The sequence below is a fragment of the Mytilus trossulus genome, chromosome 3 (assembly GCF_036588685.1).
Source record: "Mytilus trossulus isolate FHL-02 chromosome 3, PNRI_Mtr1.1.1.hap1, whole genome shotgun sequence".
NCBI classification, from domain to species: Eukaryota; Metazoa; Mollusca; class Bivalvia; order Mytilida; family Mytilidae; genus Mytilus; species Mytilus trossulus.
Genome location: NC_086375.1, coordinates 56,116,439 through 56,237,301, shown reverse-complemented (window position 1 = coordinate 56,237,301; position 120,863 = coordinate 56,116,439). Strand labels below are relative to the sequence as shown.

The 120,863-nt window shown below is 32.1% G+C and overlaps 5 protein-coding genes across 9 annotated transcripts; 3 read left to right on the top strand and 2 right to left on the bottom strand.

The window, feature by feature from the left end:
- Nucleotides 1-25,700: 25,700 nt before the first annotated feature.
- LOC134711910 (splicing regulator SDE2-like) lies at nt 25,701-37,192 on the bottom strand. Its single transcript, XM_063572885.1, has 7 exons — nt 37,017-37,192; nt 33,691-33,808; nt 32,616-32,727; nt 32,000-32,169; nt 28,152-28,284; nt 26,753-27,152; nt 25,701-26,068 (listed from the first exon to the last, which is right to left on the bottom strand). The coding sequence occupies exons 1-7, from the start codon at nt 37,077-37,079 to the stop codon at nt 25,850-25,852; spliced, it is 1,215 nt and encodes a 404-aa protein (XP_063428955.1). The 5' UTR covers nt 37,080-37,192; the 3' UTR covers nt 25,701-25,849.
- Nucleotides 37,193-37,231: 39 nt separating this feature from the next.
- LOC134711909 (disintegrin and metalloproteinase domain-containing protein 10-like) lies at nt 37,232-40,230 on the top strand. Its single transcript, XM_063572884.1, has one exon. The coding sequence runs from the start codon at nt 37,468-37,470 to the stop codon at nt 39,916-39,918; it is 2,451 nt and encodes an 816-aa protein (XP_063428954.1). The 5' UTR covers nt 37,232-37,467; the 3' UTR covers nt 39,919-40,230.
- Nucleotides 40,231-51,291: 11,061 nt separating this feature from the next.
- On the bottom strand, nt 51,292-69,713 carry LOC134711908 (circularly permutated Ras protein 1-like). Of its 2 annotated transcripts, none has more exons than XM_063572883.1 (15): nt 69,653-69,713; nt 66,750-66,894; nt 66,077-66,262; nt 63,544-63,726; nt 59,995-60,512; nt 59,298-59,527; nt 58,767-58,851; nt 58,107-58,304; nt 57,151-57,343; nt 56,486-56,731; nt 55,937-56,053; nt 55,363-55,458; nt 53,775-53,866; nt 53,334-53,460; nt 51,292-52,171 (listed from the first exon to the last, which is right to left on the bottom strand). In XM_063572883.1, the coding sequence occupies exons 2-15, from the start codon at nt 66,870-66,872 to the stop codon at nt 52,010-52,012; spliced, it is 2,556 nt and encodes an 851-aa protein (XP_063428953.1). In that variant the 5' UTR covers nt 66,873-66,894; nt 69,653-69,713; the 3' UTR covers nt 51,292-52,009. The 2 variants fall into 2 exon arrangements, with proteins under 2 accessions (XP_063428953.1, XP_063428952.1); XM_063572882.1 differs by having other exon boundaries at nt 69,567-69,662.
- Nucleotides 69,714-70,475: 762 nt separating this feature from the next.
- On the top strand, nt 70,476-102,250 carry LOC134711907 (centrosomal protein kizuna-like). Of its 4 annotated transcripts, none has more exons than XM_063572877.1 (18): nt 70,476-70,577; nt 71,812-71,874; nt 73,153-73,212; nt 75,522-75,684; nt 76,430-76,519; nt 77,415-77,648; nt 78,333-78,681; nt 79,228-79,468; nt 79,993-80,142; nt 82,945-83,106; nt 84,238-84,388; nt 84,994-85,099; nt 88,509-88,550; nt 90,130-90,243; nt 94,623-94,782; nt 96,585-96,710; nt 100,526-100,593; nt 101,241-102,250. In XM_063572877.1, the coding sequence occupies exons 1-18, from the start codon at nt 70,513-70,515 to the stop codon at nt 101,345-101,347; spliced, it is 2,451 nt and encodes an 816-aa protein (XP_063428947.1). In that variant the 5' UTR covers nt 70,476-70,512; the 3' UTR covers nt 101,348-102,250. The 4 variants fall into 4 exon arrangements, with proteins under 4 accessions (XP_063428947.1, XP_063428950.1, XP_063428949.1 ...); XM_063572881.1 differs by having other exon boundaries at nt 70,501-70,577; nt 73,136-73,212; XM_063572880.1 differs by lacking the exon at nt 73,153-73,212.
- Nucleotides 102,251-109,291: 7,041 nt separating this feature from the next.
- On the top strand, nt 109,292-115,376 carry LOC134711906 (cytochrome P450 2B5-like). Its single transcript, XM_063572876.1, has 8 exons — nt 109,292-109,976; nt 110,512-110,731; nt 111,099-111,225; nt 111,528-111,681; nt 112,180-112,316; nt 112,938-113,031; nt 113,568-113,777; nt 114,021-115,376. The coding sequence occupies exons 1-8, from the start codon at nt 109,601-109,603 to the stop codon at nt 114,239-114,241; spliced, it is 1,539 nt and encodes a 512-aa protein (XP_063428946.1). The 5' UTR covers nt 109,292-109,600; the 3' UTR covers nt 114,242-115,376.
- The last annotated feature ends 5,487 nt before the right edge of the window (nt 115,377-120,863 follow it).

Genomic DNA, 120,863 nt, shown 5'->3' with positions numbered 1-120,863 from the left:
AAACATGTTTATGAGATCTCAACCCTCCCCCTATACCTCTAGCTAATGTAGAAAAGTAAAAGAATAACAATATGCACATACATATGACACAGTGCAAATTTTTAATATGTCAAGATCTATCTATTTGTTATTACCAAAATTATCAAACCAGGCTTTTATTAACTAAAATATATAGAGAAAAATTTAAATTGTACAAATAATGTCTAGTGAGACAAGATCTACAACTATGTTAAACGGTTGAAAACGACCTTTGATTGATTTAGTTATTGCCCTCAAAAGACAATTTTTACCATATTTTTGCTTTTGCCTTTTATCTTGAATCATTAACTTTACAGAGCAAGGTAAGATCTAAGAAAAGCATATCAAAGTTGAAATTGTCAACTGACCCTTAATATCACCCCTAGTTTTTGGTGGGGTTCTTGTTGTTTATTCTTTAGTTTTCTATGTTGTGCCATGTGTACTATTGTTTTTCTATTTGTCTTTTTCATTTTTAGCCATGGCGTTGTCAGTTTGTTTTAGATTTATGAGTTTGACTGTCCCTTGGGTATCTTTTGTCCCTCTTTTATAGGAGTATTTACCCTTTAAGACAACATCATATATATTCCTTTTTCTTTTTTCTTTTTTTTTGGGGGGGGGGGTTTGATGATAATGTATATACAGAGAAACTGTAAACAGTAAAAATTATCAACAAAAACAATTTAAAAAATGTCTGAATTGTCACAATAATTGATCTTCAACTTAATCAGATGACTAAAATCTAATAACTGCCTAAGTCTATCTACGTGTTTCCATATACAGGAGGTCAGCTTACTTCTCTATAGTTGGCTCTGTTATATCTCCACTAATTACACTTGTGCTACTTCATGTGTGTTTGTATATACAGTCATATCTCATTGGATGATCTTTCCATTACTTGTCTAAACGATGTTCATAAAAAAAAATATGTATACAATTATAATCCTGGTACTTTTGATAACTATATTCATAAGTCTTTACATTCTTTGCATGTCTTCAATGAAAACCCATGCTACATCAATCTTTAAAGAACCCAATTTTGCAAAACACCTGCCATACCTCCATGACAGTTGTTGTCCCAACAGACAAATCACCAAACAAGATCGTTTTTGTATGTAACTCTCATTACATGAACTGCTTATTAAATCAATTTGGTATACGTATTGACAATTTCCCAGGAAAAATCAACATATCACTAACCTAAGAGGAAATCCTGGATAATAACAGATAAGTTCTTTGTTCATTTGGAAATTCAACCAAAGACGAATAACTGGCCTTGCATCACTGTATTGGATACCCAAACTATATCTAGTCATTTTACAAACAACGTTATATTGCTGGACCTTCAAAGTGCTCCATGAATCCCCTTTTTATGTGCATAGAGATAACAACCCGACCAAAAGAAAAAAAACCAAACAAACACAAGGCCACCAATGGGTCTTCAATACAGCGATACAATCTATCGTCTAGAGGCGGATATCCTGTCTTAGGGAGGTACACATTGTATTTTTTAATAATGTTTTCTCACTTAATTTTCAAAAATCTGGTGACTGTTGAACTCATTAATCCCATCGAACTTGAGATAAAGGATACAACACATATATATATATATAGTTAAGTATGCCCCATTTCTTGACTAACATCTAGAAATTGAATCCAAACTTAATGACAAAAGGAATGAGTTCAACTCCTAATTGTAAACTTTCCAATTCTTGCAACATTACAGCAGCGCCTCCAAACGGAGTATGTATCTCTCAGCATAATTTCCTTGGTAGAAATTTGCTGCTCACAAGGAAGCTATTAAACCAAGTGTGTCAAGAGCTGAAGTTAAAATCATCACTTCGAAAATTTTACGGACACCATTACGAGATGGTTGACCTTAATGGAATATTCATTTCACATACAATAGAGGATATGTTCCAATTGTCGTAACTACAATCCCGTCCTCCCCTTTAACTAATGCTACCTACCGAATTAGGTTTATTACGGAATTTGAACTAACAAGAGAAACACAACGAGGTAACATGTGAAGCAGGATCTGCTTACCATTGAGGAGTTCCTGAGACGATCCCAGTTTTTTTGGAGGGGTTCGTGTTGCTCAGTCTTTAGTTTTCTATGTTGCGTTTTGTGTACTGTTTGACTATTTTCTATTAAAGCCATTGCGTTTTCAATTTATTCTGCGACTTCTGAGTTTGAATGTCCTTTTGGTATCGTTTTCTTCTCTTTTGCAGTCACTACTGGGTTCGTAAAGTACCTGTGTATTCTGATTCTGTCTTTTACAAATTTCATCCAATTTCCTATTGTTGTTGAGCTTTTGTTAAGAACAATAAGCCGCTGCAATGGTTTGCACCTGTCCTAAGTCAGAAAAATCTGATGTTCAGTAGTCGCTTGTTGATGTGGTTCGAACAGGGATGTATTACTGTTGCCTTTATTTATTCACAAAAGAGGGACGAAAGATACCAGAGGGACAGTCAAACTCATAAATAGAAAATAAACTGACAACGCCATGGCTAAAAATTAAAAAGTCAAACAGAAAAACAATAGAACACATGACACAACATAGAAAACTAAAGAATAAACAATACGAAGCCAACCAAAAACTAGGGGTGATCTCAGGTGTTCCGGAAGGGTAAGCAGATCCTGATCCACAAGTGGCACCCGTCGTGTTGCTTATGTGATTACAAATCCGATAAATAAACTCGGTAGGTCACATTTATGAAAGGGAAGGGGATTGTAGTTACGACGTGAGGAACATACCCGATAGTATTGTGAAACGGTTATTCCATTACGGTCAACCAACTCGTGATGGCGTCAGTAAAATTTACGAAGTGATGGTTTCAACTTTATCATTTGCAACTCTTGGAATAATAGCGGCCTTGTGAGCAGCAACCCTCTATTTAGAAAATCATGATAGGAAATGGAAGAACGGGAATATCGTGGAAGATAATACATCGTATGCAGGTGCTGCTGCATTGTAGCTACTTAGAAATGGAAAGTACACAATTAGAAAGCTGAAATCGTCTCTTTTGTCGTAAAGTTTTGTTTTCAACCGGCCCTCATTGTCAATTTCTAGATGTAAGTCAAGATATGAGGTTGACTTAACTATATCTGTTGAATCCTTTATCTCTAGTTCGATGGGATAGAAGCGATCAACATAAGTCACCAAATTTTGAATTATTTAGTAAAAGGACATCATCTATATAGCGGAAAGTAGAATTAAAGGATCATAAGTGTTTCTCGTTTCTCGTTTTTTATATTGATTATACCGTTGGTTTTCCCGTTGTAATGGTTTCACACCAGTTATTATTTGGGGCCCTTTATAACTTGATGTTCTGTGTGAGCCTAGGCTCCGTGTTGACGACCGTACCTTAAAAATTGAACGTTAATGGTTTACTTTTATAAATTGTGACTTGGATGGAGAGTTGTCTCATTGCCATTTATACCACATCATATAGATATTTTTCATGTCGCCCCTTCACCTCGGTATTTCATTGTAGGGGTTTTCAATCGTTATTCGTATGACAGATCTTTGAGGTTGGGTAGACAAGATTTACAGGAGTAAGTGTACATTAATGAAGAATCTTTCCAACTAGAATCTTGAAGACTATAAAAGATCATTTTAATATTTTGTTCCAAAAGCAAAATAACTTATAGATATATCCAATGTTCGACAAAATAACTATGTATATAATGTATAACAATCTGTTAAATCATTTGAATACATTAAATCACTCTTATACAAAGTGCAATATTAAGTATAACGCAGAGTTTTCAATCAAATAAGCAGCGTACCTAGCTTTTCAGCTAATTTAAAAAAAAATTACCAAGATTGTTAAGTTCTTTAATATTTAGTACAGATGACAATTGTATCAATTTATAAGTGGAGGCGTGTCTCCAATGATATTGTTTGCTATATCTAGATATATAGAAAGCGAATCAGCAATAAGAACCACCAAGACAAGATCTACAATTAACTCAGAAAGACTCAGTGAAATCGTCAAGCGATAAGCGATTTCACTGAGACTTTCTGAGTTTGTAGGATGGTCCTTAAAAAAAAGGGACGAAAGATACCATAGGGACTGTCAAACTCATAAATCCTTAAGAGATGATATAGCAATCATAACACATGCATACGGTTTTACGGAGTTAGTTGAACGTGATGTGATATCAATTTCACGTATGACGACGAATGTTTTCCAATTGACATAATCAAAATCCCATCTTCTTCCCTCTGTGGATCACCAAAAAAGTATAATAAAAAAAAACGATCTCCATTGCAAATTCAAAAACGGTAACTCCCCCAAAAAAATAAAAAAATCAACCAACGGAAACATTTGATACTTTTCGATGAATCTGTCCATACATGAGCTACACTACGGGTGCTACATGTAAAAAGTAAAACCACAAAAATACGGAACTCAGAGGAAAATCAAATAGGAAAGTCCCTAATCATGGCAAAATCAAATGACAAAACACATAAAAAACGAATGGACAAAAACTGTCTTATTTCTGACTTGGTAGAGGCATTTTCAAATGTAGAAACTGGTGAATTAAACCTGGTTTTATAGCGCTAAACCTCTCACTTTGTACGACATTGTCATCGAATTCCGTTATATTTATAATGATGCGTGAACTAAACCAACATGATAAATAAAATAGTCAAAATATGGGTACAGCAGTCATCATCGTGTTAAAATTTCAAAAGAAACAATTTAACAGAGCACAAAAGCATCTATCAAATTAAAACCACATTCGTTGCTGTGTTTGACATATTGTTACAGCAGTCATCAGACTTTGGTTACCCTAGGTATTCACGCAGTGGAGGCATGCACGAAACCATTGAGGCAGTTAGATAAATTTTAATTTTACCAAGAGCTAATGAAGCGATTATTAAACATTAACACCACTACTGCACGAAAGAAACAGCTTGTTCCTTATATGTGTAATCTTAAAATTTCCATATGAATAATCCTGAATCGGTAACGTTAATTAGGTTGACAACTTGCAAAAAGATAATAATGTAACTGTTTTATTCAAGAATGAAATTAAATCGGCAATCAAATTTGAAGATAACAGGAAATGCATTTTGAAAAACCAATGGAGAATTGTATAATTCAGTTAAGATACATAGGCCATTTTTTCTAATTAAAATTATGTCAGCGTATATTTTAATGTTATGCAATTATCTTACTTGTATCAATTCATAATGAAGATGGTAAAAATGAGGTATGTGCACGAAAGAACGGGAAATAATGTAATAGCTTGCACGTTACTTTTGCCACAAAATTACCAGTGTATTATTTTCATGATATGTGGTTGCTTAGTTTTATATGTGGTCGATCTAAACAAAAACAACAATAGTTTGCAAAAAGTAATAAACGCACGACTAGACTCATTCCATCACGTTTGTTATGTTGTAGCTAACATTTACCTTCCCAGCTGAATAAGATCGGTAAATGAAATATTTCCGTGTACGCTGTTAAAGAATTGAAGTGCGTAATTCATTTAATATTATATGAGAATCGAATACCGACAGCATAACATCTAGGTATTACTTAACTAGTACTTAAAATGTGGACTGATTTAAAACAAAAGATGTTTGTCTTCTTTTTCAAAATTAAGTGACGAACTGGGATTTAATTCGTGATTTACGCTTTTAATTATTCAGCTTAAGTCCATTATGTAAGCTTTAAGTAAACTACATATCAACTGATATTTGTCAAGTAAATTCTGATAGAAGAAGAAGGTTGCTGAAAGTTGTCTTTTGACAGAGTAATAATATAACATTTATTGGATAAGATGGGGTCTTCTGTTGGTACGGAAAAAATAAAACCAGAAGATGATAAGAGCGATTCATCAAGCAAGACTGACAACGGAAATACCATGGAAAATGAGAGTGAAACAAATAAATTTAGTGCTTCCCCTGGAAAATCCGTCGATGAAAATGATGAAAAAATTGAAAATAATAGTGAAATAGACAAGCATGATAATGATGTTACTTCAAAAGAAAATACTGGAGGCCTAACCAATCAGCGTGATGATATTTCACTAGAGCAGACTAAAGTTGAAGATGACAAGAACAAGGGAGAGGAAGATGTCAAAAACAACAGAGAGACAGATGACAAAAATAATGGAAAGGAATATGACAATAAAATCATAGAGAAAGATAATAAAAACAACGGAGATGAAGATGACCGCAAGAACATATCAAGCTCAAATCTAAGTAAAGGTGAATTGCTCACTGGTCCACCACCAGAGCAGACAGACAATTGTGACAATAAAGAGATTACAGACACTACATCCAAGGAGGGGGAATTAACAGACTCGAATATACCAGAAAAATTGTCAAAAGAGGAACAAACAATAAAGAGTGCGTCGTTAGAAGACGACATTGTACCTACTGACAAAAAGAATTGTACAGAAGAAAAAAGTCCAACCAGTGATGATGTTACCACACAAGAAGGAGAAGAGAGTGACAAAAATGTAAACGATGGAACAGAACAAACGACGGACACTTGTAAATCAAATACTGAAATTCATCCGGTTGATGACCCTATAGTAATGGATTTCGTTCCCAAAAGGATGATTCGGAATGAAAACAAATCTGACGTGATGGTTTGCTTTTTATGTAAAAAGGATTACGTAGAACCTAGATTGTTGCCATGCTATCATTCATTTTGTTCGTGGTGTTTGGGTCAGTATATAATGTCAAATTATAACAATGGACAAATGAAATGTCCTTTGTGTGACAAAGTTGTAGATATTCCATTGGTAGGAGCTAAAGGTTTCAAAAAGAATAATTTCATTGAGAATCTTGAACAGAATGCTAAACCTCCTTGTGATGCATGCAAAACAAACGATTGTGGTGTCGTTACCTGCAAGCAATGCGACCGGATTTTCTGTAAAGCATGTGAGGCCCTTCATTCAATGTCTAAACTACTAAAAGACCATACAACCTATCCACTAGAAGGCGTGAATCTTATGCAACAACGTACATGTAAAATACACCCAGAAAAGTCCTTATTTCTGTTTTGTTTAAAATGTCAAATTGCAGTATGTGAAATATGCAACATGACAGCACATAAATTGCATGACACTAGAGACTTTACTTCTCTAGCAAAAGAAATTAGATTAAACCTCAAACAAACATTGGAACACCCAGATCGCTCTTTAAATATCAAGGAGGCAATGAGAAACATGGAAAATGAAACAAACAAACTGCATGTACTTGAAAACAAATCTATTCTCATGATAAATGAACGTGCGGAATTGTTACATGATTTTGTTAAGAAAATTGAAGACGAACTATGTGCAGAAGTTATGATTTTTGTAAATAAATATAATGAACAACTAGAACAAGATGCCACACAACTAGCAAAGTTTAAAACATCTGTAGAGAGTAGATTTCATTTTGCACAAAAATTTCTTAAAGACGCTGATGAAATAGATATTAGTTGTCATGGCACAGAACTGAATGCATACCTGTCAGAATCGCTACAAACGAAAATGTCGTACAAAAACATAACAGACATTGACTTTGTTTCTAACAAAGTTTGTATAACGGATATGGCACGACTTTTTGGAAAAGTGAATCCTACAATTCCCAAGTTATCTGTCGGTGGTAAACGATATGATGTAGCAAATTCTTTTGTCTGTTCAACAAAAGGAAGCCTTGTCACAGGGTTATTTCCCATGCCGGATGATACTGTTTGGGTGATATTGGGAAATGATAAGATTTTAGAACACTTTAAACAGAATGGAGAAATCATATTATCGACGGAACTAGATTACCCAATGGATGATATTGTTGGAAAACAAGATGGAACACTATTTATTTCATGCAACTCACAAAGGAAGATAATTACAATCAACAGCCTAGGTAAGGGAAAGACATTTCTAAAAACTAAAAACTGTCCCAGAGGTCTGTCTCTGGACGAGGAAGGAAACTGTTTGGTAGGTTTTGTACAAAAAGAAACCTTTTTCGACACCACTGACAACACGGACGGATATGTGTCGAATGTTTCATCTGGTAGAGAACTAAGGACTACGCTCAGAAGCAGAAATGTACAATATCCAGCAAGGATAGCAATCAACAAAGATCAGTCTGTTGTTATATCGGACTGGATACAGCTTGCTGTGTTCGTTTTCAAAGACAACGAGGAAGTGGGGTGCTACGAAGGTAATCCGCAACTATCAGATGATTTCATACCGCGTGGTGTATGCTGCACTTCGGATGGAGATATAGTAGTTGTTGATATTGAAACAAACAGTTTGCACCTTTTAACATATAATGCCGTCTTCAAGCGCGTTTTATCCGAAATAGAAATGATCCAAGAACCCAGGAGTGTCGCTAAAGACGAAAAAGATAATTTGTGGATTGGAACCCAGAATGGAAATATACATTTTGCAAATTTAATTGGACGCTGATAACATAGTCTTTGTTCAGGCAATGACAAGGCTAAAAAAAGTATGTGTGTTTATTGTACCCCTACCTACCCTATTTTTTTATCACCTACCTTAAAGTTTTCTTTGCCATTTTTGACTAAGCACTGTTAAAGTCACAAGGTTGCTCTCATAGACTCAATGTGAAAAAACTAGAATTAAAACCCCTACCTACACACCCTTTGTTTTAAGCATGTGACAGTTAACACAAATACTTTTTTGTTTGGCCCAAGCTTCAGTTAAACTAAGAAAAATAAATCATATGATTAGAAATTATGTGTGAAATAAAATATTACAATAGCGTATATATATACTTCTTATATAGATATAGGACGATGTGGTGTGAGTGCCAATGAGACAACTCTCCATCCAAATAACAATTTAAAAAGTAAACCATTGTTAGACTGGAAATCTTTTTACATATTAATTTCACGCCGGGATAATCTGAAGAATATTATATGTGCTTTAATTATTTTACATCTATCAGACAGAAACACGTAAAAATAAAATTCATCAACAGTAGACTATAATAATATAAAAGTTTATTTCTTTTTCAATCCCGATAGGTAAAATAACCATAAGAATATAGAAAAAGTACAATAAAAACGGAAATAGGAAAAATTGCTTAAATCTATGACACTGTGTACTAGACGATAACCCCCCCCCCCCACCCCCCCACACACACACACATTTACAGAATTTCAAAACAAATAGTTAATATAGACCTATGGTTATCCAGGAGTTCCTCTTAAGTAAATATGGTGGGGTATATATTGAGTTTTAACGTTAATTGCGAATAAATAATTCCTTTATCAAGCAGTTTATGCAATGTGCTTTCACGTCCTGGAATCGTTTGAAAAGAGTATCCACGACTTCTTTCTCGCGTTTAACCATTCCCTGGGATAACTCTCTACTGAATTCATCAGTATTTTGAATTAGGGGATTTACTCTCTCGATATTTCGGACCTTTGGATAACACATTTCGCATGGAAGTGTAATTGACGTCACTGATAATAAAGTGGCCAATCTGATTATATATGAATGGGGAACTAGCACAGTTGCAATCAGGAGGTTTGAAGACTTCAAATCCTGCAAAATATGTTAGTAATTGACAGTTACAATTGGTTTGGTATAGGTATAATAAATTATTGGTACAGACAGGTCTTTTCAAATAGGAAGGTATATTCGAAATAATGTATGATGATTGAAGGATATTACCCAAGTTGACGGCATCGAGACCTTTGTTGGAAAGGTAAGTTTATGAAAGAATCTTTTCTCCTTTTCATCCTTTTCATTTTTATCAATTTGATAAGGGACTTTCCGTTTTGATTTTCACTCGTTTTTTTTGGTGCTGACATGAATTGTCATTGATATGGTTATATTTAAATATTTACTGTTTACAAAATTTGGAATTTTTCGAAATACTAAGGGTTTTCTACCCCAGGCCTAGATTACCTTAGCTGTATCTGGCAAAACTTTTAGGAATGTTGGTCCTCAATGCTCTTCAACTTCGTACTTTATTTGGCCTTTTTAACTTTTTGGGGACTCGAGCGTCACTGATGAGTCTTTTGTGGATGACACGCGCGTCTGACGTATATACTTAATTTAGTCCTGGTATCTATAATGGGTTTATTTCAGTATTTTTGTGATTATACTTGTTTTTCATTGGTAGTGCAATATGATGAATATCCGAAATGATAGCTGTAAGTTTGTATTGGTTTTAATGAGGGTTTGTAGAAGTTGTTTCCTTTACATAACGTGTACAGAGAATGACGTTTGAAAGGGGTAGTGAATAAAGCCTCGTGCGAATATGACGAATACCTAATTTTTTTTTTATAAATGGCATCAGGTCATTAACATAGACATCATAGAGAGTTAATTATATATAATGACAATGACCATGACTGCGTCTACGTCGATGAGAATAGTTGAAAATATTCAACACATTCACTGAGTTAAAGGAATGACAAGATGGAATACCTATGCCACCTTTTTTTTTAAATTGCTTTTTTTTTAAAACTATATGGTGTCACACTTTCAAATTAAAGAATCTAGTAGTCTTCTTCTTGTCTACGGTGAGGCGTTTCAAAATGAGAATTGTTATAGTCATGTGGTATATTTTTTCAATGATGTAAACTTGCATAAAATGACGAAACCGGGAGACGTTCGAGCCAGTCTTCTGCTTGATCTTCGTAAATTAATACAATATTGCTACTTGGCAATTGTTGTCCTCCTGAATTAAGTGTCCACCAGCAAAGACGTAGACCAGGTGGTTTTAAAAGATGGACAAAAGGGACAATCGGGACATTCAAACTCATAAATCGAAAATAAACTGACAACGCCATGACTTGAAATAAAAAAGACAACCAGACAAATACTAGTACACAAAACACAACATAGAAGAAGACTAAGCAAGACAAATCCACCAAAAACTTGGTGATCTCAAGTTCACCGGATGGGTATGCTGATCCTACACCACATGTGGCACACGTCATGTAAGAACAAAGTGTTTCTTGTTTCTCGATTTTTATATAGATTAGACCGTTGGTTTTCCCGTTTAAATGGTTTAACACTAGTCATGTTTGGTGCCCTTTATAGCTTGCTGTTCGGTGTAAGCCAATGCTCTGTGTTGAAGAACATACTAAGACCTACAATGATTTACTTTTACAAATTGTGACTTGGATGGAGAGATGTATCATATCACATCGTCTTATATCATATCCCAATCATATGTGCAACAGATATTCCATAAAAGTTGACCATCTCGTTTGGGTCCGTAAAATTAAAAAAATAATGATTTCAAATTCACCATTTGGAACTTTTGGTTAAAAAGCTTCCTTGTGAGAGGCAACCCTCTACATCAAGGAAATCATAATAGGAATATTGTATCAATTGGAGATATATATACTATGTATGCAAGCGCTGCTGGATTGTTGCTACATACAGATTGAAAGTTCACAATTGTGCAGCTGAAATTATCTATTTACTCGTACAGAGTTGTTTTCGACCAACCATCTTTGTCAAATTATAGATGTTAGTCAAGATATGAGGCAGACTTAACTGTGCCTGTTATATCCTTTATCTCAAATTCGATGGGATAAATGCATTCAACCGTCACCAAATTTGGAACTATTCAGTGAAAGGACATTATCTGTATAGCAGAAAGTAAAGTTTAAAGATACTATTTCTTACTAAGAAGCTTCTCGATAATATCAGTTTCAGGAATTTTTGGTTCAAATCAGATTCAGGTGATTTTTTTAAAAAGTACGATTTATCCCTCCCTTAGAAAAGATACCTGTATCTATGTTGGCCATTCTTTTCTTTTGAAACAAAGCAATACTAACTCTTTCAATTTGTCTTTTAAAATGGAATGGGAAAAAGTTTAATGATCTGTGGTAAAAATTCCAACCAAAAGGAAAAACAAATAAACTATTATCAGAGAGATATGTCTCGCCTTTTAGTAATTTTGATTATGCAAATGTTGAAATCAAAATAGCAATACTTTAACATCTTACACATGTTATGCAAATATTCAAAGTCAATGAACCATGACTGAGTTACATGGCTCAACAATCTCCATGTCAATAAGATGTGCCAATGCTAATACAACTGCATACCAAATACCATTAACTTATCATAAGTCTTTTCCCAAACCTAAATACAAACATTAACTTGTAAACTATAAAAAGTTTCAAAGTCAATGAACCATGAAGAGGGAGTGGGGCTATATAATCTCCATGGAAACGATACTTGCAGATGCCAATAAATATGCATACCAAATATCATTTACTTAACATTAGCAGTGCATCTTACCAATCTAATCACAAACTAATAAGTTTCAAAGTCATTAGACTGTGACTGAGGGGCGAGGCCCAATATTCTCCATGAAAATGGGATATGCAAATGCTTAATTAACTGAATACCAATTAACATTGGCCTTACACTAATGATTCTCCTTGAACTGACCTAATCACAAACTTTGACATAACTTTGATTTTTTTTTTAAGTCAAGAAACCATGAATAAGGGATTTGAGCCAAGTCATCTCCATGGAAATGAGATGGGCAAATGCTTATATAACTGCATACCAAATATCATTGACCTACCACTTGTGGTTCAACATAAACTGACCTAATCACTAACTAATACATGTAAAATAAGCAAACTTTTCGAAGTCAATAGACCATGACTGAAGGGGCAGGACCAAATAATCTCTATGGAAATGAGATGTACCAATGCTTTTACAACTGCATATCAAATATCATAGACCTACCACTTGTGGTTCCACATAAACTGACCTAATCACAAACAAATACATGTAAAATAAGCAAAGGTTTCAAAGTCAATAGATCATGAATGAAGGGGCAGGGTCAAATAATCTCTATGGAAATGAGATGTGCCAATGCTTATACAACTGCATCCCAAATATGATTGACCTACCACTTGTGGTTCACCTTAAACTAGACTTAATTACAAACTAATACTTTGTTGACGCCATCACTGCAGCCGACGCTGGAAACAGCATACCTATGTCTGGCTTTTTGACTCTGTCAATGTGAGACAATAAACAAATTCGAAAGACAGTAGACCATGAATGAGGGAAAAGGGATGAAATAATTTCCAAGGAAATAAGGTGTGCCAATTTTAATACAACTGCACTAATTATCACGGACCTTCCACTAGTGGTATCCCTTAAACTGACCTAATCAAACTATTCCAACCAAAAGGAAAATCAATTGTAAATCACACAAGCTAGTTTAGTTAGATTGGGTGTATTTTTCTAAGCATCCCTTCTGGTCATGTTGCAAACAACTTCATTCAATAGTCTATGTATTTTGTAATAATGTTTTCTCACTAAATTCTCAAAATCTGGTGACTGTTGAACTCATTAATCCCATCGAACTTGAGATAAAGGATACAACATATATATATATAGTTAAGTATGCCCCATTTCTTGGCTTACATCTAGAAATTGAATCCAAACTTAATGACAAAAGTTCAACTCCTAATTGTAAACTTTCCAATTCTTGCAACATTACAGCAGCGCCTCCAAACGGAGTATGTATCTCTCAGGTGAGAAGACATTCCAGGGCTTGTATTTCCTATCATAATTTCCTTGGTAGAAATTTGCTGCTCACAAGGAAGCTATTAAACCAAGTGTGTCAAGAGCTGAAGTTAAAATCATCACTTCGAAAATTTTACGGACACCATTACGAGTTGGTTGACCTTAATGCAATATTCATTTCACATACAATAGAGGATATGTTCCAATTGTCGTAACTACAATCCCGTCCTCCCCTTTAACTAATGCTACCTACCGAATTAGGTTTATTACGGAATTTGAACTAACAAGAGAAACACAACGAGGTAACATGTGAAGCAGGATCTGCTTACCATTGAGGAGTTCCTGAGACGATCCCAGTTTTTTTGGAGGGGTTCGTGTTGCTCAGTCTTTAGTTTTCTATGTTGCGTTTTGTGTACTGTTTGACTATTTTCTATTAAAGCCATTGCGTTTTCAATTTATTCTGCGACTTCTGAGTTTGAATGTCCTTTTGGTATCGTTTTCTTCTCTTTTGCAGTCACTACTGGGTTCGTAAAGTACCTGTGTATTCTGATTCTGTCTTTTACAAATTTCATCCAATTTCCTATTGTTGTTGAGCTTTTGTTAAGAACAATAAGCCGCTGCAATGGTTTGCACCTGTCCTAAGTCAGAAAAATCTGATGTTCAGTAGTCGCTTGTTGATGTGGTTCGAACAGGGATGTATTACTGTTGCCTTTATTCATTCACAAAAGAGGGACGAAAGATACCAGAGGGACAGTCAAACTCATAAATAGAAAATAAACTGACAACGCCATGGCTAAAGATGAAAAAGTCAAACAGACAAACAATAGAACACATGACACAACATAGAAAACTAAAGAATAAACAATACGAAGCCAACCAAAAACTAGGGGTGATCTCAGGTGTTCCGGAAGGGTAAGCAGATCCTGATCCACAGGTGGCACCCGTCGTGTTGCTTATGTGATTACAAATCCGATAAATAAACTCGGTAGGTCACATTTATGAAAGGGAAGGGGATTGTAGTTACGACGTGAGGAACATACCCGATAGTATTGTGAAACGGTTATTCCATTACGGTCAGTCAGTAAAATTTACGAAGGGATGGTTTCAACTTTATCATTTGCAACTCTTGGAATAATAGCGTCCTTGTGAGCAGCAACCCTCTATTTAGAAAATCATGATAGGAAATGGAAGTACGGGAATATCGTGGAAGATAATACATCGTATGCAGGTGCTGCTGCATTGTAGCTACTTAGAAATGGAAAGTACACAATTGGAAAGCTGAAATCGACTCTTTTGTCGTAAAGTTTTGTTTTCAACCGGCCCTCATTGTCAATTTCTAGATGTAAGTCAAGATATGAGGTCGACTTAACTATATCTGTTGTATCCTTTATTTCTAGTTCGATGGGATAGAAGCGATCAACATAAGTCACCAAATTTTGAATTATTTAGTAAAAGGACATCATCTATATAGCGGAAAGTAGAATTAAAGGATCATAAGTGTTTCTCGTTTCTCGTTTTTTATATTGATTATACCGTTGGTTTTCCCGTTGTAATGGTTTCACACCAGTTATTATTTGGGGCCCTTTATAACTTGATGTTCTGTGTGAGCCTAGGCTCCGTGTTGACGACCGTACCTTAAAAATTGAACGTTAATGGTTTACTTTTATAAATTGTTACTTGGATGGAAAGTTGTCTCATTGCCACTCATACCACATCGTTCTATGTCTATCTTCAGTTAATCGTAGATATTTTTCATGTCGCCCCTTCACCTCGGTATTTCATTGTAGGGGTTTTCAATCGTTATTCGTATGACAGATCTTTGAAGTTGGGTAGACAAGATTTACAGGAGTAAGTGTACATTAATGAAGAATCTTTCCAACTAGAATCTTGAAGACTATAAAAGATAATTTTAATATTTTGTTCCAAAAGCAAAATAACTTATAGATATATTCAATGTTCGACAAAATAACTATGTATATAATGTATAACAATCTGTTAAATCATTTGAATACATTAAATCACTCTTATACAAAGTGCAATATTAAGTATAACGCAGAGTATGGCATTCATAAACATTTTCAATCAAATAAGCAGCGTACCTAGCTTTTCAGCTAATTTTAAAAAAAATTACCAAGATTGTTAAGTTCTTTAATATTTAGTACAGATGACAATTGTATCAATTTATAAGTGGAGGCGTGTCTCCAATGATATTGTTTGCTATATCTAGATATATAGAAAGCGAATCAGCAATAAGAACCACCAAGACAAGATCTACAATTAACTCAGAAAGACTCAGTGAAATCGTCAAGCGATAAGCGATTTCACTGAGTCTTTCTGAGTTTGTAGGATGGTCCTTAAAAAAAGGGACGAAAGATACCATAGGGACAGTCAAACTCATAAATCCTTAAGAGATGATATAGCAATCATAACACATGCATACGGTTTTACGGAGTTAGTTGAACGTGATGTGATATCAATTTCACGTATGACGACGAATGTTTTCCAATTGACATAATCAAAATCCCATCTTCTTCCCTCTGTGGATCACCAAAAAAGTATAATAAAAAAAATGATCTCCATTGCAAATTCAAAAAGGGTAACTCCCCCCAAAAAATCAAAAAATCAATCAACGGAAACATTTGATACTTTTCGATGAATCTGCCCATACATGAGCTACACTACGGGTGCTACATGAGCTACACTACGGGTGCTACATGTAAAAAGTAAAACCACAAAAATACGGAACTCAGAGGAAAATCAAATAGGAAAGTCCCTAATCATGGCAAAATCAAATGACAAAACACATAAAAAACGAATGGACAAAAACTGTCTTATATCTGACTTGGTAGAGGCATTTTCAAATGTAGAAACTGGTGAATTAAACCTGGTTTTATAGCGCTAAACCTCTCACTTTGTACGACATTGTCATCGAATTCCGTTATATTTATAATGATGCGTGAACTAAAACCAACATGATAAATAAAATAGTCAAAATATGGGTACAGCAGTCATCATCGTGTTAAAATTTTAAAAGAAACAATTTAACAGAGCACAAAAGCATCTATCAAATTAAAAACACATTCGTTGCTGTGTTTGACATATTGTTACAGCAGTCATCAGACTTTGGTTACTCTAGGTATTCACGCAGTGGAGGCATGCACGAAACCATTGAGGCAGTTAGATAAATTTTAATTTTACCAAGAGCTAATGAAGCGATTATTAAACATTAACACCACTACTGCACGAAAGAAACAGCTTGTTCCTTATATGTGTAATCTTAAAATTTCCATATGAATAATCCTGAATTGGTAACGTTAATTAGGTTGACAACTTGCAAGAAGATAATAATGTAACTGTTTTAGTCAAGAATGAAATTAAATCGGCAATCAAATTTGAAGATAATTGGAAATGCATTTTGAAAAAACAATGGAGAATTGTATAATTCAGTTAAGATACATAGGCCATTTTTTCTAATTAAAATTATGTCAGCGTATATTTTAATGTTATGCAATTATCTTACTTGTATCAATTCATAATGAGGATGGTAAAAATGAGGTATGTGCACGAAAGAACGGGAAATAATACAATAGCTTGCACGTTACTTTTGCCACAAAATAACCAGTGTATTATTTTCATGATATGTGGTTGCTTAGTTTTATATGTGGTCGATCTAAACAAAAACAACAATAGTTTGCAAAAAGTAATAAACGCACGACTAGACTCATTCCATCACGTTTGTTATGTTGTAGCTAACATTTACCTTCCCAGCTGAATAAGATCGGTAAATGAAATATTTCCGTGTACGCTGTTAAAGAATTGAAGTGCGTAATTCATTTAATATTATATGAGAATCGAATACCGACAGCATAACATCTAGGTATTACTTAACTAGTACTTAAAATATGGACTGATTTAAAACAAAAGATGTTTGTCTTCTTTTTCAAAATTAAGTGACGAACTGGGATTTAATTCGTGATTTACGCTTTTAATTATTCAGCTTAAGTCCATTATGTAAGCTTTAAGTAAACTACATATCAACTGATATTTGTCAAGTAAATTCTGATAGAAGAAGAAGGTTGCTGAAAGTTGTCTTTTGACAGAGTAATAATATAACATTTATTGGATAAGATGGGGTCTTCTGTTGGTACGGAAAAAATAAAACCAGAAGATGATAAGAGCGATTCATCAAGCAAGACTGACAACGGAAATACCATGGAAAATGAGAGTGAAACAAATAAATTTAGTGCTTCCCCTGGAAAATCCGTCGATGAAAATGATGAAAAAATTGAAAATAATAGTGAAATAGACAAGCATGATAATGATGTTACTTCAAAAGAAAATACTGGAGGCCTAACCAATCAGCGTGATGATATTTCATTAGAGCAGACTAAAGTTGAAGATGACAAGAACAAGGGAGAGGAAGATGTCAAAAACAACAGAGAGACAGATGACAAAAATAATGGAAAGGAATATGACAAAAACTTCATAGAGAAAGATAATAAAAACAACGGAGATGAAGATGACCGCAAGAACATATCAAGCTCAGATCTAAGTAAAGGAGGTCCACCACCAGAGCAGACAGACAATTGTGAGAATAAAGAGATTACAGACACTACATCCAAGGAAGGGGAATTAACAGACTCGAATATACCAGAAAAATTGTCAAAAGAGGAACAAACAATGAAGAGTGCGTCGTTAGAAGACGACATTGTACCTACTGACAAAAAAAATTGTACAGAAGAAAAAAGTCCAACCTGTGATGATGTTACCACACACGAAGGAGAAGAGAGTGACAAAAATGTAAACGATGGAACAGAACAAACGACGGACACTATTAAATCAAATACCCAAATTCATCCGGTTGATGACCCTAAAGTCATGAATTTCGTTTCCAAAAGGATGACACGGAATGAAAACAAATCTGACGTGATGGTTTGCTTTTTGTGTAAAAAGGATTACGTAGAACCTAGATTGTTGCCATGCTATCATTCATTTTGTTCGTGGTGTTTGGGTCAGTATAAAATGTCAAATTATAACAATGGACAAATGAAATGTCCTTTGTGTGACAAAGTTGTAGATATTCCATTGGTAGGAGCTAAAGGTTTCAAAAAGAATAATTTCATTGAGAATCTTGAACAGAATGCTAAACCTCCTTGTGATGCATGCAAAACAAACGATTCTGGTGTCGTTACCTGCAAGCAATGCGACCGGATTTTCTGTAAAGCATGTGAGGCCCTTCATTCAATGTCTAAACTACTAAAAGACCATACAACCTATCCACTAGAAGGCGTGAATCTTATGCAACAACGTACATGTAAAATACACCCAGAAAAGTCCTTATTTCTGTTTTGTTTAAAATGTCAAATTGCAGTATGTGAAATATGCAACATGACAGCACATAAATTGCATGACACTAGAGACTTTACTTCTCTAGCAAAAGAAATTAGATTAAACCTCAAACAAACATTGGAACACCCAGATCGCTCTTTAACTATCAAGGAGGCAATGAGAAACATGGAAAATGAAACAAACAAACTGCATGTATTTGAAAACAAATCTATTCTCATGATAAATGAACGTGCGGAATTGTTAAATGATTTTGTTAAGAAAATTGAAGACGAACTATGTGCAGAAGTTATGACTTTTGTAAATAAATATAATGAACAACTAGAACAAGATGCCACACAACTAGCAAAGTTTAAAACATCTGTAGAGAGTAGATTTCATTTTGCACAAAAATTTCTTAAAGACGCTGATGAAATAGATATTAGTTGTCATGGCACAGAACTGAATGCATACCTGTCAGAATCGCTACAAACGAAAATGTCGTACAAAAACATAACAGACATTGACTTTGTTTCTAACAAAGTTTGTATAACGGATATGGCACGACTTTTTGGAAAAGTGAATCCTACAATTCCCAAGTTATCTGTCGGTGGTAAACGATATGATGTAGCAAATTCTTTTGTCTGTTCAACAAAAGGAAGCCTTGTCACAGGGTTATTTCCCATGCCGGATGATACTGTTTGGGTGATTTTGGGAAATGATAAGATTTTAGAACACTTTAAACAGAATGGAGAAATCATATTATCGACGAAACTAGATTACCCAATGGATGATATTGTTGGAAAACAAGATGGAACACTATTTATTTCATGCAACTCACAAAGGAAGATAATTACAATCAACAGTCTAGGTAAGGGAAAGACATTTTTAAAAACTAAAAACTGTCCCAGAGGTCTGTCTCTGGACGAGGAAGGAAACTGTTTGGTAGGTTTTGTACAAAAAGAAACCTTTTTCGACACCACTGACAACACGGACGGATATGTGTCGAATGTTTCATCTGGTAGAGAACTAAGGACTACGCTCAGAAGCAGAAATGTACAATATCCAGCAAGGATAGCAATCAACAAAGATCAGTCTGTTGTTAAATCGGACTGGATACAGCTTGCTGTGTTCGTTTTCAAAGACAACGAGGAAGTGGGGTGCTATGAAGGTAATCCGCAACTATCAGATGATTTCATACCGCGTGGTGTATGCTGCACTTCGGATGGAGATATAGTAGTTGTTGATATTGAAACAAACAGTTTGCACCTTTTAACATATAATGCCGTCTTCAAGCGCGTTTTATCCGAAATAGAAATGATCCAAGAACCCAGGAGTGTCGCTATAGACGAAAAAGATAATTTGTGGATTGGAACCCAGAATGGAAATATACATTTTACAAATTTAATTGGACGCTGATAACGTAGTCTTTGTTCAGGCAATGACAAGGCTAAAAAAAGTATGTGTGTTTATTGTACCCCTACCTACCCTAATTTTTATCACCTACCTTAAAGTTTTCTTTGCCATTTTTGACTAAGCACTGTTCAAGTCACAAGGTTGCTCTCATAGACTCAATGTAAAAAAAAAACTAAAATTAAAACCCCTACCTACACACCCTTTGTTTTAAGCATGTGACAGTTAACACACATACTTTTTTGTTTGGCCCAAGCTTCAGTTATACTAAGAAAAATAAATCATTTGATTAGACATTATGTGTGAAATAAAATTTTACAATAGCGTATATATATACTTCTTATATAGATATAGGACGATGTGGTGTGAGTGCCAATGAGACAACTCTCCATCCAAATAACAATTTAAAAAGTAAACCATTGTTAGACTGGAAATCTTTTTACATGTTAATTTCACGCCGGGATAATCTGAAGAATATTATATGTGCTTTAATTATCATCTATCAGACAGAAACACGTAAGAATAAAATTCATCAACAGTAGACTATAATAATATAAAAGTTTATTTCTTTTTCAATCTCGATAGGTAAAATAACCTTAAGAATATAGAAAAAGTACAATAAAAACGGAAATTGGAAAAATTGCTTAACTCTATGACACTGTGTACTAGACGATAACCCCCCCCCCCCCCCCCCCCCCACACACATTTACAAAATTTCAAAACAAATAGTTAATATAGACCTATGGTTATCCAGGATTTCCTCTTAAGTAAATATGGTGGGGTATATATTGAGTTTTAACGTTAATTGCGAATAAATAATTCCTTTATCAAGCAGTTAATGCAATGTGCTTTCACGTCCTGGAATCGTTTAAAAAGGGTATCCACGACTTCTTTCTCGCGTTTAACCCATTCCCTGGGATAACTCTCTACTGAATTCATCAGTATTTTGAATTTAGTGGATTTAATCTCACGATATTTCGGACCTTTGGATAACACATTTCGCATGGAAGTGTAATTGACGTCACTGAAAATAAAGTGGCCAATCTGATTATATATGAATGGGGAACTAGCACAGTTGCAATCAGGAGGTTTGAAGACTTCAAATCCTGCAAAATATGTTAGTAATTGACAGTTGCAATTGGTTTGGTATAGGTATAATAAATTATTGGTACAGACAGGTCTTTTCAAAAAGAAAGGTATATTCGAAATAATGTATGATAATTGAAGGATATTACACAAGTTGACGGCATCGAGACCTTTGTTGGCAATGTAAGTTTATGAAAGGATCTTTTCTCCTTTTCATCCTTTTCTTCAGTTTTTTTCAATTTGATAAGAGACTTTCCGTTTTGATTTCACTCGGTTTTTTTTGTGCTGACATGAATTTTCATTGATATGGTTATATTTAAATATTTACTGTTTACAAAATTTGGAATTTTTCGAAATACTAAGGCTTTTCTACCCCAGGCCTAGATTACCTTAGCTGTATCTGGCAAAACTTTTAGGAATGTTGGTCCTCAATGCTCTTCAACTTCGTACTTTAATTGGCCTTTTTAACTTTTTGGGGACTCGAGCGTCACTGATGAGTCTTTTGTGGACGACATGCGCGTCTGACGTATATACTTAATTTAGTCCTGGTATCTATAATGAGTTTATTTCAGTATTTTTGTGATTATAGATATAGGAAGATGTGGTGTGAGTGCCAATGAGACAACTCTCCATCCAAACAACAATTCAAAAATTAAACCATTATAGGTTAAAGTACGGCCTTCAACACGGAGCCTTGGCTCACACCGAACAACAAGCTATAAAGGGCCCCAAAATAATTATACTTGTTTTTCATTGGTAGTGCAATATGATGAATATCCGAAATGATAGCTGTAAGTTTGTATTGGTTTTAACAAGGATTTGTATAGTTAGACTAACTATACAAATCTTTGGTTTTAATGAGGGTTTGTAGAAGTTGTTTCCTTTACATAACGTGTACAGAGAATGACGTTTGAAAGGGGTAGTGAATAAAGCTTCGTGCGAATATGAAGAATACCTAATTTTTTTTTTATAAATGGCATCAGGTCATTAACATAGACATCATGGAGAGTTAATTATATATAATGACAATGACCATGACTGCGTCTACGTCGATGAGAATAGTTGAAAATATTCAACACTTTCACTGAGCTAAAGGAATGACAAGATGGAATACCTATGCCATCTTTTTTTTTAAATTGCAACTATATGGTGTCACACTTTCAAATTAAAGAATCTAGTAGTCTTCTTGTTGTCTACGGTGAGGCGTTTCAAAATGAGAATTGTTAGACATGTGGTATATTTTTTCAATGATGAAACTTGCATAAAATGACGAAACTGGGAGGCGTTCGAGCCAGTCTTCTGCTTGATCTTCGTAAACTAATACAAAATTGCTACTTGCAATTGTTGTCCTCCTGGATTAAGTGTCCACCAGCAAAGACGTAGACCAGGTGGTTTTAAAAGATGGGAAACAGGGACCAGCGGCACATTCAAACTCATAAATCGAAAATAAACTGACAACGTCATAACTTGAAATAAAAAAGACAACCAAACAAATCTAGTACACAAAACACAACACAGAAAAAGATTAAGCAAGACAAATACACCAAAACCTGGGGAGATCTCAAGTTCATCGGATGGGTATGCAGATTCTACGCCACATGTGACACACGTCTTGTTACTCATGTAAGAACAAACTGTTTATTGTTTCTCGATTTTTATATAGATTAGACCGTTGGTTTTCCCGTTTGAATGGTTTAACACTAGTCATGTTTGGGGGCCCTTAAAGCTTGCTGTTCCGTGTAAGCCAATGCTCGGTGTTGAAGATCATACTAAGACCTACAATGATTTACTTTTACAAATTGTGACTTGGATGGAGAGATGTTTCATACCATACGTCTTATATCATATCCCCAATTACATGTGAAACCGATATTCCATAAAAGTTAACCATCTTGTTTTGGTAAAAAAAAAAATGATTTTAACTTTTGGTTTAAAAGCTTCCCTGTGAGAGGTACCCCTACATCAAGGAAATCATAATAGGAATGTTGTATTTATTGGAGATATAATTACTATGTGTGCAAGCGCTGCTTGATTTTAGCTGCATACAGATGGAAAGAACACAGTCGGGCAGCTGAAATTGTCTCTTTCATCGTAAAGAGTTGTTTTCGACCGACCATCTTTGTCAATTTATAGATGTTAGTCAAGATATGAGGCAGACTTAACTGTGTCTGTTATCCTTTATCTCAAATTCGATGGGATAGATGCATTCAACAGTCACCAAATTTAAAGCTATTCAGTGAGAGGACATTATCTGTATAGCAGAAAGTAAAGTTGAAAGATACTCTTTCTTACTAAGAAGCTTCTTGATAATATCATTCTCAGGAATTTTTAGTTTAAATCAGATTCAGGTGATTTTTTACAAAGTACAATGTATCCCTCCCATAGAAATGATACTTGTGTCTATGTTGGCCATTATTTTCTTTTGAAACAAAGCAATAACTCTTTCAATTTGTCTTTTAATTTGGAATGGGGAAAAGTTCAATGATTTGTGGTAAATATTCAAACCAAAAGGAAAAACAAAAACTGTTATCACAGATATATGTCTCGCCTTTCAGCAATTTTGATTATGCAAATGTTGAAATCAAAATAGAAATACTTTAACATCTAACACAAGTTATGCAAATACTCAAAGTCAATGAACCATGACTGAGTTACATGGCTCAACAATCTCCATGTGAATAAGATGTGCCAATACCTATACAACTGCATACCAAATACCATTGACTTATTATAAGTCTTTTCCCAAACCTAAATACAACATTAACTTGTAAACTATAAAAAGTTTCATAGTCAATGAATTATGAAGAGGGGGTGGGGCTATATAATCTCCATGGAAACGATACATGCAGATGCCAATAAATATGCATACCAAATATCATTGACTTAACTTTAGCAGTTCATTTTACCGATTTAATCACAAACTAACACATGTAAAGATAAGTTTTAAAGACATTAGACTGTGACTGAGGGGCGAGGACCATTCTCCATGAAAATGAGAAATGCTAAATAACTGAATACCAATTAACATTGGCCTTCCACTAATGGTTCCCCTTGAACTGACCTAATCGCAAACTAAGACATGATAACTTTGATTTTTTTTTTAAGTCAATAGACCATGACTAAGGGGTTGGAGCCAAATCATCTCCATGGAAATGAGATATGCCAATGCTTATATAAATGCATACCAAATATCATTGAACTATTACTTGTGGTTCCACATAATCTGACCTAATCACAAACTAATACATGTAAAATAAGCAAAATTTTCGAAGTCAATGGACCATGACTGAAGGGGCAGGGTCAAATAATCTCTATGGAAATGAGATGTGCCAATGCTTATACAACTGCATACCAAATATCATTGACCTACCACTTGTGGTTCCACATAATCTGACCTAATCACAAACTAATACATGTAAATTAAGCAAAAGTTTCGAAGTCATAAGACCATGAATGAAGGGGCAGGGCCAAATAATCTCTATGGAAATAAGAATTGCCAATGCTTATACAACTGCATCCCAAATATGATTGACCTACCACTTGTGGTTTCACATAAACTGAACTTATCACAAACTTATACGTTGTTGACACCATCAACGCCTCCGACGCTGGAAACAGCATACCTATGTCTGGCTTTTTGACTCCGTCAAGGTGAGACAATAAACAAATTCCAAAGACAATAGACCATGAATGAGGGAAAAGGGATGAAATAATTCCCAAGGAAATAAGGTGTGCCAATTCTAATACAACTGCACTAATTATCACGGACCTTCCACTAGTGGTATCCCTTAAACTGACCTAATCAAACTTATACACTTATGGTGCTGGAAACAGCTCGCCAACATCTTGGTTTTTATTACTCCCTCCAATGAACACTAAACTGATATTAGTTTAAATGATTTAAGGTTAATATTCCAACCAAAAGGAAAATCAATTGTAAATCACACAAGCTAGTTAGGTTAGATTGTGTGTCTTTTTCTAATCATCCCTTCTGGTCATGTTGCAAACAACTTCATTCAATAGTCTTATGATTCAACTATAAAAAAATTAAGTGTTGTTACATGTATTTTGATTAATTTTTTTCCAGAAAATATTCTTTAAAAACAAGAGCAGAATTTGTTAATGAAATTTAACAAAAATAAAAGGTTTGTGACCCTCAGTTTTTAAATACTGAAATGTGAAATTTCACTGACCCAAAAGTCATCAGCAAAAGTTTAAGAAAAATCAATTTTCGAACATTTAGACACTCCAGCTACCTCAATGGAAGTGTATGCAAAGATTTTAGCAGATAAAGTATGTTTTTATCTCCAGTGAACAATGAAAAATAATCCATTGGTTTATTCATGAACACAGAAATTTGATAATCTTTAATTTTCAAATCTGATATGAATATTACAATTATAAGCAAATTCAGTAAAAAAAAAATTTTCAATTAAAATATATTTTACATGTTTTATAAAAAAAAATGCTATTTTTTTCCTTCAACTGACAATTCTGTCAATTTTCATTTCTTTTTATTTGGTTTTGACAGGAGAGATGGTGGAATTTGATCCTCTGTAAGGCCTTTTACAGAAAAAAGCCTCTCAGCTCTTTGTTCCAGATTTCCACCACATTTCATTTTTCTGTCAATTAATGCAAGCTTCAGACGATCTAAACCAAGAGCTTGAAGGTCTTCTATTGAAGTGAAATCGTCCAGATTTACTGGTCCCTGTACTTGTTCATCCTGCAAAGAAATATCAACATAATTAAGTTATAATCATTTTATTGTAAGTCTCTGATAACCTTCATCTGGTTATTTTCAACTCTTCATTCAATATGTTGTTAAATGATATGTCTCTTTTGCAAAGGTATGATCTGTATACTAAGGGGAGACAATAGATTTAAAATATAGAGTAGTCAATGAAAACCATATAAGTATCTTTGATACCATGAGACAAATAATAAAAGTGGCTTCTATATAAGGGAACTATATCAGTGGAGTCAAGATAGGTTTAAGTTTTAAAGAATTGATCTATATTAACCACAAAAGTTGAGAAGTAAAAATAGAAAAAAAAGTCTTGACTTTATGATGTTTATATCATCATGGATAAACAACATAACTTCAAGGTCAACAGATGTAAGGCAATCCACATAGAGTAAAATATACTGTCAATCTGGTGCTAGGGGTTGCATAAGTTTGCTGTTAGGTTAAATGTAAGCTTCTGCTTTATATACCACAACTATGAGTGGCATACCAACATATCAACTGAGTTACTCCTTGTACAACTTACAAATGTATAAAAAAATAGATCATTTACTTATATACATGTAGCATTCTATAACATTTTTTAGAACTTTTATCTCTGTCATGTATATAATTAGATTAAATAAATCTATTTATTAATATTGGTAACCATTCTTCACTTACCTTTATACGTGTTTCTTTAACCTCTTCCTTTTTAATCTGAGGTGGTACCTTCTTCATGGATTCTAGTAATCCCACTGATGATTCACTCTGTGTAATGGAACCCTTTTTAACATCTTCTTTTTCTGGTTTTTCATCTATTTCTGTCTTTTGCATATCTTTAATAAGGATCTTTGCTTCCTTATTTTCCTGATTACTTTCTCTTTCACACATGTGTTTGTGTTCACTCATGTTTAAATTGTCTTGCGTATCCTGTTGTTTACTAATGTCATCGGTTTGGGGGTAGGGATCACAACTATCTTCATTACTGGATAATGGAGAACTCTCTCCCTGTCCTGGTAAAGAGGTTTCTGAATCCTCATCAGAGTCAAGGTCACTGAGGTTATCAATGTCAATTCCTAACCTGTAGAAAAAAATATTTGTACTTAAACTTCTTGTTGAAATAAATCACATTTCCCATACCACTTTTACTATAAGCTGACATTGTTTATCTACATTATGGTTTGATGTCAAATCAGATAAAATATCCATCTTGATTTGCGATCAATGATTACATGTGTTATCATGATTTGTGATCAATGATTACAGGTGTTATCATGATTTGTAATCAATGATTACATGTGTTATTATGATTTGTGATCAATGATTACATGTGTTATCATGATTTGTGATCAATGATTACAGGTGTTATCATGATTTGTAATCAATTATTACATGTGTTATTATGATTTGTGATCAATGATTACATGTGTTATCATGATTTGTGATCAATGATTACATGTGTTATCATGATTGAACTACAAAATAGATTCTTAGTAACGATCTAATTTAATAAATCTGATGCTATAATTTCCTAAGTCTTGAAAACTCTAGATGAATAATAGTCTATTCTATTTATGTAATTTATCATTTGCAACTAACCAGGTGCAGTTTGTTATGTGTTAACCACATCATATTTAATTGTGCAATGTATTAAAAGACAATTATACCTTTCATGACTGTATTGAATTTTGAAAGCTTAACTATTACTCATAGCCAGACACAAATTGACCTTTTGGTGAAAACTTATTGTTGATCAAATAATCATGAAAAAGGTCAAGTTCAGGTGACTAACATGTCCACCTAGCTAACAACCATACTCAAAATAAAATATAGCTGAACAAAGTTTATTTGAACTTTAAAGCAAAAGGCTTTATACAAATAGTTTAGGCTGTCACCACCACCGGATTGTAACCCACATGTCTTGCATTTTATGACTTTCATACAAGGAGAGACAGAAATCAAATTGTTAGACCAAATAGTCTATTTATGTCCTGACTAAGAAGTGTACCAATAAGTGTTTTTGATAACATACTTTAGTAGATTGTTACAATATTTGTTATATAACATAATTAAGTACTACCATTCTGTTTGCTTTGCTGATTTTACAGTAGGTCCTGAATCATTTCCTGTTGTTTTTCTCTTAACACCACTAGTTGTAGCTGTTTCTGAAGTTACTGTACAAGATGGTATTGTCTTGTTCACTTTTTGAAGACCTGAATAAAAAAGATGAAGTTCCATAGAGCATATAAATATGTACTGTAAATTCAGAAATTATTGCGTGCATTTATTATTGCGATTTTGTCATTTTAGACTTAAATGCGATTTTAATAATAACGATTTTGAGAAAAATCCTGTTTAATTCATATCAATGATTTCAAAATGCGAGTTTAAATTATTGTCTGTCGCATTTTTCGCAATAATAAAAACCTCGCAATAACACACTTGAAGAGTCAGTATTTAACGAGGGTTAAGCAGTTCCCTACCTAGTCAAATATAGATGTGCAGCTCCCCTATGTCCTTTCTCTGCACCTCTATTTACTGCTGTCATAGTATACATACATGTAGTGTCCTTCAAATTTTTGTTTTTTGAATGCACATTTATATTTTTTTTTAAATGCATATATTCCTTTTAACTACTATACAAAGTTTTACAAACCCAAAATACTCTAAATCTTGCAAAAAACGACATACATATTTATTCAATTATTTAATTTGTTTACCTATAAATATCTATAAACATAATCAAGTTATCCTTGTTCAGACATGAACCTAACATCTTACACCATGCCCATCTGCTTTAAAATTCCAGCTATTACACTGGTTCAAGGGATAGGATGAACAAAATCTGAAACCTCAATAAACTATTTCATAAAACCTGACTTTTTTGGTTCAAACAAAAATTAGAAAGTTAAATATTTGTCTCTTTAATTTTATCAAGTAACATATAATGGAGACTCTTTAACAGAAGATATTTGACAGAATGCAATAGGAAAAATATTGTTAAATTCAAATTTCTCTAAATATTAATTGATATTTTTTTATAAAAATTTTTAATTATATTGCAAGATAAATTTTAATTGGAATAATTATTCCTACACAAATTGTCAAACAAAATGATGGTACAGAATGATCTAGAAAATACAATGTCAAATGATCAATTTGAATGCTTTTGGTTGAACAGTCTCTCTAAGAATCACTGTGTTTAGAACTGCAGGAAAGACAAAGACTAAAAGTAAGGCTAAGCAGCTTTTTATCTTTACATTTTGTGATAATATTGAAATTCAAATTTCACTTTACAGTTCCTGATAAAAAGACATATTGATCATATTCAAATGTGTATATTTTTATCAATGTGAGATATCAAGGTAGCTTCATAAATCTTTTTTTCTGTACTAAATATGTATAGATTATAACATGTCCTTTTCCATATTAGCCCTGATATCATCCAAAGACTCTCATATCAGCCTCAAGGCTTTAGCATAGGGCCGAAATGGGTTGAGGGTGCTATAAACAGTTTCATACTAATCAAAGAGCTGAATAGCTCTGAGGGGAAAGACGGACCTTGTTTCTATTTAATTATGTTTTTGGAAAGGGGGGGGGTATCTTTTGATAGTTTTTATGTGAAGAATGAAAAAGAGAACAGCTAGAACATGTAGAAAGGTTGACAATATTGAAATCAATTGTTGTTTATGTAATTTCCTTTCCTTAGTTTAGGATTCAATTTGGACCAATGGAAGAGATCTGCATCTTCTAAATCTAAACATTTGATTAAAGTTGATAGCTAATTATCTAAAACTCAACTGAATTCTGTCATTTCACAACAACTACAATTTTTTTTGAAATCTTGATTGTGTACCACTGAACTGCAGGCTAGGGCCATTTTCCATTTTTTGTGACAGTACTCTTGGATTTTAAAGTTTTTTCTTTAGAAAGTGTGGACTGAAAAATCTATTCAGTTTTAAATTTCCATTGTTAAAGTTCTGAGTTACAACTCTCATCACAGGGAAACAGGTACTAATAAAAAAACAATATGAGTGATGTAAACTGTGTGAAGCTTGTTTCCAAATCTTAATTTTGAAATATTTGAAAATTATATGTTTAAACTACAAAATGCAAATTTTTATTATTTTTTTTTACCATTACAATGATTATGTAGGTACACAAAAATTTAGATTTAATAGAAGACTACTAATCCAATGAAATGTCACATTTGAAGTGTTTAAACACATTAACTTTTATTTTAGTGGATAATTACTCATCAATTGAGATGCTCCTGAATTGGAGGAAGATTCTCAGAATTTTTACAGAAAAAAGTGGTCTCACTAATTAGCGACAAGAAGAATTTTAGCGACAAGAAGAATATTTTTTTCTTGTCGCTAAATAGTCTTCTTGATGCTTCGTGTCGCTTTTTGACGCTTCTTGTCTCTAATTAGTGAGACCCGATAAAAGTAATAAAATCGTTTCTTTCCCCTGTCTCATGTAAACCCACGATCTTTGTTTATTTTGAAAGTTGTTGACCTACAAATTAAAGTATTGCATGTTGATGTTTAAATCATCTACAGTAAACAATATTATGTTTAGATTTAACAAATACAAATTTGTAATTAGTGCACGATCTCTAAGAATGATTTAAATAACCAGTGAACTGGTGAAGGATATCCCTGCTTCTTCCAAGAATGACGTCACTATAAAATTATACAATGTAGGTTGGATATATTTAGAATATCTCGTCATACTAATTTTTCCGGATTGTAAAATAAACGTAAATAGTGTAAAGGAGAGTTCAAGATACGATAATTTCGTGAGAAACAGAAGGGAAATGTGTAAAAAAGTGTTTAAAGTCAAACTATTCATTTCTGGGTCTCCTTCTCTTCAATCTAAGTAAGATTTGTTGGGGGGTTTTCCACACTATAACATGTATAAAAACAAAATGAATGATGTGAGGGAGTGTCACTCTGGTCAACCCCATAGGGGATTGACGGCTTGAAGCCGTCTTTCCCCAAAAACTAGGGGTTATTCCCCCACCTAAAATTAACCATGGAGGGAAACCCCTGTTTATTTACTTACTTGGTGAAAAAGTATCATGTTTTTTGTATTTTATTGTAAAAATTAGTTAATTAGCTTTCAATTAAAACAGGTTGAATGATAGAAATAATTTTTAAAAATTATATTAAATATACATGTTTCGAGGGGAGACAACACTGTAAACAGTCTGTTTTTTAGCAGTGAAAATTGAAAACTTATTTGCAGCCACTGTAGCTCTTTTCGGAGCAGGAAACCCTACCCTGAAACAAAGTTTTTTTGAAAGGCCAGGTAAAAACCTACAAAATTCATACAGTTTTGATTATGAAAAATGTGCATGGATCATGTCTTCATGAGTGTGCACATGATGTTAAAATTATACCTTTTTTCCCCCATGTTCATTGGATGAAATTTTTATAATATATTAAAAGTACACATTATTTTTATTTCACTATAAACTAGAGAACATTCTGATTCCAGTGATATCTAGTTTTATACAAGTATCTTTATAATCAGTCCACCAGTAAGGGTCACATATGCATGGTCCCTCAAAACATGACGTCGTAAAAAAAAACCTGTTGATTGCACCGTGAGGGATGATACCCAGACAAATATGGAAAAGACATGTTATGATCTTTTTATCACATATTTAAGTTCTGCAGAAAAGAGAAAAAAGGTCAATTATAACAATTTAATGAAACATAAAAGGTAAAATCTTAACCATTTTATCACAAACATGTTGTTAAGTACGCAATGACGTCACGTCATTTGGAATCGGGGCACAATATACCCTTTTTAGCCCAGGCAACTTTGAGGTTATTGCATATGCAGAACCCAAGTTATTCATAACAAATATGTGATAAAAATTGCTATTTATTGTATATACATGTACATGTATTCAATTACCCTGCAAAATTGCATCCTCTTGATTTTCTGCTACTTTTTTCCTCTGTTCATGATAAGTTTCATCTTCAAATTTGTGATTTGGTAATGCCCTTCTTCTCTCTCTTCTCTCCTGTTTTTCTATCTCACGTTGTTTGTCCTTTTCTGCCTTTTGTCCGATCCATTCTTTTAATCTGTGCAAAAATTTAAATGGGTTTATATGAACTATGGAGAAATGATACATATGATCAGACTGTTTAAATGTCTAGAAGAATATAGATTTATTAACTAACATACACTTTATTCTTGAAATATAGCTCTAATAAAGATTTGTTTTTTTATGTTCAGGATATCTTATTTAAAAGCTTTATTAAAAAAAAGTTGTTTGTCCAATATAGTATACATGTACCCATTCATCATTCAAATATTTTTTTGGCTGACTCTGGTGTTAATTAAAGACTTAAATTCTGGTCCATCTTCAATCTTTCCAAACCTTCTTTTTCTTTGAAATAGACTTCAGGATGACAAACATGTGTATCGAAATTATGGTAAAATTTTTAATTCCCTTCCAGTTTCTAAAACTGTACTTGATTAATGAGTGAAACATATTCATTTTTTTAACTTTCCAATATTATCTTACTTTTTCTCATTATTAACATCTCTCATTCGTCTGCCACTAATATCTCTGCAAGCTTCATGGTTTGTTGTTTTCTCAATTTGTGCTCCAATAGCACGCAACATAGAACCAAATCCTGAAATTGTATGAAATGTGTACCATATCATATATTGTAAAATAGAAGAAATCAAACAATGAAATTTTTAAAAGTTGAATATGTTTTATACACATGAATGGCTTAGTTTAACTATAAAACAAGTGTATGTGAACTTTCTTGTAAAAGAAAATCCTTTGTACATGTACATTGTACTTCCAAAATCTTCATAAATGTACTGCTAATGAATTATTGTCTTTCTGTACACTTCTTTGCAGATGAATTCCAGTATGCAGTAACCATTGCTATGAGTCCTCTTGTTAGAATCTCCTTCACAACACAGCACTTGTGTACGGGGAAAACTATATATGACAAAAGAATGTACTATGTACACAAATTTGTACTGGCATGGAAGGGAAACAATTTTTTAACTGATTCTTTATTTACTGATTCTTTAAGAACAAATTAAATGCACCAACTCAATCAACAATTGTTAAGGAAAAGTTGAATTAACAAATGGGAATTCATGGAAGAAAATATATATAAAAAAATGTCATGGCTCATTCACTTATTTTTTACATGTTCCACATGCTCTATGTTGATTTTTTATCATGTTGCAATCAAGTAAACCTCAACAAACAAAATAGTTAATATGCTTTCGATCCAAAATCATTGAAAAAATATTTTTTGTCCAATTCCATAATACTTTATACATTGTAGACTAGTATTATATCAGGACTCGGTTTACTATGTGGCAGTGCATGCATTTTTTGAATTATCATGATTAAGTAGATACAAGAATGTAACAGTATGATATCATTAAACTTGTTTCATATGACTTTTATATTTAAAGGTTACTTTCAGGCATTTTTTCTAAAAATTACATTGTGAAAGTAGTCCAGAAAGGTTTTTGCTAAATTTGATTCAGATAACCTTTATTAACTTTGGTTTTTAATGTTGTATCTGCTTTCTCGTTGCTAGTTAATAGATAATTAAATACATTACCTCCCTTGCCCCCAACAAGTCTTGGTACAACATGGTAAACTTGTCCATTTTCAAGTTCAGCTTTTTCTGTTAAAATGTGTCCATTGCAAGTAAGATAACAGTCTGTAGCTGGTAAAACCTTTAAAAGAATATTGACATACAAAAATTTATCACAAGACATGAATAGTACACTACATGTAGATAACTTGGCAACTTTTCATTGCTGCTTTGATGAAAAATTTTGAAGTCATATAAAAAGCATTCATGTTAATCTGTCCAAAGTTGATTCAGTCCACATTAAAAGTCGATCAGACCCCAATTTAAAAAAAAATGTTTATGAGGGATAAACATTATAATTTATATGTTTTGGACATGTAGTTCAAAATATTTGGTTTGGTTGTGCAGAATGTACAAGTTTGCAGCCACGTCCGGTCAGAAAGGGGACATTAAATATGATGTCTTGTGTAAAGATATTGCCACGTTCTTTGCACATTAAGAACCCTTGCAACAACTCTTTGATGGGTTCGTAGGTGGCCTGTTGCAAAGAAAAAATTATGTCCTTATCCAATATACCCTCATTTTCTATGGCAGTCCAAATTTCTAAGACCATCATCCTGGATGGCCTCTTTTACAAGACCTACTTATTGTATTTATTGTTATTTTGTTGTCGTCCTGAACATGCATGAAATATTTGCCACTGGGCATGAAGCAACCAACAATCATGTTAATGATATTAATGAAGTTAATAAACAATAGCAAAGGTGGGGTGGAGTGATGAACGATAAATAAGTTGCTATTGATACATAATCAAATATGTAAGTTTCTTGATAGGATTTTAAATTATGTTTGTACATACATTGTACAATGTACATACATTGTACAATGTACATGTATCTTAATTTGTGTATTCATATCAAAATAGAAAATTACTTTTTACAGATATTATATTTATATAAACCTCTCTTTATCAATGAGTGAGGATACATAATATGCTGTATATACATGATATACATCATACATTTTTTGTACATGCAACATTTATGACATGTTGATTACTACAATGTATAGTTATGCAAGACAAGACAAGACAAATAATTTATTAAAGTCTCACCACTTGTTACATATAAAATATACAGCTTTTTAAAACACAAATTAACAACAAGAGCCACTCTATAAAGAGTTATGAGAGACTATAAAACAATTTTTTTTAAATTATAATACAAATACAACTTAAGTCAACTATCACGAATATAAAATACATTTTCGCTTTATTAAAATTACATAGCAGATTTTGGCAGTATAAAATACCATATTTTCATTTGTAAAAAGAAATATAAATTTCTCATTATCAGACATATGTAAAAAATTCTCATCAACAATACTAGCATGGTTAAAAATAACATTATGAATCTCTGAATATACAGGACAGTTTAACAAAACATGTTTTTCATCTTCAACGTCATCAGTACAGTTAAAACATAATCTATTTTCAATATCAATATTCTCATAACGACCAGTTTCAATTCTGATGGGTGCTACACCGCATCTAAATTTTGCTAAAGCACTCCTGTATCTAACTGGTATATTAAAAATTAAATAATTTTCTACGCCATATACATTTTTTAACATTCTATATGCATGTCTATCAAGAATATTGGCATGGGTATGTATTGGGATCCAGGTAACATATTTAACCCCTGGCACCACATAAATAAAATAATCTCTTTGTCAATTAAAATACCCCAAAAATCTATTACAAGTGTTAATTTCTTTGATTAAATCTAATCAATAAGGTTAACCTCATAAGGTCAAATGAAGGTAAATCAAACATATGATGTTATAAACAATCAACATGATCAACGTACATGTACTGGTTAAATTTCAACTGGAATTTTATACCAGACAGAAATGATTTAACAAGATGTTTAAAACATAAAAAAATTACAATCTTTTAGCCGACAATTATAGCAATAAATGTTGTACCATCAAAATTATACCACATCGCTGTAAACCATATAACCAGTCTAAAAAAAATACCATTGTGGTCCTTTAATGGTAAGGGGAGAACACTGATGTACCTTGAATCAAAGTCTTCACAAAACTCTCCAACTTTAATAAGGTTTATAGTAATTATTCCTTGTTCTTTATGCGGCTATATATATATCACCTTTGCCTTTGGGTCAGAACAACTTGGGCTGAATGATGAGTGTATCAACTTGGGACCATGACAACCTTATATAAATTGGGCATCAATCTGTTCATTTTGCATTTATCTCTTCATTTATGTAAGCTTCACTTACCTGCCGTCGTTTATTTTTCAATATTTAAATAGTTTTCACAGTGACCCATCGATTCATGCTAAAAATGAAATTTCAAGTTATCCACACACTGAAAATGGCTACATGATACAAGTAATCATTATCAATGCGTGTTTTAAATTCCAAGCTATCAAAAACACACAGGGGAAAGGTTTCTTTTGTCGCCTATGGCACATAGGATGGGGAAAATAATATGTGTTTGCTATCTTGAGACGTTGAGTACGATGTCGATGATGTGCAAAATATCTGGGGGCCAACATCCACCACAAACTAAACTGGACTACTCACATAGACCAAGTAGTAAGAAAAGCCAACAACACCAGGGCTTTTCTACAGAGAAATATATCACAATGCCCACGAAAGACCAAGGAACTCTGCTACAAGACCCTTGTAAGACCACAGATGGAGTATGCAAGCATCATTTGGGATCCACACACAGCAAACAACATCCACAACCTGGAAATGGTACAACGTAGGGCAGCAAGATTTGTTACTGGTGACTACCACCGAACCACTAGTGTAACAAACCTATTACACCAGCTGCAATGGCCAACCCTACAAGAGCGTAGAGCAACAAATAAAGTTATAATGATGTACCGCATAGTTAACCACTTTGTTGCAATACCAACATCCTGCTTAATCCCAACAGCAGCAACATTAAGAGGACACAACCAACGATTCCTTGTTCCATTCGCAAGAACGCAGCTTTACCAGTACTCGTTCTTCCCAGACGCCATCAGATTATGGAACAGTCTACCACCAACTACTGTAGCCTGCAACTCAATTGACACATTCAAGTGTGAGTTGCAGAAGACCAAGATGTATTAAGGACTGTGCGAAATTTTTAACTGTACATACTATTTTTTTAACTGCACTGTAAATATTGGTTTGTCTGCACCACGCATCAGTTCGATAATACACCAGATGGTGGTATGAACTGTATATGGAAGAAGAAGAAGTGTGCACAAAATATAATTTTGTTTGCTACCCTGCCCTGCTTCAAAATATATATCTAACTGTATATCTTACCAAATGATTGATGTCTGTGAAATACGTTTTTCTTGTTATATGACAAACTACTATACTACTCATCGTGTTTGAACTGTAAATATAGGCTAACAAAGTGACAACAACACTTTTCAAAAACGTTTGTTTTGAACGGAAGTACGTATAAATTTGTAAACACAGAAAAAACGTCGGTATGGTAAAAAATTCCGAAAAAATGCATTTCTAGAACGTTTCCATTAACATCTTGAGTTACAGAAAACCATCAAAGTCCTTAGTGCATACTATGAGAAAAACAAATCGTTTCAAAAATGCTTTAAATGTTTTTGTTGACTTTTCTGAGAGAAATGCTTTATATTTTATTTCACGGAAATCATGATTTCTCCATGTAGTACCTGAAGATTATATAACCGGAAGTTTGATTGGAGGGAAATACAAAAAGTAAACTTCTAAGACATAAAATACAAATATAGTCATGTTGAAAACCAGTGTAATGTGTGCAGTTGCTTTGATAATTTTATGGTCATTAGCACAATGTGTTGCAGTACAAAAACAATCAAAAAATGGTACGTTTGAAAAACTCACTGGTCGAAATGTTAAAGTTTATGAGTTTGTAAGAATAACAAACACAAACCAAAACAGGTCGTGTGAAAAAACTTTGATATTTTCCTTTATTCAGAGTGACTTTGTATTTTGCCTCAGACACGACTCAACTGTATTTGCAGAAGACGTTATTATCAGTATTAAGGATGAAATTTCGGAACACAAAGAACGTTTGAAATCGCAAAACCGAAAGCAAATTTATAAAGGAATTGTTAACAACGATAAAGAATCCTTTGTGTATGGAAAGATAGACGACAGCAATAAGTTTGATGGATATTTTATTCTTAATAAGACATTCTATTTTGTAGAGCCAGTAAGTAATTACAACACGACAGATATGTCTGAACTATGTATAGTTTACTTGATAAATGAGCGATCAAGTGTTCTTCATTTTGATACAAGTGATGAGAATTTAACCTCAAAGAAAAATTATTCAAAATGGGAAATACATAACAGGAAGTCGAATTTAAGATCCTCTTCGCCTATTCATCTTGATTACAACAAATTTAAAACTAAAACAAGACCAAAACGCTCAGTTAGCGCAAAATCTTGTACTGTTCATTTGGTTGCGGATCACACCTTTTATGAACATGTTGGGAAAAAATCTATAGGAGCAACAGTATCTGAACTTGTATATCGTTTAGGTGATGCGGACGTGACCTTTAGGGGAACCGACTTCAACGGCGATGGATATGGTGACAATATAGGTTTTCTGATTTCAAAAATAACCATTTTTACGAGCAAACATTCTACAGATTATAAACTTGGCGATGAATCACTTGACGTTTACGACTATCTTGATACATTTTCGCAGTATAATTTTGACGACTTTTGTTTGGCAGTAGCTTTTACTCATAGAGATTTCGAACGTGGCATTCTTGGCCTCGCTTGGGTTGCTAGTTCAAGTTTTTATGGTGCAGCGGGTGGTATATGTCAAAAACGAATAAGATTCTCTGAGGACCATAAACTTTATAGTCTTAACACGGCAGTAGTAACTACGATAAATTATGGTGAGCGGATTTTAAGTTATGAATGTTCGCTTGTACTAACTCATGAATTGGGACATAATTTTGGAAGTTCACATGACCCTATTGGGCATCCCATCTGCTCACCTGATGATGAAAACGGGAACTATCTTATGTACGCATATGCGAGTGAGGGCTCGAAGCCTAATCATAATAAATTTTCAACCTGTAGCATAAATTCGATGCATCCAGTGATCATAAATAAGGGTTGGTGCTTTTCATCATATAATGGTCCCCGTTGCGGAAATTTTGTCGTTGAAGATGGAGAGGAATGCGATTGTGGATACACAGATACTTGTGCATTCATTGACCCTTGTTGCTCTCCGCAGGGTAGCGTACCTGGATCTGATCCGCCATGCACACTGCGACGAGCACTTGGATATGAATGTTCATCTAAGAATTCTCCATGTTGTACCGATGAGTGCAAGTTTATTTCAAGCAAGCTTCTACATGTTTGTAGTACAAGGTCAGAGTGCACAATAGATGCTATTTGTAATGGAACTGCTGCCAATTGTCCAACGAATGAAAATAAAGTTGATGATACATTATGCGATAATGGTCGTAGACTGTGTCAATCTGGAGTTTGTTTTAAAAGTATATGCAACAAGTATAATTTAGAACAATGTGACTGTTCAGAAATAACAGAAAATGAATGCCTAATTTGTTGTAGACATTCAAATTCAACACAATGCTTTCCCGCATCAAACTTTGCAATATATGACGAAAACATGAACATTTTACAAATCAAACCTGGAGATAGATGTAATAATGTGGCCGGGTACTGTGATAACAATGGCAAGTGCGTGTCTAAAAGTGATACGAGTGCAATGGAACGAATATTCAGTGAAGAAACAGGTGATGAAATTAAAAAATGGTTCGGCAAATACTGGTACTATGTTTTGACTGGAATTTCCTTATTAGCTTTTCTTGCTGTTGTTTTTGTGGCAACTAAAAAGAAAACAGAAAACGTTCAACTGGATGCTTTTAGGTTAGGTAGATTAGAAAATTTTGTTGATTCTGCCGAGTTAGAAATAAGTCAGCAGGTAGACAATTTAAAGGAGAAAGAAGACAATTTTGAAAAAATGATCGAATCAATTCAGCGAGGCGACGAATCTATAGATTATGTGCAAGCAATTGGCAGACTCACAACTTTTTTCCCTACAGCTCCTATAAACATTGTGACAGAAATAGCAAGAAAATCAACAAGTGAGAGCGTTGCTGTTCGCTTAATCATACTGAAAGGATACCCTGTGCAAAAAGTAGTCGTAAACGAATTGTCAACAACTATAACTGCCTAATAACATCATTGAATTAAGAAATTGAATGCAAAATGTATCTATATAAAATGTATAACTATAAGTCAAAAACAACTTTTAAATTTATTTTTATGACAGCACACTGACTCACTGAAGTTATATGAAAACGGGAACTAAATCGTTTTATCACGATAAATAATAAGCATGCAGTGACTATATGCCGGCTTCGGCAAATCATCCTCTAAAGTGCTATTGTACCGGTTCCGACATAACAGCATCAGTACTGTTCTATATTACCGGCTCCGACATATAAATATTCACAATTTTGATATTTTGCCGATCTTTATTCAGATATGATAGTGGACTAAGTAAGAAATGTAGAGACAAACACTTTAAGATGTTACTATAAGATTTCTCTGAAAAATATGTCTTGTTTTAAAAAAAACGTATATATAAGCAAAGTATGCAATTTCAAAATAGATATTCTAATATCATCCCATAAGTTTTGAAATTAAAATTTTCTTTACATATAGAAACGACATCATTTTTTTTAAATAAAATCTTTTAGCAAATATAAAAATAAGAAGATGTGGTACGATTGCCGTTGAGACAACTCTCCACAAGAGACCAAATGACACAGAAATATAAAAGCTATATAGGTCAGTATACCGCCTTCAAAAATGAGTGAAACCCATACCACATATATTCAGCAATAACAGGCCTTGAAATGACAAATGTAAAACAATTCAAAGGAGAAAACATACGACCTAATGAATGTACAAAATATAAAGAATGTAAAACGAATATGTTACACAGCAACAAACAACAACCACTGAAATACAGGCTCTTGACTCGGGAACATACATTATGTGGTAAGTTTTAAGGCGACAATCCTCCCCTTAATCTGGGACAGTGTTGTAACAGTAAAAAATAAGTACAAACTGTAAAAACAACAAAGCATTAAAAGTAAAATTGATATTCTACTAATTAAAGATTCTAATAAAAATATCCCATGTGTTTTGAAATTAAAAGTAAAACCAAATAACTTCAAAATGCATTACATATGCTGCCTTGCTATTGGTGCATTTTGTGGATCTGCAAAAGACAAATGCTACAACCGCAGACATAAAGTAGACATGGCACTTGTTGGGTGTCTTCAACCTATGCCAACATTTTTAAAATATATATTCAACCTATGCCTACAGACAAAATACAATATGTGTTGTTATAACAATGAATGATTAATTACCTGTTAAATACAGTCAGTATTTAAAAGCATTAAAACTTACTCTTTTGAATAAAACAATACCAGTGAAATACTGATTATAAATTATATTGATGTATGGAAAATAAAGGCAACAGTAGTATACCGCTGTTAAAAACTCATAAATCCATGGACAAAAAACAAAATCGGGGTTACAAACTAAAACTGAGGGAAAGGCATTGTATATAAGAGGAGAACAACGACACAACACTAAAATGTAACACACACAGTCAGAAACGGACCAAGCATCAGACAAAAGCCCACGAGAATAAAAAATATAACATCAAAACCAAATACATGAATTTGGGATAGACAAGTACCGTGACACGTCTTATCGCAATGTGAATTTACACTCAAAAATAAGAGAAAACAAACGACGCAACGTTAAAATGTAACACACACAGAAACGAACAATAATATAGCAATGGCCATATTCCTGACTTGGTACAGGGCATTTTTCAAAAATGATTGGTTGAACCTGGTTTTGTGGCATGCCAAACCTCGCACTTTAATGGCAATGTTAAATATAACATTGAAATGACAACATAATATTACAGGACTACAATACACATAAATAGGAGAACGTATTAGACAAAGAAACACATGATTAATAAATAACAAAAAGCATCAGGTTTAAAATTCAATACGTAAAAAACGCGCCTCGTTTACACAAGACTCACCAGTGACGCCCAGATATAAAAGATCGAAAGTGAAAAAAAAGTACAAAGTTGTACAGCACTGAAGATCAAAAGTTGAAAAAGGTTGTGTAAAATACGGGTATGTTTTAATGCTTGGGATAAGAAAATCCTTATCATTTAGAACAATTAATGAAAATAGGATCAAGATATTACAATAAAACATTCTTTTTTGGTAAAATATTTCCAAAATTTGGTTGTTCTAGACGTGCACCACACAAATATAAACATAAACTGCTTTATAAATGAATAAGTGTTGATAATTCACTTGAAAACCCATCACGTGTACACCAACGACACTTACCAAGAAGTAAATATTGGATAATCATAGGTCTGTTCTATGTTCGTTTGGTATTTCAACCAAAGATGAAGAACTGGATCTTTCATCACTGTATTTGATAAACTACATAAAAAGTAAAATCACAAAACGAGGAAAATTCAAACCGAAAATCCCTACTCAAATGGCAAAATCAAATGAGCAAACACATCAAACGAATGGAAAACACCTGTCTTATTCCTGACTTGGTACAGATATTTTTAAATGTAGAAAATGGTGGATTGAACCTGCTTTTAAAGCGCCAAACCTCTCACTTGTATGACAGTCGCATCAAATTCCGTTATTTTAACAACGTTGCGTGAACAAAACAATCATACTGTTAACAGGAGATCTTGACATCGTTCAAGACCGAGAGTTAAAACCATTCCTCAGTAAAGGACCTAAATATCGCCCCTTCAGTTTTTGATTGGAATGAGTGTCGTAATATCATCCACGACTCACTCCGTACTTATTGTTTTAAATGGATAAAACGTGAAAAAGCTAACAAAAAATCTTTGGACTCTTTTTTCAATTCAGTAATGCACATAGTTGATATACGTATTCAACATTTTAAAGAACATTTCATTATTAACAATAACCACAATAAACCTATTTCTCGTATCAAACATAAACTAAAAGAACTAGCCAAGGAATTTGTTTTTGTCCCGGCCGATAACTCTGCTGATAATATTGTTATTGTTTGACGTAAATTTTCATTGAGGTTCTGAAAAAAGAAATAACCAATTCACCAACATTCCAACTGACTCCATTTTCAGAAAACGACATCTGTAACAAACATAAACTTTTAGCTTCCGCTTTACAAGCAGCACCAAATACAATGAAAGTCCCAACTAAGTATTGGCTTCCGAAGCTCTACAAAACACCTTACAAATATAGATTTATTTCGTCTTCAAGCCATTGTTCCACAACTAAATTGTATATTCTTCTTACCAGTATACTTGGTACAATATAAAAACCTGATAATAAATTGTTCAAATAAGGCTTTCGAAAATAGTGGAATTAATTACTTTTGGAGTGTCAAGAACTCGTTGGAAGTACTAGATAGATTGCATGCTTATATTGGTGGGTTTGAATCTGTTCAAAGTTTTGATTTTTCTACCCTGTATACCACATTGCCTCACATTCTCATTAAGAAAAAATTCACACACCTAATTAAATGGGCATTTAAAAAGTCAGAATGTGAATATATATGTTCAAACTCTTTTAGGTCATTTTTTAGTAGCAATAAACAAAAAAACTATTAGTATGTCAATTGGATATGCTTTGATACTATATATGCCCTTGAATTTTTACTAGATAACATTTTTGTTCGCTTTGGAGATTCCGTTTATCGTCAGGTTATCGGAATTCCAATGGGGACTAACTGTGCACCACTTATTGCGGATCTGTTTTTGTATTGCTATGATTTACAATTTATGACAAAATCAGCAAATACCTATTGCAACACCATCTGATAAACAAATCTAATAATACTTTTAGATATTTGGATGACATTTTGGCTCTCAATAATGACGACTTCAGTATATATACTAAATAAATTTATCCTGTTGAACTTACTTTAAATAAAGCTAATAATAACAATGACCACTGCCTTTTCCTCGATCTTGATATCTATATCACTAACGGAAAGCTTAATACTAAAATTTATGATAAAAGAGATGATTTTTCATTTCCTATAGTTAATTATCAATGTTTAGATGGTGACGTTCCCTTGTCACCATATTACGGTGTTTATATCTATCAACTTGTACGATTCGCTCGTGTATGTAACAATGTTTTAGATTTTAACGAGATAAATTTATGTATTACCGAAAAATTATTACACCAGGGTTTTCGATATCACAAACTAGTCAAAACATTTACTAAATTTTATCATCGGTATAAGGACATCATTCGTAAATATAGCTCAACATGCAGAATTTTTATACGTTTAGGTATTTCACATCTAATTTTTTATGGAAGTATTCTTTATAAATCACAAACATGTCAGTATTCACCACAGAAACTAACAAAACCTTTAAATAAACTTATCAAGAAGAGATATAGTTACGATACTGTTGTCAGGTCATTAAAGATTGCATATATTGGCGTTAATATTGATTCACTTATAGGGTCGTTGCATCGGAACTAAACACATTTATTCAAAAACCAGTTGTTGGCATGACATGGGTTATGTTCTTCTCATATATGTTATGGTGGTATGATACTAACCCCCTTACGGGAAGGATTGTGCCTGATATTCATATGACAAAATTATAATCTTTGACTTCAATCAGTTTAATTGAAGTCTGAAGCTGGCATGTCAGTTAACTGCTAGTAGTCTGCTGTTATTTATGTATACTTGTCATTTTGTTTATTTTCTTTGGTTACATCTTCTGACATCAGACTCGGACTTCTCTTGAATTAAATTTTAAATGTACGTATTATTATGCGTTTACTTTTCTACATTGGCTAGATGTATAGGGGGACATGTTTAACCCCGCCGCATTTTTGCGCCTGTCCCAAGTCACCGGGAGCCTCTGGTCTTGTATTATTTTTTATCATTTTAATTTTAGTTTCTTGTGTACAATTTGGAAATTAGTATGGCGTTCATTATCACTGAACTAGTTTATATTTGTTTAGGGGCCAGCTGAGGCCTCCGGGTGCGGGAATTTCTCGTTACATCGAAGACCTGTTGGTGACCTTCTGCTGTTGTTTTTTCTATGGTCAGGTTATTGTCTCTTTGATATATCCCCATTTCCATTCTCAATTTTATAATCAGTGAAATTGTCAAAATATGGTTACATCAGTCATCACTGTGTTACAATCTCAAACAAACAAACATTAACAAAAAAGCACAAAAAGCATCTATCAAATTACAAAACACATTCATTGTTTCGCGGGTTTGGCGTCAGAAAATGCAAACATCAAATAGTAAGAAATTTTGTCGTTCAATGTCTATTTCTAAAAATAACATTTTATTGCTGGGTATTCCAAGTGCTCTACGAAACCTCTTTCTAAATGATAAACATCAATTTTATCAGCAATCAAAGCTAGGTTTGAAAGTAATTGTGAAACTTCCTATTCTAGAGGGGTCATGACTAAGATAGGGTTTAGACTACATGCACTCTAAGACTCTTTAATCTTGAAAAAAGTATTTAAACATTTGACTTTTTTACACATTACACAAGTATTCCTCAATCCAAACTGAAAGATAAATTGAAAGAATTGGTCCTGCTTTGATTTATAAAAAAGAATGGCCAATGTAAATACAAGTCTAAGGGAGGAATAAATCGTAATTTGTAAAAAAGAAAATCTCTGAAACCGACATTATCAAGATGCTTGATTTCTTGACTGACAACGTATTTGTTACGTTTGTAGGATGTGTTTTTCAACAAACGATCGACATTTCAATGTACTCCTCTTTTTGATGACTTATTAATTTAATTAATATAAGGGTGACTTCATAAAGGAACTTCTTAGGAAGAAAGACAAGAAAATAGCCGTATCCTTATACTTTACTTTCCGCTATATAGATAATGTTTATATATATAAACTGGCTGGAGCTACGTTATTACTAGTGACCTTCACATTGTCAATAACACTCTACGAAATGCGTTATTCAAACGACCGAAATATCGTGAACCAAGTAATCCATCAATTTGAAACACAACTTAAAATACTGATGGACTCATTCGAGGATGAATGGGTCTATGCATATTCATGCAACATCAACCTTTAAAGACCAAAATATGGGGAAAAACCTACCATACACCCATGATAACATGTTGTTCCCGCAGATAAAGACCCAAACAACATCGTTTTTGTTTGTGAATCACATAACATAAACTGCTTTATGAATGAATTAGGTATTGATAATTCACTTGAAAACTCATCACATCTACACCAACGACACTTACCAAGAAGTAAATATTGGATAACCATAGGTTTGTTCTATGTTCTTTTGGAATTTCAACCAAAGACGAAGAACTGGATCTTTCATCACTGTATTTGATTCATTAACTACATAAAAAGTAAATCACAAAAAATACTTAACTCCGAGGAAAATTCAAAACGGAAACACCCTAATCAAATGGCAAAATCAAATGATACAACACATCAAACGAATGGAAAACAACTGCCATATTTCTGACTTGGTACAGGTATTTTCAAATGTAGAAAATGGTGGATTGAACATGCTTTTATCGCGCTAAACCTCTCACTTGTATGACAGTCGCATCAAATTCGGTTATTTTAACAACGATGCGTGAAGAAAACAGTCATAATCGGTAAAATTGTCAAAATATAGTTACATCAGTCATCACTGTGTTACAATCTCAAAACAAACAACATTTACAAAAAAGTACAAAAAGCATCTATCAAATCAGAAAACACATTCATTGTTTCGCTGTGTTTGGCCTCAGAAAATGCAAACATCAAATAGTAAGAAATTTTGTCGTTCAAGGTCTATTTTTAAAAATAACATTTTATTGCTGGGTATTCCAAGTGCTCTACGAAACCTCTTTCTAAATGATTAACATCAATGTTATCAGCAATCAAAGCTAGGTTTGAAGTAGTTGTGAAACTTCCTATTATAGAGGTGTCATGAATCAGATAAGGTTTAGACTACATACACTCTAAGACTCTTTAATCTTGGAAAAAGTATTTAAACATTTGACTTTTTTACACATTACACAAGTATTCCTCAATCCAAACTGAAAGGTAAATTGAAAGAGTTGATCCTGCTTTGATTTATAAAAAAAAAATAGCCAATGTAAATACAAGTCTTAGGGAGAAATATATCGTAATTTGTAAAAAAAAAAAAAAAGACTTCTCTGAAACAGACATTATCCAAATGCTTGATTTCTTTATTGACAACATATTTGTTACGTTTGTAGGATGTGTTTTTCAACCAACGATCGGCATTTCAATGGGAACCTGTACTCCTCTTCTTGATGACTTCTTAATTTAATTAATATAAGGCTGACTTCATACAGAAACTTCTTAGGAAGAAAGAAAAGAAGATAGCCGTATCCTTATACTAAACTTTCCGCTATATAGATGATGTTATAACTTCACTCACTTAATAATTCCGAATTTGGTAACTATGTTCAACGTATCCATCCCATCAAACTTGAGATTAAGGATACAACAGATAGTTAAGTCTGTCTCATGTATTGTCTAACATCAAGAAATTTACAATGAAGATCGGCTGAAAACAACACTTTTAGTTTACATCAAAATAGATGATTTAAACTTCCTAAATATGAACTTTACATTTCTGTGTAGCATTATTCCACCATCGCCTGCATTCAAAGTATATATCTCCCAGTTAATACAATATCCCAGGTCTTTTATTTCTATCAAGATTTCCTTGAAAGAGGGTTGCTGCTCACAAAGAAGCCATTGAATCAGGAGTTTCAGGTGGTAAATTTGAAATCATTCTTACGTACATTTTGCGGACGCCAACACAAGTTGGTTCACCCTTATAAAATAAGAGTGGATGATAACATCTTAACCAAGGAAAAGATGCCAATAAAAATTTTTGGCTACATCTCTGTAGATTCCAAATTCAAAGAGGGGCCATCATTAATAATTGTAAGATTTCTCTGTAATCCATCCACAACAGATAGTAGAGATGTAGAAACCTCAGTCATATTCTTCGATTCTCGGGAGTTAAAAGGGGCTATTTCTTTTTTCGTTTACAAAAGCAATCAATGGAGCGGCGAGCTACATAAATCTTATTCTCATCCTCTTTCTTCTGATATCCCTAATCTAAATTCTTGCTTCTAATCTTCCAATATGGGCCTCATTACTAAATAATTATGTTATTTATATTACATCGTGCCTGCTTACATTTATTTTGTATTGATATATTTATTGTATAACAGAGAAGACTTCATGTTTTACTTTTGTCTGATCATTTTTACTTTTAGCAAATACAATATGTTTTTTTTTTTAAATCAAACTAAACAGGATAACAGAAATTGCACATTGTATTGCACTTGGAGCAGTTGGAACTACTGCAGGGATGTTTAAAGACAGAAGTTATAGTAGAAATTGTAGTAGATGCTTTCACGTAATGACAGAAAAATCATATGTTCCAATACAAGAAAACCTGAAAACTGTGGCTTTATTTTAGATTGATACCCCGTATATGAATAACATTGTGTCAATGATATCTAGACATATAGGTCTGAGGTGGGAAGCCTTAAGTGAGTAGCATACTGATACCACATCAGTCAGACATTAGAGGTAGATCAAGCTGGAAGATTTAGATAAATAAATAATGAAGGAAACAGTTCTGATGCCATAAGAATCAATGAAGGCAGACTCAGTTTACATCACTGTGCTTACATTAGGAATACCATCTGAGCGAGGAGCAATATAAGACTCATCAATAAATATATAAAACGGAAATCTTAATGCACAGGAGTATACAGTGCATTCCACAAAAAAGAAAAGTTAGTCTCTTATCAATCACAAAATTGAATACAAGAATACAAGAGGCAAATCCATTTACTCAAGAACACAAAATCCACTAATATCAGGTGCTATTGATCAGACATACCCTGCTACAAATGTGGCATCTTCTTGTAAACTCAAAACACATCACCAAACATGACCCCAAAAAAACTCATCAGTGTTTTAAAATAAACTTATAAAACTCATAGGAAATTTACATTCCACATTTTTATTAAAAAATATTAACATTCAAAATTCATATCTTTATTACAGAAGTTAAAAAAATAAAATAAAACTACATAATAACATATTAAACATATACCGTAGTTCTTCACAAAGAAAATCTTAAAAATAAACATTATATATCAAAGCAGGGTTGAGAAGAAGAAAAAAAGCAAAATTAAATAATGCAGTAAATTTTAATCCATTTTCCGTGGCAAAAAATAGGAAAATGATTAACAGAGTAAACTCTTGTTCTTTATAACTTTCATCATTTTGATTTCAGAAAAATGCACAGAAATTAATCATATCATAAAAAGACCATTTTTATTAAATGAAAGAGGTTCATCAACAATTAATTTTCATATACCAGATTGCACTACATTCACATATATCAATACTAATAACAAGAGATAATAATGACAAAATATTTTATAAAAATAAGTAACTATGGCACATAAAATATCAAATATTATTTTAGTCTAATTATTTCTTTTTCCTCATATCATTTAATCTTCAATTATTTATATATTCCATAATTTTGATTAGCTGACACCAAAAGACCACTTTCGAAATCATCCATCACCGGAAAAAAATTGTCAATTATACATGCCTTTATTACATCATTTACCAGATAGAAAGGATCACCTGTATCCCTGCACTACTAACGTTCATCAGGCGTCTTAGTGATCCTCTTTGTGCAGGATAAACTAGAAATAATGTTTGTTCTGTAGGTACTTAATGACAATTCCCTAATGACAGCAGTGTTGATTGTCAATTATGAGAATTTAATTTGCTGAATAATTCATACAATACAGAATTATAGTTTTCTAACCACTGGCTCAACATTGGAATGGAAGTGACGATGCCCCTAAACACACAAATGACGTTCACTAAAACCAGAGTTTTTGACGGAAATGCATCAAACTCGAAAGTTGTCTATTGTATTGATTTTAAGATGGTTTTATTTCCAATATAAAGCAACAGTAATAAGTAATCTCAATAAACAACAACAACAATATGTAGGAATGTAAAAGAGAAGAAAAATATTTAATAGAAAATAAATGTTTAAAAGAAAACAAACAATAACTTTGGTTTAACTTTGTAATTCCTAGTTATAACATTTCATATTCTTTAATATAGGTTTTTAAATCATTGACCATCCACATATTATTTTATATGATGCATTCATTTGATTCTAAGCAAATGTGCAGTCTCTCCTTTACATCTCAATCAATATAAAAGAAGGAGATGTGGTATGATTGTAATGAGACAACTATTCAACAGAGTCCATATCAAGTGGATTTATGAAACAAAAGGTCAATGTACAGCCATCAATAATGAGCAGAGCCCATATTATAGAATCAGCAATAAAATGCTCTGACATGACAAATTGCTAAATAATTCATAAGAAAATTAAAAAAAAATGGATTTCTGACAAAACATTAAAAGAAACATATATGTGACAGACATCAACAAATAACAACAACTGAATTTAAGTCTCCTGACTTGGGACAATCATTCATAGAAAGTGGTTGGGTTAAACAACAGCACTCAACTATGCCCTAACCAGGGACAGTTGTGTTAAAGCACAAAATAAGAACAAATAGTAAAATCGGTCATCAATCACTACAATGCACAAAACCTTCTACAAAAGCACAAAAGACACAACCTGCAGATCTAAGAGAACTATGAAAAGGTTGGAGTTTGTCTTGACTGCTCATCCCCATCATAAAAGAATCTCAATGTGATCCCAATTTAAGTCAAAACTGGGCTAATATAACTGGATCAGGTAAATAAAATCATAACTAACAATTACACATACCAAACAAAAACTGATGAAAGCTATTCTAGTCTAAACAAGTTTATTTGCAAATGATCAATATTTTGTTCAACTTTTGGCTAAAGTTTATAGTCGCCGTCAGCTGAAATTCGTAGCGGTTATTGGTAAAAATAATCTTAACTATCAACCGCGTTCTCTCGAGATATAGTTTTTCTCATTCCATTCATAAATCGCGAAAAGAAAAACCACTACTGACCTACCTTTTAAGTGATCGCACTGTAATAATCCTGACCTTCACATTTTCCAGAATGTTTTCCATTGTAATTCCGCCATCTTCGTTTCTATGAGGATCATTTGTTTACATGTGAAATTCGTCATTTACGCAGTTTCCTGAAATGTTCTTTTCATTGATGTGATACGGTTTCCCGCGCTTTATGCAAATGTTATGAAATTGAACTCCAGGGGAACACTTCCGGAAAAAACAATGGCGGATTCCACCATTCAAAATAGTCTTGGAAAATGTGAAGGTCAGGATTATCACAGTGCAATCACTTAAAAAGTAGGTCAGTAGTGGTTTTTCTTTTTGCGATTTATGAATGGAATGTGAAAAACTATATCTCGAGTGAACGTGGTTAAATAGTTTAGATAATTTTAATTGATAACCGCTACGAATTTCAGCTGACGGCGACTATAGTCAAAACTCAGTTGGTTAAAGTTTGGTCTTGTGTTGATAATTTTACATAGACATGACATATATCATATGTCTCTGTTGAAAGATACAAATGTTGTGGCACTGACAAGCTATTAAAGCAATTGGGTAAAAAAATATTATTTGACCTTTTAAACAAAGGTTAGATCATATCACAGTATTGATGGTATCATTTTATGATGATATACCCAGATGCCTATATATCAATCCATTATGACAAACACAATGGTAATTTGATTTTGAGGTGAAAGGTCCTTACTATGTTCAATTGTTACATGATTAATAATACAACAACACACATCAGAATTGTATTTTCAACAATAAAAATTAACAACTAACAAATACCTAAAGGTAAAATCTTAACGACTTTTAAGTTTTTTCTTCTTTATATTTACAAAAACATCAACAAGGTTTATATACTGGTACTCATTTTGTGGTTTGTGACAAAAATATAAATTAAGATACAAGCAAACTACTTCAATATGCCTCTAATATTATAATGATGTTATTTACATACATTTTTGTAACAGGAATGACGTAAAAATGTATATTGTGCTGGAATTCTTAATAAAAACACTTGAAACAGTACTATACAAAAAAACTTAATGTTTCCTGCAGCATTCCTCAGGCCTGTAGAAGAATTGTGTATAGACCTGATCTTCATACTACTAACATTAATTGTTTATGCCATATAGTCATAGTACTGGGTTTTAACCCTTTCATCGCTGACCTGTTTCTTGGAAGCATATTGACCCTTTGATCTGCTGTTTGAGTATCTTTCCATATTGTGAGATCTTCCCTGTGAAAAGGCATTACTCACTTCATCTCTGTATCTTCCTTTTTGCTAAAGAGTAAAATGATCAAGAGATTAACTAACATAGATAAATAGGAATTTTAAAGATGTAGTGACAAAATCAATCAAAATATTCTTGCCAAATGCTTACCAATTAAAGCATTAATTAAAGCATTTGCCAGTACTGACACATTAAAACAACTTGTTTCATATGTCATTCCACAGGCTATAAGGTCCGAGAACACAATTAATTCGTAGTGCATTTCTTTTAGAACATAAATGAAAATTAAAAAATTCCCACCTGCGCTTTCTCAATGAAATTTTTACAGTGTGTTGTACTACTTTTGGGACAAATTATATCAAAATTATAGAAAAGTTCATCGCCTCTAACTCAAAATATGGACAATTTTGTGTTTAGGGTGTCTTGAAATCTTTTGACAGCTTCCGAAGTGCTAATTTTTAACCTTTTTCAGCTGGACCAAATCACTACTTTTCTGTAAAATTCTGGACCCAAATTTTTTTACAGTGTAATTTCATCCCCTTACTTACAATTTGAGGCATTAAACATGGAGAAATAAATTTGGAAGGGGTATAAAAATTATTGGCAAGTAACCCACTGTTAACACTAGGGACTATATTCGTGAACAACGAAAATCAAGGAACGACAATTGTGGTCTCGGACCTAATAATTTCATAGACATGCAGCTTTATTTTCACAAATATATTTTTAGTACTAAAAAACTCTGAATTACTACAAATGTACATAAATGATGTATAGTACTATTAAAGTATTTCAAAATTATTGTACTATTCATTTGTACTAAAAAATATACATACTAGTTTTGTATATTTGTCTTGTAGTACATTTTTTTTTGTAGTACAATTTATGCACAAAATATATTTTGTACTGGTTAAGTAATTTGATGTTAAAATGTAATGCACTTACAGTGAAATTTCAAAGCAAAAGAAATAAAACCAATGAAATATTGTTTATTTATTGTTCGTTATAGAACTACAAGATTGAAAAAAAAAATTGAACAACCAGGCCTATGTCTGTATAGTGCATTGACAGAATTGGTTTCAACTGCAAATTGATATAGATAATGATAAATTTAAGGTTCAGCCTTAATACCAACAAATATACTACTTAAAGAGCTCTAAACTGTTTTGTTCTTTTTGGCCTTAAATATCTATGCAATATTTGTGTAATAACCTTTTTTAGATCTTCATGATTTTTAAGTTGTTCCTGAATTAATTTACTCTCTGACAAATAAGCACATCTCTCTTCCATTTGGTCAGCACCATGTGTTCCTTTTGCAATCAGAGCATTGTTGGAACATCTACAGAAAAAACATAGCAAACAAAATTAAAGAAAATAGATTCATTTATCATTTATTATTTGTGACGGAAAAAGTCATAACATATTATAATTGTGGTAACGCCTTAAAAAGGAGACAAATTATGAAATATCAAAAGATAAGAAATAAAAAGACGGACATTTTTAGATTAATACACTTCATTATATAGTTGTGCGCAAAATAGTATATATCATACTGAGTAATACAATTGGATTTCTGCAGTCTTAGTCAGTAACTTCAATAATAAAACATATTACAGTTACACAATTCTGGATAAGATTCAAGATGCTACTTACAAAATATTCTTAGCCTGATCAATATCTCCTTGACTAGCCATATCAGATGTAGTCTGCACAGTGGCAACACCCATTACAGCAACGTTCATACCCTGCAATGGTAAACATTATATATAGTACATGGCATTGTCTTTCATTTTCAATACGGAAATCAATTTTTAAATTTCTTTTAACAAGAGTGCACACACTGAAATGTCTCGCCTTCTTTACTAATCATTGATATTATGTTGATAGTCCTAATAATAAAGCTTTATTACAACTGTCACATAAACTTAACATAAACCAAGAAAACTAAACATTGACCTTTGAATCAAGAAAAATGGGGTCAAGGTCGGATGAACCATGCCAGGTAGGCATGTACAGCTAACAATTATACAACAAATAAAATTGACTTATTGCTTATAGTTTAAGAAAAACAGACCAAAACACAAAAGCTTAACACTGAGCAATGAACCGTAAAAAAAGAGGTCAAGGTCAAATAAAACCTGAACGACTTACATGTAGATCATGAAATATTTCCATACATCAAATAAAGTTGACCTATTGCATTTAGTATTAGAAAAAAAGGCCAAAACTCAAAAACTTAACTTTGACAACTGAACCATGAAAATGAGGTCAAGGTCAGATGACACCTGCCAGTTGGACATGTACACCTTACAGTGCTTCCATACACCGAATATAGTAGCCCTATTGCTTATAGTATCTCAGATCTGGACTTGACCACCAAAACTTAACCTTGTTCACTGATCCATGAAATGAGGTCGAGGTCAAGTGAAAACTGTCTGAAGGACAAGAGGACCTTGCAAGGTAGGCACATACGAAATATTGTTATCCTATTACTTATAATAAGAGAGAATTCAACATTACAAAAAATCTGAACTTTTTTTTTCAAGTAGTCACTGAACCATGAAAATGAGGTCAAGGACATTGGACATGTGACTGACGGAAACTTTGTAACATGAGGCATCCATATACAAAGTTTGAAGCATCCAGGTCTCCCACCTTCTAAAATATAAAGCTTTTAAGAAGTGAGCTAACACCGTTGCCGCCGTAGCCGCCGCCGGATCACCATCCCTATGTGAAGCTTTCTGTGACAAAAGTCGCGGGCTCAACAAAAATTGACTGAAGTGAAAAAAGTTTTGTAGTTTTTGGGTTTAATCCAAAATATTTGCTAATCGTGTGAATCTTTCAAAATTTCAAATATGCTAAATAACAATCTTATTTACAATACAAAATCCTGTTCATTTTGATTCCATAAAATTTGTAAAATCTGTTGGTACTAAAATGTCCAGGTATTTTCAGATCTTTTCAGGATACAACTCTAAATAATCCTTCATGATGGTCTTTTTTAAACATTATTTTCACAAGGAAGGGTCGAACTGTTTTCAACTAAGTTCAAGTGTGTAAATAAATTAATAGGGTATCATGTGGTAGTTGAAATTATTCATTGCAATCAATTTGTGTCCTGTGAATTTTTCTGTGACCTCTCTGTTCGTTTTCATATTGACCACCTTAGTGTTCTCCTCAATACATCAAAGGACTTCATTATTTAAGAAAAATAAACGTTAAAAGTTTTAAATGTTTTTACCTCTTCCATATCTAATCTTTTGTCAGTAGTTTGAATGGATTTGCTGATCACCCGTAACATCTTTTTCCCGTCTTTAAAAGTAAACTTTATCTGAGCCTAAAATAAATAGCAGGAATTAAATCACAAATTTTGAAACAACACATTTTCAAAAATCCAAACTTTATAACATATGCCTTATACATCTGTTCGAAAGCAAATTAATTGATTCTGGGTAAAAGTCAGCTTTATTTGTTACTTACACTGGAAATACTTGTCTATTGACATTGATAAGTCTACAAACTAACACATTTATCCACAGACAATACAATATTACAAGAAAAGTATTCAGATATTTATATCATTGTTTATTCAATAGTATGACAGGATGTATGAAAACTAGAATTACTGCAGTAAACTTTAATAATTTCTACCCTTCAAGTCCAATTTACATCAAATATCATGGCAATATTTGAGCATAAAATAATATAAAAGAACAGCATGTATCCCATATTGGAACAACAATTCAATTACAAGTGGACAATTTTTTATATTGAGAAAGATCTATTTATAATTTTATTATTAAGTATGTGCTTACTTGGAATGGCAGGCTCTCTACATCCAACTTTTTACCAGGATTTTTAAGCTTGAATTTAAATATAATGTCAGTGTCTTTTGTGGCATTTCCAACCTCTTTAACAACTCTACTGCTGCCCTGTAATAACAATATATAAAATTCATTAAAATTAGATACTGCTAAGAAATGTAATTGTACATGCTCTATTTGCTAAAGATCACTATGAAAAAACTCCTGAAAAGTAACATAAATAAAATTTGACTTTTTTTATAAACCTTCTTTATGCCAGAATTCAATTTGCAATGTGCGTCAAATTTGCCTTACTGCCCGAACGATGTTAACTTTCAATTCCTATCAACAAAAATGGATTTCAAATGCCAATTTAAATCAATTCAAATTAAAAAGGATTCACATTCAATTCAAATTCAATTCTAAATTAAATGTCGGTGTGAACTAGGCATCAGAAGAAAATTGCAAATATACTTTAATTGATTAATATTTTTAAAATTATTTTTAATCAATTATATTCATTTATCACTTTTGATAGATATCACCTAACAATAATTTTACCTTAGGATATTTAGAATCATCAATTTCTAACTCTTGATGAAGCTGTAGTGTAATAGAAACAGCTGTGGCTACAACATAATTTTGAGAGATCAAGCGTAACTGTCTGATCATTTCCAGTGGATTCAGGACATTAATGGTTCCACCTGAGATCTCAGCACATTTGGATACTTTCTGTAACTCTACTGGTTCTCCTTGTACTGCTAATAATGATATCACAATACCATTTTCTCTAGCTTTATTTCCAACCTATAAAACCAATAAAATATTCAATTAAAAAAGAAACTTCATTTTAACAGTTACAATCAAACATACATCATTAACTTCAACAACAATATCACCATTTTTTTTTTAAATAAAGTTTAAGACAATCATTTATCCTTTGTATCCATAACTCATTAAGTGATAGATTTGTTAAGTTTTTTTTATATAATTTACCATTGTGGAATTCAAAAATGAATAAGTCACATAATCTCCTCATAAACAAAACGATTATTTTCAAATTCATAACCATGACTATGAAACCTCTCCTTGGTTACTTTACTGGCTATACAGTATGTGTTTTTCTCATCTTTAAAGGCCATACCACTCATTGCCAATCTATTTAATTGCTTTGTTCTAACTTTTTTCGAAGAATTATTCATTAATTAAACAGACTTTCTACTAACCTTTTTATAAAAATGTTCCTTTGATTCTGAACCATCAGTCCCTCCCCCAACACCTTGATTAGGAGCCCCATCAGTACATAGAACGATTTCTGATCCAGTTGTTCCCATGGCAATACCCATAGCAATAGACAAAGCAGGCCCAAGGGCAGTACAACCTTCAGTACACATGGAGTCAACTTTAGTCGTCAAAGTACTGAAAATATCATATAAGTGATTATTTCTATTAACATAAATAGGGATTCATGATTATTTTTGAGAATACAAAATATTTTTTTTCAGAATTCTTGTCATATATATGTTAATTTAGTACATGTACCAGATTTGACCTCATATTAATTTCACATGAAATATTTTGTCTGGCAATTCCTTACCATTGTATCATTTTAAAACATTTCATTTGGCATCTTATAATGATTTAATAACAACATAAATGCTAGTTTCATTTCACTTTCAAACATTTGTTTAATATATTTTATGAAAAAACCTTTAAAAAAAAAATAAGCATACTTTTAAGTTTGTTTTATACCTATATTTTAAATATATTTGGAGTCATCGCATCATACAGATCACCTGAAGTAACAAAATATCACCACCATATGTATGTTCAAATTTGACTAAAAAAATTGACATTTTTAGACACTTATGCAATTCATATAGTGTTACTAGGCAAAACCTGTAACTCTAGACTTCTCTGTACTATTTTTTGTAATTTGTTTTGCTTCAAATTAGGAAGCTCTATTTCTCAATTGAACTATTTTATATTTTTTTTATGTCAGGGACTTTTGTAGCCAACTATATGGTTGGGTTTTTCTCATTGTTGTAGGCAATAGCCTTGCCTATAATTGATTACATCTTCTTCTCTGGTGGATAGTTGTCTCATTGGCCATCATACCACATTTTAAATTTCTATAGATAAGATACTGTGGAAGTTCATGCTATCTCTTAGCTGTACATACCTGCAGGTTTCTGAAATCGGAGGTACTGTCATATCCATAGCAAACTTCTTTCCTTCATCTAACAGTGAGTTATAATTACTGAAGTTACATTTACATTTATGCTGGGTTCCATCATGTCGAAAGATATCAACATCTGATGAAAACTTGATTAGCTGAACTTTCCTATCGGGTTGATCTATTTCAAGTCTCTCAAGTTGTCTGGAAAAAGACAAATTAATCAGATTCATTTAAGGTTGAAAGTAATATTTTTTAACAGTTCGTTGTATGATCTTTGAACTAAACTGTGTTGATTGTTTTTTTTTAGATGATTTTGCTTTAAACTTTTTAATTGTATAATTGACACAGTCCTCATATTTTGAAAAATTATATTAAAGCATGTTTTATATCATGAATACTTCTTTGTGAAGTTTAAAAATGTTTTGTATCATCATCAAACTTATCAAGGATACATATGAAAAACGCCACATTTGAAGATAGATTGCCCGAAATATTATTTAAACTGAACCAATAAGTTTTTTTATGTGTTTGCAGTTTCCTTTTAAATACATTTTGAGGAAGCAAGCAGTTACCAATTATATGATGAAATTGGATAACATGCTTAAATGGGTTGTATTTCAAAATGAATATATTTCAATAAGATTTAAAGTTTAAAATATATACCTGTTCAATGCTTGTTTAATGGCTGCCAATCTGGTGATATACTCAGCTCCATATGATGTTCCATCACGCTGACTTCGCCATTCAGCTGTTAAAAAAAATTATAACGATTAAACTGAATTAAAACTGATTTTCAAACTTGTCAAAGACTGATATAAATCTTTTTATATGAATTTTAAAACTATCTAGTAAGAATTGTACACATATGAGCATTAACAATGCAATTTTCTATAAAATTTACATTTATTAGGGCATTACTCTTGGATAAAAAAGATCAATAATGATTTTTGAATTTCCACCAGACATTGCTGATAAAAATATTTGATATAAATTTCATGAAGATCCTTCCAGAATTTGTATAATGTTATCATGTTTATTGGGTTGCAGTCTCATTGATATACACATATACCCTACATCTCCTTTTATTTGTGAAAATACTAAATGTGTTATTAGTACCATTTATTTTCACGAAGTTCTTACTTGATTGTATTTTTTTTTTTTTTTAGATTTATGCATTATAGAGCTTTAACTCACATGTAACTCTGGACATCTCTGTACTCTGGTCCATTGAACCACTCACATCCATACAGTATATCTGGTATCCTTTACTAGGTCCTTTTGGTTTAGCTTTTGCTTCTTCACCAGTCGCCTCCTCCTCCTCTTCTATTTTATCCGGAACAAAAAGTACATAATCATATGTCTCTTTGGTTGGTATTTCCTCTTTAGCTAGGCCCAATATGGTATTTTCTTTTCCACAAAACTCACTAGAGATAAGAATGATATAAACTTCATCCCTTATTTTTCAAACCCCATATCAAATCAAATTTTACTTTCAAATATAACAAGGACTTATTTTATCTATTATTCGTGAAAGGAGTGATATTTTAAATGCAAAAATTTCAAGTTTTTTTCTTCAGCAGAGGGGAATTATATGCGTACAGTGTGCATGCATTTACAATGTCTAAAATATTTTTTCAAGTTAAGATCAGCTGCCTGCATGTAGTTTAACAATGTTTTAGATAACAGCATCACAAAATTTTTGCTTTTTGCACATACAACTTGTATCTACATTTGTACCTCGTAATAAAGAAATACATAGCGCTATTACCATAGAAATTCTTGTGATTATCTTTGTGTCTGTAACACTAAAGACCTTACTAAAAACTGATTATTAAAGTAATGAACATGAGTAATGGTGTACTGAAGACAATCTATAACTTACAATACTTACCAAATCCATTTAGTCTTGTCTTCTTCTTGTGTGATTTTAGATACACATGATAACACGGCCTGACATTTTTCACATGTCACAGGATCACCTGTAGCTATGTCTGACTCATCTTCCAGATCTTTCATAGAAAGCAGCAATACATTTGTATCAGCTTTCTTTACTTTCATTTTGGACTTTGTTTTCTGACCCCTAAATACAGGGAAATCTCCCATGCTTGCTGGTCTTTGTCTTCTAACCGGGGCTGATGCTGGTCGGTCTCCTCGTCTAAATGATCCACTCAATGTATGCCACAAAGAGGACAGTCTTCCTCTATTATGGTCTTTTCTAGGAGTTACGCCTGAAGCTTGTGGTGGTTCTAGTTTGGATTTACTTTTCTGTACTTTCTTTTTTCCTTTTACAGTTATCATTTTTCGGTATGAATCCTCAATGGTTGGATCGTAGTTTTCCATAAAGATTCCAGATGTAAACTGTATTGTGAGACAGGATTTCCCAACACCTCCACTACCATTTATTACTATCTGTCAACAATAAATAATGGTTTAACTTTATAACCTTCAACAATGACCAAGAAAATACCAACATAGCTTTCTTTAAAAGGCCCAAAACGACAAATTTAAAACAATTCATACAGGAAAACTAACAGCCTAATTCATGTAAAAATTCACTAAATGAAAAAAAAAAAAGATATACAGCAAAATAGACAACCACTGAATTACAGGTTCCTGACTTAAGAGTTGAACTTAAAGAATGAGTCAGGGTCAAACATGTTTGCAAGCCCAAAACGCCAATTGTTTACATTCATTTTTAACTGTGAACTTTAATTATAAAGGAGTCACTTATAAATGGTATTGCAAGGAATATTCCATGTCATATTGAAAAGTCTCCAAACAAAAACATTTAGAACATAGATTTTCAATTTCAAAATCAAATTCAAATACAATATTTCTCCTGTTTAGTTAGTTTACATTTTAAAATTTAAAAGCAAAGTGTTTTAAATATTTATAATTTAAACTGCTGAGAAGGAGAAACATTGGTATTTCATGAGAGATGTCCTGTTGGAATCTGTTCCCATGAGGATATTAACAAGAAAAAATAATGAAGGTAAGTTTCATCTTGTGTCAAATGATTTGCAAAAAAAAGATTCAATTCTTTCTTTGCACTGTGATATCATTAAGTGCCAGGCTTTTAAGACATCACAAAAGCAAAATAATAGAAAAGCAAGAAAACATAATGTTGTTATTAAAGTTTGATAAATGATTATGTAAACCTCACATTGATTTAAAAAAAATAATCAACTGTTTGGGGAAATAAGCTTGTTAAGAAATGGAGAAATTCAGTTTATATACTGTAAACCAACTTATTTAGCGAGCAATTTATTTTCGTAACTTTCGCGAGTAGAAAGATAACTTGTTGCGAATATGTAAAACTTGGATCTTAATTATTAAACTACTTCAAGTAAATCAGAAAATCGCGAAATGAAATAGCTGCGAAATGATCTAGAAAGGGTAAAACGCGTAAAATAAAGTATCCGCGAAAATAAGTTGGGTTACAGTACATTTCTGCTGACGACTGAATGTTAGTTTATAGATGTATATTCTGTTGCTGTTTTGAATTTCAATGGCACAAACTTCCCATCTTCTTTTATAACTTTCTTAATATAGCTGTTAACCAGATGCTCTGCAGGGTGCAGCTTTATACGACCGCAGAGGTTGAACCCTGACATTGGGGCAAGTATGGATACAACATTCAAGCTGGATTCAGCTCTAAATTTGGATTGTGATTGAATAGTTGACACAGCATAGGTTTCTGACACAGAATGAATGTGGTCTAATGAACTTAAAAAAAAAAAATTTTGCCTTTGAGCAATTCACTATGCTGTTGAATATTAATCCTCTCAAAAAAATGTTTGAAGAAATTTTCTTTTTATTTATGAAATCTGAAATGAAAAAAATTGACCCCCCAATTTTTTTTTCACATCCCCCTTTCCCTTATTTCAAAACTGATCTCAATTCAAATTTCTAATGAAGTTTGCAACAATAACTACTCATTTAAATACATAAAATATTAAAATGTAAAAAAAGTGCTAGTTATTACTGAATGGTAAAGATTGTTTTAATCTATCAGTTGGTAGTAAAAGTGAATATACATTGTATATTGTATAAAACAATGATTTAAGTTGATTCAACTTCTATTCTGGACAAAGAAAGATAACTCCAATTGAAATCCAATTGGAATTTCTTGCTATTGCACAATATTGTGCAATTAGATATTTAGATATTTCTTGCTATTGTGCAATACTGTGCAATTGAAAATATTTGCTATTGCACAATACTGTGCAATTGAAGATTTCTTGCTATTGCACAATACTGTGCAATTGAAGATTTCTTGCTATTGCTGAATACTGTGCAATTGAAAATTTCTTGCTATTGCACAATACTTAATATAATAATTTTGGATCCTGATTTGGACCAACTTGAAAACTGGGCCCATAATCAAAAATCTAAGTACATGTTTAGATTCAGCATATCAAAGAGGCCCAAGAATTTGGCATATCAAAGAACCCCAATTATTCAATTTTTGATGAAATCAAACAAAGTTTAATTTTGGACCCCGATTTGGACCTATTGAAAACTGGGCCAATAATAAAAAATCTAAGTACATTTTTAGATTCAGCATATCAAAGAACCCCAAGGATTCAATTTTTGTTAAAATCAAACTAAGTTTAATTTTGGACCCTTTGGACCTTAATGTAGACCAATTTAAAAATGGGACCAAAAATTAAGAATCTACATACACAGTTAGATTCGGCATATCAAAGAACCCCAATTATTCAATTTTTAATGAAATCAAACAAAGTTTAATTTTGGACCCTTTGGGCCCTTTATTCCTAAACTGTTGGGACCAAAACTCCCAAAATCAATACCAACCTTCCTTTTGTGGTCATAAACATTGTGTTTAAATTTCATTGATTTCTATTTACTTAAACTAAAGTTATTGTGCGAAAACCAAGAATAATGCTTATTTGGGCCCTTTTTTGGCCCCTAATTCCTAAACTGTTGGAACCAAAACTCCCAAAATCAATCCCAACCTTTCTTTTGTGGTCATAAACCTTGTGTCAAAATTTCATAGATTTCTATTAACTTAAACTAAAGTTATAGTGCGAAAACCAAGAAAATGCTTATTTGGGCCCTTTTTGGCCCCTAATTCCTAAAATATTGGGACCAAAACTCCCAAAATCAATCCCAACCTTCCTTTTGTGGTCATAAACCTTGTGTTAAAATTTCATAGATTTCTATTCACTTTTACTAAAGTTAGAGTGCGAAAACTAAAAGTATTTGGACGACGACGACGACGACGACGACGACGACGCCAACGTGATAGCAATATACGACGAAATTTTTTTCAAATTTTGCGGTCGTATAATTATGAGAGTATGTTTATGCAGATATGTTCTTGTCATACCATGCCTTTACAATAAGTGTTTTACTCTCATGGATTTGCAGTCCATTAAACTTGAAACAATTTACACTATTATGTAATAAAGCATACTTTGTATGAAGATGCTGTGCCAGGGATTTCTTTCACTAATGTTTCAAAGGCTTTGGCTACATTGATGGCAGTTTTGGCTGATGTTTCTAGGAAGGGAATTCCCAGTCTGGCAGCCAAATCTGACCCTTGTTCTGTTGTGATTTTACGTTCACTTTCAAGATCAACCTTGTTTCCACACAGAATCTACAATTTAAAAAGCATTTGGTTAATAGGTATTCTGACTTTGAACATATAGACACTTTATTCTATACACTGAAATAAATCTCCTTTTTTTTGCCAACCCTGCTAGGGCTGTATAGCCAGTCAAGGTCGTTAAAAACTTCCATTTGTTGATAAATCAAATCTAAACATTTGGAAGAGTGACAATCATATCCCTCATTTTAGTCTACACCATGGAAATATGAATTTCATTTTTAAAATTAATGCTTTCTGCTTCATTCATTAGAACAAAAATTATTCTATCCTGTTTTAAACAGATTATTTTATTGAACATAATGTACCTGTATTTTTTTTATGTTTTAGGCTTTTATATTTTAATTTATTATGGGTTCTAAGATGTACTCCTTAGATGTTTTCATATTTCTAATGAAATATATCCAATATTGTAGTAATATGAATATTTATGGCAACTATTTTTCCTTCTTTTGACCATGGATCATGAGGCATATGGGCAAAGAATGTGTTATCCGATCCCTTCCCTTACATTTTTGGTAGGTATGATGCAATTGCAATGTTTATGTTAAGAAATTTAAATTCAAAGAAAATAATATTTATTAAGAAACAATAAAAATTATTGGTAAGACATATGGATCTGACTTGTTTTCATAGGAACATTATTAACAGCAAACTAACCATATCCATGCAGACTCATTCCTTTTTACACATCCTTAGATATTGTTCTACAAATGTATTTACATCTATCACTCTACTGTTCTACAACTGTATTTACATCAATCACTCTACAGCTGTTTAGAAGGTGTTACACTTTTGAAGATATTCAAAACCTCATATTGCAGAATTGAAGTAAGTTAGTTAGTTCAATTATCTCCCCTTCAAAATGCTTATTTTACATCCACTGGTAGGGTTCTACAACTCTATGTAACCTCATCAATATCTGTCTAACCATTAAAAGAAGTTGCTCTTATAAGCTATTATCATAAATTGAAATACTAAAGATAATAAGTTTGATGATCTCCCCTTTAACAAGTATGACAGTGATGCGATTCCTGTATGCACACCAGCAATCAATGATATACATTTGTGTAACTTTTCATTAATATCTCTCTATCTGTTAAGAGGGGTTGGGCTTAATACAGATTTTTACCATATATAGCACAATAGAAGTAAGCACGTCAGTGCAATTATCTCCCCTTTCAAATGCAGGACCGGATATTATTGCCTTCAGTTCATCCTTATGCAGCGTTCTAAACTGAATAGAATTTTCCTCAATATCTGTCTACCATTTAAGAGAAGCTGTGCTTACAAGTTAGTAACACAACTGAAATATTAGAGGGAATACTTTTGAAAATCTCCCCATAACATTTGAGGACAAAGTGAGTAAGTCAGTTCAATTATCTCCCCTTTCACATTCAGGACCAGAATATATTCCCTTTAGTACATCCTTATGTAGGGTTTTAAAACTGTGTATTATTTCATCAATATCTGTCTTCCCATAAAGAAGGAGTTGTGCTTACAAGTTATTAACACAATTAAAATATTTAAGGGAATTCATCATTTATCTCCCCTTAAACTTTGAGAAATTTTTAAGGAGGCTCGCGGGTATAAAAAATCGGAAAAAAAATAAATATTTGTTTTTTCATTACAATTTTTTTCATTACACAATTAACTATAACTTCATAATATGGCACAAAAATCACCAAGAAAAATCGATTTGGTTTGTCCACAGATGACTTTTAAAATGTTCATATCATTGCAAAAGCTCCAAATTATCTCCCTTTGATGCAAAAATTTCATTTTTGGACGTTAAAATTGAAATATCTTTTTTAACTCATCGGTGACCTATATTTTTTATTACTGTTTTCAAACAAACTGTACATAAACTAAATAGTTGTAAAATTTTAACGATTTCTGTAATTTAGTTCTTTTTTTATTTCGATATTACCAATATTTCTCCTATTAGTTCAACAGAAAAAAAGGACATCAACAAAAATGTATGCTTTTTTCGGAGGCAAATTGTGAGCTTAAATGAACGGTGACCCCATATTTTTATTATATATTTCCATTAGGTATAAGATAAGGTTTAATCATGGAAAAACATAGGAAAATCCTATATTAGAAAAAAAAGTTGATTTAGACCCGCAAGCCCCCTTAACTGAAACAATTGGACATTTTAACATTTAATCTAAAATGACAAATTGGCATAATAAAGCACGCAAGAATTTTCAAATTCACAGTAGTACATAAAAGTATTTTAAGCAATTTAGTAATTTCTATCCCCCAACAAGAACCACTAAATCTATGTACATGGTAACTTTTTCAGTTTTTAGTATTAACTGTTGTTACTTAGACTTACAGCTGGAACTGTTTCTGTATCTTTTATTTTTAAAAGAAAATTATATATTGCTTCAGCTTCCTGGAATGACTGAACATCATTGATACTGTATACAATCATAAACCCATCTCCAGTCCTTATATATTGATCCCTTAAAGCTGAATATTCTTCTTGACCAGCTGTGTCCAGTATATCTAAAATACATTGCTGAAATCATAAAATAAAATTATTTGTTAAGACTTTTAATACACTTGCCTGAAATGTGATCCGGCTCACTATTTAGTCGAGCCAGATAGAATACCAAGGCAGGTTAACATTTTCTGAATATTATGCCTTTTGGAATACAGGGTCATTTGCTGAAGTCTGGCAGAAAATAATTTAACACCACAGATATGAACACAAGTCACTATATACTTGAAGAGCATGTGAGGAAGTCAGTATGTTTTTCATTTGGTTTTTTTTTCATACACAAATTACAGTTCTGATCCAGAGTTGTGTTTTACAATTTTCTTCTGAATGGACAGATTGGAATGATTCAATATAATATTTTTCTTGTTTTTAACCTAAATATCTTTTGTTAAATATGATTCTACATGTATGATGTGTTTTGGAATCAGCTTTTTATCACCCATGTTTCTATGTTTTTATTTCTGTATGTATATTTACAAAGTAGATAGGTTAGTAACATAGGTACCTGTTCATCAGAATCTCCTCCACTGTTTTGTTCATCAACCTCCTCAATAATGTCCTCTATATCCTCTGCTACCTCCTCATCCTCCTGTTTACCAGTAAACACAAATTGGCCTCCAAATTGCATTTCAAAGTTTTGTTGTATCTACCTGAAATATTCAAATACATAGATTATTTTACTTCATCACTGGTAGTGGTTGAATAAGTTTCATTCATCAGCTTTTCTCCATGAATTTGTTTGTTCATTTCCTGCTTACTAAAATACATGTTTATGATTACTGCAAAAGTGATTTTTGACAGGTTTTATCATCACCACTTCAAACATAAACTTTGCATCTAGAGTATTTTCCCATATTTTATCAGATCGCAAAAAAAACCAAAAAAAAACAGAGAATATTCTTTGGGTAACAGTACTTTTGTACAGATAACATGTTGATAAGAAAATGTCTATTAAATCTAAATGCATTAAACATTGAGAATAAAAAAAAAACAGTCTGTTTCATTGTCTCCACATTGCACATATATCTTTATCTGTTCTTAGTCCAAGGAGAATAATTAAAAACATTTTTTTATGTTCTTTTAAAATATTTTTAAAAGAAAAGAAACCAGATGCTCCGCAGGGCGTAGCTTTATACGACCGCAGAGGTTGAACCCTGAACAGTTGGGGCAAGTATGGACACAACATTCAAGCTGGATTCCGCTCTAAATTTGGATTGTGATTAAATAGTTGACACAGCATAGGTTTCTGACACAGAATGAATGTAGTCAAATGAACTAAAAATTTTTGTTTTCTCTTAGAGCAATTCACTATGCTGTTGAATATTAATCCTCTCAAAAAAATGTTTGAAGAAATTTTCTTTTTATTTATGAAATTTCAAATGAGAAAAATTGAACCCAATTTTTTATTCACATCCCCCTTTCCCTTATTCCAAAACTAATTTCAATTAAAATATTCTAATGGAGTTTGCAACAATTACTACTCATTTAAATACATCATAAAATATTAAGATGCAAAAAAACTGCTTGTTATCACTGAATGGTAAAGATTATTTTAATTTATCAGTTGGTAGTAAAAAGTGAATATACATCGTATATTGTATATAACAAAGATTTAAGTTGATTCTGGACAAAGAAAGATAACTCCAATTAAAAAAAATTCTTGCAGATATTTCTTGCTTACTATACTGGACAAAGAAAGATAACTCTTAATTAAAAAAAAAATTGCTATTTCACAATATTGTGAAATTAGATATTTCTTGCCATTGCACAATATTGTGCAATTGAAAAGACTTGCTATTGCACAATACTTAATATAATAATTTTAGATCCTGATTTGGACCAACTTGAAAACTGGGCCCATAATCAAAAATCTAAGTACATGTTTAGATTCAGCATATCAAAAAGGCCCAAGAATTTAATTTTTGTTAAAATCAAACTTAGTTTAATTTTGGACCCTTTGCACTTTAATTTAGACCAATTTTAAAACTGGACCAAAAATTAAGAATCTACATACACAAGTTAGATTTGGCATATCAAAGAACCCCAATTATTCAATTTTTGATGAAATCAAACAATGTTTAATTTTGGACCTCGATTTGGGCCAACTTGAAAACTGGGCCAATAATCAAAAATCTAAGTACATTTTTAGATTCAGCATATCAAAGAACCCGAAGGTTTCAATTTTTGTTAAAATCAAACTAAGTTTAATTTTGGACCCTTTAGACCTTAATGTAGACCAATTTGATGAAATCAAACAAAGTTTAATTTTAGACCCTTTGGGCCCCTTTTTCCTTAACTGTTGGGACCAAAACTCCCAAAATCAATACCAACCTTCCTTTTATAGTCATAAACCTTGTGTTTAAATTTCATAGAATTCTATTTACTTATACTAACGCTTTGGTGCGAAAACCAAGAAAAATGCTTATTTGGGTCCCTTTTTGGCCCCTAATTCCTAAACTGTTGGGACCGAAACTCCCAAAATCATTACCAACCTTCCTTTTGTGGTCATAAACATTGTGTTTAAATTTCATTGATTTCTATTTACTTTAACTAAAGTTATTGTGCGAAAACCAAGAATAATGCTTATTTGGGCCCTTTTTTGGCCCCTAATTCCTAAACTGTTGAAACCAAAACTCCCAAAATCAATCCCAACCTTTCTTTTGTGGTCATAAACCTTGTGTCAAAATTTCATAGATTTCTATTAACTTAAACTAAAGTTATAGTGCGAAAACCAAGAAAATGCTTATTTGGGCCCTTTTTGGCCCCTAATTCCTAAAATGTTGGGACCAAAACTCCCAAAATCAATACCAGCCTTCCTTTTATGGTCATAAACCTTGTGTTAAAATTTCATAGATTTCTATTCACTTTTACTAAAGTAAGAGTGCGAAAACTAAAAGTATTCGGACGACGACGACGACGACGACAACGACGCCAACGTGATAGCAATATACGACGAAAATTTTTTCAAAATTTGCGGTCGTATAAAAACAAGAATAAATAAATTATTGACTATAGAAGAAAATATAAGAAATATAAATAATATATTGTCAATGATAGTCAGTCACTAATGGCATTATAAATTTTATAAACAGAAAGTATAAATTGTATTGTTTGATTTAAAGATATTTATAATAAAAATATTTGTTTTGTTCCAAAATCCCTAAGGTTGGGCTGATGAGCAAAGTACTGAATAACAATGATTTTTAATACAAATTTAACTGTTGAAAGGCACAAATAATTTGGAAAACCATGTTAAATTATTAAATCACCTTTATTAAGTTATGAATGTCATGTTCTTCCAGTTTAAAAGAAAATTACTTACAATTTGCTCCTTCTAACAATTATAAACTTGTGAGTTTCTCCTTAAAATTTCTATTTGTCAGCGTGTCATCGTTTATGAAAACAAACCTATTTCAGGAAATGATTCTGAATTTTTAAATACATGCTGTCAGAACTATTTTTATCTTCGACAACGATTGGTGATTTATTTTTAGAAATTTTTTATGACCATCTCAAAGTTAATAAATATCTAAACAGTCTTAATTTTAATTGATACATTCATTGATATAAGTAATCAATATGAATGTAAAAATGAAATAAATCTAAATAAAGTATATTTTCTTATTTTTCTATGAGTTTTCCCTTCATTCCAATTATATATTTTTTTTTAAATCTGGAGAACTAAAATAGATTTTGATACATGTATGTATGTACTGGTAAATGCCTCCGATATCCGAAGAACCCCTCGAAAGCTGCGAGGGTACAGTGGCATCCATGTACACTCCCTAACGGGATTAATGGAGATGTGTCACTAACGTATATTTATACGACAATTATTTTTACAAGGACAAACAATCCCCACCCAATTCAACACAAAGGGAGTGCTAGGACACCGGGAAGTCTGTTATTGTGGTGGAGGAAGCCGAAGTACTCGGAGAGAACCACCGGGCCACTCGGTGGAAACAGACAAACCAGAGAGATATCAGAAGATTGATCTCCAGATCAAAGTAGGGACACTTTGACCAACCGAGGCCCCCAACGTACCCATTCTAGTTTAAACTCCGGTCTGGGTACCAGAGATGTGTGTGAGAGGGTGAAAATTACCCTTCTAATGTACTGATATTTTTAGCACCCCGAGTGAGAATCGAACTCGGGACCTTCAGCACTGTAGCCATCGGTCTTAACCACTAGACCACGAACTCACACAAGCATAATTGGAGTGAGACTCTTTTATAAGGAAGACTCGTTTCGCCCAAGTTTGTTTGCAAATGGCGTCCTCGAATGTTGAATATTACCAAAAACAGAAGGAATTGCAAGATTTTATGTGTGAACAGTATGTAATAATCACAGGACAGTTACTTTACTTAAACCTTGTTACATTTTCAATGCCGGAAAGCTATTTACTGTTCTTTTTTTCGTATTTTTACATGAAAATAAACATATAAAATATATACAATATATAACAATGATAATTTGCATTATTTACTTGGCTGGTATTTTGATCTAAAATCACAGATTTTATTATGATTTTAATGCTTGACCTCTATGATATCTTGCAAATAGATGGTGTTGTAATCACTGTAATGTTCAAGAGGAATGCATGTACATGCAAACATACATGTATCTGAATTTACTTGTCTTGACTTGTCACGGGTCACCTCCAGATGATGATGAGGTCCATTCTAGAAATACACCATATCAGCATTAACACTCTTTCCGGCTAACCCCAGAATATGTCTTTTCCATTGTGTATAATAATATATTATTACCAGAAACGTCCCTAGTTCCTAAAATAAATTCCTGGTGGTTCTTGAACATAATTTATTGCTTCACACTGTTATTTCTATTGCAAAATACCCAAATTGTTTCGGTCCTTTGCAAAATTTTGTGGTCAAAATATTAAGACCACCCCTTTCGAGAATTCTATTTGCAAATCCTTGCTGTAACAAAGCATAACCTTTTATTATAGTTGTCATTAATATCATACATGTAGTAATAATGAGACCTTTAATGCTCAATCTTTAACTGACTTTCAATTAAAAAACTAATGACAAAAAATAGGACATAAAACAGAGTTCAGCACTCATTTACATTATAAAAACACACCAAAAAACATTAATAGATTAGCAGCATTCTTCAATCAAAGCAAGTAAACTTGAAGGGTATTTTATTTAATTGCTGATAAAAGAGAAAAAAGAATTAAAAAACTGAAGGCGAAAGACTTCTCTAGTGGGCAGCAAAGAGTACAGGATTACCAAATGAAAAAACATTGTATATGTAGATATGGGATTAGGGAAAGATGTGAAGATACATTGTTTAGACAAAATCCAGTTGACTGTTGTGGAGAAATTTGATTTATGCAACAGATTTGCTAAATTTTCTTTAATTTAATCGTACAAAAAAATATAACTAAATAGAATATAGATGTGTAAGTATTGTAAAGGGAGTTATTTTGCAAATAAGATAATATAATGCTTTGCACATTATTTCTTTATACATGTACATGTATCAGTGAAAGAATCCTTAAATACAAGACAGAAATTTTACAAAACTTTTTATACTTGCAGGGAACAGAGAAGACAACATTTAGAACATCAGTTACAGGTTTACTCTAGGTCGGATGAAAGACTGTAAGCATTGCACTTATCTAAGAAGTTATCCTTTTTTAAATATTAAAAACATTGGAATGAAATGTATAAAAAGCTAAACAAATGATCATGTAAATTTTAAATGAAACAACATTTGTATGCATGGTTGGTCACCTTCCTTAAATGTCAATGTTAATTTTTTTTTCAAGCTATAGTTAATTTTATTGAATACATGTAGGAAGTAGCTGAGTCAAGACATAAAAATTGTATTTACTATTAAAATATTTTAAAAAATACCCAATTTTACAAGAATTATGTTTCTGCCCTGTTGCCTTTTCTGCCACTTAGCTGTCACTATATATTGGTTTATTGATGATATTTGGAGATTCAAGAGCTATAGGGATGATAAATTGAAAATATTTGTTCGAATTTGAACCAAAGTTGGAAAAATAGTCACATATCATGGCAGAAATACCCCTTTTGTTTTGAGGCTGACAAATCCATTGTTAAGGTCACCATTTAGTAAGAAATATATTCAAATCAATGCTTATCTTTTTATTTCTGTATATAATGGATTTCTTTTTCATAAATGTAGGTCTTGAAACTTGATAGGAAGTTCTGCCGAAAATATAATAATTGACCTTGAACCTTCAGTCATTGTTTTTCTACTTTGGGTGGTTTGTTTTATTAGAATACAGTTTAACAAATTACATTACCAACATTTGCATTATAAAGTGTCTTTTTCAGAACAGATTCATATGCTAATGTTAAAGAATGCTATTGCTTATCAATCTTCACAATTATATCCTTCAAGTCAGAATTGAAAGGAAATATCCCTCTTAAAACATGTGTCTATGATGCTGCAATTGATTAACTCTAGAATACGTTTAATTCAAATCATTTCCATTGCCAGAAAAAACTATTTTAATTATTTACTGATTTCTAAAGTCATTTAAATGTTTATCTGCCAAGTGGATTCCTGATATTTGAACTGTTAAAGTCATTGTGGCAATGTGCCTGCTTGTCATCATTATCTGCATAATCCAGCATTGCCTAAAGAAATATATTAGTTTTATCATTTAACACATAAATATGTATCGAAGCAATCATAAGGAAATTATACCCATTAGTACATTCCTTCCTTTGCTCTACATATTGACATAAATTTTATACCCAATAAATGCACAAAGGATGTCAAATATTGCCACCAAAAACCAAGCACTTTGATGGAAAAGATCTTGATTGGAATCAAACCTATTGACTGCAGTTATATTGTGTCCTACTATATTTATGTATCAAACAGGTAACTTTTGTCTTCAGTCATAGAGTTAGTAGAATGGCAGGTACCAGTTATTCAAAATCTAAAGACACATCAAACAAGTAAATAAAAAAAAAGCACAGTGTGTTTTTGATGTGTGGACAGTGGTTGCACAGGAATATATTGATATGAACCTAATTTACCTCATTAATATGTTTTTCCAATAACATTGTAGCACATGCTTTGCTATTGTTTTCTGATGTATACCTGAGGAAGCACCATTTTAAAACTAACAAATTTGAAATGTTGCAGATATGTAAGCTTATGATGCACAAACATATAATAATCACTTGTTAGAGTTATTTCAAGCTCATGGTAATTTTTGTCGAGCCTGCAACTTTAGTTGCAAAAAGCTTGACATAGGGATAGTGAGCCGGCACCGTTAGCTAACTTCTTAAAAGCTTTATATATTTTAGACAGTGGAAGACATGGATGCTTCATCCTTTGTATATAGATGTCTCATGTTACGAAGTTTCAGTCAGTCGCATGTCCAATGTCCTTGACCTCATTTTCATGGTTCAGTGACTACTTGAAAAAAAGTTAAGATTTTTTGTAATGTTCAGTTCTCTATTATAATGATAAGTAAAAGGATAACTAAATTTGGTATTTGTGTACCTTGCAAGGTCCTCATGCCTGTCAGACAGTTTTCACTTGGCCTTGACCTCATTTCATGGATCAGTGAACAAGGTTAAGCTTTGGTGGTCAAGTCCATATCTCAGATACTATAAGCAATAGGTCTAGCATATTCTGTGTATGAAAGGCCTGTAAGGTGTACATGCCCAAATGGCAGGTGTCATCTGACCTTGACCTCATTTTCATGGTTCAGTGGTCAAAGTTTAGTTTTTGAGTTTACATCTTTTTTTTTCTAATACTACAATGTATATGCAATAGGTCAACTATATTTGATGTATGGAAATATTTTATAATTTACATGTCAGCCCTGCAGGTTTTATTTGACCTTGACCTCCTTTTCATGGTTCATTGCTCAATGTTAACTTTTTTGTTTTTTGGTCTGTTTTTTTTTAATTACATGAACAAGCAATAGGTCAACTATATTTGTTGTATGGAAGAATTGTTAGCTGTACATGTCTTGTATTGCATCATTCATCTTACCTTGACCTCATTTTCATATGGTTCATTCCTCAATGTTTAGTTTTCTTGATTAATATTTAGTTTATGTGACTGTTGTAATCATGGAAATATATAGAGAATAATACATGGCAAAATCCATATCATATGTCGTATCATCCCGAGGACCTTTAGGCCTGAGGGATGATATTGGTCGAGGGTGATACGGCATGTGATACGGATTTTGCCATGTACAATGTATTATACGCTTTATCATATATTTCAACAGAAGAGTTTTATATTATATGAACTGTTTTCTGATCCATAGCAATGGGTTACCTTTAGTTCTGCTTTTGTCTTGTTTCAAAGCTTTAAAATAACTGCTCAATTATTTATACGAAGCACCTAGGTTACCTTACAATCTGTTGTTTTGAAAAATATTTTGTTTATTTTTGTATAGATTTGAGTGTTTTGTATTTTTTATAGTTGCATTTAGTGTGCCAATTTTTTTTTGGTAAAAACTTGATGTTCGTGACGTCACATACAATATGAAAACTTGATGTTCGTGACGTTACATACCAAATATGACGTCATTAAAAAAATTGACCTATTGTTAGAAAAAAATTCTTAAGCAAAAAAAAAACAAAATAAACTGACTTTAGTTTAAAAAAAAAAAAAAAAAAAAGGTATGCGATACGGGGTATGCGATACAGGTTTAGCCATGCGATACAGGGTATGCGATACAGGGTAGGTGATACAGACTGGAAAAAAGAACCTTTATTAGATATACAAAATAGCTGTATTTTGTACTAAATATATGATAAAACCTTATATTTAGGACTATCAACATAATATCAATGATTATAAAGAAGGCAAGACAATTCAGCCTGTGCACTCATGTTTTACTTAGCAACTGAAACCTTTTTCTCTAACATATATATACAGAATATGATTGTTGAAATAGGGTTACCTTCTCACACTTTTTGCTGAATTTGTTATTATACCTATAAGTTTTCCCTAGCTTATATACATGTATAATTTAAAATAAGAAATTTTAGGTCTTTGTGATTCTTATCGTTGTAAACTATCGATATAAGTTAAAATAATAATTTTCTTACAAAGATGAAAGAAAAAGTTATATCTAAATACTTATTACGTTTCAAATGAGTATGTATCTTTAAGCTACCAGCAATTGTTTGTTTCTTTGTTAGAAATGTATCTTTGTGTTACAAAAAAACAAAAAAACATGAAAAATGGTAAATGAATATTAATATGCATGTATATTTACTTTGTTTTCTCATAGATCTAAGCTAAGAGCGACTAGATTGCAGAGCTATTGGAGGAAAATATGTGAAGATCAAAGAAGAAGTCAGCAAAGAAATGACCAGATTTTAAAAGAGTTTGATAGAATTGATGCACATTTGGGAAACTTGTCAGCTAGGACAGAGAGACTGAGACTTCTTAAGGCATGATGACTAAATATTTTTTTAATGGCCAAGATTACAACTAAAACCATACACCTGTTAACCAATTTTCTGACAATTATTCAGTTCAGCTTTAAATTTATCTAAAGCTTTATACATATATTTACCTTTTATCCCATATGACACTAATATTTTACATCTGGAACAACCTTCTCTGGCTAACTTACTTCATTACTGTCCTTTGATATACCTAACTTCCACCTTAGGTTTATCCAACTTCCATTTTTGATATTATTTTTTCACACCTGATACTTTTTAAACAGGACTTGATTATTTTGACTAAAACTGACAATGTTAGAAAATTAGGTAACACATATGCAGGTGATATGATTTCAGATTCTTTTAGTATCTTTTTGGCTATCTTTTTATTTATCAAAGTTCTTCACGAAATAGTAATAATTTTCACTGTGATTTCTGGTACTGTAAATTCAGAAATTATTGCGAGGTTTGATTATTGCGAAAGAGTTGTAAACAATAATTTAAACTCTCATTTTGAAATGTTTTATATGAATTAAAACAGATTTTTCTCAAAAACATAAAAATTGAAATTGCATTTAAGTCTAAAATGACAAAATTGCAATAATAAATGCACGCAATAATTTCTGAATTTACAGTATTCCATAATGGTCACTTTCACAATAAAAGCATTTGTGTAATGAAAAGCAAATTTGTGCAACTTGTTATTTCTATTGACTATTTATATTAACAAATTCAGTCTCTCTTACAGCAACAGTATGCAGACTACATAGAAAAAACATATCCACAATGGCACCAACAGGTTCTACAGATGAAACAAAGAAAAGATGAATCTCAGAAGGTTTGTTTTCCAGATATATCCCAAACTTGACAATTGAGAACGGCTTAAATAATAGGGCTACTTCAAAAACAGATTATATATCATTTTACTTAGATTAGAACTTATCGCAATTTTACATGCATTCACTAGAATTATAATCAATATACAATGTACTTTTAAACAATTAAGCCAAGCACAGAAAATTAAGACTCAAAGAATTAACTTAAGATATCAATTAAGTTTCTCATGGTCAAAAAGACCAATGTTAGCCATTGCTACCATTTAATTTTCATTATGATCAGTTCTGGAGATAATCCTTTTGAAATCCCTTGACCATTGGAATCAAGATATCATGATTTACATTTAAGATGAACTATCAAACATCAAAATGATACCTAGGTCATGATATACATACATTTCATACAACAATTACATTTAAACAATCCGAAATGAAGATAGATAATAAAATGAAAACAATTTCAATCTTCTGCAAACCCAAAGTCTGATGAGACCACATGATTTTAAATAGATCCTAGTGTGGCATGACATTGAGAATTGAGAATGTGTCACTTGAGCCATGCCTGCTTATCAAGGTGAATGAAAAAGAAGTGATAGAAATAATTTTTAAATATACCCTTTCCAATTTCAAGTGACTTAAGAGCCAATGTAAATCAAACTTTATTCTTAGGGTTCTGTTTCATATCTTTACTTTATGACTTGATAGATGCCGTAACTGACACTTGTTTTAAAACTTAAAGTTTAAAATTATTTATTTTTTTTTGGATTTTTGTATTTTAACACTCAGACAATATTTGGCCTGCATTGCATATATCCAAATGTTGCAAAATGATTCCTTGATAGTTTTATCATGTGATATATTTCATTGAAAGAGTCATTATGCTTTCATATATTTCAGCATCATGAAAGAGCTGCTAACTTGTCCCATTTTTCTCAGTACACACCACAGAAACAACAGCCAGTAACAGATCAGTATGTGGCCTCTACATCTTCTAGTCAGTTTGCTTCACAGCCCGGACAACAGAATCAGTTTGCTGCTTCTACACCGGCATATCAACAACAGCAACAACATGTTCCTGATGTATCAGTTACACCTATACATAGAGATTCAAGAGACAGGATAAGTACTCAGGTAAATATCTTCAAGCTGGTGACTTCTATTTATTCTGATGGAAAGTTTCTACCAGTATATTTGAAAAGAAGAAGTCTCTAATAGCTATCAAATATTTTCTTGAAAACTTCTAATTCTAATAGCTAGGTTTGACTTTTCATTATAAGCATATTTATGACCAAAACATTTACACAGAAAAAAATATTGATTTTTAACAATGAGGATAATAAGGGATGAATACTTTATGTTTGGTGCACCAAACCATTAGCCATTTCTGCAATCACTTGACACCTGTATAACATCTTACTTTAAATAAAAACCTCCTCCTCTGAAAGCATCTGGTCAATTGGAACCTTAATTGACCTGCATTGTCATTAGGGGATCTTCTTCAAAAGTTATGTTTGACAACTTTATCACTCAAACATGACTACTTAGCCAAAAATAGAATAGAAAGGTAGATCTACATTTAAAAAAGAATTTGTAAACTCCTATAATCCTAATATATTTTTAGCATGATGCAACTCTAATCAATCAGTCTACTAATATTAGCATGCATGACATTAACCATTAATTCTAACATTTCTCAGATTCCCTTTGTTTAATGTACCTGTCTTTAAATCAATCAGCCACTTACACACTTACATGTATGATACCTAATGTCAGAAGTATATTTTATGTTCACATTTAAAACAACTTATCTTAAAGGTTACACAGGAATCTGCAGTGTATGCTAACTTTACCTCAGTTACCAGAGACAGTTCAATGCCTCAGTACACTACACCACCGCAAACTAGTACCCAACAGCAGCATGCTGCTCCTCTTCAGAGCCACCCTAGTAATCAACAGTATGGATCACCATCTCAGACCTCAGCTGCTGGGTATAAGGTTCCTGCAGAGAAAGAATCTGATGCTCAGTTGAAAGTTAGTGATTTACAAGGAGACATCAGTTTTAGTTCTGACATTCCGTCTGAGATTATTAATAGACCAATCCAGAGTATAACTGTAGAGAAGTTTGGACAGAAAGTTACACAGGACTCCAGAGTGGAATCACCAGGTACTAGAACTAAAACTTTTATATATAAAATATCTAGAACAAGCTTTTTATAAGAATTTTTTTTTGTCTTACATGGCCAGTTGACATGTGCCTTGTTGCTAGAATGAAATTTTGCACAGGTGATTTTTGGTTGTATTTTAAATCTACACCTTTTTCTCTTTTTATTTTTTAATATAAAACAAAGCTTTGAGGTATGAAAAAGCATATAGAAACATCAGCTCAGAATTTATTTGTTATATTGAATAAATATGATGTACTGGTGTTTATAAAGGGGTTTTATCACTTGTTTTAATTCTGCCTCCCTTAGATCTGTGTAAGCAGCCTTGTGTATAATGTATTTTAAAAATCCTGAAATTTTGTATGAATTATCTAAGAAAAAGACTTTTATTGAATTGATTTTATGTATGAATGATCACATAATGGTTTTGTAAAATTTCTAAAGTTAGACTTCATTGTGGTTATCAAGCTGCATGCATGTATCATGTTGTACTAGGCATATCAAAACCTTAAAATTTGAAATTTGATTTTGTTTTTCTCTTTGCAAAGATATTGTATCTAAATCAACATCTGGTCAAATGGAACCAAATTCAGCTGATGAAGCAGATGATGACATTAGTAACTTTGATGAAGAGGACATTCCTGATGATGGCCGTCAAGCACCTACCCCAGCACGACAAGCCACACATGCAGACGTAATGGAGGAGATATCTTCCACTGAAGAATCCCCCATACCAACACCTCAACCAGGTGGCCATCAAGTCTTAACTGTACCTACAGCTGGAGTTAGGTATAAAGAAATCTGCGCAGAATAATTCTGTATTGAGAAATATATTTAAAAAAGATTATTAACATATAAAAAAGAAGATGTGGTATGATTTCCAATGAGACAACTATCCACAAAAGACCAAAATGACACAAACATTAACAATTATAGGTCACCGTACGGCCTTCAACAAGTTTGTTTCTAAGGATTAAAGTTCTTCAGTCTGAATAAAAAAGATATGTGGGATTTAACATCAATGAGATAGCAACTCAACAACCAAAATATACATGAAATAGAAAATATGTCATTGTATTGCCTCTAAAACTAGACAAATGCTGGAACCATATGGCATGCCTTAGGTCTTCCAAAATTATAAAAGAATTCAATAGAAAAAATCAGAATTACTATTCCAAAATAGATAATGAAATATCAAAATTAATAAATTCTGACTTGTTTTAAAGTAGTCCATAAGACACAATATAACTAACATTGCAAGACATATTTTTTATCCATTATATTTCAATTAAAACCTTGTTATTTTCTTCTAGTCGATCACCACTACTAGACTCAGAACTAACAATAGATGGTATTATACACCTGATACATTATGTTGAAAGTGTAATCCCTGATGCTTTGTCACTGGAAGGGTTCTACAGATCTACCCCTCCACAGTATGGAGAAAAATTAGAAATCATTAGGTAAGATAAAGTGTAATCCCTGATGCTTTGTCACTGGAAGGGTTCTACAGATCTATCCCTCCACAGTATGGAGAAAAAATAGAAATCATTAGGTAAGATAAAGTGTAATCCCTGATGCTTTGTCACTGGAAGGGTTCTACAGATCTACCCCTCCACAGTATGGAGAAAAAATAGAAATCATTAGGTAAGATAAAGTGTAATCCCTGATGCTTTGTCACTGGAAGGGTTCTACAGATCTAACCCTCCACAGTATGGAGAAAAAATAGAAATCATTAGGTAAGACAAAGTTAAATTTATATGAAAGGAAGCAAGTTTCTTAATTCTGCATGAAGCATGTATGAATGCTCTCCTTTTTAAAATCTACAAATGTGATCTTCACTTGCTTTCATTTTGTTTTTTTCTAAAAATATATACATGTTGTTAGCTTTTTGAATCTGAAGATATTACTTTAAACACAAACTTATGGAGAATTGTCTATTGAGATAATAGCACTAGTCATTTCAGGTGTCAGAAATTATAGCTGAATTGAAATTTGCATAACGAAGATTTCTATTTTAATGGTTTAACTTTCAATAACTTTCAATAATTATAACACATTTATATCATAGGATAGTAATTTGTTGCTACATATTTCTATCAATTTTTCATAATTACAATATAATTATTTAATGTCAATAACTTTCTTATTTCATGAAATTTGCAATATTTTGAAGCCATATCCATAAGTACACGAACAATGCACAAAAACAGGTGGGTGGAGCTTACTTTCTTCAATCTAGTCTTGTTTTCATGCAACTTAGAATTGTCATTATTTTCTAAGGAACAAATGTATCTGAGGGGATACTTTTATGATTTATCTTATTCTCAAAATTAGCAAAAATTTCACTAAAATCTATTACAAACCAGTAGATTTCAACTTCCAAATTATCGATTTCCCATTTGTCATCTCACTGTATGTTGTTTACATAACTCAGTTAATATTCAGCTCTCCCTTGACACCATTTGCTAGTATGGTCTTTAGGAAACGATGAAAGTCCGTCGGAAGGGGCCGATAAATGGCTGACCTATGTTAAGAGAGAGCCATATCTCTTGCACGTGAAAGACACCCTTGTAGATTTCGAAAAAGAGAAGGCTAATGCCGCTACAAGGCAGCACTGGCACCTGCAAAGTGGAGAGGGATTAATATAAGTTTCCAAACTTTTTCCCCAATCCACTGTAAATAAATATGTTTAAAATAACTCAGTTGATGATAAGTCCTTTCAAAAATTTACATTAAACTGTTATAAGTTTGAATAAAATGGGATTGAAAAAGACTTTTTGTCAGCAATTTTTTGTATGTTATAAGACATGCATTTTTTGGTTATAAAATGGACCTGTCAATAACATATTTTGCTGAAGCTTTCCAAATTGCTTAAAAGGATGTTCTTGAGGTGTTTCACCTTAAAAGAGCCCATTGAAGAATAAATGACACAGTAAATACAAAAATATGTCAAAGTATACTCAAGTTTTACAAACTCTAGTATATTAAGTTTCTAACAGCTGTTTAGAGAACTGATTTCAGCAGATACCAATTATATAATCAACTTGTACTTACCAAATAGATGTTAGCAGTAGCAGAACAAATGTATATAGTTACTCTTTAATACATGCCGGAACTTCAATCATACAAAACAAGTAATTGTGATGCATGTAATAACCAGTTGCTTCGCAGGGCGCAGCATTATACAACCGCAGATGTAGAACCCTGAACAGATGGGACAAGTATGGACACAACTTTTAAGTTTTATACAGCTTTAAATGTGGATTGTGATTAAATAGTTGACACAACATAGGTTTATGTCACATTATGATTTGCACCCTATGGACCTTAATGTAGACCAATTTGAAAACTGGACCAAAAATTAAGAATCTACATACACAGTTAGATTTGGAATATCAAAGAACCCCATTTATTCAATTTTTGATGAAATCAAACAAAGTTTAATTTTGGACCCCAATTTGGACCAACTTGAAAACTGGGCCAATAATTAAAAATCTAAGTACATTTTTAGATTCAGCATATAAACGAACCCCAAGGATTCAATTTTTGTCAAAATCAAACAAAAAAAAAACCTCCCAAAATCAATACCAACCTTCTTTTTATGGTCATAAACATTGTGTTTAATTTCATAGATTTCTATTCACTTATACTAAAGTTATAATGTGAAGACCAAGAAAAATGTTTATTTGGGCCCCTTTTTGGCCCCAAATTCCTAAACTGTTGGGATCTCAACTCCCCAAATCAAAACCAACTTTCCTTTTTTGGTCATAAACCTTGTGTTTTAATTTCATAGATTTCTATTTACTTAAACTAAATTTATTGTGCAAAAAACAAGAATAATGCTTATTTTGGCCCTTTTTTTGACCCCTAATTCCTAAACTGTTGGAACCAAAACTTCCAAAATCAATCCCAACCTTCCTTTTGTGGTCATAAATCTTGTGTCAAAATTTCATAGATTTCTATTTACTTAAACTAAAGCTACTGTGCGAAAACCAAGAAAATGCTTATTTGGGCCCTTTTTGGCCCCTAATTCCTAAAATGTTGGGATCAAAACTCCCAAAATCAATCCTAACCTTCCTTTTGTGGTCATAAACCTTGTGTTAAAATTTCATAGATTTCTATTCACTTTTACTTAAGTTAGAGTGCGAAAACTAAAAGTATTCGGACGACGACGCAGACAACGCCAACGTGATAGCAATATACGACGAAAAAATTTTCAAATTTTGCGGTCGTATAAAAATATATTTTCTTCTTTATTTCAGTAAAGCCAATGGTGAAGAACACTTGATTGATTTAGATGCTGAAATGTGTACTATGGTGATTTTAGAAAATGTGGTCCTTTTGATTCGTAATTTACCTGCAGGCTGTCTATTACCTGATGCCATCTTAGCCAGTAGTCATACTATCAATGAAATACAAATAGGGTAAGTATTACACCTCATCAGTACATGACTTATTACACATTTATATTTCAATGAAACATTATATAAATATCACATAGCTGAGAGGGTGATAGAGCAGATTGGTACCCCGAGAAAACATTGTCAACCGCGGCGAAGCCAAGGTTGACAATGTCTTTTCGAGGGGTTCCGTTCTGCTCTTTCACCCTCTCATCTATGTGTTATTTAATTTATTATACTGAATGTCCTATCATTATTGGCCTTTACAGATTACTTTTAATTTAAAAGCATTTTCTATGACGTCACGTTCATAACAACGTTACGGGCATTAGAAAAAACAACAAAAGTCAAGCAAGATGTTTTATTTTATTTATTTTAAAAGTCGATAATAAAATCTGAGCCAAAACATAGAACTTAAGCATTTTATTAAATTCTATGATGTAAATTCAATTCATTGTTCTTTGAATTGTCGATTTCTGATTGGTCTAGACGAGAGGGTAACATTATAAAAAAATTGTCACCCGCTCAGCCATGTGATAGAGTAAATTGACACCCACGTCTTAGCCAATCAAAATTTGGCATTTTAACGTGAAGTATAATAAATAATCTTATCATTTTGCATATTCTGACTCAGGCCCTTCATTTATAAAACTTTACTTAGTATTCATAGTAAAAAAAATTGTGCTTTAAGCACTAAATCCAGTATTTTGACTAGTTGATTTCTGTGTCTGAGTTAAGAAAATTGTACTCAAGAGTTTTATTAATGTATGTGTAGGTCTTGCAGATTACTAATTTAAAGAAAAAACACTTGTCCATGTGTAGAATTAGATGAAGGATTTTTTAACTTAGTTTGGGTTGATTTTTGTTGTTACATGTTCTTCAAAAGTGGTGGAAGGGGAGATATAGCCAGGCTACAGTCTGCTGTCAGTGTTTCCTGCATCACCATTTAGATTAGATCTGTGGTGAAATTTTTGAAGACATCAATTGTGGTTGAAAAAAAAACCTTCATCGAATTTTATAAAACTTGAATAGAAGCTTCTTCATTCAGCATCAAGAAATAGTATTTCACTTTTCCACTGTCAACTGCAATTGTAGGCAACACAGGGGTCTATAGAACCCTTGACTAATTTGTTGGGTTTTTTCTTTTTATTTTAGGAGAGTACTGTCAATGGAAGCGAAGCCATTGTGGGATTGTTTATTTACACATTTTCTACAGTTGATTAAACATAAAGTAATGACTGTCAAAGAAGTTGCTGCTGTTTTTGTTCCATGTCTTGTGGTTGACTCTTCTGACTATCAGGACAAGGTAAATAGATATAAGAAGATGTGTTATGAGTGCCAGAGAGACAACTCTCCATCCAAGTCACAATTTGATTGGCTATTTTCATTCAAACACTTCAAAGACAGAAACTATTATGGAACTCTGTTTTTTATCTGTCTGTTATTTAGAGGATTCCTCTTCTCTTGAAAACTAAAGTTACTGTGACTAGTTCCTTTAAATACTTTACACTATGTAATGTTCAAAGAAAACAAGGAAACATTCCATATATTTCTCTAATTTATTATTAATAAAAATTTAGATCAAAACTGCTGTCTTCACATCATATGTCATGATGTCATAACCTAACATTTATATATGTTTGACCTTAGATGGCTATTAACATAATTGTTGCAAAATTAGATATAATAATGAATTGCAGCTTTATCCAAAAATTATTACAAGACTTTAAAATTAGCTTTTTTGATAGTTTGCATTAAATTTAAATTTTCTAAATGCAAGAAGTTGGAGACATAAAGCAATAATAATACTCTCTACCATTTTACATAGTATTGGGCTTTACAGATTTAGCTCCCTTTTATTTTGTTCATGTTTTTTTTTAATAAACTAAATAAGTCAAAACTGCTTTTCAGGCATATGAATTATTAGTGGATTTGTTAGAGAAAAAAGTGGAACAAGCTGCATCCCCACCAACACCTAGGGAAGCAGCTGAAAGTATGAGAAGCAGTCAAGGGGGAGGTAACTCATCTATTTGTACTCTTAAAATCTGTATGGAATTGCTATAACTGTTGTTTTCATTTATAACTTTCTTTTTAAAAACTACAGATGTATTGAACAATCTTCAACAATTAGCAAACATGAACCCAGTATATAATTAAAAGTGTATTGTAAATGCTGTATTTGCAATCGTACCGCACCTCCTTATTGTGTATGTCAATAGAAGTTAAGAATACGGGATGAATTCCAAAATGTGTAAATACTGAATTTTTATACATGATATGATAAGCCTGGCATTTATTTAAACTTAAATTTTACGTTTTGATCACTCTGTTTTTGTATATGGATTTCTAAAAAATCCAATTCGTTTTGCATGTTTGTCTGTTAATGAACTGAGTTGCAATAATAAATACATGCAATGAATTTATAGTATATTTTGTCAGATTGAGAACAGGTAATTGAGAAATATGTTCAATTTTGAAATGGTTTTCAGAGAAAAAATATGCTTTGAAAATTTCTAAATATCTGATTTATATCTCACTTACAGGAATGTTTGTAAAGAAAAATATGCAGGATATGCCATGTAATTTATTTATTTATTGTATTATGGCAAAGGGAAATTAAATATGTAACTGATATTATAGCTTTGATTAATTTTATAGATATAATTGAGTTTGAATCTTTAACAAATTTCTAAAAATTATTTACAATTAGCTTTCAGTTTATTTCAGTTTTATGCCTAATTGCAAAGGGTTTTATATTATACATGAACATGTATCATGAAAAGACTTGATAAAGCAAATTTAATTTATTCTAAGAAAGGGACATTTTGCAATCATCAATCAATTAATCATATAAAATATACTTAATAATAGTGATTAGCACTTTTATAAGTGGTTTCTATCAATAGCTATAGGAAGATGTGGTATGAGTGCAAATGAGACAACTCTCAATCTAAATTACAATTTATAAAAGTAAACAATTATAGGTCAAGTTATGGCCTTTAACATAGAGCCTTGGCAAACACTAAACAACAAGCTATAAATGGCCTCAAAATTACAAGTGTAAAACCATTCAAACGTGAAAACCAACAGTCTCATCTATATAAAAAAACGTGAAACGAGAAACATGAATAAATTTCATAAACAAATGACAACTACTGTACATCAGATTCCTGACTTGTACAAGTGCAAACATTTGCAGCGGGATTAAATGTTTTACAGCTAATACATAAATGCTTGCAAGACAAATCTTTGTTTGACTTGCTTGCTCTGCTTGTATCAATGTTTGCTCAAGCATGACAATTAAGATAGGCGAGGCTTCAGCTTGTATACATCATACTTAAATTTTATTGGACGGTTATGTTTGAAGTTAAGGACACTAAATTTTAAAACATCACAGGATGACAAATATAAAGCGCTATCGTAGAAATGGAAGCCAAAAACTGTAATGTTTTTTCTCGAAGATATGCATTTTCATCATCCAACTGAAAAGACTGTCGTCAAGTACTTTTAGAAAAGCAAAATAGCTATTCGAACACACCAACTCTGATTTAGTGATTAATTACATAGGTATTTCATTTGACCCATATATTTAATCTCTTAGTAATGTGATTTTGTTATGTTATAAAGTCAACCTGTAGCTTTGCTATATAAAAATGATAGAATCTGAAGCGAGATGATGTAACAAATGTTCTTCCTTTGTACGTTTTTTAGACAAATTATTCAACTCAAATACACCCTAACATAAGAAGGTTCGCTCGATTTTCTCTTTTTGATACAATTGTTACTAATTTTTTTTCCTTCTTTTTCTTGAGTCATGTAATGGAAGAACAGACACGGAAATAAGTAAACTTATAGATTGATATGTTCTCCATCCGTATTAATTAAAAAAAAAAAAAGGGAAGTATTTTCTTCATCCAACTTGATAGATAACCATGTCGTCGACTTGATATCTAACTGTTCTGCTGCTTAACTATGTAATATATGAATTAAAAACTTATGCAAATGGTTGGTTTTTTTACAATAAAACACTTCGTATTTGAGAAGAAAAATTGTTATTTTATTTGTTTCTATTCACTTTTAAAAAAATTCTTACTAAAGTAAACATAACAGAAAGCACTTATTGCCTTCTCTATAAACAAAGAATAATCAGTTTGAAGGTTTACAAGCAAAAATTAATACAAAGTGCGCAATATTCAATAACAGTTGACATAATAAATAAAATAATTAAGTCACCCCCCCCCCCCCCCCCCCTAATTAATTTATCCTTTTATTAGAAAATCAAGTCTCCTTCTTTATTAGGGTGTGTTTGAGATAAATATTTTGTGTTGAAAACGTACAAAGAAAGAACATTTGATACATCATCTCGCTTCAGATTCTATCATTTTTATATAGCAAAGCTACAGGTTGACGTTGTAACATTAAAAAATCACAGTACTAAAAGATAAAATATATAGGTCAAATGAAATACCTATTTATGAATCACTCGAATCACTTAATCCGCGTAGGTGTGTTCGAATAGCTTTTTTGTTTTACTAAAAGTACTTGACAACAGTCTTTTCAGTTGGATGATAAAAAAATGCATATCTTCGAGAAAAAATCAAACACAATTTGTTGGCTTCCATTTCTACGATTGCGCTTTATATTTGTCATCTTATGATGTTTTAAAATTTAGTGTGACTGTCCTTAACTTCAAACATAACGTCCAATAACATTTAAGTATGATGTATACAAGCTGAAGCCCCGCCTATCTTAATTGCCATGCTTGAGCAAACATTGACACAAGCAAAGCAAGCAAGTCAAACAAAAATTTGTCTTGCTAGCATTAATGTAAAAGCTGTAATGGTAACAAACCTTCTCCCTTTTACTGAGACAATAGTATAACAACACACCATAGAAAAACACACGATAAAATATCAATTGCAAGGCTTAACTCAATCAAAAAGCGTAGATTACTATTGATTCATTATTATTCGTTGGATACCAATTTTCGTGGGTTTCATAGGTACAGGTGAACCACGAATTCAAATGTTTGACGAATATTCTATTTTCAATAGGCTTTATATACAGAGATCTGCAAAACCACGAAATCAAATATCCATGAATATTCAAGTTTTCAGCAATCCACGAAAATTGATACCCACGAAAATAAATGAATCCACAGTAACACACTATGAACGAATAAATTTGAGATGCCATACCTGAATGCATTTACATAGTTAATAAAGTTATTAGGGATACAAATTTAAGGTCAAAAGTAAATAAACAAGTTTAAACAAAGCTATGGTAAGATATCACTGTGAAATATTTAACAGTTTATACTTTTCGTTTAAAAGTTCTGTGATTGTCAAAAGTAATACAGTGATAATTTTAGATATTATTTAAGAAAGAAAAAAAAGCATTTTATTCATTTTGTTGGAAATTATTAGTTTCAGCTGAGTTAGAAATTGATGAGTTTGGCAAATACAAAGGTAACACAGGTTAGGAAGTTGGCGTCAAATTTGACTCTGGATATTTGAAATTGATAAACATAATGTTTCCTTTCTTTGACAATGTTCTGTAGTCAATTTTGAAGAGAAAAAAACATGTTAATTCTTCTCAGAAATACAGTCAATAACATCCCAAACATTAAAAAAGAATCACGGCTTACTCTGTTACTTTAGTCAATTGGAATCTGTGTAAGAAAAACAATGGAAAATATTTTTTATTGTGGTTTTTTTTTCATTCAATTTTTGGTCTCTCTTTTTATAAATTATGAAGTTCAACAAATTTTGTTATGTTACAAGCAAGTATACATTTTAGATGATGTAAAACATGATACTGAATTTCTGAGAAGTTGAAAAATTATGTTAATTTTTATATTTAAATGCATGGCTATATATTTGTTTGCTGTGTAAATCAGAATGAAGTGGGGAATTGACAAATCATTTATTTTTTTTTAAACCATAGCCTTAAAAAGTTGGGGCGGTTGTCGCCAAGTGGTCTAAGGAGTTCATCTGTTGTCATACAAGTATATCGCCACTGAAGTTGTGAATTTGAACCCAGTATGAGCTGGTGCATTTGACTCAAATCTTAATTGAATAGACATATACATAGCAACATACCAGCAACATAAAATTTCACCCCTAATATAGCCAATACTGCTAAAAGTGGTGTAAAATGCCAACAATCAATCAATCATTGGATCAGTTTAAACATGTCATGTAGCATAATGAAACATAGGTTTTGGTTCATTCTTACATCTTAACATGAATGAATGAATGCAAAAATGGTTCAGTCATGTCATATCATCATATGATCTGGTAATGGCATTTAATTACATTTGAAATCATATGATAACAGTTTGGGTAGTGCTAATTGTTTAATATATAACAAATTAAAAGGAAAGAAGTTTTTATGTTAAATGCTCCTTTATTATCTTAAATGTTTTGAGATTTTTTAGAAAATATGATATTTTTCTGAACATTTGTGCTCCTTATTCTATATTCTCATATGCAAATTATTGCATGTAGAGATATACATTGTATACAACAAAAGGAAAAGAAATAGTTTAGTATTTTAGTGCAGAAAAATTATACAAATTATTCATCAGAACTTAATATTGTCTTGGTTTAAAAAATAAAGCTAAGTGAATGATTATTTGTATCATTACTTTTATATTTGTTGTAGTTTTGTATTAGTAATGTATTATTTTGTCAGACAAAAATAGTCTGGTGAATTTATTGATTTGTCGTTTAATCGAATTTAGCATGCCTTCAGTAAAATATGATCTGAAATTCTAAAGATTCTATCGAATATACAATTTAATGATTTTATTTTGATGCTCCCAGTAAATTATTTCACATGTTTTTTTCATCATTTGCCACTCTCTTTTGTTTTAGATGACATACATTCCAAGAATTGAGTTCTTATGTCATTTCACAATCAAGCACACTGGTGTAAACCTGGCAAATCTAGTTGATCTAGATGTTACAAGATTTGTACATGCTTTTAAACATATTTCTTACTTTGTGATACATTTTCTTTCATGTTTTATTTTTCTGAATTCAGTTCCGCCTTTGAAGTTTGGAAGTTTAGTTGACAGTAAACAACATAGCGATGATGAAGACACTACCATGGTAACACCAAGTGTACCAACAGATGGACCAAGAATCCCCTTGAATGGTAAGGTTACAATATCTGATAGGGGAGATAATAGGTCTCCACAAAAAGACAATGTACATTTTTAATTCACGTCAATAAAGTTGAGGGGGTTATCATAGTGTTAATTAATGTGTGAAAAGCAAGGTACATGTGCCTGTCCAGTCACTTCTAAGAGACAAATAACTTCATGACACTATAGATTGGTATTCAGATCATGCATCTTGGAGAGACTGACCATATGCCCTAATATATAAGTCAAATGCATATATTTCATGGTCCAGGTGGTTTTGTTTAGTTTTTAAGCTAAAAAAAGCAACAGTTGCGATTATTAAAAGTTAATTTTGCACTTATTGAAGCAAGTTATTGTTATGATGGGAATCTATTTCATCATTGCACAAATTTATTTTGTACAATTAGAGCATTGTGTCAATGCAACTTATACCAGGTTCAACACAGCTTAAAAGTTATACAGGGAATATACCATGACCAATACATTATACAAAAACAGCAATTTAATAACAATATGATGATCAGTCATTCCCAAAAAATGGGTACAATTACAAAATAACAGTGTCGCCGGCAAATAACCACTAAATGCAAGCTTAACATATGTCACAGATAATCTTTTTCGTGTTCTAAGTGATTAATATGTATGCTAAAATAAAATTATATTCTTTTGTGATGTAAATCGTAAATATATTTGTGTGATTTTCTATTCAATATACGGAAATCACACGATTTCCGAATGTCGCCAAGAAAAACTCCAAATATCGGTGTGAATTAAAATACTTTATTTCATCTAAATCATGATTAGATTTGCATTTTTTATTTGACACTATATTGATTTTTATCCACAAAAATATTTTAGAATCAAAAGTTAAAATATACACTTTGATTTACCCATGAAACCAATGTCGCCGATAAACGTATAACCTACCGTAACGTATCTTTAGGTACAGTCAAAACATATTTATATGATTGGATATCATGCCCAAAATGACTTTAAGCAAAGTTGATACATCAAATATTAAAATCCTGCCTTTAACTTTTATTGCAATGAAACGAAAAATTAAAAAAAATCTTCTTTTTCTCTTTTTTTCGATTGTCGCATATAAGAATCTAACCTACGTAACGCGTATTCTGGAACGCACTTACCAAGAACAAATCAAATGATGATTATTTCATTGAAAGCACCCATAAAGCTTCTCAATAATCAGTTTTGAGAAAGCAACTCAACAATATTGTTACATATTTCCATGTATAATGTAAATAAAACTAACCTCCGTTAAAATAACCTCCGTGACGCAGTTATTTACAGTTAAGTTGTCAGACTTTTTTTTATCAGTATCAGCGGTGCTGACACTGCCGAAAGTCATTTTTGTACCAGACAGCATTTATTATAAAGGAAACAGAGAAACAAAATACAGATTTTGAGAAAAAAAAATGTTATTTTTTAGAAAGGTAGGTTAACTTGTTTTTCCCTATTATGTGAGCAACATTATAACGTTTAATACATGTTATATCAGCCATTTTCTTAGATTTAAAATAGTCTACAACACAACTTGTGTCATAATGACAACAATCATAACTTTAACAGCGGTTTATAGCAAACATTTTCAAGATTATTTAGGACCCATCAATGTAACGGAGGTTATGCAAATAAAAAAATTCTAAACATGCATGGAAACACGATCATACCAATTGAAATCCTTGTACATTGTTATAGATACCAAATCAGTCCATCAATTATCACTAATAAATATCTAAAGGTGATGTCAATCATAGAAGACATCATTGATTTACGTTACGGAGGATAGAAATTTAAGGAAAAAAAGTTTTTTTTCTCTAACAGGACTCTACCCTTCTTCGATAAGGATTTACTGAGAAAAATGTGTAATTCTGTTGTCTTGTTTGTCATTTAATTCCAATATTTACATTCATTTATATGTTTGGATGTTGGTAAGAACTAGAATTGTCCATTATGGAGGTTTTAAATGTCGTTATGGAGGATAGACATTTTTGAAATGAAACTATTTGACTCCAAAACTTCATAGTTGAGTATAATATATACATTATAGTGTGAATGAAGATGACATTATCTGTATAGAGCTAATAAAATCAAGTTGAACATTATTCGGTTTAGGTAAAAAATATTTTTGAGTGAAAGTTCGTGAATCGTTACGGAGATTTTGACAAGAACAAGTCCATTTGATTAAATAAAAACATATAACTTGATAGAAAACAGTTTTTTAGTTTGTTATGTCAATAAATTGTTTAGAAAGGCTAGCATTAAAGAGTTATGTATTACTATGTATCAGCATTTAGATACTAGTTTGTTATTAACCTCCGTAACAAAGATGGGGGTGTGGATTAATACAAGCATAAAAAATACATACAAGTGATTCAAAACATATATAATAGGGTTTTTCCTGGAAAGCTGTATTATGAAACTAAAATATTATACAGCATAACATTTCATTAGTTTAAATTCATTACTAAATAAGTTGTGAAAACTACTAATTTGAATTATTTTTTAAACGCTATTTTAATTCAGACCTTAAAATTGGTATTTGCTTTCAATATATACAGAATAATACGTATAAATCAGTTTGTTATGGTGGTAAATGTAACCCATTTCACATGGGCCTTGATTTAAACCTTGTGTTTTTCTCTAATGCATTTTTTAAGATGACTTTATACAACACTAACCTCCGATACGTTCATACTTACCTTGTCTTACAAAAAATGCTAAAACTTGAAAACAACTAAAATGGTGTAAGTAAAAATAAAAAAAATGACAGACTAGATAAAGACACAAAAGAAAACAGCACTCTCTCTCCGCTCAGTTGAAATTTATTTTTGAACAGTGTCTACATTCGAATTGTACCCATTTTTTGGGAATGACTGTGATATAAAATATGATTTTTATTGGCTACGATAAATGCATTGGTTGATGTTTTACAGGACATAATTATAATCTTATTACAAAATATTCAAAACCAATATGTTTTGCTAGGTGGACAGATGAATAGTAAGAAATCTCTTTCTAATACATACTATCAGTCATCTTTCTTAAAAATGCTCATTTTGTTTATATCTAAATACAATGTTAATGCACATAGCACAATAGTCATTCAACATTTATTCACACACCAAAGCCATCAACATAGGGAAATTTAATTTTTTAATAGTATCCAAGACAAGTTGTATTTTTGCTTCACACACATAAACAAAGATGAACAAAATTAAAATAAAGTACATTTGAAATTTATGAAAATTATTTATGTAGAAGGATGCAAGTTTACCAAGATGTTTAAGATGAACTATTTGAAATGCGTGAAAAAAATATTTAAATATAATTTTTTTTTATTAATTTTTAACCATGCACATACTATTATAAACTTGATAACAAAGTATTTATTTTTTAATTTTTACATGAGATCTCAACAATAACGTTGAAGCAGTGACAGTCTAAATTAAAACAAAAAAAGAACTTCATATAAATCAAAAATATTTACATTTTGTAAAGTATATTGGTATAATCAAAATGTTAAGGGAAAAAGTCTTCAAATGACAACTTTAAAATGACATAAACAAAATACATAATTTGTGTGTTTTTTTTTGACAAAATGTTTCATAGCCAAATATTGACCATTAGCTAAGAGGGGGAGGACAGAGGTAAGGGAGACAGGGAGAAAGGGGGTAGGAGAAAGGAGAGGAAGGCTGGGAGAAAGGAGAAAAAGTTGGAGAAAAAAAATAAAATATGAAAAAATTAAATATCTCTTTTTTCCGGTAAATTAAAAAAAAAAATAAGGAGAAGAGGGGTAGGAGAAAGGAGAAGAGGGGTGGGAGAAGGGAGAAGGGTACCCCCTGTCCTCCCCCTCAGCTAAGGCCTTTTATCATTACAAATGTTTCATCATCATGAACTCATGTCATCTTACTTTAATCACAGTCAAGCATCAGATTTCTTTACACCTTTTAACGTGTTTTGGGTAAATCTTGACTTTAATATATCTTATATTGTAAAGCATGGAGTGATTGTGTTATATTTCATAGCAAAGCATGTTTGCTAGGTTTAATTCAGTTAACAGACTATTTATCAAATAAAAATACATATTTTCTTTTTTAAAGTTTATGTAATTAAGAATGGACTTTACATGCATAGTTAGATGTTTGATGATGAAACAATTTCAAAATGGTTAACAAAGAAAATTCAAAGAAAATAGAAATTTTAACTCTTTCCCTCTCTTTTTTGAATTGAGGAAAGCCAAAATACAGAGAAGTTAACATTGTGTAAATACATTAAGTATAAATATGCCTTGTGTAACTCAAGCATTTAAATGAAATGTTAAAATTAGAGTTAGGTTATTTTCTTACATGAATTAGTTCTACATTTATAGAAACCGCAGCTTATCGTAATTTGTTGTCTGGTACCATGAGTGGTCAGAAACAACCCAGTTACCATGACGATAATAGTGATGATGAAGATGACACGGATGACGATGTAGAAAAACAGTTTGCATCGACTCTGTCTCCTAGAACCCCAAGGGAGACATCTAGGTAAATGAGGTCATTTAATACTTTTTTGCATGTTGATATATATTAATGGCTTTCGTGTTCCAGTGTATCAGAACAATTTGATGAAAAGGCTTTGTGGGCTAATGCAATTACTTAGCATCCTTCACCCTTCAAAAACATGTCAGATTTTGATCTGCTCATATGAAATTTATGAACAAGTTTTAATAAAATTTTGGAGGTGAAAAACTGTAAGGGTCATCAATAAAGATGTCTCTCTTCTCTAAAAAAACGAACATGGCAAATTTGGTGTGGTACCAGTAAAGGGTTTGAGTGATTAATTATCATTACATGATGATAATATATTATGGAAGTATTTCAAAATTAAACAAATAATTTTGATAATTACTGCTTTATATTAGAGGCTTTTACTTTAGCTATTCTTTGATATAGATAATGCTTTAAATGCAGATTTGCTGATTATTTAAATATTATTTAAATAACATAGCAGTTCAAGCAAAACTAGATTCATGGATTGTTTTTCATGAAAAATTTATTCAGTTCTAAACATATCAATATTTGTAAAGCATCTGAAATAATGGTTGAGGTAGTCTGTTCCATTCTCTCAATTTTAAGGAATTCATTTACTAAGCAACAATTTATATATATAAAGACATATTTATAAAATTTCACAATGTTAGATTTAAACAACAGTTGTTCACAAAGCTTATTCAATATTGTCATACAGCAAGAATTTAATCTGAAGTTTCACAGTTTTATTACCATTTTTTATTTAAAAAAAAGTCAATAACCATATGTACTTGTTCTGCAGTCAGAAGTTACAAAAATCAAAAATAAATATATGCAGTCTTATGATCCATGCCTGTTTTATATATAACCTGAAAAACAGATGATTTAAGATACTAATTCAGTAGTATTTCTTTTTCCCTTGTTTTCCAAGTTTCAACATATTTTTCCTTCCTTGCTTTGCTTGCTTTATTTATATGCCAACTTATTCTTGATTTTGCAAATGTAGTTCTAGCTTACACAATTAAAAAACCTAAGATATCTGAATGTCATTGTTGCTGAAATTTTGAAGGCTTGTTAGTAGTTTTAGTTGAGTTGGAATTTGAGTATTAAAGTATTATTAATTGAAAACCAATATAAGCCATGATTTATTATAGATGTAAAATTGTGTTTTATTATATTTCATCAATACAGTCTGGCTTTTATTACAGTATTATTAATAGCAAAACAAATAAATATACTTTTAAAATTAAATGAATTTCAATTATATCAGAGTTAATTAATCATAGTTAATTAGATTTTACACAGAACTCTCTTTTGTTCTCTTGCATTTAAAACAGTTCTTTTATAGTTATATACTACTTTTCATAGAATGGTTTGGCTTGTAATTTGAAAGTTACTTGTTTAGAATTGATATGTTATTTCACTCTATATTCAGTCAAGATGGTTAGAATGTGGGTTAATGGTTAATCCCTCAAAATATTTTTTTCTCATTTTTTGTCTCGTCTAAAAAAAAGTTATTTCAAAAATACCTTAAACTTCAATGATGTTTCTTTTATGACAAAAGATAAATATGAGTGAAATGACATCAGTCTTTGTTTTAATGTATAGTGCTAGTGGAAATTCTCTGCTTAGAGTTTAAACAACCCTTGAGATAAAGCAACAAAAAAATAAATCATTTTAATTGATTTAACTATCAGAGTTTTCTAATTTTCTGAATTTCGAATTTATATGCATTTAATGATAAGAGAATATTAGCACTATACTGTCACAAGTATGTAACTTCCCTCTTTCATTTATTTCTCACAATGGCTTTACAGTACTATCCCACCTCAGCCTACCACTGCTATTATGTCACAATCTAGACCAACACAACAGATGGAGCCACTATCTGAAACAAGTTCAGCAACTTCACCAGTGTATGTGCCAACAGGCATGCAGAAGAGGTAACTAATAAAGCTCTGTGCCATTGAAGATTGACGATTCCTTGGGACATTGGTTATAAATATTGTATTATTTTCTGTACTTAATTTCTTGGCTGAGTGATTTTCTACCATAACATGTCCATATTAACTAATCAATGGTGTGAGTTTCAAAGTGCTTTATGTATTTGTAAAATATAAGATTTAAACAGATTTTCAACAATATGAAATTTATTGATGCTTATTAACCAACTTACTACAATATGTATAGAAATGTCCATGCTTTATAAAAGGAAAATTTTGACATCTGATTATTATGAACGGAGAAATTGCTACAGCCAGTCATTACGAGATCTCAGTCATGCATTACGAAATCTCAGTCATGCATTATGAAACCACACCCGTGCATTACAAAATCACAGTCATGCATTATGAACAGATGAAACGGGACATCGATTAAAACAAAATGTCGTTTATTTCTTTAAAAAAGTGTGACATTTTTTTATTCTTTTTTTAAACTTAATATCATAAAAATAAGTTTAAATGATGTTCATTAACATTGTTTTGTAACGACTTGAAACGGAAATATTTCACAGACTTTTTCGAGAACGATTTTCGATTATTATCACTGTTTCATTTCCGTTGTTCTATCCTCAGAATGCAGACTTTAGAATAGTAAAACTGTCTGATTAATTCTTCCCAGCTACTTTTTATTTGCTAGATGAAATGAATTTTAATAGCATAAAATTAAGTACTTGGATGAGAAATCAGAAATTACATCTGACAGTCACAATGTTGACTAAAATTCCATGCGAAATTGAATGCGAAAAGATAAGTTGAAGTTCAGCTATGAAATTCCTATATCTCTATCTTCACGGTAAGTTTTTACTCTTTGTTTAATCGAAGAATTAAAACCATTTAATAAAAATGTTATGAAACGGGCTTTTCTGTATTGGTCCTGTTGTAGTTTGTGGATAGCTGTATAATTTTGGATTCGAGACTCGAAGACTGTTCTTTAATGAAGATCTTTGCCTTTATAGTTGGTTAATAAAAGTATCAATATATGGACTTTTTCATATTGGCCCTGTAACATGCCCTTGATATAAATAATGGCCTCGGACAGTTGTAATGGCCCTCGGCGTTGCCTCAGGGCCATTACAACCATCCTTGGCCATTATTAACACCTTGGGCATGTTACAGGGCCAATATGAAAAAGTCCATACATTAATACTATAATATAGATGTATCTGTCGGATATCATAACTAGAATTCTTATTATTGGGATACTTGCCCAGAAAGATTTTTCACAATAATTTATTCTTAACATGATGTATAAACATTTTTCAAATTCCAAAAATTTTTCTAGGCAACTACAAATTAAAGCTTCCTCAAATTTGTTTTTGGCTTCATGTTAGCATTCTCACACTGTGACTTTGTTTCAATTTCATTGCTCAATAACTTCCTGTTTTTAAAATACTTAGATGTTCTAAAAGATAATAGTCATGTATGAAATTTTGTTGCATTTCTCTAGGGAGCTACAAATAATAGCTTCCTGAACTTTGTTATCAGACTTTATATCAGCATGCTATTAGATGTGACAAGATTTCAGAATCGTTGCCTATCAATTTCCTATTTACTAAGTAATTACCCAGTATACAGGCATATTATTTTTTCACATTCAAACTTATATGAAATTTTGTCGCATTAGTCTTGAGAACTGCAAATAACAGCTTTGTTAAGGAGTAGGTTCAGTAAGACCCCTTTTTGGCCCCAAAATAGAGCCGTTTTAGAAAATTGTGAAAATGTAATCATGAAGACATCTATTGAAAAGTAGAATGCTTCTGCTACATAAATATGGGCTGTTTTTTACAATACAATGCATATATATCGGGTACTAGCATCATAAAGTCATGCTCATTACTGAAATCTTCACAATTTTAGCATTTTAGCTAAATTTTAGACGGTTTCCGTCTTAAATGAAAGTGGCCGCATTCGTGTTCATTCATAATATTGAAATGTAAGTTGTATTTGATGAAAATACATAATACATATAAAGGTTGAGGATGAACACATATGGGCCACTTTCATTTTTGACAAAAACCATCTGAAAAGTGAGGAATTTTGGCAAATTTGATAGATTTTTCATATTTATGCTTGGATCGGAGCGTTTTAATGACTTAATCAGTTAAAATCTTTCACATACACTAATGGAATCAATTGAAATATACACTTAAATGTTTAAAAAGTGTTTAAAATCTTTCATTAGATGAACTTGAATCGGCCCTTACCGGACCTACAACTTTGTCATCAGGCTTCATGTGAACATGCAATAAATACCCTGTGATGATTTAAGATTCATTTCTTTTCAACTTTCTCATTACAAAAAAAACATTAAGCAAGGGTATCAATAGTGAGCTATAGCTCATAGTTTATCTTGTTTCTGATGTTGTGCTTTTAAACCACTTCCCCAGGTTGAGGGTGAATATTTTTCACATTTTGTCTTCATGGTCTTTTATAGCTAACTAAATGTTATGGATTTTGTTTATTGTTGAAGGCCATCATGAGGTGACCTGCATGTTGCTGTTCACACTTTGTACTTTCTTGTGGTTTACTGTAATAATTGATAGTTTTCTCATTGGCAATCACATCTTCTTATTTTCCCTATTAATGATTTATAATGTAAGGTAGATATTGTAATTTTAACACTATGGACCATAACCAATTAAAAAAAGAGTACCCTCAAATCGTGTTAGCTGATAAATATTTGTAGTTATGCATGTAGCAATCCTACTATGCATAAAACAGATTTCTAAATTTTCAAATACACTTTATGAAGGGTCTAGTATAACATTGAGTGTTGTATGAATACATAAATTTGTTTGTAAATGTAAATATATATTCATATACCTGTACCTGTATATTACTTCTGCACTTCAGCCATTCCTAGTGTTACACAACACAACTCCTGTACCTTTCACTTTACTACACAATTGCACCTGCATGATTGTACATGTGGTCAAGTTTAAAATGGTATAGATAACAAAAAGTAGGAGTGATTTTTTTTTAGCTTAACTAGTCTTAATATTAATATTTTAATTGATCCTGGTTTGAATTGTCATTCTAGGGTCATAAAGAGAGTAAATTTTTATGTTTTTGCCAAGGTCATATTGGTTTATTTGGCACCAAACCAATATGACCTTGACCAAAAGATACAAGTTTACAATACAGAAAATAAAAAAATAAACTTCTACAATGACTTAGTTAATTAGATATTGATACAAGTTAGTGATAATTTTAGATGACATGGTGACGTGGTAGTGATATTTAAGATGAGTGGGTAGGGATATTTTAAGTGACATTATAGATATTTAATAGGTGACAAAGTGACATGGTAGTGATATTTTAAGTGACATGGTAGTGTTATTTTAGGTGACATGGTGATGTGGTAGTGATATTTTAGATGACATGATAATGATATTTTAGGTGATATAGTAGATACCAGGTGACATGGTAGTGATATTTTAGATAATTTAGTGGTGATATTTTAAGTGACATTATAGATAAAAGTTGACAAGGTGACATGGTTGTGATATTTTAAATGACATGGTTCAAGTTGTGATATTTTAGTTGATGATATAGATATTAGGTGACAAGGTGGCATGATACCGATATTTTAAATGACACAGTAGATATCAGGTGACATGGTAGAGATATATATGTGACATTGTAGAACAGGATTTATTTGGTGCATTATACTGACTTTTACTTAATTTATCTATTAAACTCAGTCTAGAAAATCGCCATTATTTTGTATTGACTATTTATGACTAATATTACAGTGTTAAATCAGAGGCAGCTTCTACAGGGAGATCAGACAAAATGCAGCCATTCAAAAGACCTGCACCAGGTAAGAAAAAAGCCAAATTTGTATTTAATAGAAAATAGAGAACTCACTTTCAGATAATATATAAGCACTTCAAGTTTAAATTAAAATCTTTAAGGTCACTCCAGACATTTTCTGATCGAAATCAGTTTCTTATATTGAAAATTAAACTAAGTAATTTTAGCAAAAAACTGAAGTTGTTTATAATGATTTTGTTCAACTTTTCATAATTGGTGGTATATAGTTAAGTGTGCTACATTTTAACATATAGCTCTCTATGTTTCATATATTCCTGTCTATCAGAGGTGAGTGATCACATTCTGAAATTTATGGAGGATTTGATTTTCGAATATTTTGTGGAAAGAATATATCCACGAAATTTAATACCCCACAAAAATTTAACATCTCTACTTATAATGGTAACCACTGAATTAGTAGTCCAATGTATTTAGTCTTTATTTCTGCATAAGAATTGATGTGTCTGTACAAAATGACCTTACATAAACATACCAGGTTCATCCACCATTACCTTGGTACTTTTGGGCATCTCCAAACTTATATAGAGCTGGGAACAGTATTTCTAACATATATGTTCCTGTACAGTGGACATTATTTTTATGAGGCTAAATGTATTTTTTATGTTAGTTGAATGGAAATGATTTCTTTTACAGTTGTGATGATAAGTTCCGATTTGGATTCTGAAACAGACTTAGATATTCTAATGGAGAAAAAACAGACATCACAAGAAGAAGATGACTTCTTTGACTTTTATGAATAGTGATTTACATATTTGTCGTACCTTTAGATATTTAGTAAAACTATTATGTTTAAAGTATATAAATATTCTAACATATCAATATTACACACATATCAGTGATTTATTGCTGAAATACCTGCGTTGCTAGAAACTACATTCCTGACCATCCTTAATCATAACAATTGTTTTCTTTACAAGATGTAAAAATGTTAAAATCTTAAAAGGAAATATTCCAATATTTTTTACCAAATCAAGTTTATTTTATAAAAGAATTCTAGAAATTTAATTGGGTCTTGTTTTACCAAAGAATTTATTTTCCAGAAGAGGGTTTGTGTAATAGTAAACAATTATGAATATATTCAATACAAATGCTAATTCATTATGAGTTCTTCCCTCCCTTTCCCTTTTTAAATATCAAGATTTTATACAATTTGTAATGGAAAATGTATTAGACAGACACATAATTATATAAATCATTGTTGTCATTCAACTATATGGAACCTTACAATTTGCTTGTTTTTATACTTGAAAAGGACTAATTTTGATGTTTTCTGCACATAATTTTGTATTGATTTCTCCTTTGCTAACAAAATTTTGAAATTGCCTACTCTTTAAGAATTTTTTAGATCTGTAATTATATTTATTTTAAGGGGATACTTCTAATACTATAGGGATATTGAATTTTATTGGTTAAGGAATTAAAGCATAGCTATTATGTATGTCACTTCAATTAAGTTTAACCAGACTATACGTCAAGTTCTTTTCCTGTTTAGTTTGTTAATTATTTCAGTATCCGTCCACTGATTTAGTATTGTCTAGTCTGTGATAATATATCCTTAAATGTATCTTTTCTTCTTTATTTATTTTAACAAAACATTACTAATATTAGTTTTTGTACTGTAATAAAATAAAAATGGAACATTTGTTGCTCTTTCAGTTCTTTATGTTTGGATTGTCCATTTTTGAAGATGCATAAAGATCTTGGTGAGCAACACAGGCTTTTCCAGGTCTTTTGTTTTATCTCGTTGTATAAAATAAGTAGTTATTATTTTTATGCCCCACCTTCGATAGTAGAGGGGCATTATGTTTTCTGGTCTGTACATCGGTTCACCTTCGATAGTAGAGGGGGCATTATGTTTTCTTGTCTGTACGTTCGTTCACCTGTGATAGAAGAGGGGCATTATGTTTTCTAGTCTGTACGTCTTTTCATCATGTTTTCGTTCATCTGTTAGTTCCTCTGTTCATCCCACTTCAGGTTAAAGTTTTTGGTCAAGGTAGTTTTTGATGAAGTTGAAGTCCAATTAACTTGAAACTTAGTACACATGTGCCCTATGATATGATCCTTCTAATTTAAATGCCAAATTAGAGTTTTTACTCCAACTTTACAGTCCACTGAACATAGAGAATGACAGTGCAAGTTTTAGGTTAAAGTTTTTGGTCAAGGTAGTTTTTGATGAAGTTGAAGTGCAATCAACTTGAAACTTAGTACACATATGCCCTATGATATGATCTTTCTAATTTTAATAATGCCAAATTACGAGTTTTGACCCCAATTTCACGGTCCATTGAACATAGAGAATGACAGTGCAAGTTTTAGGTTAAAGTTTTTGGTCAAGGTAGTTTTTGATGAAGTTGAAGTGCAATCAACTGGAAACTTAGTACACATGTGCCCTATGATATGATCTTTCTAATTTTAATGCCAAAATTAAAGTTTTGACCCCAATTTCATGGTCCATTGAACATAGAAAATGATAGTGCAAGTTTCAGATTAAAGTTATTGGTCAAGGTAATTTTTGTCGAGCCTGTAACTTTTGTTGCAGAAAGCTCAACATAGGAATAGTGATCCGGCTGCGGCGGCTACGGCGGCGGTGTTAGATCACTTCTTAAAAGCTTTATGTTTTAGAAGGTAGAAGACCTGGATGCTTCATACTTTGTATATAGATGCCTCATGTTACGAACTCTCCGCCAGTCACATGTCCAATGTCCTTGACCTCATTTTCATGGTTCAGTGACTACTTGAAAAAAAAGTTAAGATTTTTTGTAATGTTAAATTCTCTCTTATTATAAGTAATTGGATACCTATATTTGGTATGTGCGTACCTTGCAAGGTCGTCATGCCTGTCAGACAGTTTTCACTTGACCTCGACCTCATTTCATGGATCAGTGAACAAGGTTAAGTTTTCGTGGTCAAGTCCATATTTAAGATACTATAAGCAATAGGTCTATTATATTCTGTGTATGGAAGGACTGTAAAGTGTACATGTCCAACTGGCAGGTGTCATCTGACCTTGACCTCATTTTCATGGTTCAGTGGTTATAGTTTAGTTTTTGTGTTTTGGTCTGTTTTTCTTATACTATATGCAATAGGTCTACTATAATTGGATTATGGAATGATTGTAAGGTGTACATGTCTAGCTGACAGGTGTCATCTGACCTTGACCTCATTTTCATGGTTCAGTGGTCAAAGTTAAGTTTTTTAGTTTTGGTCTATTTTTTAATACTTTATGCATTAGGTCAACTATATTTGGTGTATGGAAATATTTTATGATCTATATGTCCGTCACACAGGTTTTATTTGACCTTGACCTCATTTTCACAGTCCATTGCTGAGTTTTAAGTGTTTGTGTTTTGGTCTGTTTTTCTTTATTTATAAGCAATAAGTCAACTATATTTGTTGTATTGAAGAATTGTTAGCTGTACATGTGTCTGGCATGGTTCATTTGACCTTGACCTCATTTTTATGGTTCATTGATCAATGTTTCATTTTCTTGGTTAATGTTGAGTTTATGTGACAGTTGTAATAAAGCTTTATATTTAGATCTATCAGGATAGTATCAAGGATTAGTAAAGAAGGCGAGACATTTCAGTGTGTGCACTCTTGTTAATGAAGTTGTAGTCCAATCAACTTAAAACTTAGTACACATGTGCCCTATGATATGATTTTTCTGATTCTTATGCCAAATTAAGAGTTTTGACCCCAATTTCACAATCCACTAAACATAGAAAATGATAGTGCAAGTGGGGCATCTGTGTACTATGGACACATTCTTGTTTTCAATTTTTTAACAAGAATGTTGATTGGTTGAATAAAAAGTTTTGGGTATTGCACAGCATATTGTTTTCCTTAACTGTTTATGACATTGCTGTATGGAAACTACTTGAACATTTAGCAGCCAACGTGAAAGTAAATGGATGTAATTTCATTCACAATTTCAGTAATAGTTGATTTAGAATTTGAGTTAGTTGTTGGTAATTTTCTTATGTAGAATTGAAAAATGTCTATTTTAACTCTGGAAAAGTTGTTACATCTAAAAACAGCATGGAATATAGGTATGCTAAACAAACACAATTAAATGGTCCTTTTTTGACGGTCTGATGACTTGCATCTCACATGAAAAACTCAGAATACAAGATAATGAGACCTAGGTCTTATAGTCAGGTGGAGGTGACAGCAGCTTTACATTTTAGAGAATAGAAGACCTGTATGCTTCAAACCTACTAGATGCTGTATGTAAGGAGACATATGTCCATTGTCCCTGACCCCATTTCATGGTTTTTTGACTGCTTGAAAAACAAAGTTGTCATGTAAAATACTCACTTATTATTAGTAAATAAACTTAAATCCATTCTCAATTTTATCATCATAGATACCGACTAAATTTTGTATTTACCCCAGACGCGCGTTAAAAGCATAACTATTAACTGTAATTGATATATTGGAAGCTTGCAAAATCTTCCATTAACGAAATCCACCAGACATTGACCTCATATCATGCATCAGTGATCAAGGTTAAAGTCTGTATTTCAGATACTATAAGCAAAAGATCAAGTACATTTGATGTGTGGAATGATTTTAAGGTGTTCATGTAACAATTTTCATCTATCATTGGTCTAGTTTTTATATGACTGTAAAACATTTTAAGTTTGTATATTCAATTGATATCACGTCACTGTCGTTGAAGTTGTCCAAAGATATCTATCTATCTATCTTCCCTTCAAGGAGACTCTTTTTTGAGTGTATATACTCCAGCACGAGTGAACAGCTGAAGATGTTTCTGTTTTAGGACTATTATGATGTTATTTATTATGGGTAATAATAGTTGTAAACTGCATTGGTAATTTAAATTTAGATTATGACCATACCTTGAGGGTCAGATTTTTTTAGGAAAAGGAGGGGGGGGGGTAAAAATAAATTTGGGGAGGCACACTTTTTTCTCATTTCAGATTTCAGATATTAAAATGAAAATTTGTTGAATTTTTATTTTTTTTTTGGGGGGGGGGGGGGGGGGGCAAATAAAAAGGTGGGAATTTGCAACAGCATAATGTATTGCAAAGAAGCAAAAAATTCTATAACGAATTCTTTAATTGGTCCCTAATGCTCTTCAACTTGTTTGGCTTTTCAACTTTTTTGATCTGAGAGTCACTAATGAGTCTTATATGTAGACAAAATGCGTGTCTGGCGTTTTAAATTATAATCCTGGTACCATTGATAACTATTTACACCACTGGTTCAATACCACTGCTGGTGGACGTTTCGACCCCGAGGGTATCACCAACCCAGTAGTCAGCACTTCGGTGTTGACATAAATATCAATTATATGGTAATTTTTTATAAACTTCCTGTAACAAAATTTTAACTTTTCGACAAACTAAGGATCTTCTTTTCTCAGGAATAGATTACCTTAGCCGTATTTGGCACAACCTATAGGAATTTTAGGTCCTAAAAGCTCGTCAACTTTGTACTTGTTTGGCTTTTTAACTATTTTGATCTGTAAGTCAGTGATGAGTCTTATGTAGACAAAATGCGCGTCTGGTGTATTAAATGACAATCCTGGTACCTTTGATAACCACTTAGTTCTTTGACTACAGTTGTTCTGTGTCAGAAACTTATCATGTGTCAAATATTTAATTACAATCGAAATTCAGACCTGTACCAGTATGGTGTCCATTTTTGTCAAAAAACTTCAGATTTGTGACTTTGCGGTCATAGCCAGCTGCGCTGTTGAGTATGTTTCTCTGAAACTTTAAGCAAAAGTTCAGCTGTAATTTTAATGATTTTGGTGAAAGGGATGGGTTTTATCTGACCTTGATTTTTTTCATGGCTCATTGCGCAATGCTAAGATCTTGTCTTGTTAGGTTTATTTCTAAGATACTATAAGCAATAAGTCAAATACATATTTGAACAGCAGTATACTACTGTTGCCTTTATATATACAGGGTTTCATCTGACCGTCTCCTCATTTTTATGGATTCATAATTGAACATGTATTTCTTGAATACTTTGAGCAACAGTTTAACTTTAATAGTATTCAATGTGGTATGATATTCACTCTGATAAGTAATGAGGCTAGAAGTTTCAATTAGTGAACTCTGGTTATGATGTGGGTTACTTTTATGACAAAAAAACACGAAAAACTTGGTTTACCTTACCACTTGTTATGTCTATACAAAGTCAGTCTACTTGGACCATGACATGTACTGTTAGGCTTTAGTTTCTAGCTGATTATACTACTACTTTTTCGGTAGAGTCGAATGTCATAATCATTATCCTTTTTGCATGGTATCATCAGTTATTCTGATATTGTTAAGCTTGTTGCCGAGTTTTTGTCGTTTGTAATACTTATATTGTTCAATTATATGCTGAATTTAGTGTTTGTCTTTGCTGTGGCTTTAATTATTTAGCTAATCTAGATATGGAACTAGATAAACACTGCCATGTGTTTCCTGTGTAAGATTCCTTGTGGGTTATCACTTTGGGTTGTCACTTATGTTAGGACAAGATTTTAGGTGGCTTCAACCAAGACAAAGATAAAAAGACATAATAAGTTTATCAAAGGATATGTATTACTATAACATCGAAGTCAGCATAACATGAGTAGTCGAATCTGTATTCAGTGCGGACATGAATTATCATTGATATGGTCATATTTATGAATTAACTGTTGACAAAATTTATAATTTTTGAAATACTAAGGCTTTTCTACCTCAGGCATAAAATACCTTAGCTGGATTTGGCCAAACTTTTAGGAATTTTGGTCTTCAATGCTCTTCATCTTCGTACTTTATTTGGCCTCTTTAACTTTTTTGGATTCGAGCGTCACTGATGAGTCTTTTGCAGACGAAACACGCGTCTGGCGTATATATAAAATTAAGTCCTGGTATCTATGATGAATTTATTTACAACCACTGGGTCGATGCCACTGCTGGTGGAGATTTTTTTCCCCAAGGGAATCACCAGCCCAGTAGTCAGCATTTTTTTGTGCGGACATGATTTATCATTAATATGGTTATATTTATAAATTAACTGTTTACAAAATTTAGAATTTTTGAAATACTAAGGCTTTACTACCTCCGGCATAGAATACCTACGCTGGATTTGGCAAAACTTTTAGAAATTTTGGTCCTCGATGCTCTTCAACTTCGTACTTTAATTGGCTTTTTTACCTTTTTTTATTCGAGCGTCATTGATGAGTCTTTTGTAGACGAAACGCGCGTCTGGCATATATACAAAATTTAGTCCTGGTATCTATGATGAGTTTATTTATACTTTTAGAAAATAACTGCATACGTTGTTAAAGAAACAGATGCTTGAGTTGGCTACTAATTGTTTATAAAACTTGTTAAATAATCTTTCAAATTCTGACATTTGAAAATGGCTTTTGAACTGGGAAAACTTTAATTATAAATCATAAAATGTGCATACGGAGTATAATTATCTCACAGTTGGTACGATATTACAGGCCTTTTATATTATATTGTCTTTGATTGAGGTCTGGGTTTGTACTTACATGAACAAGACGACGTTTGTCATATATGTGGAGCAGGACCAGCTTAACAGCCTAAATCGTCTGGTATAGACATCAGCTTTTGATGGGGTTCGGGTTCGTGATGCTCATTCTTTTTTTATTTTGTGTTATATGTACTGTTGTGTGTCTGTTTTGTTTTCCCCTTTTAGCCATGGCGTTATCAGTTTATTTCGATTTACGAGTTGGAATGTCCCCTTGGTATCTATTGTCTCTGTTTTGTAATTATGAACAAGGCTGCCTCAAATGAGATATAACAAAGAAGTCCTTAAACTATTCGTGAATGGTAGTTGATTTCATTCTCTCGTATCTATAAATGCCATCGAATTGGACTTGAAATAAAATTGAGAATGGAATTGGGGAATGTGTCAAAGCGAAGAAAAAAAAACATAGCGCAGACAACAGCCGAAGGCCACCAATGGGTCTTCAATGTAGCAAGAAACTCCCGTACCCGTTGGCGTCCTTCAGCTGAAAAGCTGCTTTAGTACATGGGTGCTTTATAGGATATTCATTACGCTTAGTAAGAGACAACATTTTTACTATTGTGGTAAAGAGTATAGGTAAATGTTATCTGATTCATCTAAACATAATTACAATTTTGTAAATATTGTCGCCGGCACTATTCAGGAAAATATGCATTTGTATTTTTGTTAAAGTTTCATATGAAAAAATACAATTGTCCACTTTCCAGGTCAGTTTTACTTTGCTATACTGCTAATTCAGTAAGTGTCAAAAATAAGAATATCTAGTTTGTTAGTTTACATCTGGCATCAGATTTCAAAAGTAGATAACACGCTTCAAGATGCATCCACCCAGAAACAGTGGCCAATGTTAGTTTAAACATCTGGGTCGATCTTGTATGTTAATGTCTTGTATGTAACATGTATACGAGTATATATGTCAAACTCGTCTTGCCCCTTTGCACAAAACTGATTCGAGAAAAATATAAATTTTTATCTTAATTGCAAACTTTAACGCAAACAATACATTTCACACAGCTTATAATACACGACTATAGTATGACAAATTAATTCATTGTCATACGAATATCCTCTAAAACTAATTATATGAATATGACTTACACGTATTTTTGTAGGGTAGTTTTCATTTTTTTTATTACATCTTTTTCAAAGATAATGAATGAATAGCGTGAGAAACAGTAACTTTTTGTAAATCTAACATCCACACAACATGATACAGGACTAAAACTACGTCATGTACCTACTTATAGTAGATAATATACTTGTCTTAGTGTGATTCATAAAAAATGTGTGTGCTGATTCGGGACTTCTACTTCCGTGCGAATAAATATGTTTGTATTTCCGATAGCTTATAAGATGAGGATATAAAAACTAAGATGTATAGGAAACAGTGAATTAAAGCTTATACGAAAGTGATAGGACAACAACCTATAGTTTAATACTAACAGCTATAGACAAACACAAAATAAATTCATTAGAAAGTGATCAAAATGAGGAAAATATACATTTTAGATTATACTGTTGATGTTGAATGTAATCCAGTTTTACTAGCAACGTTTATTTGCATTTTGCTGGTTTTATTATGGCAACGTGTTACAAGTAGAATGAACTCTTTGCCTGGGCCACGACGATGGCCCATCTTGGGCAACATACCTGCGCTGGCCGGTTCTCAAAGTCTTTACAAAAGATTGCTGGAGTTAAGAAAAGACTACGGTGACATTATTCAGTTACGAATGGGACCTTCCATGAATCTAGTGGTAGTTTTTAGTCAAGATTTGATTAAAGAGTTGCTTGTAGATAATGCAGATAAAACAGAATTCAGACCCAATTGGCTGTATGTTCCAGACACAATGTTTAACAAAACAGGTACTACTAGTATATAATTTCATTTTGGACATAAATCAAATTAAAAACGAAGACCAGTTATTATAGCAACATTGAGACAACAGCTGCATACAGAATATATATAACACACATCTTAGAACAGTGTATATTTACAAAATGTATATTCGTGTATGTTCCTTCGCCCAGTTAATACGAGAAACTGATATTTCAGAGATGGTATTTTATTTTAGGCTCCATTGTTTAAGAAATAACCAACCGTCTATAAGATTCCTTGAAAAAAAGCTTAATGTGAAGGTAACGTCAAGTCGTTAAATTATCACTTCGTCGCTGCCTATTGCACACTAGTGTGTTCTAGACGGGCAAAATGATTAGTTCTCTGAGGTATAGTTTCTTCGACAGTTTTCAACTGAAGAAAGTAGAAATGTATATATAAATGCATGATTTTTAGATAAATACAACTTCAAAAATTAAATAGTAGGAAATGTATAAACCAATAACAAAACATACACAGTAACAACTTAGTCAATATAGTTATGCTGATTTATGTATGTTGAAGGTATAATTTGGAGTAATGGAAAACACTGGACTCACCTCCGGAAATTCGCTATTCACGCATTGAAAGACTTAGGGGCAGAAAAGTCCAATCTTGAGCAGAACATCCAAGTGGAAACAAACTATTTAATATCTGCTATGTGTAAAGAAAATAATGTACAGATGGATAAACTTCTTCCTAAAGCAGTGTCAAATATCATTTCAAATATAGTTTTTGGTTCCAGGTATGTATTTGCCACTAGAGAAACTTTTAAGTGGTCAAAATGATAAATTGATTTATGTTTTAATTTGGTTATATCTGTGCAACATCCACATTATCGTAATTTGTTGAGAATATTTGATAACTATTTACCAATTTTGAGTAAAAGGCATGTTGATCGGACGTCAACTTGCAACGTAGAATTACTAATGTAGACAGAAGAAAACATTTATGCGTCGTTACTTGTTCTGACAAAAGTTTGAAAATGAACGGAACGGAATGTAAGCATTTTGTATCAGGACACATACTATTATTTTTATAAATACCATGGAATACTTCATAAGAGTAAAATTGTTACTTGACAATTGATATTTATTCGTTTTTCTTCGTAGGTTTGAATACAACGACCCTGACTTTGAAATGATCCTTAATGTTCTGGATTATATCTTCAAACATGCTGGCCTCCATCTTCCGGAAAATTTCATGCCAATTTTAGCAAATATAATGCCAAACTCTGAGGTAAGACTATACCCATGTTGTATTATTTCATATGAAACTTGTGTAACTTACCATTTTATCGGTAACCAAACAGAAATACAATTATAACCGCAAGGTAGTCTGAAGGAGTCGGTACCAAGTTTTGAAAGATACAAAAGAAAAAAATCCACAATTAGCATTTTCACCAAATAAATCTTTTAGATTGATCATCAAAGTTGTCTGACCTAAAGAAAGCAAAAACATTTAGTGTTAAATAATGTTTACGGAGAGACTTTTTGAAATGATGTTCTGAACGCCATTATATAATTTTGTTGTTGTTTCAGGCTAGAAGTTGTTTCGAAGAGAAGGAAAAAATAGACGACTATGTGAAATTGCAGATCGAAAAACACAAAGAGAACTATAATCCATCTGAAACTAGAGATTTCATAGACATATACCTCCATCATCTGAACAATGCAAATGAAAGCAACATACCAGGTAAGCGATTTTAATTCACACCGTATAAGTTTTGAAGAAAAAGAGGTAGATGTTACCAAAGATATGATTAATATATGTATATAAAAACACACACACACACAATACTGTAAACGTCCAGAACAAGTGATTTATATCGTAACAACAATCCATGTAATAATAGAATGTATCAACGGTACCACGTTGTTTGAATTTACATGTATGTGAAAGTTGTAACTGGGTAAAAGGAAATCCCGGGATGCAGATCTTTGAATAGTTATCCTCCTTTTACCGACTATCAATATGGCGCAAACTATATTATGTCTCTATCAAATATCAGAATTTAGTTCACAAATGATACGGAACTTAATTTACGAATAAGGCAATGACAAGAAAAGAAGTTATAAATACAGTAATTTTTGTTCTTGTTTATTTGTGTTGTTCGTTTTTTCGTTTTTTTGTTGTTGTTACTTTTTTTTTTATATATGTATGCGTGAAGATAACTGTTTTATTTGATTTCAGATAAAAGTTTATTTCATATGATATTTGACCTATTTGCTGCTGGATCAGAGACAACATCAACAACATTATTGTGGATTATTTTGTATCTTATAAAATACCCAAGTGTTCAAGACCTCTGTAGGACAGAAATTACCACGGTAGGCTATATATTAATTTTAAGATATACTACTGACATTGTCCTAAAATTTGGATATATGACATTCACCAAAAGCTGATTACTATATACTATGTATATACATTTGGACGATGCAGTTACCAACATTAGGGGATTGTTTAAGACGAGGCATTATATTAGTTTTAAATAATCGCCATAAAAAGGCATGTTCGGTGCCTGACAGCTAAACTGTATTTTATCTCTGTCGATCTTTCCCCTCAAATTTCCATTGTTACATAAGGGACTAGAATATTCTACTGTATCATAAAAGTGTGTCGGTGAATTGTATCTAAATATAACATTTACAAAAACAATAATCTGCCATGTACAGTATCCTGTTCGAATTTAATTTCCTTTTTGCTCTAAAAAAATACATTTGTAACCACACTAAGTTTGAGAATAGAAAAAAAACAATACAAGTATCAGTTTAAATTTTAAAAAAATGCTTTATAGGTTTTCCCTCCATTTACGCGTTATGTATTTGTTATTACGTATGATAATTTTTTTTTATCCAGAAACATGTTTTACAACTTTAAAAAATAGTCCTATCCTGTTTTATTTTTAAGACAAAACTAAAAATACTGATAAAATTTTTTGTTTGTAGGTTGCAGGTCTTAGACAAGTGTCTTATGCAGATAAAGATAAAATGCCATACACTCTAGCAGTTATAGACGAGGTTCAAAGAATAGCTAGCATTGGTAAATAACATACCATATACATAAAACGAAGATACATTAACTTTTAACAACTGTACTATTGACAAAAAAAACCGATTTGGAGAATGCACATAACTCCAAAATGGAAAAAAAACAACGGAGTGATTTTTCGAATTCCTCTAATAAACAAAATATTTGCTGACAAGAATGATCTTTATAATGGCCCTGGTGGGACATTACAAAAGGAATTCTTAGTATGATATCAAAAAGACCATACGTAGAATTAGTCTTGGAGTTCGGTATTTTTATAATTCTACTTTTTATCAAGTAAAATGATACTGACATGTCATGAGCGTGGTGTTTTTCTCACAAAATGACTTTGTTTTTTAATCTATGGCCAGTGAGAAATATTAAAAGTATTGTCCGATAGTAGAGTGTTATATAAAAAAAAATCACAATACGCGAACAGGATTCGTTATTATTTAATTAAAGATAACGAGGAAAATTCTAACTGAAATAATATGGCTTAATTTGACTAAAGAGTCGATTGAAGATTTTTTTTTAATGTTTATTTACAGGCCCAATTGGTCTACCAAGAGCCTGCATGGAAGATGTGAGCATATCTGGTAGAATTATTCCTAAGCACTCTGTCATCATACCACATTTTATGTCAGCACATTATGATGAAAAATACTGGGAAAATCCTACAGAATTTCAACCAGAAAGATTTCTAACAGATGATGGAAAACATATCAAACATCATAAAGCATTTCATCCATTTTCAGTTGGTACGTATCTTATGTAATGGAAACATTTACTTTTTTCTTCATATAAGAGACTAAAATATTCAAAGAACTTTTGATAATTTGCTGTTTTTTTAATAACAGCAAAGTTCTGTCTGTAACTTGCATGTTTGCGAAGAATGAATAAAAAAAAACTATGAAAGGAACAGGTAACAAAAGAATAAAATAACTTACAGAAACCTTTGTTTTACATTCGTCGTTTAATTACATGCAATTTTTTCTTCGAAGGATCAAGGACATGTATAGGAAAGAATGTTGCTGAAATGGAACTATTTCTTTTCACGACAACTTTAATTCAACGATGTAGACTGCAGCATTCCACACCATATGAACCATTAGATATGGAGGGTGTCCAGTCTGGTATCACACTCCTCCCCAAACCATATAAAGTTCGCATCAGAGACAGATCATGTTCCGTGGGGGTAGAAAGACAAATATCAATTTACTGATGGAAAAAAAGTACAACGGAAGAAATGTTCCCAGTAACGACCGCTGCTTACATGACACCATACATGATACCAGATACGTGATACGACTAATTCGTTCAAATGATAGTCATATGTGTATATATAACGCTATTGGTGTTTAACTGTCAAATAATCTAATGGGATGCAACACGATTTGATGTGAACTATTAAATTATAGTATTCATATATACACAAAGTTTAAGTCATAGCCAAAACTAATACATAAAAAGAAATCAATCCATTCACCCAGTTATATCTTAGTTATTACAGCTGAATGAAAGTGTCAGCTCCTGTTCATTCGACTGTCAAAAGATGCATTGTGGATAGCTGGTTAGCTAGGTTGTACAGAATATTTGTCTGCGACTATTGGACATTATCTGTTTAGTTACAATGACTTGGTTAGTGAGCTGCTGTGTCCCTGACGATAGCAGTCGTTAAGAACGTTAAAAAAATGGAACAAAACATCACCGCACATAATTCAAGGCTGACAACTTATTATCATAACATCCTGATATAAAACTCATTGACAACTACAGATGCATTGTGGCGTAGACATCAAATCAACCACCGCGACTTGAACATAGTCTAGTATTTACCATCTGTTTCAACTCCCTCAGCCAAAATTGACATTGCATTGTGGTGGTATATTGTAAAAGTTACATGTTACCAACAACTTATGACAAAACTTAAACAGTAATTGATAAAAGTCTTCGATGCCCATGTGTTGGGTTTTTTTTGAAAAAGAGGAAAAATCCAAAATGTTAATTTCAAATTAACATGTGATGCTCTAAAAATGAACGTCAACATGTCAATGACTAATTCAGATTTAAGTTTTCATACATCCAGATTGACTACAACAGTACGATAACTGATTACAGATGCAATGTTGCGTAGGCAGAAAATCATTAAACAAAGTTAAAAACCGTCCTACTTAAGTTGTCTTCACAGTCCAACTACGACTTGAACATAGTATACTGCCTTAAAAGGAATAATCAGTTATAGCATTGTATCGAAAATGTAAATATAACCATTACAAACTGTGTGTGTTAGATGAGGAATTGTTTATTTCCTATGTCGAATATATTGTAAAGAAAATTATTGTGATTAAATGATTTGAAAAGTAGTATTTATTATCTGTTCCAACTCCCTCAGTAAAAAATGATATTGTATTATATTAATTGCTCTTTGAAGTCACATTTGTTAATATAGCTCTTTACTATGTTAGTATTTGTACACTGACATTCACAGCCGATTTCGATGAGTATGTAGATAAAGGTAATATTTTTGTTACTTGCTTGCTAGCTGAACCGTGAGGTCATTGTTAAGTTACGTAAACTATCCTCCTGTTAGAGTATACTTACCAATTTATCCGTCTGTAGGACCGACTACTTCGAAAGGAGGGTAGTATACCTTACCTAGTAATAACTTTTACATTTCAGCGGCTAGCAAGCAAGCTAAACAAAGATCATTACCTTTAGCTACATACTCATTGAAATCGGTTGTAAATGTAAAGATTTGAGCATTACAGATGATGGTAAATCCAGAAAAGCGCCTCGGACGCACACATTCATGAAGTGTTGTTTTCATTTAGAATGAACTAAGCTCGTTTCAATTTGATTTCTTGTTGTCTAAGAGCCCATTGTTGCTAATTCAAATGATTATTCCTAAGCAGAATTCTGTTGGACAGTACTTCTTAAGGAATGACCGTTTTATTTTCTAGGGCAAAAGGCAGAGGAGAATTTCGCCCGAGTTTTCATTCTCGACTGTTTTTTACACAACTAAAACATACATTTTGTGGGCAGAATACTCAATTTCAACTGTTTGAGACAAAAAAAAATCCAGTTCTGACCAGTTAAAAATGTTTCTGCCGTATCCCACTATATCAATTGATCAACTATTTTGAAATATATTTAACGTGTATAGATGTTTATTTTGATTACTACATGATGGTTTGTTTTTATTATTTTAAACGTTACATAATAGTTATCCGGAATTAAGAACACATATTATGCAATACTTCTTGAAACAGGATAGGCAGTACAACTTAATTTGGTGGTATATCGTAAACGTTAGTTCCTGTTACGAAAAACCCATTGACAAAAATAAAATCGTGTGTGTGAAAAGTTCTCGATGCCCATGTGTCGAGTTTATAGGAAAAAGACGCACATAATTATATGAAGGAAAACTACAATAGAACAGATACAAGGAAAAAAGAGGATTGACAAAACTAATAAAATCCTGTTGTTTTGATGTCCTTTTGATTTGTTCATACAAACAACAACATTTCTGAATTCATTGGAAATCAAACTATATAAACCTATTTGCATTGATCACATTTAAGGTGGTAAACAATTAAATCATTTAGATTTATTAAAATATTATATATTGGTTCAGTTGAGTTCCCAGTAAACCAGAAAATCGATGCGATATCTTCTCACCCAACGTCCGAAGTAAGGTTGCCGGCTCTCTGAATTTTCCCGAAGTCCTGCGTTTTGATTGCCGAGTTTGTGAGCTTCGGTCCTTGCTTTGAAGTTGCTTCTCAACATTTGTCAAAAATATGAATGGTATTATGTGAAAGCAACAGGATGTGTGATTTCAAGCAATCAGTTAAAGCAAAAGATTAAAAAGCATTTCGGAATTGTTATGTTATTTGAGGGTAAAATAAAAAATACCCACAGTTTTCAAATTTCATTTTAAACATCTCAAATGTATTTTAATATGACATGTGAGCATCATGCATCAAAGTTTCTAGGACAATTTAATCATCTTTTATTGAAGAAGAGTATTTTTTTCATTAGCGTAAATTGTCAGTTAATGATTTGCACCTGAAAACTTTATCAGGCGAATAAAATGGCTTTACAATAAAGCTCTCAACAACAGGTTTAATATCAATTATCTTAGATGCTCATAAAAAATAACAAGATTGGTATTGGCAGGAAATGGCCACAGCATTTATTAACAGATATGATATATGTACTGTTATATGAAATGCAATTTGTGATATGATATATGTACTATTATATGAAATGCAATTTGTGATACATGTAGATATATGAACTAAAATTAACTGATAAAAATGCATATGTGTCTTTGAAAATGTTATATGATGATCGCCGAATATGTTTGAGGTGGCAGACCATATATGAAAAGGGGAAGTTCAAGATAAGCTATTAACCCTGGAAATCAGAGGCTAATGCTATCATACGATTACAATAAGTCTGTTAACTGCAAATATGTTATCTAAGCGCAGCGAAATCTGCCATAAATCAAGCGACTAACCCTGGATATCAGAAGTTATCGCTACCAACGCAAAGTTTAATAAAAATCAGAAAAAAAAACCCAACAAACTAATAAATTTCTTTCCAAGTTATCCATTCAATTTCTATATGCATGCACGTCCACTCCTCGTCCAGGATTAATCTTTTTTCTTGAAAGACCGTCTCGTCATTAGAACTTTTGTACATCTATCCACATAGAGTGATGATTTAATTGATGTAGTCTAGACAATATAATTCTGAAATAAACAAACAAAACCAAACAGCAGTATCTTCCGTAGGAATTGCATTCTACTAATAAATTTAAGGGAGGGTGGGCGGGTTTTAGAAGATAAATCTATGGCTAAAAAATGCGTCTGCTTTTCCTAAATGTCGACGTCAAAAAAGGAGGATTATGGGTATATCAATCACTTGCAAAGATCGATAATCCAACGAGGAACCAAATACTATTACTTGACGATGTAGTATAACGACGGACAGTGGTATGAGCACTACCGATAACTGATTTAAATTTTAGATTTTAAATCCTATTATCTTAGATGCTCATAAAAAATAACAAGATTGGTATTGGCAGGAAATGGCCACAGCATTTATTAACAGATATGATATATGTACTGTTATATGAAATGCAATTTGTGATATGATATATGTACTATTATATGAAATGCAATTTGTGATACATGTAGATATATGAACTAAAATTAACTGATAAAAATGCATGTGTCTTTGAAAATGTTATATGATGATCGCCGAATATGTTTGAGGTGGCAGACCATATATGAAAAGGGGAAGTTCAAGATAAGCTATTAACCCTGGAAATCAGAGGCTAATGCTATCATACGATTACAATAAGTCTGTAAACTGCAAATATGTTATCTAAGCGCAGCGAAATCTGCCAAATTGGCGGTGCTGCGACAATTTTAGCCTATAGTTAAAATTTTCACAGAACCGTCAACCGCCAATAAAATTGGGGGGAGCTGCGCATAGCTGTGCCATTTCAAGCAAAATTTGATTAAAATAATTTTCTGATAAATGAATATGCCATTATATGATATAAATTGTAAATTAACAAGCAACTATTTGTATTATTTATAAAACAGCCCAATAATGTCGATATTTCGTTTAACTGTTCACTAAGAACATATATAGGCAACTAAAAACTGTCAAATAGATATAGGAAGATGTGGTGTGAGTGCCAATGTGACAACTATCCATCCTAACAACAATTTAAAAAAAAAACGTAAACCATTATAGGTAAATGTAGGCCCCCAACACGGAGCCCTGGCCCACACCGAACAACAAGCTATAAAATGCCTGTACCAAGTCAGGAATATGACAGTTCTTGTCCATTCGTTTTTGATGCGTTTTGTTTTTTGATTTTGCCATGTGATTATGGACTTTCCAAATTGATTTTCCTCTGAGTTCAGTATTTTTGTGATTTTACTTTTTGCCCCAAAATTACTAGTGCAAAACCATTCAAACGGGAAAACCAACGGTCTAATCTATATATATATATATAATGTAATGTTTGAAGACCGTCATTGCAGTCCTGGCAATAAAACTCGAGACCAAATCAAGTTGTAACAGGCAAATCAATATATAACCTTGATATAAATTGAACTAGCTAATGATGAAAGTAACCTAGTTTGATATTTTAAATATATCATTTCCCAATGTGCACTGTAATATAGCTGTGAGGATCTTCCAATCTTCGCATTAGAGTATTCTTCACCTTAGAGATAGTTAGCCATCGGTAAAAACAAACCTATCATAAAATTTTCACTTCCGACCTTTCAAAGCCAAATTACCTCCTCCCGGTCGTTGTCTTGCTTCCAAAATCACTTTCTTAATATTGACGACCTAACAATCCAAACCCTTATAGGAGAATCGGCCATACACACAATTAACTGGGAAATTCGTATATGTAACGCAAATATGCACCCGCTTTCAAACGACTTAATATTTTATTGGATAAACCATCACAACACAAGTTCTCTCCATATATAGATATATGAAGATGTGGTATGAGTGCCAATGAGACAAAAATCCATCCAAGTCACAACTATAGAAGTAACCATTATAGGTCCATACCTATGTTAAATGAGTTCGACGAACAACGAGAATGTTTAATACCTAAAACATGTAGAGATCATATTTTGAGTATTGTAGAAAATTGGTATTTAGTCAAACTAGCTAACCATCAAAAGACAAAATAGCGGTCCACCTACTACAAGTCTATCTGGCAAATAGCAAAGCAATAAAAGCCACTGGACAAACACATTTGTCTAATTGCTCAGGAAGAATGTGTATAGTTGTATATTATTTTGAACTGTTTTACCTTCAGACAATCTGTGATCAACTGATAACGTGCCTTGCTATAATTTGCGTGTAAATTTGAACTATATTTATTTATTCAACTTTCAATAATGATACACAATGTACAGTGCACCATAAGCTTATTTGGCTGGCTGTATTACTTGTATATATGAATGTAATTGTTTGTTATAATTCAGGTTGCACTTTAATATTAAGATACTCTATTCTATAGTTAACCCTCTACCAAACTGATCGGTCTTCGATGAAACCAAATGAGTTGCTACATATTTCTTGTAAATTTTGACATCAGTCTTGTTTAAAGCATGATTTGTAGACCATGTATTGCTCATATTTTGAACTGTCAACTCCCCAACCATACATAAAAAGACCACGAGAAGCCCAGGAAAAACAGCCTGGAATATCATAGCTTTCGTATGCAGAACTTCATATACCTGATAATATTGACAAATTACGATGCAATATCTCTCTTAAAAAGTCAACCTACTGTCCATCTGAAGCAACCCTGAACGCTCCAAACCAACGCTTACTGTAAATTTTTAGTAAAGTCTTCATAAACATTTAGCTTATTGTAAATGCTTAAGCCAGATCAAGCTGATCGATGTGTACGTATTGTTCAATTAGCAAATCCTAATTTAAAATATATGCAGTAAAAGCACAACGTCCTGCAAGGACATAAGCCATACATTGGCAAGACCAAAATCTTTCCCGAAACTGTTTAACAAATGTAAAGCCCGTGTAAACTTTTCGTACTATCTACTACCGAATTGTGTATTTGAAAGTCTATTCAAGTTTCGAAATGACCATATGAAAGTTATGTGTGGTATGATAAATGCTTCCGGTCCCAAGTACGGGATCGGATCACCCGAAAACGAGACAGACAATCTGCAGCTGCATTACTTGAGCCTGGAATATACAACGCTCAAATCTGAAATTAATTACCATTAATAACAATACTAGAGGACGAATCAACATCCTTACTAACTTTGATATTT

Bases quoted from the DNA above. Each gene is read 5' to 3' on its own strand.
- LOC134711910 (XM_063572885.1), bottom strand. From the start codon at position 37,079: ATGAGTAGTATAGTAGTTTGTCATATAACAAGAAAAACGTATTTCACA. The intron at 33,809-37,016 runs GTAAGATATACA...ATTCTTTTAAAG, and splicing joins TCACAGACATCAATCATTTG to GTTTTACCAGCTACAGACTG. The intron at 32,170-32,615 runs GTAAGATAATAT...ATTTTTGCACAG, and splicing joins GATGTTAATAATGAGAAAAA to ATTAAAAGAATGGATCGGAC.
- LOC134711909 (XM_063572884.1), top strand. From the start codon at position 37,468: ATGTTGAAAACCAGTGTAATGTGTGCAGTTGCTTTGATAATTTTATGG.
- LOC134711908 (XM_063572883.1), bottom strand. From the start codon at position 66,872: ATGCAATTTGGAGGCCAATTTGTGTTTACTGGTAAACAGGAGGATGAG. The intron at 63,727-66,076 runs GTAAGTCTAAGT...TTTAAATTGTAG, and splicing joins ATACAGAAACAGTTCCAGCT to ATTCTGTGTGGAAACAAGGT. The intron at 60,513-63,543 runs GTATGCTTTATT...TATTGTTGACAG, and splicing joins GCACAGCATCTTCATACAAA to ATAGTAATAAATGGTAGTGG.
- LOC134711907 (XM_063572877.1), top strand. From the start codon at position 70,513: ATGGCGTCCTCGAATGTTGAATATTACCAAAAACAGAAGGAATTGCAA. The intron at 78,682-79,227 runs GTACTAGAACTA...CTCTTTGCAAAG, and splicing joins CTCCAGAGTGGAATCACCAG to ATATTGTATCTAAATCAACA. The intron at 84,389-84,993 runs GTAAATAGATAT...ACTGCTTTTCAG, and splicing joins CTTCTGACTATCAGGACAAG to GCATATGAATTATTAGTGGA.
- LOC134711906 (XM_063572876.1), top strand. From the start codon at position 109,601: ATGAGGAAAATATACATTTTAGATTATACTGTTGATGTTGAATGTAAT. The intron at 110,732-111,098 runs GTATGTATTTGC...TTTTCTTCGTAG, and splicing joins AATATAGTTTTTGGTTCCAG to GTTTGAATACAACGACCCTG. The intron at 111,682-112,179 runs GTAAGCGATTTT...ATTTGATTTCAG, and splicing joins AAATGAAAGCAACATACCAG to ATAAAAGTTTATTTCATATG.